At 38.5% G+C, this 144,179-nt stretch overlaps 10 protein-coding genes, 1 non-coding gene and 4 pseudogenes across 15 annotated transcripts; 5 read left to right on the forward strand and 10 right to left on the reverse strand.

Annotated features, from left to right (window-relative positions):
- Positions 1-5,906: 5,906 nt before the first annotated feature.
- Or51a25 (olfactory receptor family 51 subfamily A member 25) lies at positions 5,907-6,869 on the reverse strand. The gene has a single exon (NM_001000748.1). The coding sequence runs from the start codon at positions 6,867-6,869 to the stop codon at positions 5,907-5,909; it is 963 nt and encodes a 320-aa protein (NP_001000748.1).
- Positions 6,870-13,125: 6,256 nt separating this feature from the next.
- On the reverse strand, positions 13,126-13,256 carry LOC120100439 (small nucleolar RNA SNORA17). The gene has a single exon (XR_005500192.1). It is a non-coding gene; the product is annotated as a small nucleolar RNA SNORA17 (small nucleolar RNA).
- Positions 13,257-19,837: 6,581 nt separating this feature from the next.
- Olr59 (olfactory receptor 59) lies at positions 19,838-54,500 on the reverse strand. Of its 4 annotated transcripts, none has more exons than XM_008759671.2 (3): positions 54,384-54,500; positions 25,198-25,330; positions 19,838-22,159 (listed from the first exon to the last, which is right to left on the reverse strand). In XM_008759671.2, exon 3 carries the CDS (start codon positions 22,106-22,108, stop codon positions 21,146-21,148), a length of 963 nt encoding a protein of 320 aa, XP_008757893.1. In that variant the 5' UTR covers positions 22,109-22,159; positions 25,198-25,330; positions 54,384-54,500; the 3' UTR covers positions 19,838-21,145. The 4 variants fall into 4 exon arrangements, with proteins under 4 accessions (XP_008757893.1, XP_008757891.1, XP_008757892.1 ...); XM_008759669.4 differs by lacking the exon at positions 54,384-54,500 and adding an exon at positions 37,818-38,065; XM_008759670.4 differs by lacking the exon at positions 54,384-54,500 and adding an exon at positions 30,871-31,007.
- Or51f23b-ps1 (olfactory receptor family 51 subfamily F member 23B, pseudogene 1) lies at positions 31,579-32,522 on the reverse strand (annotated as a pseudogene).
- Or51f5 (olfactory receptor family 51 subfamily F member 5) lies at positions 50,832-51,776 on the forward strand. The gene has a single exon (NM_001000749.1). The coding sequence runs from the start codon at positions 50,832-50,834 to the stop codon at positions 51,774-51,776; it is 945 nt and encodes a 314-aa protein (NP_001000749.1).
- Positions 54,501-58,253: 3,753 nt separating the features above from the next.
- Positions 58,254-59,204, forward strand: Or51f23c (olfactory receptor family 51 subfamily F member 23C). The gene has a single exon (NM_001000130.1). It carries the CDS (start codon positions 58,254-58,256, stop codon positions 59,202-59,204), a length of 951 nt encoding a protein of 316 aa, NP_001000130.1.
- Olr55-ps (olfactory receptor pseudogene 55) lies at positions 62,935-63,236 on the forward strand (annotated as a pseudogene).
- Or51f23-ps1 (olfactory receptor family 51 subfamily F member 23, pseudogene 1) lies at positions 70,491-71,192 on the forward strand (annotated as a pseudogene).
- Or51f4 (olfactory receptor family 51 subfamily F member 4) lies at positions 81,091-84,960 on the reverse strand. 2 transcript variants are annotated; one of them, XM_063270155.1, is made up of 2 exons: positions 84,041-84,960; positions 81,091-81,198 (listed from the first exon to the last, which is right to left on the reverse strand). In XM_063270155.1, the coding sequence occupies exons 1-2, from the start codon at positions 84,958-84,960 to the stop codon at positions 81,111-81,113; spliced, it is 1,008 nt and encodes a 335-aa protein (XP_063126225.1). In that variant the 3' UTR covers positions 81,091-81,110. The 2 variants fall into 2 exon arrangements, with proteins under 2 accessions (XP_063126225.1, NP_001001008.1); NM_001001008.1 differs by lacking the exon at positions 81,091-81,198 and having other exon boundaries at positions 84,016-84,960.
- Positions 84,961-105,435: 20,475 nt separating this feature from the next.
- On the reverse strand, positions 105,436-106,395 carry Or51f1 (olfactory receptor family 51 subfamily F member 1). The gene has a single exon (NM_001401502.1). It carries the CDS (start codon positions 106,393-106,395, stop codon positions 105,436-105,438), a length of 960 nt encoding a protein of 319 aa, NP_001388431.1.
- A 5,329-nt stretch (positions 106,396-111,724) lies between these two features.
- On the reverse strand, positions 111,725-112,432 carry Or52r7 (olfactory receptor family 52 subfamily R member 7). The gene has a single exon (XM_008759841.1). The coding sequence runs from the start codon at positions 112,430-112,432 to the stop codon at positions 111,725-111,727; it is 708 nt and encodes a 235-aa protein (XP_008758063.1).
- Positions 112,433-119,124: 6,692 nt separating this feature from the next.
- Positions 119,125-120,075, forward strand: Or51f2 (olfactory receptor family 51 subfamily F member 2). The gene has a single exon (NM_001001021.1). It carries the CDS (start codon positions 119,125-119,127, stop codon positions 120,073-120,075), a length of 951 nt encoding a protein of 316 aa, NP_001001021.1.
- A 7,907-nt stretch (positions 120,076-127,982) lies between these two features.
- On the reverse strand, positions 127,983-128,957 carry Or52r1 (olfactory receptor family 52 subfamily R member 1). Its single transcript, NM_001000131.1, has one exon. The coding sequence runs from the start codon at positions 128,955-128,957 to the stop codon at positions 127,983-127,985; it is 975 nt and encodes a 324-aa protein (NP_001000131.1).
- An 11,349-nt stretch (positions 128,958-140,306) lies between these two features.
- On the reverse strand, positions 140,307-140,955 carry Hmgb1-ps20 (high-mobility group box 1, pseudogene 20; annotated as a pseudogene).
- A 1,220-nt stretch (positions 140,956-142,175) lies between these two features.
- On the reverse strand, positions 142,176-143,102 carry Or51s1 (olfactory receptor family 51 subfamily S member 1). The gene has a single exon (NM_001000132.1). The coding sequence runs from the start codon at positions 143,100-143,102 to the stop codon at positions 142,176-142,178; it is 927 nt and encodes a 308-aa protein (NP_001000132.1).
- Positions 143,103-144,179: the final 1,077 nt, after the last annotated feature.

A 144,179-nucleotide genomic window follows, 5' to 3' on the forward strand; every position in this document is an offset into this window, starting at 1 on the left:
CTCTTATTCTTCTTACAGCCATTTAGGGAAACGGCTGGTCCTGTTCCTGCCCTTGCCTCATTCCCCAATTCCTCTTTCCTCCTTACTTTCCTTACAGACTTCTCAAGTGTGTCAACCCACTAACCCTCATAAGTCACCCCCTTTACACTGGTGCTCTCCTTGTAAACCGAGATTCATTATCATTTCCTCTATTTGTCTGTCAGTGTTTGAGCTGGAACAGGGGATCAACATCTGAGTAGACCCCTCTGAATTGGAATATGGGAGATAACTCCAGCTTCCTTTATCTTCCACTTGTTGACGTAACAGCATACAGCTTTAAGTACGTAAAAGTAAATTTTAGCAATTTTCAAATAGGGAGAATCAGGGAAAATGTTTGGGCTTCAGCCATTCTGTTCTGTTATTGTATTACACTGGGTAATGTATTACACATGGCATTTTAGGAATTTAGTCAGCTCTGAGTGAAAAAATGAATTCAACAGTGCTACTTCTATTTACAGAATCAAGTGCCTGTTAAGGTGAAAGAAATACTCAATCTTGGTGCTGTTTGATATCAAATGCACCCAACCCCCTTTTACTAAGCTCTGCTACTTCCAAGCTTTTGGAGCCTAGCCTCATTCCCTCCTTCTCTCCCCATTCTTTATCTTTGTAAAACACAGAGGCATATGCCAGGTGATCTGTCACTTGAACTCTGGCACTTGGTGATTTTAAATGTGCTGTTCTTAAAAGTCAACCAACCAACCAACCAACCAACCAACCAACCAACCAACCAATCAACCATTAATCATCAATTAATCAATCATCAATTAATGATTCACAAATCTTTTTTTCCATCTCTTTACATTGCTCTTATTTTATTTCTTTGAATTAGGATTTCCTTAATATTTTTTTCTGCACTAACTCCTAAGCATCTTTTTCTTCCAATCACTAATTCATGCCTGTAAAAGTGCCAGACCCCCACTTAACACAGCAGTTTCTTCTCTCAAGAAGGTTTGACAATTACCAAAACTAGAAGTCTGATTCTCTTTGACATAGCTCCATTCCAGTGTGTGGCAACACTAATTTCTTGTGCTAAATTGCTTAATTAGAGTACAGTTTTGGCCAAATGCTGTTCTAGATATTTCTATGAATAAATATTTTTATATAAACAATTAACTTTTGAGTTATTAGATATTGAAGAAAGTTTATCACTCTCTGATCTGTGTGTGGCCTCATTTAAACAGAGGAAAGGGTAAACTGAGGTTTTCCAAGGACAGAAGGATTTGATTCCAGCTGGCTTTGAGATGCAGAGCACACACCCTGTCTTGAAGAATTCACATATAAGTCCTCACTACTGAAGGGGCCAGTTTCTTGTCCCTGCCCCAGTTTTGTCTTTCTGTGGTACTTTAACTAATACATAATGTACATATGAGAAATTCAGTTATTTTGATGAACAAATGCACAATTCTTTGGATGAGTGTATCAGCCATGTTGGTACGCTCCCAAGCATGAATATTCAAGTTTAAAAGTAATATTTTAGTCTAGACATGACTTAAATGGTTACTTTAAGCATCACTATTTTGGATCAACCATATAGCCTTCTTGTTTTAAAAATTAGTTTGAAATCCTGGGCTCTTTTTAAACCCAGTACCTAGCACTCTTCATTTCTTTTGGGACTCTGCTTTTTGGTATTTCTTTTCCTTGAATGTTTGGAGGGGAAGGGAGGAAAAGGATTCTCCCAGTACTCTGAAAACAGAGGAACGCTCAGTGGTGATCCATGGCTACTCACCTTGGCTGTGGTGTTAGTCAAGTCTGCTGGACCATATCCTTTGCCCAGAACCTTCTTAAGATATTGTTTTATTCCAACTTAGGAAATTAGTCAGACTCAAGGGAAAATGGCATTTGAGTCACAGGAAAACTTCTCTGTGTTCAGCTCCACCCCTGGGATGGGAATAATTATTGAGAGTTAAGTTGGTTGGGGGAATCTCAGAGAGATTATAGAAATGGTCAATCAGATCATACCGCATGCTGAACTGTCTCTAAGGCACGCTTTCCACAAGTTCTAAGGCATCAGTGGCCCAGCTACGTCGGCTCCCATAAGTTTTAGAAAGTGCTTTTCCTATTTCCTGGAAGGAAAGATTCAGCCAACACTGAGATCAGAGCCTTTCATTTCTTATTAAAATTATGGTTCTCTCATAGAGTGTACCCCAACTCTAGTTTTCTTTCCTGTCACCCCTCCTTGCCTCTCACTCATTTCCATTCCTATTCTGAGTCCCTTTAGAAAAGAGCAGGTTTTCCATGGGCATCATCTGAACAAGATACATTAAGACTAGACAAAAGTCCCCATATCAAGGCTGGGCAAAGCAACCCAGTAGGAGAGAAAAGATTCTAAGAGCAGAGCAGAGTCAGAGGCACCCCACTCCTACCCTTAAGAGTCCCACAAAAATACCAAGCTATACAACCATAACACACACACACACACACACACACACACACACACACACACACACGGCCCCAGTTATACCATACTGCCTCTGGTATTGTTGCTTCAGTTTCGGTGAGCCTCTAAGAGCCCTGTTTAGTTTATTCTGTGGGCACGTTCTCCTGGTTTCTTTAATCATTCTGGCTCCTTCAATTCTTTCTTCTCCTCAAGCTGTGAGCAGACTTGAAACTAATGGGGCAATAACTCTGTAGGCCCTGATGAAAATAGAGTAGATATATTTTAGAAAGAAAATTTGGATTAAGATAGTTCCAGCTGATCAAAATGTGAATGCTTCACAACTTCTTTAAAAGGGGAACAAGAATACCCTTGGCAGGGAATAGAGAGGCAAAGATTAAAACGGAGACAGAAGGAACACCCATTCAGAGCCTGCCCCACATGTGGCCCACACATATACAGCCACCCAATTAGACAAGATGGATGAAGCAAAGAAGTGCAGGCCGACAGGAACCGAATGTAGATCTCTCCTGAGAGACACAGCCAGAATACAGTAAATACAGAGGCGAATGCCAGCAGCAAACCACTGAACTGAGAACAGGACCCCCGTTGAAGGAATCAGAGAAAGAACTGGAAGAGCTTGAAGGGGCTCGAGACCCCATATGTACAACAATGCCAACCAACCAGAGCTTCCAGGGACTAAGCCATTACCCATAGACTACACATGGACTGACCCTGGACTCTGACCTCATAGGTAGCAATGAATATCCTAGTAAGAGCACCAGTGGAAGGGGAAGCCCTGGGTCCTGCTAAGACTGAACCCCCAGTGATCGTGATTGTTGGGGGTAGGGTGGCAATGGGCGGAGGATGGGGAGGGGAACACCCATAAGGAAGGGGAAGCGGAGGGATTAGGGGGATGTTTGCCAGGAAACCGGGAAAGGGAATAACATTCGAAATGTAAATAAGAAATACTCAAGTTAATTAAAAAAAATAAAAAGAAATGGAAAAAAAACAAAAAAAAAAGAAAAAAAGATATTTCCAAACTGAAGTGACATGAAACTTAAAGACAAGGATTGTGATCACTCACCAAAGTGTTGGAAATCAGGAAAACATGGCGTTCTGAATCCCCCAGTATAGCACATTTTGATGAACTCACGACCTTAACTCCTGCCACCTGAGTGTTGTTCTTATACATTCCATCCTCTTTGTCCTGTGTCTACTTTCTCAGAAGTAAAGACAGTTTTTGGATCCTTCACCCTCCTACCACCAAGCAATTGCTGCAGCACTTGGCTTCTTCTTTGTTACAGATATTACACCTAATATGCTTAACATGTTCTCATTTGACCATGTAATGTAGCAGAATGTCAGCTCTGAGGGGGTCCTAGAGCAGGGACTTACCTCTGAGTCCATGTACAGTATAAGTACTTTTTCATGTGTGTCATGTAACAGGTAAAGCTATGGTGGCCATTTTAAAGCCGTGTGTGCAGTCTCTATCAAGCCCCAACATGTCACCTACTAAGTACAAAGACACAAATCAGGAAAATCCACCTCACCGACTTGGAAGTTATTAAAATGACCATCACTATACTATAAAACAGATGATACTAAATTCTGCATGAATGGACCAAGATATTTTTAGAATCCTATTTTATTTCCAGAATGGAGTCTGACCCAGGGCAGACCATAGGTAAGGCTTAAAAACTTGTATACACAATTGAGACAGATTGAAAAATTTCTATGTATATGAGCACCACCTCTTTAGGTATACCTCAGCCACTTGACTCTTCTCTAATCTTATCTAACTCCTTTTTCTACTGTGCAGGCAAAAGACTTTCCCCTCAGTCTGCTCCCACTTTTATTTCTCTACTTATCCATGTCAGTTCAAATATTGTCATCCACCAAATTACACTCCCCCTTTTTTCAGGACTTCAGTCAGAACAGAAGAAGTCCCAAAAGTTCATAAATGTACAATTTCCCTCCTTCCCAACCATAGCCATTATCAGTGACACATTGTGTGTCATTAAACTTGCTTGCTTATCCACCCCTCACTCCAATGGACTGTGAGATTGTTGATGACAAAAATGAGTTCTTGTTTTCACTTCTGAGATCTTAGAATCTTAAAAATACAAATAAAAAAATACAAATAAATAATATGTTTGCTTTAAGCCTAATTTTTTTTTAAACATATGGGTCGTGTCCCTACATGGGTTGACATGACCAGATGTTGGGGATGTGGAAGTAGTAGTTAAATTTCTGAATGTTCAGTGAACAGAATGGCATCCAGAATGAAACAAATAACAAATTGGCAGGATTTCTCAAAACAGCAGCCCATGCTGCAACCACGTGACTTCGTTGCTGGCTTGGATCTGGACATACCATCGGTTTACCTGTCATTGCATACGCTACCATACCACAAATCCCAGTGAATACAGCCTGGAATAATGTGCTTCAGTTCTGAGTCTACTGTTGTTTGTTTGTTTTTCTGTGCACACAAAATTATGTTTCTCTAAGTTTACTTCTGTCATTTTGCCCTATGTATTTATAAAGTGATATTCTCAGCAAAGCCAGTATAAAATAGAAACATCACTTAGATCTGAAAACCTTCAAAGATACTTTATAGTCTGCAAAGTGAAATACTCAGGTGAGACTTAATTGTTCATGTGAAAGAATATTTCATTAACTCCCAAATTTGCATTCTTGTTTAGTAAGTGGTAAAAATTTACATTTAACACAGAATGTTTTAACATAAAAATTTTCATGACTTCATATCAGCAAATATTTGGTTTCAATACTTATTTTGTACACATGGAAGCCCAGAATTGTGTAAAAATTTCTCACATGAAAAAGCATCAGAATAGAATATTTTCAAGAAGGCTGTTGTAATCAATAAATGAATAGCTCAATTACTCGAATGGAAAATTTGCATTGGCCTTTAAAACATATTGTGAAATTTCTAACATAGTGTATAATGATCCTAGCAACACTGTATTAGATAATTATTCATGTTTAATCATAGAAAGGACACAATGATAAACAGATAAACACTTGGCTCTCTGATTACCCAGGATTCTGCACATACTTTTAGCAACATACCCATTAAATTATATAAAATGTTTTTTTCTTTAGAAATTTAATGTCTACAAAACAAAAGCAATGTAGGAAACATTATTCTGTTTCTGAAATCTAAAACATTGGCTTTAAGGTCCAGAAAACATTGGCTTTAAGAAAATATGTGTGACATAAATGAGGTAACAAATAACAAATTTTAAGGTCAGAGAATGTAGCTCAGTAATAGAGGGCTTACATAGTATGCTAGAAGCCTTGGAGATGATTCCTAACATCATGGTAAGCAATTGTAGAATGAATTTTCACCAGTCTTACACTTATTGTTGGTACCTACAACAAAGCAATGTGTTTGACTTGATCCACTCAGTATATTATTTTTTTCCCCAAGCACTTCACAGTCTCCAAGTCTCATAAGCATCCAATGTCATCAGGTCTGGTCTTTTCCTCTTAGAACTCTGAACATGGCTCCCCTGATGGGCTTGGACTTGACACTATAGATGATGGGGTTGAGCACAGGAGGTACCACAAGGTACACGTACGCAACAAGGGCATGAACAATGTGAGGTAGGTGCTTTCCAAAACGGTGGATCATGGACACACCTATGACTGGAATGTAAAAGACCAGGACAGCCAAGATATGGGAAACACATGTGTTGAGGGTGCGGACGCGCTCCCTTGGAGAGGCTAGCCCCATCACTGTGTAAAGAATCAAGGAGTAGGACATGACAATAAGCGAGGAGTCTACACCCACTGTGGACAGAACCACATAGAGTCCATAGAGGATGTTGACAGTAATGTCAGCACAGGCCAGCTTCATGACATCAGCATGGAAACAGAATGAGTGAGACAGGAGGATCTTGCCAGGGCAGTAGTTCAGTCGTTTCAGCAAGAAGGGCACTGGGAATAGTGACAGAGTGGCCCTAGCTACAATGGCCACCCCGATCCTGATGATGACAGTGTTAGTGAGGACAGATGCATAGCGCAGTGGATTGGAGATAGCCACAAATCGGTCAAAGGACATGGCCAAGAGCACTGAGGACTCCAACACGGAGAAGGAGTGTAGGAAGAACATCTGGATCAGACAGGCATTGAAGCCGATGAAGCGATAGTCAAACCAGAGCACAGCCAGGGTGGAGGGCAGTGTGGACAAGCTGAGGCCCACATCACTAAGGGCCAGCATGGATAGGAAGTAGTACATGGGCTGGTGTAGGCTATGGGTCCTCCTCACAGCCAGGAGGATGAGACAGTTTCCGGTGAGTGCCACAGTGTACATGAAGGAGAAGGGGATGGAGATCCAGCCGTGGACAGCCTCTAGTCCTGGGATGCCAATCATGAGGAAAGACTGTGGCTGGAAGAAGGAAATGTTGATGAAAGCCTGTGAGGAGATCATCCTTGGAGATGTCTGAGGACTCTAGGAAGTTATGATCTCTTCTTAATCTCTGAAGAAACCTAAGCAAAAGAATTACGTTATGCAAAGACATGGGCTTTAATATCCGCTGATATGGGTCCAAGCCTGATCGTGACAGACATGAAGCAGAGTTAGAAATGTAATGTGTCTAAAGAAAAAAAATACTTTTAAAGAAGAACATAGGATAGCAAGATTGTTCAGTGAGTAAAGAAGCTTGTTGCCAAGCTTGAAGATTTTAGGTTGTCTCCAGATCTAATTTGTTTACCAATATGGCCTCTGATTTCCACATCTGCATCCCTCATACTAAGTTAATCAATAAATTTCAAATAAAAGGTTACTGTTCAATATGAAGAACAATAATCTGTTTGCAATTAAACCTGGCAGTGAAAACTAAGACCCAGAATACCAAGACATTTGCTGTTAAATCTCCCTTAGAAATGACTGCATAAATTTTATAGAAACAATGGCAATGTCAATCAATAGACATGTTCATGTGGAAGGAGACCATTTTGTGAGGTCTCAACTCTAGTGCAAGAACTCTAGGCAACTGGTGACAACGAAGACAGGATAAGTATCACCTCCCAGGGATAGACTCCCTACTGGTTGTTTGATTTGAAGTGGTCAACAAGAACCATATGCACACAGATAACAAAAAGTGACTCAGCAACTGTATCCACGTCCTTTTCCACACATATATGCATGCATATTATGTGACAATAATCAAAGGAGCATGGGAGGGATTCAAAGCAAGGACCTGGGAGGTGCTGCAGAGAGAAAAGTAGAAGTGATAAGTAGTGAATTTACATTTCAATTAAAATCTATAAAAACATTATTCATGAAATGCATAAAAATGGAAGAAAAATCTGTCTCAAAGTTTTCTGAATAGTTTGAAAGTGAAAGAAAGAATCAAACCATATTAGTAGAGAGTAAAAATAATTGGATGGTGAAATAAAAATCAAAATGGCAGACCAATGAAGAGGAAGATATGAAGAGCAAAGCAGTGGCAGGGCAGGGGGACTGGGAAACTCGAGCCGTTACCAAAGGCCAGCTGTTAAAAGAATTAATTTAGAAGAAAAACCAAAGTTAAATTGAGATGAACTAGAGACTATATGATGAATTAAATAGTAGAATCATAAACATGGTTTTTTGAACAGAATCAAGTAAAAATAGAATACAGACAAATACTTTAATGTACATTAAATGCTTTATCGAAAATTAAAGACTACATGAATATACCTATCATGTACCAGGAAATAAATACCAATGAAAAGGCCTATGTTTATTATTTTAGGTATATACTATACTGGCAAAATAAGAAGAAATTCTAGAGGTACCTTCTTAATGCCTTTGTAAAGCTGAGCCAGGAATGACAGAATACATTCATGGAGAGAAAGCAAAGACAAACCAGACTGATAGAGCAGTGAGTCCGAGTGGCTAGATGTGGTCTCCAAACCCTCCCCTGGAAGAGGCTCTCGCTCACTGAAAACTGCCCGGTTTGAGAACTCACACTGAAAATATAACAAATGAATCTGGAAATTTTTCACTACTAGACAACATGAAACTAGTGGGGAAAAAAAAACAACTGGGGTCATTTAATCATAAAGCAAGTCAGTCATTTACCATGGAGGGCAAATGGGCATCAGTGCTACTGAGACCTATGGTGCATTGAATCACATTATATCTACGTTCTCTAGTGACGTTGCTGTTTACTCTGCCTCTTGTTGTGTCACAGAACAAAAACGGTGATTCCTATTTGTAGATGTTTCATAACAATTGAACTAGAGAGCTTTTCTTCTGTTCAGACAGTGAAATGATGGGAAGCCAAGTTGAAAGGAAATGATAGTTTGCAAAAATATTACTTCTGATTTATAGCTAATTACCAGTTTAGGGAGAATAAAGAAAAGAGCAGGAAACCAGCCTGGTTGTCACAGCAGCAGATACTGAAAAATTCCAATTAAGGGCAGGTAAAGTAACAGGTCAAAAGGTCAAAATTTCTCCCATAAATAAATAAGAAAACAGAAAAAGCATGGGTGCCATCTATTCCCTTTAATTTTCTTTATAAAGCCTATAGAATTAAGAAAAGATGTTTTATGTAATCAGCTAAATAGAATATGTGAGTTTCATTAAGATTTTATTTTGAAAAAGCTGAACACAACAAGAGAGCAAACTAGTATATATTTTTAAAAGCAGACTTGGGGAAATGTAAATCAATGCTAGTTACATTTTTGTGGTGATGCTCTATTCTGATATGATTGTAATAATGCAGCTATGCTTTAATATAGGTAGATAGTTTGTAATAATTGATTCTAAAATAATTGGGGGTGCAGAGTGGTCATGAGTTGGTAATTATGCAGTTGGGTGCAGGTTTGAGAATATCCATGGTCTCTCCTCAATTTTCAGTTAATTATGAACTTTCATTATATGCATTAGAAAAATACTGTTCTATAATTATAAATAAAAATATTTAAATGTGATACTTATGTACAATATTCATCTCACTTTCTCCAAAACTATGAGGTCATCAGACGGCTTCATTTTTGAAGCAGTTTGCTAGATTCAAGAGAACTAAGAAGTTAGCACTGGAGACTGACAATAGAGTGGTTTCACAGGAAAGATTGCAGTCTCTGTCTTAGGTATGCCATCTTCCCTTGCAAGAAGTTCTGCAAAGAAGGTTCAGAAGACCCAGAGGACCAGAGAAATGAGAGCACAACTTTGGAAATGAGCAGCTTGACAGGAGTTAAGACTGCCTAGCTCTCTCCCCCTACTTGGATCAGAGTTCCAGTAATAAGCTTGATTTTGCACCAACTGCTAGGCATGCTGGGGTCATTCCAGCAGGAAATGTATAAGCAGGAATGTCTGTGGAAAATTGCCAGTGCTGACAAAGACAGCAGAGAGGATAGGCAGGTGCCCAGAGGGGAAGTAAACCAGACATACATCTCATCTGATTCTTCTCTTTAGATAATACTAGAAATACAGTGTGAGTTTCCAATTCACATCTGAGCTATAAACTCCAGGACTTTGGCAAATCAGTCTACCAGTTTCTACTGTTTTTTTTTGTTCCAGAAGATTTCTCATTCCTTGTTACGTACCCCATTCAGACTCAGATCACCAAATGAGGTTGAGAGAGCAGCCACAAATATGGGAAGTGAGGAAAAAGCCATTCTGGGGCCTGGCTACTCACCCTGGCTATTGTTCCAGGCTGTTCTGTCTGCAGTGAAATGACCAAGATTTATCTCCCTGCACAGGGAGCTGTAGCAGCAGCATTTGTCTCCAGGGAAGACCAGAGTCACAGAGGTATCATTCCACTCAGGTTCTTCAGGAGTGGGAAAGTTGGAGCTGGCTTTGAAATCCAGAGGAAGGGAGTTCAGGATCATAGACTTCACAGCAACCCACAAAGTCAAGTTGTCTTCAGAGACTAGTAGCATTCATGGCCCATCAGTATTTGAAGTCTTTCTGATTGAATTCCTGAAGCATCCTCAGGGCCAGTGCACAGAATGAGTCCTGCAGGAGTTTTTTTTTTTTGAATTTTCATAGAGTAGGCATAAGGAACAAATCCAGAGACAAATGGATTGTTGTATATATTGGTGCAAGTGTAAAATGATGCAATCTTTATAGAAAATGGTATGGTGTTTTCTCTAAAAATTAAAAATAGAAATACTGCATGATCCATCAATCCTACTACTGGGCATATACTCAAGGGAAATTAATTCAATTCATGAAGAGTTAACCATATGGCTATTCTTTACATGGTTATTCATAATAACCCTGACATTATTTATGTCCATCAATTGCAAAATTGCAATTGGTAAGTGGATTGCAAAAATGTAATTCACTCTTTCTGGAATATTATTCAACCCAAAAGTGAGAAAATGAGGCCATTGGTAATAGTATGGGTGAACACAGAATATAATGCTAAGAGAAATAAGACATAGAGATACAGATACTGAACTGAATGATCTTATATGTGTAATATAAAAGTGTTCAACTCATATAAGTGGATGAAATTGACAACAAAATAGTAAGTCCTTCAAGATACTGAGGGTGGGAAAGAGTTGTTGAAATGGTAAAAGATTTATGTTATGTACTAAACTCTATAGTATGGGACATGTTGCAGATTATTCGAATACATTGTGAACCCTGAAATTGTGCACTGAAAAACATTATCTCTTTGTGGTATGGCTCAGCCCTAGCACACACCTTTAACCCAAGAGCTTTCTGTAAACAGGATTAAATAAAGTCAAAATAGGTCAAGAGCCAAGGCAAGCACAAGATGACAGGGAGTGAACATAAGAATTCCAAGGAAAGAGAAAGAGGAGTCTTTGAGTTGAAGGGTATATAAGACAGAGTAGAGAAGAAGAAGGAACTTTTTCCTTCTGAAGCATTGGTAGAGTAGGAAGATCAGCTTGGTGCTTTCTCTGCTTCTCTGAGCTAGAGCTTTTCACCACAGCATCTGACTCCTGAGTCTTCATTTGGTAAAATTGAACATTTGGAATTTTGTTATCTCTTAGGATCCTTTTGTTTTCTAAAAAAGATAGAAAGGGAGTAGATCTAGATGGGAGAGGATAGGGTGGGGAGATCTGGAGGAGAAACTGTAATCAGAATACATTGTATGGGAAAAGAATCCATTTTCAATGAAAGGGGGGAAAGAAAAAGAAAAACCAACAGTGACAATAGTTAATTATAATGTATTGCAGACTTGAAATTGTTGAATAGACCTTAAATGTCCTCACCACAAAATGACAACAGCAAGATGATGGGTATATTGATTGACTTTTTTCAACCATTTCACAATAGATACATATGTGAGAACATAGATTTGCACCATATAGACACAGTTTTTGTCAGTTATTTCTTGATAAGTCTGGAAAATATTGTTTTGTCAGCTTTATCTCATGATTTATTTTGTTTTTATTATTTTTTTAACTTTTCATCTGTTCTTTGTGAATTTCACATTATGCACCCAACTCCACTCATCTCCACTTCTCTTCTTACCTCCCGTCCTCCCTTGTAACTTCCCCTGAACGGAGAAAAATAAATCTCATTGTGAAAGCTATAGTGTGTTAAAATGTGTCCCACAGTATACCTGTTAGTCCATATTTCCTTGCTTGCAAATGTTCATTGAAATGAGTTGTTGGTCTGGTACATGGCCTTTGGCTTCTGTTATACTATCAATACTGGAACCTCATTGGGAGTCCTCTGGGATATCCTGTAGTTGCTCTGTGTCATGAAGATCCTGTAGTTTTTGATCTGTAGGACTGGCCCCTCATGCACTTCAGCAGTTCATTGATGGTATAGATGTTGGGATGGGACAGTTCAAAGCCCTGGATTTGGGTTACTATTCTGGTCAGCCCACCAGGTCTCCTGTACCCATACCACCAAAAGCAAGCTCTCTTGCCCTGCCCTGGTCCACTGGTCCATAGGCAACCAAGGGACAGAGTCAGTTCTCCCACTCTCATGCCCTTGGGGCTGGCTCATCTTCATCCATGCTCTCAGGCCCAGGTCTACTGTGCTGCTCAGGTGAAGTGCAGGGCCTGCTCTCCTGAATGCTGCAGCAGGTAAGGGACAGTGACAGCTGTCCTGCTCTCAGGATTCCGTGGTACCAACTCTCCTTCCTGCTGTAGGAGAGGAGGGCAAAAGGAAGGGGAGGGATCTCTCCCTTGTTTGTGTCATTGCACAGAAGAGAAGAGTCAGGTTGTCTGTGCTCGTGCCCTTTGGGCAGCAGCTTACCCACAACGCCTGCATTGTGCAGGGGCCTTCTCTCCAGAGTTCTACAACTGGCTAGGAGTGGGGTCAGCTTTCTTTTTCTCACATCCCTGGGCTAGCTCTCCCAGGATGCCCAGGCAAGGAGTGGGACAAGTTTCACACAATCCTCAGACATCAACCTATCCCTAAATCAGGGACATTTGTCTAGCCATTTGGTGGTAGCAGACCTTCCTGGTGCAGGAATGGACCCAGACAAGATCTCTGATGGCATCACTGGTTCCTCACATCAGGCTGTTCTTCACTACCCTCAAGTCTCCAGTTCTGCCTCTCTTCACTGTGCCCACATCTTTCTGTTTCTCTTTTTCTTTCATTTTCCCACACTTCCTTGATCCTCTTAGTGGCACCTGTGGCTTCTGAGTGTGCCAAGCCCCCACATGTGCATTATGGCATCAGGTAGAGAGCATCTTGGGTATGGTTCCCTCTCTCTGGAAACTTGTGTGGCTTCAGGTGGTTGTCTTTGGCTCACCTTTTTCAGAGTGTTAGACTACTAATAATTTAGATGTTTACAGGACAGAACACTGAAGGTAGACATAGCATCTTTCCTCTCTACCACCTACTGGTGCACTTGTAGCACAGCATCATACCTGCAAAGCCTTTAGGGGCAAGTTCCTGGTTTATTTTTAAGCCACTTGAAATCTTATTCCAGCCACTGCTGTGGGTACCAGTTCTGAGCAGACTTTAGTCACCTTAATTCACTCTTACTAAGGCCCTATCTCCCGTATCCACTGCTTTCTCCTGGCTTCTTTTTTGATGATACAGTATGAGTGGCCCATGAGATTCACAGATACTCGGGCAGAGACTGCTTGCCAGTAGACGAAGCTAATGTTTAGTAGGATCCAAGAGGGAAAACTGCCCCCTTCCATTTACAAGGCAGTGTATTCTGTGACAAAGTTTAGGGAGTTCTGTATGATCTAGCAGTTCTTGTCTAATGAGTAAGCAATTCCACACTGCATTTTATTTAGTTCTTTCTTTCCCCTGCCTCAGTCTCACTGCGGTTCTTCACTGGTCACTGGAACAGGTTGATACTTGTAGTTTGTCAGTTTTAGCTTCTGGGTAGAGCCTATGCTCTGGTAATGATGACTCTCAGTATCAGAACTACATTATTGTTTCATGCCTCTATAGTGCCCCTCTGCTTTTCTCCATTCACTTTTACTAACTTAATCTGGTCTCAGCTTAAATATCCCCTCATGACCTGTCCACAACAGTCTTTCCACCCTCCACACTGCTTTCTCTGTCCTTTGTGTATTTGCTGAACCTTTAAAAGCTCATTGTGGACTATCATGTTGTGGTCTTAATGTTCAGAAATTTCATGTTTCAGGTTACAGAATGCTGTATAAAGGATTTATCTTTGAATGACATTAAGATGTATACAATGCATATTACACATGCTTTAAAATGTAATAAACACATTCTTTTTTTCCTTTTTTTCTTTATTAACTTGAGTATTTCTCATTTACATTTTGATTGTTAGTCCCTTCCCAGTTTCTGGGCCAACATCCCCCTAGCCCCTCCCCCTCCCCTTCTATATGGGTGTTCCCCTCCCCATCCTCCCCCCATTACTGCCTTCCCCCCAATAATCACGTTCACTGGGGGTTCAGTCTTAGCAGGACCCAGGGCTTCCTCTTCCACTGGTGCTCTTACTAGGCTATTCATTGCTACCTGTGAGGTTGGAGCCCAGGGTCAGTCCATGTATAGTCTTTAGGTAGTGGCTTAGTCCCTGGAAGCTCTGGTTGCTTGGCATTGTTGTTCATATGGTGTCTCGAGCCCCTTCAATCTCTTCCAGTCCTTTCTCTGATTCCTTCAATGGGGGTCCCGTTCTCAGTTCAGTGGTTTGCTGCTGGCATTCGCCTCTGTATTTGCTGTATTCTGGTTGTGTCTCTCAGGAAAGATCTACATCCGGTTCCTGTCGGCCTGCACTTCTTTGCTTCATCCATCTTGTCTAATTGGGTGGCTGTATATGTATGGGCCACATGTGGGGCAGGCTCTGAATGGGTGTTCCTTTTGCCTCTGTTTTAATCTTTGCCTCCCTATTTCCTGCCAAGGGTATTCTTGTTCACCTTTTAAAGGAGTGAAGCATTCGCATTTTGATCATCTGTCTTGAGTTTCATGTGTTCTGTGCATCTAGGGTAATTCAAGCATTTGGGCTAATAGCCACTTATCAATGAGTGCATACCATGTATGTTTTTCTGTGATTGGGTTACCTCACACAGGATGATATTTTCCAGTTTCCTCCATTTGCCTATGAATTTCATAAAGGCATTGTTTTTGATAGCTGAGTAATATTCCATTGTGTAGATGTATCACATTTTCTGTATCCATTCCTCTGTTAAAGGGCATCTGGGTTCTTTCCAGCTTCTGGCTATTATAAATAAGGCTGCTATGAACATAGTGGAGCATGTGTCTTTGTTACATGTTGGGCCATCTTTTGGGTATATGCCCAAGAGAGGTATAGCTGGGTCCTCAGGTAGTTCAATGTCCAATTTTCTGAGGAACCTCCAGACTGATTTCCAGAATGCTTGTACCAGTCTGCAATCCCACTAACAATGGAGGAGTGTTCCTCTTTCTCCACATCCTTGCCAGCATTTCCTGTCACCTGAGTTTTTGATCTTAGCCATTCTCACTGGTGTGAGGTGAAATCTCAGGGTTGTTTTGATTTGCATTTCCCTTATGACTAAAGATGTTGAACATTTCTTTAGGTGTTTCTCAGCCATTCAGCATTCCTCAGCTGTGAATTCTTTGTTTAGCTCTGAACCCCATTTTTTAATAGGGTTTTTCATCTCCCTGTGGTCTGACTTCTTGAGTTCTTTGTATATTTTGGATATAAGGCCTCTATTTGTTGTAGGATTGGTAAAGATCTTTTCCCAATATGCTGGTTGCCATAATAAACACATTCTTGCATATAATTAGTGTACCCTATTTTTTAAAAAGGATGAGAAGTGAATACTGCATATGAACTACGTATGAGCTACAAGAATTGGTGATTGTTGTCAGAAAGAATTCTCAGTATGTGATAGGAGGCTGATAAAATTTCCACATTTTATGTTTCAGGCCATGGGATTATGTATAAAGGATTTTTGAGTATTTATTTCTGAATTATTATTTATAATAATATCTGGATATTAAAGATGTAGACAAAGTATACTACATATGTTTTAAAATGCAGTGAAACACATTCCTATGTGTAATTAGTATGAACTATGTATGCACAGGCTGCAAGCACTGGTGGTGATTATTGTTAGAAAGATTTCCTAATCTATGACAGGAAGTTGGTCAAATCTGGTTGTAAACTTACGTTAAGTGTGAATCTTCTTCTCCAGCAACAATAAAAACAACCCAGGGAATCCTCTATTTCCAGTAATAAACACATTATGCTCTCTTGTTTCTAATCAAACCCAACTAGGATAAATAATACAGCCCGGAGATGAGGGTTACATGATATCATGGAGAGCTGTTAGCTTCTCCATCCTAAGGCAAACTTGTGCTATGGCTCTCCAGGGGACTGGCTACCTAAATGAGTGCCCTGCTCTATCAAGCCAACATAAACATGGCTGGGAACAGGGCAGGGCTTTTATGGTTATCTGTCCCTAGAGACCCTGTTTGCTGGGAAAGGCAGTCTCACTACAGTGACCATTTGCTTGAGAGTCCCAGTTTCAGTGGCCTCTCACAGAAGGAACAGACTGGAGCCACTTGCCAGCTGACTAGGCTTCCCAAATGCAGGAGCCCTTCCAGGTAATGGGAACAGAAAGACAAACACTCTCCCAGGATCCTGATTTGTGTAGCTAAGCTTTAGCAGAGGTCACTGCTTCTCCCTTTAATTTGCCATCATTTGAATGCAACTGTATTTTCCTGGGACAGCTTTGGAAGTTGGTCTGCTCTCCCATCTCCAGTGAACGTGTCAATCACTCTCACTCCCTCTCTCTCTCATTGAAATTCCATCTCCATCACTCATTGTTCTGCCTTCCATTTCCCATTTATTTAACCCAGTGTTTGTATGGTAAGGAGGAGGGAGTCAAGAAAAAAGTTGGGAGGAAAGAAAGGAGAAGTGAGATCTAGAAGAGAGATGGAGAACTTGCAAGTCCATTTGAAAAAAAAACATTTTTACTTTATACTTTGTGTGTACAAGTGCTTTATCTGTGTACTACTTGTGTGCTTATTGACTGCAGAGGCCAGAAAAGAACATTGGATTCTCTGGAACACTGGAGTAATAGACCGTTTTAAGTTGATGTGTAGGAGACAGGAATTGAACCCAGGTCCTCTGGAAGAGTAGCCAGTGCTCTTAGCTGCTCAGCCACCTCTCATGCCCTCAACAAGTCCTGTTTTCAAACTCCAAGCTTTCAGGCTAATAGCCCTAAGTGACACACAGGGGCCTGAGACCGGAGGTTGGCTATGTACATAGAACTTTGCTTGATGTAGCTTCATTGTCCTTTCGTATTCCTTTATCTCGTTGTTATGAACCAACATTTTTACCTGCTCCCATTGTAATGTGACAAGTGTTTATTGAGAACACACTGAATACTGAATACTGTGTTAGGTGTTGACCAAGAATTGTCATACCTAATTCTCACAAAAGCACTCCCAGGTGCGAATGATCATTTACTCTGGAAAGGAGGAGCCAATCCAAAGAGTGGATTGACTCGATGAGTCAGACAGCAACTGTTCTTCCTACTGGGCCCAATTTCCAATGAGAGAGTCTTTGAATATTTCCTGTGGTGGAAAATTCTATCTCTGGGAGCATTTTTCATTTTTTTTTAGAAGAGCCATAATTGGTAGGAACAGAGTGTAAGAGGTTAGATTGAGAAATGCCATGTTTGGGTAAAGAACAGGTACAGACATAAGGAAGGGGCCTGCCTCTCATGTAGGCCAGAGTACAACTTCCCTAGAGTGTCCTGAGTTGATATTGTGGGTCCTCAGGAGTTCTGTAAGGCTTGCTATGGATATTAATAGAACAGCATATTTGAAATGTGGCAGGAATTTAGAAATTATCTTACTCAATCACAATCCTTCACCAAAGAGACTGCATGAACTCGGCAAGATCACTCGTCTAGTGTCAGAGTGAAAATTGTAGTTCACGGCCACCAAATTTCAACCCGAAACTCAGTAATACATTTGTGTGGGGTTCAGTAAGGCTGCTCTTGTGCTTTTCACCACATCCTTTGTCATTGTCCTAGTTAGGGTTTCATTGCTGTGAAGAGACAACATGACCAAGGAAACTCTTATAAAGAAAACATTAAATTGGGACTAGCTTACAGTTTCAGAGGTTTAGTCCACTATCATCGTGGCAGGAAGCATAGCAGCCTGCAGGCAGACATAGTGTTGGAGGAGAAGCTGAGAGTTCTACATCTTGATCCAAAGGCAGCCAGAAGGAGACTCTTCCACAGGCAGCCAGTGGAAGGGTGTTTTCTGCACTGGGTGGAGCTTGAGCATAGGACCTTAAAGTCCAATCCCACCATAGTGATACACTTCTTCCAACAAGGCCACACATACTCCAAAAAGGCCTCACCTCCTAATAGTAATCACCACAGCCATCCTCTGAGGGAACATAACATTAGATAGAAGAGTAAGTCTTTTTCTCTGTCCACTTTGTCTGTTCTCTCCCTCTCCCTCTCTCTCTCTCTCTCTCTCTCTTTCTCTCTCTCTCTCTCTCTCTCTCTGATACAGTTTCTCATATAATCTGTGGATTTACATTCACTATGTAATTGAGGCTGACCTTGGTCTCTTGGTACTCTGTCCTCTATCTCCAAAGTGCTGGGATTATATAGTGTCTCTGTGTTACCATGTCCACTTGTACAGTTCTTCAACACCCCTGCCCCCAACAAAGCCCATGATTGACAACATTGTGATGTGTTGCCCTAGCACTTGGTGACCCCACTTCCCCAGATGGACCTTGGGGTTAAGAAGGCACGCAATCAATGACTCAGAATCTGGAAGCCAGGTGAAAAGCATAAGCAGATTTGTTTATTGCTATAGTAGAGAGTGCCTTTATACCCTCTGCCCATGTTCCCACTCTGGCACCAGCCGATTGGCTGCCCTTGGTGGTCACATGCTCTGTTTTTGTTCATTTCCAGGTCTGGGTGTCAGGCAGGCTCTGGGATTTAATGTGGAAGTGGCTGCTGCGCATGCACGGGTCACTGTGTGTGTGGGGGGTAGTTGGGGGATGGAGGGGCACTAGTCAGAACATGCTCACTTACTCCTCCTTACATGTATCTGACACTTACATGTATCCTATCTGTAACTTCTGCCCCAGGGGATTGGATGTCCTTTTCTGGTGTCAGAGAGCATTGAGTATATGTGGTGCAAAGATATTTATGAAGGCAAAACATACATATAAATAAAAAAATAAATTTCAGAGATGATAATGGGTGAATAGGTAAAAAATAGAGACTGATAGACAGATATAATGGAAAGAAAAAATGAAATTTATATTAGGGAATCTGTATGGGTTTTTAGACTGGAAGCTCAAGTAAGAGTCAACTCTACAGTATTACAGATTTTTTTTTTTTTTGCCCAGAGGAGGTCAGTCTTTGGTCTACTCAGCCCTCATATGATTGAGGAAGGCATCTCTATATTACAGAGGACAGTCTGTTCTTTTTTTTTCCAAATTCTACTGATTTAAATATTAATATCACAAAATATCATCATAAATATATATATCTAGAAAAATGTATGTTCAGATATCTGGAGGCCATGTGCCATCCAAGTTTATCTAAAATGTTAGACATAAAAATGTCAAATGGTTTTCCCACATCCACATGATGATTATTTTATTACTCCAATCAGAAAGATCTTGTTAAACATTACAAGATATTTACAACAATAAAGTTTGTTTAGAATTTTTTGTTTCTGATTTTGGTCTTGGAAATGAAGCCTGTTTTAAAGCTATAGGTAGAAAATTGCCAAGAAAGTGCATAACTTACCTAAGGTTGTGAAATGACTGAAGCACCTTGCTGTCCTGCTGTCAGCTCATCCTGACTGCTACCTGACCCTTACAATCCTTCCTGAGATTATGCAGCTACCACCCTTCATGAGAGCTCTAAAAGGCTGTAACGTGGGCCTGGTGTGACTGCAGAAGACTACTGGAACTTTGGTATTTCAGACTTTGGGACTTACTTTTATAAGCCTTAAAAATATATTTTTCTTTAACCTGCCATATTCAAGCTTCTTTCCACATTAATGATATATAATCGATATTTTACATTATTTTAAATAATTTTTTATTGTGGCAGATACATACTACATAAATCTCAGCATTTTAAGCATTATGCATACATCGAATATATTAACATTATTTTGTAGGTGTCATTAATAACCTAATCTAAGAATATTTTCATCATCCACTCAATACAAAGGGAATATTCTACATAAGTTCATTCAACATCTTTATAGTTGTGCAACCCATACCTGGCAGGCCCTTTGCACTGTTGGTAAAGAGGACTGGGGGAAATCACTCATGTCTCCCAACATTACTTATGAACATTAAAACAGTAAAAATAATACTGAACATTTTAAGATAAATTATTATGTTGTTTGATACCTAAGTCAAGAATCAGACAATATCTTATGTTATACATTTAAGAGATTTGACAGCTACAGGACACAATACAAAGAGGACACAATCAAGGATATGTAAGAGACTAAAAAATTTAAATCTCCTCTGTTCATATGAGAAGAAGCAGCTACTCTGTCATGCTGAACAGTTTGTTGCCCTCCACCAGGACAGGGTTAATCACTTACCACAAACACAAAGACGTCCATGCTAGCACACGGCAGAGAGAAAGCAGGATTTGTAATAGGCAGAGGAAATAGATGGCAGATGTTAAACAGGAAGCAATATAACATGGTGGTAAAGCAAATGTATTCAATTATCCAATTTAATTTAAAATCTTGGCACAGAACATTCAAGAAAGTTTCTTTACTCATTAAAGTCTTTGTCACATGTTGTGGCAGGCAACAGTGGTATCTTCCTTGGGAAAAGAGCAAGATCACAGAAAGTCTGAAAAGCACTTAACGCAGGGACTGGAACACATTACATGATACATTCATGAGCCATATTATTTAGAGCTCATATATGTTCCTGGGTAGTCAATAATAGCATTGAAATGAGTGAGGAAACCCTTGGCTACCATACTGTCAGCTCCATGTTCCACAATTCAGAAGTTAAACATTACAGATAGCTTTACAACAAAGGAAGTAGGAATAAAAAAAGTTGCTAGTAATTTCAACATATCTCATTCAAATCACAAACAATTAGTTTAAATCACAAATCCTAGTTGTTTCATTTAGTATTATCAATGGGTCTCATTTTATAGCACAAGCTTTAAAACACATGATAGATATTTCACATTGTATCCATGATGAAGATAAACCATACTTTAGTTCACTGTCCCATTCAGGTTAAAGCACTAATGTGCTTTTGGGTGACTGGAGTTAGGCCGGTGTGATGAATTATTAATCATTATATTAAGCCATGTAGGACAAGGGTGATAGAACGGTAAGGGTCACGTGTTTCCTCCAGCTTCAATGTCCTTGTCACAACTGATCTTGAACATAGCCAGCACCCGTGTTCTGATCTGTTTGGTCTTAGCACCGTAGATGATGGGATTGATCACAGGAGGCAGCAGCAGGTAGACATCGCCCATGAGAACATGCACAATGGGATCCAGGCTGTTTCCAAAACGGTGCACTACTGACAGGCCAATGAGTGGGACATAGAAAGCCAGGACTACACCAATGTGTGACACACAGGTTCCAAATGCCTTAGCTCGCTCAGACTTGGAAGGCAATTGCAGAACTGCTCGTATAATCAGGAAATAGGACAAGGAGATGAACATGACATCTACACCCATGACTAGCAGAATGGCAGTTAGACCATAGACTACATTGGGCAATGTGTCTGTATAGGCCAACTTCATCACATCCTGGTGAACACAATAGGAGTGGGAGAGCACATTGGAGTGGCAGAAGGCCAGTCGCTTGATCAGCAGTGGGAGTGGGAAAAAGAATAGGGATCCCCGGACCAGAGCCACCATGCCGATTTGGACTGTTACTGTATTGTTGAGCACAGCAGCGTGACGCAGTGGGTGGCAGATAGCCACATACCGGTCAAAGGCCATGGCCAGCAAGATGGTAGATTCAATTGCTGAGAGAGCGTGAATGAAGAACATCTGGGTGAGACAGGCATCAAAAGTAATCTCCCGGGAGTCAAACCAAAAGAGGGCGAGAATCTTGGGCATTGTAGAGGTGGACAAAGCCAGATCAATAGCTGCCAGCATGCAGAGAAAAAGATACATGGGCGCATGCAGGCTCCGCTCTGTCCTCACGATGAAGACCACAATGCAATTTCCAAACAATGCTACAGCGTACATGGAAAGTAGGGGGAAGCCAAACCAAAAGTGAGCTTCCTCCAGTCCTGGAATACCGATAAGCATGAAGGTGGCGTGAGTGAAGTTGCAGGAGCTCATCGCTGACACCAAGTGGGGCAGACTGGAAGAGGGAGAGGCCACAGGAACAGCCTGCAAGGACATGGAGCAGAATCAGAGAGTCCCTGGAACTTAGTGGTGTTAGCACTCCCTCCCTTCTCACTCTTTCTCCACCCACACTCCAGCTCCTGCATAAGATACAAGGCTCTCTGTTCCCACTGGAAGAAATGTGAGTGCTCCAAATTCTTCAACTACTAAGGTACATTTTAAAAATTTCAAAATAAAGCTTTGGGAGAAAAATACTTATCTCCAAAATGTGGCTTCCTCCATATTTCCTCAGAAATCTCTTCTCATCCCTACCTTCATTGTCTGGATATTAGGTACTCCCCTTCTCATAAAATCAAGATCTTAACTCTCTTTTCAGATAAAGACGTCCTCCTTTCCCCTCTCTCCCAGTTTCTTCTCCTCTGATGTCCCCATCTTTCACTGACACCACTTTTATTTCTATTTTTCCTCCTTCACATTTTCTCTTTCCCCCTCTCTTTTTATATTAATTGGAATTTCAGAAATATTCACTTTCACCACAGTGCAATCTGTGAGATGCAGTTATGAGAACCACTCTGTTTGACTTTACATGGCTTGCTTAAGGTATGAGATAGGTAAGTAACAGATACATCAGAGCACCGTGATAAAGGCTTGCAAAGGAATTCACTGACTGCAGGGAATGACAAAGACAGAGCAGCCGTCCTAGAAAAGAAGGCCTTTACATCTCAATCTCGAAGCAGGAGCAGAACTAGGCAGACAGAAGAGGGCATAAAGGATCTTCCAAGGTAGAGAAAATAATTTTCAAACATTCAGGATTCTAGGTCCTTGGTTCTAAGGTTTGTAAAGGGGAGGGAGAAACACAATAGCAACTCAGAAAGCAAAATGAAGCAGCTCCCTCTAATCATGGTTTTGCAGATGGAGGAGCTGACGAGATTCACCACCTCCAACGGGTCCTAGTTACCACACGGTTCCTATGACAGCTTTTTGTTCCTGGTCACAGTCATCTTTATGCCTGGAAGTCACCTCCAAGTCACCTCCAAGGCTATTTCTTTGGCCCCTAGTTTGCAGTGTGTGTGTGTGTGTGTGTGTGTGTGTGTGTGTGCGCGCGTGTGTGTGTGTGTGTGTGTGGTGTGTAAGCCCTGATTCGGGAAGAGGTATTACTGATTTTTTACTATGATTCTGAGAGTTTTCCTAGGAACTTGTGCCAATAAATCATTCATGTGGAGGAGTTATTTCTTCTTCTTTTGTGTAGCATAAGTTGTTTTGTTTTAACCCCATATCCCACCCACACACCTGAGCTCTTTCATCAAACACTTCCCCTGAGAAGCTCCCTCATGTCCTATTTTCAGAGCCGCTTAACATGAGGAGTGACCGGCCTGGCTCTGAGCATTTGGAGCTTTGCTGCTAAGAAGTGAAAGATGCAGGTGTCTTTGTTGACAGTATCCAGGGTATCCAGATTAATTTGTTTATCTTTCCCAGGATTGCACTCCCCTTCTAACCAAGGTCTTTAATAAAGCTTGTCCATGCTCTTTGCCTTAATGGAGAGAGTTTAGAGAACAATAAAATGAGAGATTTTTAAAACTAGGTTGTCCCTATTTTGGATGAGCAATGACATACAGATTAAGGATACAGAAATTACAAAATCCATATCGCTGATCTTGATTTTCGCCACCCTTATGGCTTGTATTAAGGTAAAGGAATAGCTTCTTAGTGATAGTGAATTCCAACCTCGCTACATTCTCCTATCAGAGAAAGCTGCGTTCTTCAATGAGATGCAAGATGGCTTTTACCTTGAATCCGTTCATTCATCTTTGTGTCTGTCATAAACAGCTCATGGGAAAGAATGCAAACATCTTAACAAAAGGGTGTATGTGGTATGGGGCAAAGCTAAGCAACTTTCCCTGGACAAAGACCATGTTACATGGCCACTGGACCCTAGAGAAATGGGGAAAATATGAGAAGAAGGCAAACTGGAGGAGTAACAAGAGGCAAAAATCACATTTCATATTCTTAAGAACTTTGGTGTCACTGATACATTTAAGGGTCTGTCTCATCTACAGAGTCAGACACTTCCCTACTCCACTGCTCTGCAGAGTACCTGTGCAGCCTTTCTGGTACTTAAAGCACAGAACTAGATTCTGTTCTGTTTTGTGTTATTTTAAAGCAGGTAAAACAACTCTTTAAAAAGGCTACATAAAAATTTAGTGTACAAACATTAATATAAGCAATAAAATAGCAAGACTGTAGCATATGATAGCAGTCTAATATATTTCCCTAATGATAATAATGAAGTATCAGAATTTGGTCTTCCAAAACCATTTTTATTCACAATAGCACCAAAGATAATGCATTTAGCAAAAGACCAGACAAAAATGTATACGTTGTAGTCTTCAAACCATTACTGAAAGAAATTAAACACAATATTTAACGAATGGAATGATACCTAGTGCTCACCACGGATTTCAACACAAAACTGTGTTAAGATTACAGCTCTTCCCTAAGACGATATGCAGATTTATTGTAATTGCTATTGAAGCTTTTTTAGGCCATCTAAACATTAGTTTTTTAAAGTTAACGGAGTAAAAGTATGATATTTTCATAGAAATGTTGTTGTATGTTGTTTTACTTACCATGCTCTTGCTGATCCCCTCAACACCCTCAAATATTTTCTCCTTCTGCTTCATGCCATATAAACTGCATAACCCTTTTCTATCTTATTTTAAAATCTCTTTCCTCTCCTCTGGTAGTTCCCTTCCTACTTTCAACACCACACACATGCACACACACACACACACACACACACACACACACACACACACACACACACACACACATCTAGACTGCATATGAAAGCATTTCCCATTCTGAGTCTAGTTTACTTTGCTTAACAAAGATCTCCAGTTCTATCTATTTTCCTGTAGATTGTATTGTTTCACTCTTTATAGTTTATACAACCCATCTTTCTAGAAATCATCAGGTAAGGCTCTGGGGCTCTCCTTAGAATGAAGCATGCAGGTGGGGTCTTCATGGACCCTTAATGTGGCAGGATCCTTGTGCTGCCAGACCCTTGGTAAGAGAGCACTCACCTGGAAATTGTGTTGTTCTGCTCCAGGAGGGCAGCTGGATCTGGCTTTCGCTTTCTGGAACAGACCTCTCTATAATGCTACTCAGGAGGCTCGGGGAACAAGCTGCTGGAACACCAGCTGATGCTCTAGGGATCTGGCAGACAGAGGAGTGAAATAATCATGTCTACTTGTGTGCTTCTCTCACCAGCGTCCCACTTTTATGTCTAAGAAAGCAATCTCAAAGGACCAAGGTCTCTGCTCCTATTCCCACAATGACACATGTGAGTCTCTTGATAACAAACATGTGTTCCCACTCCTCTAAATTGATCTAATTTCTACAGTCAGCCGCAAGGTTAGTGTTTCCTCATTTGATCTGCTAGACACAGCAGGCAAGGTGTATGAATAGTCATGATTATTGAACTCTTGGAGTTCACATCAGGCTTATAATCTAAGTAGGTACCTTAAAATGTAGCCTCACAGCTCAAAATAGGTCCATTCACATCTCCATAACTCTCTCCTACTTCTCTTTCAGTTTAAGCATAGCCCCTTATATAATGAAGTCATGTTTTATTATGCCTGTGACATAAGTAAAGACAGCCTTTTGGTCTATATCATACAGTGATAATATTAGATGGAGAATCTCATGCACTGTTTATTCATTCACATTCAACAGGTGTTTGCCAAGAGCCTGTACTTGTATAAGTAAAATAGAGGAAATTCCAAGGGTTATAAAGAATCCTTTTGATGAGATAGACAGAAACAAAATTAAATTAACATATTAACTAAATAGAAGGCTAGACAGTCATAAAGATAAAAAACAATGAAGAGGATAAGGAACATATTAATCTCAGGAGGAAGTAGGTGAGGCTGCCTGGTGAAGAGATACTTGAAAAGAGAAGAAGATATATTCATGTAAATATCAGGCGAAGACTGTTTCAGGAAGAAGGAACAGAGATGGCAAATAAGTTTCTCAAGGAACACGTATAAGTATGTCCGGTGCTTAGGAACAAGGCAGGCAGTGTACTTGAGTGGAGAGAAGAGGAAGGGCGAGAGGTTGGGATAAAGGAAGATTCTGTGAACTGCCCATATAGGAACTTATAGCATTAATCACTTTACATTCTTCCCTCAGACTGGGTGAGCTGAAGATCCTTCTATAGAACTGGATATAATTCTACAGACTAGTCACCACTACATGGGCTTGATTTTATTGATCAGTATTGTCTATTCTGTTTATTTTTAGGAGTGTTACACCTCAAACCTTTAAAACCTATCTAAAGTACCATATTCTCCAATAAATAGTATTTCTAAGCTTAATTTCTTTTTCAGTGACACGTGCCCTCCTTCAGAACTGGCCATGTATGTCTTTATCTTTGGTTGATGTTTATCTTGTCTGATCTCCTATTCTTTCTAGGTTTGCCTCAAATATATCTTATCTTGTTATTGCCATTCTAAAAACAGAAACATGATTATTGCCTTGTTAATTATGTATCAAGACTTATGATATATCTATAATTAAGAATGTATTCATTCACTTATTGCTTAAAAGTATGTACTTTCAATACTGGTTTTATGTAGACATCTTATTGTTCTTAGAGAATACAGAGATGAATATAATCAAGTCACTACCCTGAGATGCTGATGTAACATCTAACAAACTCTTGACATAATAAGGCATAATAGCAAAATCCGTGATTTTAATGAGGACTTGATCAGAAATGTTAATCTAACCAGGAGTGAGTTCAAGGAAGAGGTCTTTAAAATCAATTCAAATAAATGAGTATGGGTATTTGTATGTCTGTGTGCCTTGTGTCTGCAGAAGGCATTAGGTCCCCCTGGAACTAGGGTTACAGATGGTTGTAAGCTGTCATGTGAGTGCTGGGAATTAAACCCTAGTTCTCTGGAGAGTATTCAGTGTTCTTACTTGTTAAGCCATCTCTCCATGCCCCATCCCCAGAAGAGGATTTTTAAGCAGAGATAAGTCATAGCAGAAGGAAACAGAATTCTTTAAGTAGAGAGGTGGTGCTAGAGCAATACAAAGAGAAAAGAGAAAATGAGAAGGCAGATCGATGTGATTTAAAGATAGGTTTCATTCAGTTGGCTTAGGAGAATGAACAAGGACATCAGAACTGTGTATATTAAATTACATTTCTACAAGTTGTTGGAAGGATGCATTCCAGGAAGATAAGATTAGATGTGCTCATGAATTTAAACTTAAATGGTCTACTTTTTCCTTATTTTCTGTAGTTAATTCTTTAACCCATCTTGTCTAATTTTCCTTCTACACATAATGCTCATGTGACTGTTATTACCTGCTTTCTAGGAAACTAGAGAACCCACTCGGCCAGAGCATGATATTTGCTTTGCAAGTTACCCATTCTTAGCGTCAAGTTGCCCATTTATAATTGTGGGAGCTCACAAGTTTCTAGGGATTGACAGTAGGGTTCACCACAAGTGAATGTGTGGATGTAAGCATGGGGAATATCTAGAAGTGTCATGAAAATCAGCGTCTGGCCTTTGAGATTGAGATTCTTTCTTATCTCCATTAAAATGATTCTCATTAGGATGAAATAGAATAAAAAGATATGGGGCTGGGGATTTAGCTCAGTGGTAGAGCGCTTGCCTAGCAAGTGCAAGGCCCTGGGTTCGGTCCCCAGCTCCGAAGGAAAAAAAAAAGATATGGATGGAAGGGGAGGGTAGAATGGGAGGATCAAATGTGGAGGGGGAGGGGAGAAGGGATTATGGGAGGGAATATAGGAGACATAGCTAAAATTAAGGTACACTTGAGGGATAGTATGAACACCTAATATAGTAGAAACTTCCTAAAATGCATGCATGAGAGTGATCCAGATGAAATGACAAAATAATGGGCAGGCAGAGTCCCACCTGGCCATAATTAATAAAATAATAAAAATGTTCTTTAATATTTTGATATTATAATTATATCATTTTTCATTTTTCTTTCTTTTTCCAAAATCCCCATATGTATCCCTTCTTGCTCTCTTTCAAATGCATGACCTATTTTTCATTAATTGTTATAATATGTATATTTACATGTATATATATATTGTGTACAGGTAAAGGATGTATATAAATATATACATATGCATATATACATTTATAAGTGTATGATGTATATGTATATGATATATATGTGTATAATGTTTAGGTATAGGTATAGGTACATGATGCATATGTACATGTGTATGATATATAGGTATATGATGTATATGTGTATGTGTATATAATGTATATTCCTAAATGCATGAATCCAACCAGCTCAATTGTACTCTGTTACTTGCTATCTATGTTTTCAGGGCTGACCATTTGGTATTGGCTAGGGTGTACTCTTCTCCAATTTTAAGTCCTTATGGGTTATTACTGTATGAAGAGCATGATCTGTGAGGTTCAGAGAACAGAAAGGAAATAAACAGGAACTGGCATTTTTTCAAAATATAAATCATTCACACAGATGGTTCCATAACTATTTTTTTTGCTTTTAATTCATGTTTATTAAGGAATATACAAGGGAAGTTTTACGTTGGAAAGGAGATAGAGATACAAGACTGCACAAAATTAGGGTAAAATGGTACCAAGCCAAATGATCAAAGGAGGGCATCTTGTACAGCATCCTTCAAAATGAGAAACTTCATGAATAAATGTCTTGGAAACTGAGAGGGTTATTATGTACTTGTGTATCATCTGAATTCTTATATCCTTTAAGGTCTTATTAATTTATTTGTATATTAGTTCAACTGAGGTTGAAAGATAGTATAGAACTAGGTATGGTGGTACACACACCTGTAATTCCAGCTACTTCTAAGGTTGAGGTAAGTTCAGTGTTACCATGGGGTATATTGTGCAACTACTTAAAAACCAAACCAAACCAAAGCCATCAATAAGAAAGAAAATATAAAAACACAGGGAGCCAGACACTATTAATAGAAGTGTAAAAACAAGACAACAGTGAATAAAATGCCGAATTTAGTCTTGAGAACCAAGTGCAGAGCCCGTTGTGGAAAACTCTGTTGAAATAGAATCTGAAGAGGATTATCATGAGAAACGAGCACATCCGGTTATGTGCATCCGGGTCGGGTAACAGGCAGATTGATGGGGTCAGGGATCCTCTAAATAAATCACCTCTCTCCTAAGTGAGGGGGTGATGATAGTGAATGCTATCATAGGTGGAGATAACAGCTTGTGCAAAAGCTTGAAGTGACAGAATACTTGGGATAAAATAAATGTAAGGTTCTCATCGGGCTTGGAGTACTATACAGAAGATAAAAAATTCTAAGAAGTAAATGTAGGCAGGACACTCAGAGATACAAATTCCTTATCCCCCCAAAACCATATCTTGTGACGGGGAAACAAAAACAAAACAAAACAAAAAGTCCCCACCCACTCCCCGGTAATAGGTTAGGTCTTGAAAGTGCTAGGAATTAAATACAAAGAAGGTAAGGATTGGGGTAGATACTGTCAGGAGCTGAGGGAGAAATATTATTGTTATGATTATTATTCCTATAATGTTAGTGGTCCTGCAGTAAGGTACACTTAAATAAGAACCTGTATGAAGACAGGATGTAAGCTAAGCAGTAGATCTCTGGGAGAAAAATGTCACAGGCAGAGAAATGTTGAGTGTGAAATGGAATGCTGTGTAATGACCCGATGATATAAGAAGACATCAGGAGGGGCTGGGGATTTAGCTCAGTGGTAGAGCGCTTACCTAGGAAGCGCAAGGCCCTGGGTTCGGTCCCCAGCTCCAAAAAAAAGAACCAAAAAAAAAAAAACAAAAAAAACAAAAAACAAGAAGACATCAGGAGACTAATGTAGATTTATTAGGGTGATTGAAAGGACACTGGGGAAGAGAACTGCGATAGTGGTGGAGACTCAGAGCATATGGAGGACCTTACATGCTACTATAATCACTGAATTTTTCCTCTCGGGCACACAAGAGTCAATGAAAATGTGTTAACAGGAAGTGATGTGATCTGCCACATGTACTAGAATAATTACTCTATGCACAAAGGAAGACGCTCCAGAAAGCTATTCACAGATGATTTTGGGTTCATGGTGATGACTAGTATCCTGGTGGTGGCAGTGGAAGCTATGTAAGTGGTTGGATTCTAAATTTGTTGATAAACAGGTAAATGTGGAACAGGAGTAAAACAAGGCATGAGAGTTAACTACAAGTATTTCATCTCAGCAATTTGGGAAATAGAATTTCTAGGTAAGCTCATATTTTTATTGATGGGGCTATTAAGATTATCTAAGATGATTGTGAGCCATCTGGATGCAAACATTGATACATATTGGATGATTGCTTACTACAAATATTAACTTGTGTTTGTTCAGTATCGATGGTATTTAATGTCATAATACAATATGAAGTGACCAGAAAAAGAATCACAAAAGGAAGAAGAGGCCCAAGAACAAAGCTCTGGTATGTCTCAACACATGGAAATCAAGACAAAAGAAAGGGTGATATTCCTTCCTGAGGCTGTAAGTTGTAAAAATCCCAGCGTTAGGGATAGGATACCTTTTTTCTAGTTATTGGTAAATGGTGTCCCAGAGACCTCAAAATAGTGCAGGCTACTGTCACTGCTCTTAGAAGACCGCCAAAACTTGATGGCAAGATCCTATTTCTGAAGATACCAACTCTTCAGTAATAGGACTTGGAGAAATAAAGCTGGTACTGACCTAGAAGCTTCCCCCTGCTGGGTGCTTTTCATAGTGCCAGAAGATGCCATCCAGGCTGCTAGGGGGCAAAAGTCATTGTTCACCTTACCCAGCTGTGAACACCACAAGCTGCAATAATGATAGAACTTGCAAAATATACTCATGGGTGAAATCGTGGTAAAGTGTTTTGGGGGTGACCACCTGTTTTATATGTGCTTTAAGGCCAACTCCACGAGGTTTAGTTATGTCTGATGTAAATTTGACCAAGAACTCATGGTTGGGAAGATCATAGGCCCTAGGATTAAACTATTACTATCATTTTGCCAAATGGACATAGTATCAAACTATCAAACTACCTTCTAAATACACATCTCTAGACAGATAGAAGCTGTCAGTCTGCATCAGATAAGTTTCTTTGAATGGTAGATGGCAGACAGTTAGAAAATGCTGCCTACTTTTCCACAAAGGAATGATGTAATATGAAATTAATATGAAAATTTAACCGTTATGATGAGATAAGAATAAAAGGGTTATTGATAAAGTTAGAAAAACAGCAGCTTAGAACAAACAGTGTGAAGGAGGAATTCTAGAATAAGGCTATATATTGCTTCCCATTTATATATCAGTGTCTCCTCATTTGTGAAATAAAGGGGCTAAAATAACTGACATTCAAGCATTACTTGACAACATGGCCTAAAAAAGGCCTTCTAGCTCTAGGCTTTTATGATTCTATATTTCTTTAGACTGGAGAACTTTTATCACAGCTTTACGTATCTGCTTGGTCTTCACACTGTAGATGATGGGGTTCATGACAGGAGGGATCAGCAGGTAGGTGTTAGCAATCATGGTATGTACATAGGGTGGAGCTCGTTTCCCAAATCTGTGAACAAAGGACAAACTGATCAATGGAATATAGAATATAGCTACAGCCCCGATATGGGAGATACATGTGCTGAAGGATTTCTTCCTCTCCTCTGAGGATGCAATGCTGAGGACAGTTCTGATGATCAGGACATAGGAAAGGAGAATTAGAATCAAGTCCACACCAACAGTAGAGATCATGGCAGTCAGTCCAACCACATTGTTGATCCTGGTGTCTGTGCACGAGAGCTTCATGACATCGGGGTGAAACAGTAGGAGTGGTGGAGCACGTGGCTACTGCAGAAGGTTAATCTTTTAAGAAGTGCAACCATTGGTGTCAATGTTACAGTCCCTCTGATGACAATTGCCACCCCAATTTGAGCTATTCTGGAGTCAGTTAAAATAGTGGCATATCTAAGAGGGTTGGAGATGGCCACATAGCGATCATAAGCCATAGCCAGTAGCACAGAGGATTCCATGACAGTGAAGAGTTTAATGAAGAACATCTGTGACAAGCAGGCATTGAAGCTGATCTCCCTGGCATTGAACCAGAATATCCCCAGCATGGTGACCATGGTGGATATGGAGAGCCCAAGGTCAGTGGTGGACAGCATGGAGAGGAAGTAATACATGGGCTCATGGAGGCTGGGCTGAGAGATAATGGCGAAGAGAATCAGGCTGTTCCCTGACAGGGCCATTGCATAGAGAAAGCAGAAGGGAATGGAGATCCAGGTGTGCAAGGCTTCCAGCCCGGGCACCCCAGTGAGCAGGAAAATGATGGAGGAAGCTGTGGTGTTCTGGAAGGTTGACATGCTAGATTGAAATTACAGAAGAGAGCTAAGACAAAAAAAAGCTGTATTTCTTTGCGTATTCTCTTTATAAATAATCTCATCCAACATACATTGATCAAAGATGAGCATCTATACAATATATAAAAAACAGAAATGACACCTTTAAATCAATAAAAATGCGTATAATATCAACTGCTGCAAAATATTTTTCATTCTTGAAAGAAATGTCTCAACCCACAATTTTTCACCGTTGAGGCTTTCTGCTGATGGCTGTCTATGTCTGTGTGATCTGTCCTTTTAATCTCCCAGCTGTAGATGGCAAAGGAACACTAGTATTCACTTGACATGACATGTTAACACAGTCAACTATTTTTGTTCTAGATTTTTGAATGACTAGTTTTTCACAATAGACTCTCTGCGTGTCTTTTTGTGGAAACATACTGCCTGGGAGAAATAAAGAAATGTTTTTGTCTTGTTCTGCAGAGGAAGACGAATCTTCATTGAAAACAAATCAAACTTTTCTCTTCCTGAGTAGAAAATTTAGACTAGGCAGACAGGTATGCATGAATTTGAAATGGAGATTAAGTCTGTGGTTGGAGAGGGCTCGATGAGAAATGGTCAGTTTGAGGTAGATCCTTTGGTGGAATAGAAAGGTACTAAGTGACAGACAGAAAGTATAGTATGTGAAGGGGCAAAGAGGGATATCTAACTAAATCCAGAACACACGTATGAACACACACACACACACACACACACACACACACACACACACACACACACATGCATGCATGCACTCACATTCACAAAGTTTCACTGTAATGGTCATCCTAGGGAACCTTACTAAACATAAATTGGGAAAATAATTGAAATTTTTGGAGTTTTAGAAGAAAAAGGCAAAAGTTATTTGGATTGAATATAGTTTGGGACTCTAATGTTTTCAGTAGTGAGTGTCCTCAGGGAAGTAATGAAATTAATGTCGAAATGTATGATCATCCAAAGGAAAAGAATTAAGCACTGATATTGATGTATTATATACTTATAATAGGTGCAAGAGTATATTCTAACTACTGTAACCACCCCCAAATGATAACAAGTTGAGGTGGTAGATATGTATATATGAAATTAACTTGATTTGATCATTCCAGAATATCTGTCTGTCTATCTATCTATCTATCTATCTATCTATCTATCTATCTATCTATCTATCTGGAAATATCCATTGTATTTTATAAATATATACAATTATGATTTGTAAAAAAACTAGAATTTTAGAAATCAAAGAAAGTCAAGAAAGAAAGAAGAGCATTATCATAATGTGGGCGTTCAATAGGTTGGTAGGACAAGATAAAGGTTTATAGAATAAGCAGTGAACACTTTTTGTGCATTGTCTACATCGAGATGAAGAGTGCTAAGACTTTTTAAATGCCATAAGAAAGACAATTGAGCAACCATTATCTTGCCATATATCCTCCCCTGATCTTGCCTCTCAGTCTCAGGGATATTTCTCAACTAACACTCATTTGCATACGTCTGTATTAGAAACTAAAGGATAGCACAAAATCTTCTCTTGAAGAGTTCACAACCAAGAGAGGGTGAAATATCAGAGGGACTTTTGAGTAACTCCAAAGTGTAGTTGCACAACAGTGAACAACAATAGTGGCTAGAATGTCACCATCTATGTCTGTTACCTCTGACCACCATGTCTTTTATTTCACCTAGAATGTCTAAGTTGATATTTTTTAATCATTAAGTTTTGGGAAGTTTTGCAAAAGATGACTTTAAAAAGGCAAACTACTATGTGAATAATTTCTCTTTCATCCTGATTTCTTAGTAACTTGCTTAGCAATAATTTAATTTATTCATGCCCAGTTTTCTTTCCTTTTGATAATTTCCTCCTTCCTTTCTTGATGAAAGACGATAAACAAAGCAAACCGTGCAGTTTGACCTGATCCATATTTGATCTGGCAGCAGAGAATTCAAGTTGCCTGCTTTGTCTCAGTCTCACATGGGCCATTCATCGCTCTTGGACCAGAACTTTTTTATAATTTCTTTTTATCCATGCTAGACCAAGAGCAGACTTGCTACTCCTTTTTACAGTCAGGAACTCTTTATAAGCCGTTGACCATCTGTCATAAATCTTTAGGCCAGTCAATAGTACATATGTACTGGGTGCTCACAGAGTTGCTAGCTACTAAGGCATGAAGCAAATCTGGAATGATTGTGTCTGAGCTCTCCAAAGACATTGTCATAGACCACATACCTTATACTTGTAAGTCTCAAAGCATCTTCTGTAATACGAGTCTAGTGATTCTTATCAACACAGAAAATTGACTGGTTTTGAACGTAACTGGCACATTAGACACTGTATAGGTACAGTAAGAACCACAGGGTCATAGATGAAGAAATGGGGGGCTAATTGCAGAGTGCACTAAGGTAGGGGATATCTAAGAGATAGGTTACAGAAAGTACAGGGTCAAGTATCTGTGTTCTGTGTATGTGAATGGGTCTGGTTTAGGTGTTGAAAGGAATTAATTCTAGCAGATAGCAACAAAGTAGATGATTTATAATTAAACTTTTGGTGCTTAGATGTGAGTTTACAGGAGTGAAGACAGGATTAGTGTGCTCTGGACATAGAGAACATGAGAGGTGACAGGAGTAACAGATAATTATAGGAAAACCAAGAAAATGGGTCCTTAGTGTGAGTATCCCTTAACGGAGGGAAAAAATGAGTGTATGAAAACATAAGTGTCTTGAATTTCTTCGAAAGGATAATGTGGTATATTTTGCAATGCAAAGCATCAAGAGCCAGGCATTTTCAAATATTTTATGAATAAGTAAACAAGCCTCTGTCCATTTCTTCTAATTTAACTCCAACAGCATTCCTTTCCTTCTTTAGCCTTGTGCTCAGTGCCACTGGGTCCAATTCACAAGTTCCACCTCAGCTCGTTAATGGAAGCTTTCCACACTTTAGTGTAGAGACTTTCAACATACTCATCTCAACTGGGACCCATCACTCTCTGCCATCATTATCCACAGTGCTTAGGTAACATAGGGACCAGTCATAAAAGCATCTCTTCTTCGGTTTCCTTTTGGGTAATTTACAGTGAGCAAAGCAGAGTTTGAAAAACAATATGTTTTGGTTTCTTTTTCCTTCACCCTTGGTAACAAGTAAGATATTTCCCCACTGAGAACTCTCAGAAAATCTTTCAACTCAGTGACTAATGTATTTCTAAATATTCTGCATAAATTCCAGATAAGTTTTTCTCCCACTTACCTCTTCCCTGATACTTTCTTTTTTTCAGTTCCTTCATTGACGGTTTCTCTGATAGATTAATTCTTTCCACCATTTATTAGAGAGTACTGTTTCCTACCTTATAAATTGTGGTGCTGTAGAAAGTTTGGCTTTACTTATCCCTTCCTGAAGTCCATATCCTCTCCTAGAGATGACCTCTTTACGACCACGGCTTTAAGTAACACACATACATCCATTGGACTCATGCACCTACTTTCTAATGACAGCATTTCCTAATTTTGTATTTCAAAAGTTATCAGAAAGGTGGAAGGGTTAAACATGAAGGCAGTAGTGAGATGTGTACCAGGCTGAGGTGCTAAAATCTGCAATTTAGAGGAACTCAAGCCGCAGTTTAGAGAACCAATAAAAGCTCTTTGCTTCCGGTGGTTATAAAAAGCAAATAAAACATCTATTTTCGAGAGGCGTCATCTCAGTCCTCAGACACTACAACCTCCAGATGAGCCCAACAGAATGCATTTCCTTCTCCGTTTCCCATTTCTTCCACTTATCTGCCAATGGAATTAAGGTCTAACAATCATCTGATTAAAATTACTCATTTCCCTTCTCTCACCCCTCAGCCACATCTGTCTTTCCAGTCAAATACTCGTTCAGTCGTTTATTTATTTTACTATTTACTTCTCAGATGTCCGAGATGCCAGTTGGTACTCTGAGGTTATATTTTATCATACTTTTTGTTACATTAAAATATTTGCATGCTCATCTCAGAGAATAACAGTACACCATATTTTCCAGGAATTATTCTGTATCTATTTTCTTCCTTTCACCAAGACAAGCTTTTACTATGTAGCCCAAGCTGGCTTGTAATCCACAATCCTATTGCCTTGGTCTCCTGAGCGTTGAGATTACAAGTATTCTTCGTTGTTTCTGCCTCTTTCAAACCATTCTCAGACCTGTCAGATTCACTTTCTTTAAGTCACACACAACGTCATTCTTCCTCATGTGGACTTTTCTATTAGACAATATGCTTTTGTGTTCACAGTAATACTGTAGCCTGTGTCTGCCTTTAGCTGATGATTTAGACCAACTCGGTGTCCTCAGTGTGCTCCAAGCTGTTGCTGATGGTCTGTTGTGTGTGGCAGGCAAGGGTTGGATCTGTATTCAGACAATCCTTTGGAAGCCTCGTCAGCAATACAAATTATTCATCCTGTTAAATGCCTTTGTCAGATGAGCAAGCATTACTGTGCTAGTTTTAAGTTCCCACTATAGCGACATACAGCAGGCACTAATAGATTTACTTTAAAGCTCCATTTTAGTGAAAAAAAATACCCACAACCAAATGTGAGAGGTTATGAAACATGCTCAGCATTACAGATACCAGTGAGAGCCATAGCCAGCATTCTGTCCCCAGGGTATTAGTCCCAGTGTTCATACTCTTAATAGGTCTTACTTCACTGAAACCTATAAGCTTGTAAACTTCAATATAGTTTACTCATATGTAGGGCTAGATGTAAACTGACTAATAGAGCTCTGGCTTGCAAAAAATGTTCATAACAGATAATTTCTCTTCTTACTTTTATTTTTAAATTAAATTTATTTTCATTTACATTTTTTTGAGACAGAGTCTCACGTATCACAGGTTGACTTTGAGCTTAGTATGTGGCCAACGGTCATCCTGAGCTCCTAGTCCTCCTATCTTCATCTCTCTAATGCTGGTATTTGCAGGCATGCAGCACTACGATGAGCTGCAAGCTTCTATCTTTTGCGTGAGTCATTGGATTTAGAAATGAGGTTAACTTATCGTGAGGAATGTATCAGCACACCCATTAAAGCATTTGACTAAAGACAGGTGATGTGTCCCTGCCCAGCCCTCCAGCAGGCAGAACGAAGCACTCATTCCCTGTAGACTTCCTGGGAATCCATAATTCAAAAATTTCCCATTCTCTTCAGTCCTCTATCCCATTATCTTATCTAATTCTGCACACCACAATGCAATTCTTCCCCATTGCTAAGATAGTACAGCTCATTCCGAGGTAGGAGCTTCCACTGAACAAAATTTTACTCACAGAGCCCATCCAGCAGCAGTGAGTCCCTCTCAGGCTAACTCTGACGGTGGAGGGAGCTTCAGATTCCAGAGGAGGGTCCAGCTTAAGGTGAGACTTATTCGGCTTGTTTGGAGATCAGCACGGAGCCCAGGGACTAGTTCCCAGGGCAGTGCTAATTCACTGCGCCTCTAGGGTGCAGACACTCCCAGAGGACTTCACTTGCCTGATACAAGCTTTTTATATCTCTCACAGGATGTGATTATGCCTACATGCTTTATGAGCTGTTGTAAAGTTTTGTCTTTGAGCTATTTCATCGGAAAGCTTTTTAAATTAAAGCTTTATTGAGATATAGCACACCTATTATATAATTGACTCATTTATAATGTATAACTCAATAGTTTTAAAAAAAATCACAAAATTATGCAGGAACCATCACCACAATCCAATTTAGGGAAACTTCACCACCTCAAAAATGCCATAACCATTAGCAAGCCATTGAGGTGAATTTGAAATTGAAATAGCATATGCTTAAAACATCTCCTGCTATGAGAATATGTTTACTTCGTTCTGCAATGTTTTAACCCCCTAGAGTCTGGCGTTATTCACAGTAACACTGGATCATTAGCTTACTGGGAATGCACTAGTGAAGTAGCTACCTCTTAAGATTAGGAAATAACTTGTACATTCATCCACGCGTATAGATTTCATAATGACACTGTATGTTCTAACTATTCTGGAAGTCCCAGAGATTAGTAAAAAGAAAAGAACATAGACCCACTGCCTAAACTTCTAATTTAGAAGAGAGACAGGCTAACAGTCACATGATAATCAGCATCAAAATTCTCTTAGAAGCAGGTGCTTTGTATACATAGTGGTAAAACATCTCAGTCCTTAATTTAGGCACACAGCAAATAAATACCTTTTTGTTTACTTTTCCATACTTTTACCTGCTTTCTTATTTTGATACCTGAAGTGGCAAGGTGAGGGAATAACTAGGATGATTTTGGGGGCATATGTACTGTGTTTAAATCACGGGAATATTATGTTAAGGGATCAGGGGAGGTAGGAGTTGTCTTTGGTTAGTGATGCGATCTACGGTGAGCTGACTACTGACCCCCTCAGTACTTACTACGCATTATTCATTAATTGGTTATACACATGGCTTCTTTAGTTGTTCCTGCAGTCCTACCAACTCAGGGCCATTTCTGGATTTATAGATCCTTAAGTTATTCCTGATTTCCCTCGCTTACATCCTGCATCCATTACATTGACAAATTCTATCGAGAGTTGCGGACGTTGATAGAATCTGGTTGTTTTTCATCTTCTCCCCAAGTGCCACGTCTACCAAGTCTTCTGCTGTTCTACTGGCATAACATCAGCTGCCTCGTCGCCCTTTTCTATTTGCTTCCCACCAAATATTTTCACCACCAAAATGTATTGTTCTGAGGTACTTTAGTTTTCTAACGTTATAAAAACAATAATAAACCTGGGCATTATATGTCTAAGATACTGTGCCAAGGGTTTTGTGGACAGAATAATATCTCCCAAAGAGGGCCATATTTTAATACTTAGAATCTGAATTGATATTTTACATGTCAAAGGTAGCTTTGCATATGTGATGAAAGTTAAAAGCTTTTAGATGAAGTGGTTTGGGTTGACTCCATATTTTCACATGCATCCTAATAAATGAAGAACTGAAGAGAAGGCTGCATACAAAGGGCTTGCCACCCTCTTTGCTGCCTTTGGAAATCACAAAAGGAGTACGTAAGTCAAGAGCAGTAGACAGACTTGAGTGGGACCTAATACTTGTTTCAAAATTCCCTTACAAAGTAGCCCCTCCCCCACCCCAGGATGGGGCCTCACTGTGTGTCTCTGACTGACCTGGAATTTGCTAGGTAGACTACATTATCTTCAAAGCGTAGAGATTTAGCTTCCTCTGTCTCCTGAGTGCTGGGATTAAGAGTGTATGCCATCATGCACGCAGTGGCAGGATTCTTTATGGCATTTTCATATATACTTACTCTTTGTGTATCTTCACCCCCATCCTCACCCCCATCTCTCTGCCTCTATATGTCTCAGATCTTCCTCCCACCCTGTTCCCCTTCTTCTGGGTCTTTGTCCCACGTGTTTCATTACCTTCTCTACTACTGTCCCTTAAAGCCAACTTTTTCCTTCTCCTCATGGTCCCTTTGTAGTTTCTCAAGTTCTATAAACACGTGCGGTGCGGTCAATTAAATAAATTGTGTGTGTGTGGTGTGTTGTGTGTGTGTGTTGTGTGTGTGTGTATGTGTGTGTGTATGTGTTGTGTGTGTATGTGTGTGTTGTGTGTGTGTTGTGTGTGTGTTGTGTGTGTTGTATGTGTTTGTGTTGTCTGTGTATGTGTGTGTGTTGTGTGTGTGTATGTGTGTGTGTTGTGTGTGTATTGTGTGTTGTGTGGGTGTGTTGTGTGTGTATGTGTGTGTGTTGTGTGTGTGTGTGTGGTGTGTGTATGTGTGTGTGTGGTGTGTGTGTGTGTGTGTGTGTGTGTGTGTGTGTGTGTGTGTTACAGAGAGTTGCTTGGGAACTTTGAAGGTGTTTTCTCTACCAGATTGGGCAGATTCTAAACATAGGGCTTATCTTGTTTTCTTACCAGCTTAATAAAACTGTCAATGGTAATTTTATTAAGATTTCTGAAAACAGATCACAAGGCTCATCAATAAACTGACCAGAAAACATTTTATATTAGCATCAATATTGTTGAACTTGGGAAGCATATACGTCTGTAAGATCTTTAGGCTTCATATTGTATTTCTTTTTTATTATATTATTATTAATTATTTTTATTTAAATTATTTTATTTATTTACATTCCGGTCTACTCCCCCTCAGTCCCATAGTTCCTCATCCCATTCCTACTATGCCTTGCCTCTGAGAAGGTGTTACCCCCACCCCACCAGGCCTCCCCCTTTCCTGGGGCCTCAAGTCTCTTGATGATTAAGCATATCTTCTCCCACTGAGGCCAGACCAGATACATCTTTGCTACATATGTGCCAGGGTCCTGGGACCCGCCAGAGGTTTGGACCAGCCCGTGTAAGCTCCTAGTTGGTCGCTCAGTGTCTGAGAGCTATGTGGTGTCTGGGTTAGGTGAGACTGCTGGTTTTCCTATGGGGTCACTCTCCCTTTCAGCTTCTTCAATCCTTCCCCTAATTCAACCATAGGAGGTCCCTGATTTCAGTCCAATAGTTTGGGTGTAAGATTCTGCTTCTGTGTCAGTCTGCTGCTGTTAGGGGCTTCAGAGGACAGCCATGCCAGGCTCTTGTCCATAAGCACATCATAGTATTGTCAGGCCTTGGTGTCCCCCATGAGCTAGATCCTGAGATGGGCTGGCCATTGGACCATCTTTCCTGCAGTCTCTTCTCCTTTTTTCTTCTTCTTCTTCTTCTTTTTTTTTTTGTCTGTCTCTGTACTTCTTTTAGACAGAAACAATTCTGGGTCAGGAATTTTGACTGTGGGTTAGTAACCCTGTCCCTCCACTTGGGACCCTGTCTGTCTACAGGAGGTGGACACTTCGAGTTCCCTTTGTCCAGTGTTGGTCATTTTAGCTAAGGTTACCCCCATTGAGTCCTGAGCATGTCTCACTTCCTGGGCCTCTGGTACTCTGTACAGGCTCACCCCGCCCCCACCTCCCCCTCCCTGAGGCTGCTTGTTTCCATGTGTTCTCTTGGCCCACTTGGCTTCACTCCTCTATCCTCCCCCACATCTGATCCTGCTCTCCTTTTCCCCTCCCTTCTCCCATTGTGAGCCTCCCTCCCTCCACATCCCTTGATTATTTCCTTCCTACTTGTAAGTGAGGTTGAAGCTTCCTCACTTGGGTATTTCTTCTTCTTACACTTCCTTAGTCTGTAGGTTTGTCCTAGGTATTCTTTGAGTTTTGACTAATATCTGCTTATCAGTGAATACATGCCATGCATGTCCTTTTGGGTCTGAGTTATCTCACTCAGGGTGATATTTTCTCGTTCCATCCATTTTCCTGCAAAATTCATGATGTCCTCATTTTTAATAGCTGAATAGTATTGCATTATGTAAATGGACCACATTTTCTGTATCAATCCTTAATTTGAGGGACATCTGGGCTGTTTCCAGCTTCTAGCTATTACAAATAAGGCTGCTATGAACATGGGGGAGCACATGTCTTGTGTTACGGTAGAGCATCTTTTGGGTATATGCCCAAGAGCTGGGTCTTCAGGTAGAACTATTTCTAATTTTCTGAGGAAGTGCTGTAGTACAAAGCAATAGTGATAAAAACTGTATGATATCGATATAGAGATAGACAAGTCAATCTATGGAATTGAATTGAAGACACAGAAGTAAACCAGTTAGACACTTGATCTTTGACAAAGAAGCAAAGTGTACAGTGGAAAAAAGAAAGCATTTTCAATAAATGGTGCTGGTCTAACTGGCGGTCTTTATGTAATAAAAATGAAACTAGATCCATTTTTATCACCTTACACAAAGCTCAAGTCCAAGTGGATAAAGGACCTCAACATAAAACCAGATAAATAAAAACCTGAATAAAACCTGAATCTAATAGAAGAGAAAGTAGGGAAGAGCCTCGAACTCATTGGCACAGGGGAAATTTTTCTGAACCAGTGACTCAGGCGCTAAGATCAGCAAGTGATAAATGGGATCGCATGAAACTGAAAAGCTTCTGTAAGGCAAAAGACACCATCATATTGTGTTTCTTAAATTTGGTAACGAACTGGAAAGTCAGAATTCAATATGAGAAAAATGTTCTGTCTGGTTCTGAAATAAATCCCCTGACTTAGTGTCAACATTTTACTGCAGTAAAATATTCTTGGCTATCAATTCAGTGAATTTTTTAACTTACAATGTGTAATATTTTGTTGCTGTGTTACAGTGGGCTAAGCATTGTTATATAATGCTTGTATAAACTTTAAGAGATGGGATTTTCTAGCCTTTATTATTGTTTTAAATTGCCCATATATTCCATTTTTAAAAGTTTATTGAAAGAAAAATGCCAAAACCTGCAGGCTATATTTTATGCACAGGAACACTGAATGCAGTATTATTTACAGTAGTTAAAATATAAGTAAAATTTTCAGTATATGGAATATATAAACTATTTATAGCTAGTCTTCTTCCAACATTAAGCTTCATGCATGTAACTGCTCACATGGATGGCTATGATAGACCAGGAAATAAGGATCATATTCCAAAGTTCCTAAGGCAAATTGAACAATCTCAATTTAACGTGTCCAAATTGTAGGACTAAAGCAACAGCAGTGAATGGTAGAAACTGGTTATTGCAACAAAACTTTCTCCATTTAGTCTATCGTTTTAAGAAAACATCAAAGTTCTATATCCCTTCCCAGCACCATGATCTGAGAGCACCACATTGTATCTATTTCTTGTGCCTGGCCATGTTGAATGATTAGAGGATTTCCTACCCTATTGTTCTGGCCAGCAGTGACCATGCAGTCCTTGTGTCTATAGAAACAAAGTCCACTTTCTCTTTGTCTTATGACCTTCTAGTGGTATTCCTAAAAATTTCATCTCTTTCCTCTCTGTTATGACCAAGCTTTGTGTATTCAAGTAGCAGAGTTTATTTTCCATTACAGAATCTGCTTAGCTTCTATTGCTTAACTCTATTACTACTGATGCCCAAAATATACTGGTCGCACCTCGTGTTTTATATTGAAAAGATACCGAGGGTATAAAAGTGAACATAGCAGATACCTCCCCAGTGTTTGAAACAAACAAACAAAAAATTAAAATAAAAACAAAAAGAAAAAAGAGATCCAAAGGTTACAAGGCTAGGACTTTGAGGACCCTAGGATGACAAAGAATTGAGAAGTCATGTTTGAACCAAACCTTAGCCGAACTTGGATGCTGGCTCTGCATCAGCTCCTATAACACCAGAGGGAGCCAGACTCCCAGGTGCTCTGAAACACCCAGGATCACAGGAGAGGCCACAACATCTGTCCCAACACTGGCCCCAACACCTGGAGTAACTGGGTCCCCAGGATCCAGGGATGTAGGAATCCCCACCCAGTCAGGGGTACGGGTCCCTTCTGCTCTGAACCAGTGCCCTGAGCAGACATTGGGTGCTGCCTTTGCATCTAGTCCCACAACATACAGAGGAAGCCTGACGTTTTTAATTCAATAAAAAATAAAGCTAATATGAACATAGTGAAAAGAAAAGAAAACAGTCATGTATAGATCATATTTGTCTTCATATGGTGGTGGCTTTATCTCTTGGAATCATGCACTTCTTGAGAGTACATGGTACATTTTTCACCTCAAAAGTCAGGAACACAGTATCTGGTATGCAGTAGGCAATGAATAATATTTACTAAATTGCCATATTGAGAGCTATAGTCATAAAATAATAGTAACAGTGATTTTATAACATGTTTTGAGTGAATTGAATATGCTGTGTGTCCGACGTTCTCATGCATGAGTATTAGAACACCTCATGTGTCCACAGTCACATGAGAGGTGACATATCAATTGTAGGTAAAAGCTGTCTGGTTTCAAATATTTTGAGTCACTAACTAATGTAGTGTTTATGACATATAATTATCATGCATATTCCTTGACATTTTTGTTCAACAGTATCATATACTTTGACTATATTAACACATTGTCCTCTCCTGCTCTCTAATGGTCCTCCTTCATTTCTCAGTTTCCCTTCTACTTTTCTATTTACTTGTTTCATCTATCTATCTATCTATCTATCTATCTATCTATCTATCTATCTATCTATCTACCTACCTACTATCTCTCTCTCTATCTATCAATCAATCACCTATCCATCTCTCATCTATCATCATTTATATATCCATTGATTAATTGTCTATCTATTATTACCTTTCTATAGTTTGTATCTATATATATCATTCTTGGCTCAGATTACTTTTCTTAACAAGATAAACCTCAATTTCATTCATTCATTTTTCAGAAAATGACATCATTTCACTCTTCTTTAGGGCAGAATAAAGCTCCTTTGTGCATAGAAACAGGCAACATTCTCTGTTCCTTTTATTCTGTTAATGGACACCAAATCAAGTCCACAACTTGACTTTTATGTTTAGGGATGAAAGGGCAGGAGTCACTGCAGTCCATGTACTTAGGTTTCGTTGAGTGTACCTAGAAGTGATGAAGCTGGATCATGTGGCAGCTCTGTTTTTCTTGAGGACCTCCATACTGATTTTCACAGTTGGTTGTACCCATTTACATTACCACTGGCAGAGTATAAACTTTCATTTTCCTCAGTATCCTTGCCAGTATTTATTGTTGTTTGATTTTAAGTAACAGCCAATCTGCCAATGAGGTGGAATCACAGTCTAGTTCTGATTCACACTTTCCCATGGCAAAGGATGCTGGGGAATTCGTTTTGAATACTGGAATGTATTCAAAATATTCAAGTCATGAGACAGGCTGTAAAATAGAGGATTATCTGGTCAAAATGAATGCTAATCACTCTGTCCTTTGTCTGGGTATATACTAAGTTATTTCTTTAACTATTAAATAGTTTCAATCTTCGACATTCATATTGAAATAGATCTTGGCATTCTTATGACTGACTGTGTCTCATATCCTACAACTGCGCTCATAGACCAGGATTATTGTCTTCAGCAGGGCAGTAAGATTTTATATTAATGTCCTGTAACAGTCTAGGCACCTCCTTTTACTTCAGTATCTTGGAAGCAACTATTTTGAACTGTGCATTTTTCCCATGGAGTGTCATACATTTCTTGGCACGTTTATCAAAAGCTTAAAAAATGCCTTTCCATCTGTTGAAGTGCTTTCTAGGGAAGGAGTGTTTCTGCTAGTCAAGATGATGCCCAAAAAGGAGAGCATATTTTCTTAGGTTCATGATGAACTAGATAAATAAAGAACATGTTTTTCTAGTCTTTCCCAGGGATCTAGACAAAAGAGGGATGTGAAGAAGGTTATTTAAAATATCTGTTCTGCAGCTACTTTATTCAAAGGAGATATCCTTTTGAATAGTAGGTATCTTTTCAAAATAATATTCTCTATTTTGAAGTCACTGGATCCCTTAGCTGCTATTAAGTGTTAGAGTCTTTAGTATCAACACAAAATCCCAAATCTACTTTTAAACAAGAGGTATTTGTTGTCATATAGGATGTTCTCAATAATCGTAAAATCTTAATACAGTTTAGGAAAGTTCTCAGATCGTCTTTGATAAACAGCCAAGTGATGCACAAAGAACTCACAGAATGCTGTAGTTTTCTCTTAGTTTGTTTTTTTAAAGTAAGTTGTTAGTTTCTTTGCCTCTGTGCACATAATCCACAATTTTTAAGGGTACTGAATACACAGGGAAAGATTTGAAATCTGAATCAAATAACTACACTTGGCTTCAGTGACCATAGTCACTCAGCAGCTCCTCTTCTGCATGCTTTCTATGTCTCAGGATGGTGAATGAAAGCTTATCAAACTCATGGTCAGTCAATCAAACCATTTTTCCTGGGCTTTGGCCCTATGCAGAGCTTTGTCCTTGGGGATCACATCGCTTCTGAATGAGCTTGGAAAGTGTAACGCGTCTACAGGATCTTTGAAGAAGTAAGAATAAAGTTAGACTAAAACCAAATATAATTATCAATTTGATATTTGGAATACAAAGGGTTAGTAGGACACAGCTACACGGAGTTCTCTCCTAGGAATTCAACTTTCTGCTGGGCAAAGTGCTCTCATCAGACAACCTCTGGATTCCTCATAAAACCTCCTCCTCTCAAGCCTTACAGTGTTCCCATTGCAAGATTTTTTTCTCTTCTTGGGTTCTAGAAAATCAGAACAATTTTGGAGCCAGTGTCAGAGTCAGGGCTGATATTGATCCTTTCTAGAAGAATCTTTTGGCCTGTAAGTTTTGGGATTAGTCTCTCTTTCTCCTCTCCTCTCCTCTCCTCTCCTCTCCTCTCCTCTCCTCTCCTCTCCTCTCCTCTCCTCTCCTCTCCTCTCCTCTCCTCTCCTCCCTTCTCCTCCCTTCTCCGCCCTTCTCCTTCATTCTTCTTTTCTTTACTCTCTGATGAGCCTTTAAAGACAAGTCAACATGGTTAATGCCTCCCTCCTAGACTCATTTTGAAAATTCTATGCATGATGTCACTGTTTGAGAACACTGAAGACCTTAGGAATTCATCGGGTAATGTAAATTCTTAAGATTATTTAGAAAAACTTATGTAGTTTAGAGGAATTGGTTAATATAAACCCATCAGTACTTAGCAACAGATAAAGTATAACAAGTTAATATGTTGGTTTAACATAAAATGTAACATTCAGAATAATTACTACAAATATAGACTGTAATTGTAAATAACTATTGATTCATTTCACAAGTAAGGCTATAAAAAGGAAACTGTGAATTGCTAGAAAATGGATGGAACTGGAAAATGTTCTACTAAGTGAAGCAGCCTCAACTCTGAAAGACAAATACCACATTCTCCCTCATAGGTGTGTCTAGCCTTCAATTTTTAAGCATGCATATCCAGGTGGAAGTAAATATAAAGGAAAAGAAACATGAAAGGAATCCATGTGACTGAATAAAAACAACTTTAAGGGACAGAATGGAGAAGAAAATGAAGGAAAATAGAAAGACCAAAGGGTACAGAGGAAAGTGACCAGAATGGTGAGGGGAGAGGGAAGCAACTGAAATGCAGAACATGTTTGAAGATCTCATATTCAGCTCTGTCACTTTGCAAGGTTTAAAAATTACAATCAGCTGTAGGGGTTCTTTGGTAGAATTTTTGGGATAGCTTATGTATACTATCATATCATCTGCCAATAATAATACTTTGACTTCTTCTTTTCCAATTTGGAGCTCCCTAACCTCCTTTAGTTGTCTTATTGCTTTAGCTAAGATTTTAACTATTATATTGCAGAGATACAGAAGAGTGGACAGTTTTGCCTTGTCCCTGATTTTAGTGGAATTGCTTTAATTTTCTCTCCATTTAATTTGACGTTGGCTATTGGTTTTCTGTATATTGACTTTATAACATTTGGGTATGTGCCTTGTATCCCTGATCTCTCCAAGACTTTTATCATGAAGGGGTGCTGGATTTCGTCAAAGGGATTTTCAATATCTAATGACATCATGTAGCCTTTTCATTTCAGTTTGTTTCTATGGTGGATTACATTGATGAATATAGTGAACCATTCTTGGATCCCTAGGATGAAGCCTACTTGATCAGTGTGGATGATATTTTTGATGTGTTTTTGGATTTGGTTTGTGGGTAGTTTATTGAGTGATTTTGCATCAGTGTTCATAAGGGAAACTGGTCTGAAGTTTTCTTTCTTTGTTGAGTCTTTGTGTGGTTTAATCATCAGGGTGAAAATAGTCTGTCTACTTGATGCTCCTGGTAGTCAAATTATAGGGATATTTAACTCATAGTCTTTGTCTGAGAGCATCATCAGTGTGGGTGAGAATTTTTTATTATGCCTAGGGATAGTTATTTCAGGGATTAAGAGAGGGCTTGGTGCTTAAGAGCACTTACTACTCTTTGGTTTCTAGTATCCACACTAGGCAGCTCACAAAAGTGCATAACTCTAGTGCATAGAAATTTACACAGGCACTCATACGTACACAGAAATAAAATACATAAGATTTAAAAATAATAGCTGTTTGATGTTTGCTCATTTGTTTTAGAGGTGGATTAGGAATCAGTAACTTACACTCCTCTTATTACAAATACTCAAATAAGTTTACATACATTTATTTCCAAATGAGGGTCTCTTTCTTACACACAGAGAGGGAGAGAAAGAGGGAGAGGGAAAGAGGAGGGGTAGGAGAAGGGGGAGGGAGAGGGTAAGGGAGAGGGAGAAGGAGAGAAAGAGAGGGAAGGAGAGGAAGAGGGAGAGGGAGAGGGAGAAGGAGAGGGTGTTGGGAATGTTAAATTGAGAGGCAATGGCAACCAAAACAAAATCTGTAGGTTTTAGAGTCCTGGACATTAACTGAAAGATAAGGTTGACATTTTTACTTACAACATTTCATGGAAGAATTGAGACAAGAGCCTATCAATGCATCCATGCTTATAGTGCTTGGCATTTGCCAAAATGATGAAAGTGGCTGGAGTCACAGGACCCACGGGGGAAAAATAAGATAATAAATCTAAAAGAAGTAAATCTGAGAGCAGAGTACTAGGAGTTTAGGAGGGTTTAGGAAATAAAGCAAAAGAAACCCATTCTAATGCAACTGAAAAGTCATGGCCACCAAGGTGAAAATGACTGAGGGACCTATTTCTTCAGACCTAAACCTCAAAGTCATGGAGGATGCTCCAAAAGACATCTAATAGTGAATGAATTTCTTTTGAAAAATAATAGTAGAGGCCAAATTACTCACTTATTTATATGTTATGATTCCCCAGAGACAGAGAGACTTGTGGTTAGATCTGAACTATCTTGTAGGGGTCCCAGCTAGGTGCTGAGAGTAGGCAGTGGGAACTTTAAGAGGTGGGCCATAGCAAGAGGCGTTTAGTTCTTACTGACATGCTCTCGAGACTCATCATGGGATATTTTTTCCCCTTTTGATTCTCTCTCTCTCTCTCTCTCTCTCTCTCTCTCTCTCTCTCTCTCTCTCTCTCTCTCTGAAATGCTTCTACCATGTTGAGCTGCCATGGGACGAAAATAACAGAAATGCTTAGCTCCAGACTGAAACATCTAAAACAGCCCAGGCAAACCTTGCTTCTTCATAAGCCTAATGGAAAGGCTTCCAGTTTGGATCATTTCCTGTTTTTCTCTACTCTAACATCACAGACATGTCCCTCGAATGTCACACCTTTAGTTGATTCTTCCCCTCCAGTCTAGATTCATGCCGTTTCTGTGTTTTTGTTCTCAGGCTCATCTTCAGGATTTAATGTTGTGACACACCTGATTTTAACTCATATATATCACATTGTAATCATGTGTATCAGTGAATGGAAGGGGCAGACATTTATATGAAAATAAAGCATCCTGAAGAGAAAACTATGGCATAAGAAAGTTTGAGAAGCAAATAAAGTAGTATCCTCAATCCTTCAGTTTTATGTGCCTAAACACAGAAAAAGGAGACTTCTCCTTACTCTAACATTATTATTTCTTTGTAAAGTAGAAAAATCATGATGTTTGCTAAGGCAGTTCTGCATCAATGATTTTTCCATAAGCTTCCAATGAGTTGTTAGATCTCAGCAAGGCCATCTTTTTAAATCATCCTTCTGCAGGCAGAATTTTCCTTAAACATAATTAGATTTCTGATTATTACCTGTGTAAACAACCCTTTTCCTTCTATCAGCCAGTGTGGTTTATATATATAACGCTTTAAAGTTTTTCTTTTATGTAGGTTGGTGTTCTGCCCCCATGTATGTCTAGTATGAGGGTGTCATGTACTCTGGAGCCAGAATTATAGAGAGTTGTCAAATGCCATGTGGATGGTGGGAATTAAATCTAAGTCCTTTGGAAGAGTAGCCAGTGCTCTTAACTGCTGAGCCATCTCTCTTGCCCCTTATTATAGGTTTTGTTCTTTGTACTTGTGTGTGTGTGTGTGTGTGTGTGTGTGTGTGTGTGCACGTGTGTGCGTGCATGAGTGTACAGATGTGCTCATGCATGTACTATGGCTGTGGAAGGAGGTCATACAACAACTTGTTGAAGTAGGTTATCTTTTTATACCCTGTGGGTTCTTGGCATTGAACTTAGGTCAACAGGCTTGGCTTCACTTGCCTTTCCCACTGAGCCATCTTGCCAGCCCTCATTACCAAATTTAGTCTACTTTTTAATGTAAGAACACAGATGCCCATGCATAATACAATTCAGATCTGAAAGCTTGGGTGTCTATACAGATGTTAGTGCTGTTTCTTCCTCAAATTCACCTGGTTCAGCTTGATATGTAACACATAAATGGACCTTTCTATTGAAGATGACAGACAAGAACTATTTCTTCATTGTTTCTAAATTGCCTGATATGTAGCAGAAATTGGAAGCATTTATTTTTTCTATCATTACAGGATGTGTGCCTTTCCCCCTAAGATATCTGCTTCCTTCAGTCACCATGCCATACTTCAACCAGAGCACTGCCTACCCACCAGTCTTCTTCCTCACTGGCATTCCTGGTCTTGAGACTTCTCACACCTGGCTTTCCATCCCTTTCTGTTGTTTGTATGCCATTGCCATCTCTGGGAACAGCATGATCCTCTTTATCATCATCACTGAGTCAAGCCTCCATGAACCCATGTACTATTTCCTGTCCATGCTCTCCTTCACAGACCTGGGTCTGTGCCTTTCCACGTTGGTAACTGTGTTGGGCATCTTCTGGTTTAATGTTCGAGAAATTAGCTTTGATGCGTGCATTGGCCAAATGTTCTTTATCCATGGCTTCACATTCATGGAATCCTCAGTCCTCTTGGTGATGGCCTTTGACCGATTTATTGCCATCTGTAACCCACTGAGGTATGCTATGATCTTAACCAATTCACGAATCACTGTCGTGGGTTTTGCAATCATAATTAGAGGAACCACAGCTCTTGTTCCTTTACTACTGCTCCTCAAGCGTCTGTCTTTTTGTCGTAGCCATGTGCTTCACCATTCCTACTGCTTCCATCCTGATGTGATGAAGCTCTCATGCTCAGATACCAGGGTCAACAGTGCCTTTGGCTTGGCCATTGTCATTTCTACTGCAGGCTTGGACTCTGTCTTGATCCTGCTCTCTTATGTTCTAATCATTCATTCTGTACTTTGCATTGCATCCAAGGAGGAGCGGAAAAAGGCATTTAGTACCTGTGTCTCCCATCTCAGTGCCGTTGCCATTTTCTACATCCCTATGATCAGCCTGTCATTGGTGCACAGATTTGGAAAGCACGCCCCTCCCTTTGTGCACACTCTAATTGCCAATGTGTATCTTCTCATTCCTCCTGTAATGAACCCCATAATCTACAGTGTGAAAACCAAACAAATTCGCAAGGCCATGCTTAAAGTATTCTTTGTTAAGTCATCTTAGGAAAGTTTTAAAGTTTTTTTTTTTAAAGAGTCTTCCTTGAATTTCTGTTTTATTATTCACTTGAGTGATTTAACACCATAGCTTAAAAGAACCTGCTAATAAATATATTTCATTTATTCTAGTGTTGTAAGTTCCTGCCTGCAGAGTTTTGGACTCTTGGTTGCCTAATGACAGAGATATCATGTTGTCTATTTATCATGCAATCATGACCTTTGTACCTGGTATAATATGCGAAAGCATGTTTATGGTCATTGGTAAATTGATTTTAGTTCTCCAGATTATATAACTATTAATGGCTCATATAATAAAGACCCTAAAATATGTTTCAATAATTGTGTAATTTACATAGTACCTTTAAAATGATAATTATTGCCAATCATATATTCAGAGTTGAATAAGATGTAAAAGTAGAATCACTAAAGAATGGATAAGAAAAAGTGATTGAAATGAGTTCTTTTCTAATTCTCTAAGGAAGCTTTGCAATCTCTTTGTAAAATGCAAGACCTAGCAATGTATTGTCTAAAATGTACCCCAGGAAACCGTCCCCTGATTTGATCATCACACAATGCAGTCATACATTGAAACTAAAGTTCTGTCACATAATTGTACAGTTATTCCAGCCTAATTTAAAATTTAAAAATAATATAAGACATTAAAATCCTAACTATACTAATTTTATCATTATGCACTGAGTACATATACTGAATGATCACCCTGTACTCCAGAATATTTTTTTCACATTTCATTTGTCCAGATATATTTTGAACACTGTCCCAATATATTTAAGAAAACAGACCTTTTAGTTTCAAACACATTTAGATGATAAATCTTGTTCTTCTAATATGAATATATAGCTGTATATTTTAGTTAATTTAAATTTACCAGATTTTCATTTTAGACTTCAGTCAACCTGCTTCTAAGAATGAGGATTTTGTTATATATAGAAAGCAATGAAAATATAAAACTGACACAAAAACTTGAAACATTGAAAAACAATGTTACACCACGTTAGCATGAAGTGCTCATTCCTTGTCATCCCTGATGCTACCATGTAAGACAAAGGGAAACAAAATGTCATATAAGGGAGTCAGGAAACCTCAGATATATGGAATGCCAGCTTCCATATTATTCTTTTTTTATTGGATACTTTTAAATTTACATTTTAAATGTAATTCCCTTTCCCAGTTTCCTGTCCATAAGCCCCCTATCCTATCCCCTCCCCCTTCTACTATGAGGGTGTTTCCCCTCCCCAATCACCCCCCTTCCTACCCTGACATTCCTCTACACTGGGGAATGACAAGGGATGAGCAGCTTATGCTAACATGGTGTAACATTGTTTTTCAATATGTTTCAGCCTTGGCAGGACCAAGGGTTTCTCCTCCCATTGGTGCCCAGCAAGACCATCCTCTGCTACATATGCAGCTAGAGCTATGGGTGTGTCCATGTGTACTCTTTGGATAGTGGCTTAGTCCCTGGGAGCTCTGGTTGGTTGGGATTGTTGTTCTTATGGGGTTGTAAACCCCTTCAGCTAATTCAAACCTTTCTCTAATTCCTCCAATGGGGACCCCATTCTCAGAATATCTTAATTAAAAATAATTAATGGAAACAAATAGTTTGTGATAAAGCACTGGTTTTTATATCTAGTTCTTGATGGAGAAAGACTATGTTCTGTTCTTTGTATCAATCTAGTGCAAAACTCTAGAATATGTTAAATCCTTAAAGTGCCTTCTTGAAAAAGTTAATAAAGATTATTTGCTGTCTATGGAGCAGTAATGACAGAAACATCTTTCTAAAGGTTATAGGGCATGGACTCAAAGCAGCTATGCTTCCGTGCATAAGACCTACACAAGATCAAGACATTCAGAATTGCATTCTAGAATAGATGGGGAGGGGGATTTTACAAATGAGCATTTATAGGAAGATTCTCTGATACTGGAAGAAAGAATTATAATACTATTTATTCATGGAAGCTGAAGGAACTCACAATGAGGATGAGGAAAGGAAACCATAAAGTAGAATGAGCCCATGGGAGCTTCATCCTCCGGGATCCACATCATCTCCATCGGGGGTTTTCTGATGAAGAGATTTCAGAAAGCCAGAGACAGCTCTCCCCATAAATGTTCTGTATCCCTGTGCAGAAGAACTCAGCATCTCTGCCGGCTCCAAGAGAAAGGCACAAAAGAACAATCTGTGTAATTGTAAGTACAGCTGTTACATTCAGGAAAACAATAGATTTTACCTCTGCTGTTTCTCATGAGAATAAAAAGATTTTATTAGCCTCATGGACATCTTCTGGGTTCCTAAGGAAACCTAGAAAAATCAGAAATCTGTAACTTTGGGCCATCTATTCTAAGTGAGTTTAGTACAATTGTCTTGCTTCACAAAGGAGATTAGAGCACCATTACAATTTTGAGTTTTCTGGGTGGTTTAAGAACATTCAAAACTGCCATCTAAAGCTGGCTGCCACTCCTTCCCTATGTGCACTGCTCCAACATTGTCATCTTCATTGGCTATTCTCGTACACCTCCCATATTCTGTTTGACTGTTATCACATTGATTCTTCACAAACGCTACCATTTTAACCCCCACATACCATTGCTGACTTACCAAAGTTCATAAAAGTGGAAGGTTATGTACTCATTTGGAGAACTCAGTCTAGTTGAAGGCAGACATTTCATGGGACTTAGGGTTGCCCAGGATTCTAAAAAATTTGCTGCAATATTGGGCAAAGAAAAGACAATTCAAATTGGTTAAGCATAGGACCTTTGGTACTGAGTTAAAGTTTAGCTGAGATGTCATCATCTTAGTATAAGTAGGTCATTTAACAAAGGGTTGGACAGAGGAGGGGATTATCATGCAGTACAAACCAGGGTCATCCATAAACAATCCCAAAATTTTTATACACACACACACACACACACACACACACACACACACCATACACACGGAAGGGGAGACATACATAATACATACATACAGACACACACATGGAAGGGGAGATATACATACATATACACACACACACACACATACATATAGGGTTGAGACTATGAATAAACTCCATGAATCACATAAAACTTTCTGGTAGAGAGCATGGGGATATAGCTCAGTTGGTAGCCTTCACCACCCCCTAGTTTTGACCCACAACACTGCATAAATGAGGTAAAGAGGATGAAATGTCATACACTTGCATTTCCAGTACTCTAGAGTTGAAGGCAGGGGGATCTGAAATTTAAGGTCATTCTTGTCTACATAGAGTTTGATACCTGCATAAAATATATGAGACCCTGTCTCATTTACGAGGGACCTGAAGAGACAGGTCAGTGAGTAAGAGATGTTGTTATGCAAGCATGTAGATGGAAGTTTGAATCTCCAGTACCCATGTAAAATGCCAGCACTATGGCCAACAGATAGGGAGTTTGTGGAGGCGTCCTAGCTGACAGTCTTGTCCCACGCTCAGTGAGAATTCTTGTCTGGAGAGAATAAGATGAAAGGTGCTAGAGATTACACCTGAAGTGTTTGTTCCCCTGTCAAATGTATGTTCACCCCCCATATGTGAATACATTAACCCAGACAGACAGACAGACAGACACACACACACACACGCACACATCTTCTAAGCAATGAAATCTGAATGAGAACTTTTGAAGTACAGAGAGAGGAGGTGCCGAAGGTCATACACTGAGGTCCTGAGCTAAGTTCAGAATTACTGGTCAGTTCTTTAAATATTTAGACTGTATAAATGTTAACCTTACACTATTTTGTTTTCATTTGTTATAATATAATGGAAGGCATTAATGAATAATGAGACCCTGAAGAGATGGCTCAGTGGTTAAAAGGAGAGTCCAAGTTTGTTTTTTCAGCATCAATGGTAAGGGGCTCACAACCGTCTCTAACTTCAATTCCAGGGTGTCCAATGGCTTTGGCCTCTGTAGACACCTGCACTAGCCTATACAACCCCACCTCTTATAAACAGACATTTAAAAATGAGATGTATCTTTTCAAAAGAATATAAATGATTAATAAGCAAGGTGTCCACCTACCATCAACTTATTTTATTTAGAGAGGTATATTTTCAGATAGTGTCTATCAAACAATAGAATAAACTTTAATCTGTATGTATGAATCTGAAAGAATATACATAACTCAGAGGAAATGTTTTCTTGTGATTCAACCTAGTGAAGGTGATGTCACTGAGTGTTTCCATAAGCAGAAATTTATGTTGAATTTATCAATAACTCTATGGGTCAGATGGAGAGTCTAAAAAGCTTAGCCCCATTTAGAAAAGAGAAAGCTACACCATTTAAGTAAAGTACTTCAGAATGCAGGAGTTTGGTCAAGTAAGGGGAATCTCAGGTTGAGCTTGTCAGAGTTTTAAAAAAATAGGTATTTGCCAGTTTGGAAAAATGATTTTAGCAATGTGATACTGAGTGTGACTTCATGCTGAGGGCAGGCGAATAGGGGGAGTGTGCAGGCCTGTTTGCAAAGACTCCACTGTCACCAGTGGGGAGAAAGTCAGGAAACTGGCACCACAAGGCAAGAAATTACTTTCAGCAACATTTCTATTCTTCTTGATGCAAATATTTTATAAAGTGGTGATCGTGGAATGAGAGGAAAAACATGCTCAATAAATGGTCACTATATGTACATACATACACATATATGCACATAAAATTAATGAAAAAGGAGGCTATGGATTTGACAGAGGGGTATAAAGGAAGGTTTGGAGGAAATAAAGGGAAAGACAAAATGATACAATTATGTTATAATTTTAAAAAGAAATAATAAAAAAAGGGTTTAGAGAGTTGGTGGCTCCATTACTTGTGGCAGAATTCTCAGAGGACTGAATCCAATGATCACAGGAGTTTTTGGAGAGAAGGTAAAGCTACAGATGGTTCTTGTTTTGTATTTGAAGAGGTACAAAATCATGTTGTGAGAGAACCTCATGCATGAGCTCAAAGGTGGCATTGAGGATGCACGAGTCTCCTCCTCCACCCATCAGCCAGCAAGAGACTAGAGACCTCAAATTTATATCACAAAGATTTGAATTCTGCCAGTAACCTGATGAGGACTCTCAGTTTCAGGGGAACACACAGCTCAGGGCTGAAATCTCAAATTCTGCTTTCTGGGATCCTGAGTTGAGGAAACAGTTTTGCTACACTCCAACACAGATAATTGTAAGGAATGTACATTGTTTCAAACCACTGAAGTCTTAATACTTTAAAATGTAGCCGGACAGAGGTCATGCTATGCAGCAGAGTGTTTCATGTCAGTTGATGCCAGATTTCTTTTGTTTTAAATTCTAGATATTTTTATTAACAATTATAGGCATGCCATTGCATTATTATTCTTTAAGTCTGACTTTTTCTTTTTGAAAAGACTGTAAAAATCTTTAGTTATAAAAAGGTTTACTCTTACTTTTTTCTTTTTTCTTTTTCTTCCATTTTTATTAAATTGGGTATTTCTTATTTACATTTTAAATGTGATTCCCTTTCCTGGATTCCTATCCATCGGCCTCCTAACCCCCCTCTACTTCTATATGGGGGTTCTTCTCCCCATCCAACCCCATTACTGCCCCCCTAATCCCCTACACTGGGGGTCCAACCTTGGCAGGACCAAGGGCTTCCCCTTCCACTGGTGCCCCAATAAGGTTATTCACTGCTACCTATGCAGTTGGAGTCCAGGGTCAGTCCATGAATTTCTACTTCATGAACCATTGTTGTAGAAAGACAGGCAGCATGCTGTGAGTGGTAAAGGAAAGACATTACAAGGAGCAGGATGATGGAGGGAAGAGACAAGTATTTTAGAATGGAATATAAATTGCTGAGGAAATTGGCATCATTGTACAGATTTTTGTTATGGTATGTTTTTCTTTTCCCCCTCCTTCCCTCTCTTTCCCCCTCCCTCCCACATCCCACACTCTTACCTTCCTTCCCTTCCTTTCTTGTTTTCTTTCTTTTCTTTTTCTGGAGCTGAGACAGACCCCCAGAGCTCCACACCAACTATATAATGTTCTCCCGATGAGCCACATCTCTTGCCCTCCTTAACTTTTTCACTATGGCAAGGAAGTCAAACTTTATCTGGTCTCCTAGTCACCCCCTTTTAAAATACATAACCATATTGCTCCCTCTTATGCTTTCATATTCTTCCAAAAAATGATTCCACATGAAAAAGAAAACTCATGGTTTATGCCTTTCTGAGTCTGACTTAATTCACCTAGCATATTAGGTTTGTATAAAATTCATCCTTATATAATTCTTCATTTCATGACTTTGTTTCTCTAAGGGAATGGTCTTCCTCTCCACTTGTTCCTCCAGTTTTCCTACTCCATTTGTAATAAGCCATCATTTGTAACAGCTATTGTCTTCCAGGAATGTTTACCAGTGAAGTGACCCACTTTGTACTGGATATATCATCAATAAATATATACTATCATTGTAGGACTCTCAACTAAAAATACGGAAGTTTGAATTCAATATGTCAACCTCAGAGAACACCACAGCCTCTTCCATCATTTTCCTGCTCACTGGGGTGCCCGGGCTGGAAGCCTTGCACACCTGGATCTCCATTCCCTTCTGCTTTCTCTATGCAACGGCCCTGTCAGGGAACAGTCTGATTCTCTTTGCCATTATCTCTCAGCCCAGCCTCCACGAGCCCATGTATTACTTCCTCTCTATGCTGTCCACCACTGACCTTGGGCTCTCCATATCCACCATGGTCACCATGCTGGGGATATTCTGGTTCAATGCCAGGGAGATCAGCTTCAATGCCTGCTTGTCACAGATGTTCTTCATTCAACTCTTCACTGTCATGGAATCCTCAGTGCTGTTGGCTATGGCTTATGATCGCTATGTGGCCATCACCAACCCTCTTAGATATGCTTCAGTCTTAACTGACCTTAAAATAGTAGTAATTGGAGTAGCAATCATCACCCGTGGAACCCTAATCCAGACTCCCCTCGCAGTGCTTCTGAAAAGATTGTCCTACTGTAGAAGCCATGTGCTCCACCACTCCTACTGTTTCCACCCTGATATCATGAAGCTCTCGTGCACAGACACCAGGATCAACAGTGCAGTTGGGCTCACTGCCCTGATCTCCACTGCTGGAGTTGACTCTGTCTTCATTGTCCTTTCCTATGTCCTGATCATTAGAACTGTCCTCAGCATTGCTTCCCCAGAAGAGAGGAAGAAAGCCTTCAGCACGTGTATCTCCCATATCGGGGCTGTGGCTGTGTTCTATATTCCACTGCTCAGTCTGTCCTTTGTCCACAGATTTGGGAGACGAGCTCCACCCTATGTGCATACTCTGATTGCCAACGCCTACCTGCTGATCCCTCCTGTCATGAACCCCATCATCTACAGTGTGAAGACCAAGCAGATCAGGAAGGCTGTGCTGAAAGTTCTCTCTTCCAGCATGACAAAGAGCTAGATGGCTGTTTCATATGTGTTCTGTCTTTGGCACTTCGTGGAAAAAGAAAGTGACCTTTAAGGGGGTTATAATGCTGAGATACATTGTAACATCCTCACATTGATAGTTATCAAATTGATAGATTTGGTTGGGAGAAAGAATGTATGAGCCAAAAGAGACTAATGTAAACTCCAGATTTTCAAAATATCAGTGTTCCCTAAAATGTCATGATAGAACTGTTTTTCTTCCTTCTTAATGGAAGATTTCAATGATACTTATATCCAACTCTTTTCTTTAGTGACAGAAATGCCATCACTTCTATTCATAAGTGGAAATAAAATATAACTTATCATTCCAAATTACAAAGTGTTATCACCCAAATATACCATGGCAACCATCATTGTTCATTATTACTTAATTGGACAAATATCTCTGATTCTCAAATCTCTTATTGAACAGGTAGTATCATTAGGGATCTAATGTATTTGGTCAATCATATCTTCATCTCTTCAGAGAAGATATTTTGTGAAGGTCACCAATGAAAAGTAACTTTTAATTTTGACTCTTGTATGTAGTTTATATCCCAGCACTGCGTTAACTGCGTGTGGGGCTGGGCTTCTGCATTTGCAGTGCTGCTCAGGCAAGAGGACCAGAAGGTCAGGTCATTTTGGTCATTTTGAGACATCAAAGATAATTAATGGTTTTTTTGAGGGATAATTTTTACAACAAAGACATATTTATATTTACGAAGAATCAAACAGAAATGTTTTAATATGTGTTTTTGTACTTGGATCTTTCTTAAGGCAAAGTGTAGGTTGTTAATGAGTATATCTCTCACTGTTTAGACTGGAAGATAGAAATCACACTCTTGATGAACAGAGGAATTATTTCACTCAATACAATAGACAGCAGGCATTTGAGGGCAAATTGCAAAGGGGATGGAAGTAATAAAAGTCACAACTGTGATGGTTCTTGTATCTAGTTGTTTTAGAAGCAAAGTTGAGATATTAGCATCCTTAGATCTTTTGATAGTTACCCAGGAGCTAAGGTTACATCCTGAAATTCTATGTTATTGACAGGTTCATCCTGGTACTTCAGGGACTTAGATAATGGGTCATCTAGGGTCAGTCCCTAACATCACAAGAAGGGATATTTCCTTATTAAAGTCCATTTGTCCAAAGTAAGAAGAAGATTTCTCATGGATGTGAATTCCAGTTGTTGTAAGGAAACAGGAAGGTCACTTCTGCTTTCCTTTTACTAAACAACTAGAGGAAGGCCTTTTATATAAAGAAGCTTTTGAAATAAATTCATACTTAAAATCTTTAGTATTTGAATACATACATAGCATAGATTAGAGAGTCCATTCGTACAAATTATGCCACTTCATATTCATAGCAACCATGTCAGAAACAGAAGCAGGTAGATCATTTTGTGTTTTTCTTTGTTTTTATTGAAAATATTTTTAACATATACCTTCATTATGGTGTTATCCCCCTCGACTCCTCTCAGATCATTCTATTCCCCACCCCCAAACTCCAGCCTTCTTTCTCTATCTCTTTAGAAAACAGGGAAACAAACACAGCAAGCAAACCAGAAAAAAAACAAAGTAAAACCAGGAAGCACAAGAAATGGACACACACACACACACACACACACACACACACACACACACCAGAAACAAAAAATTCCTATAAAAATACAAAATCAGAAACCATAATTAGCAAAATATCAGTTAAACATATTAGTAAAATATCAGTAAAACAAGCCCTCCCCCAAAAAACAAAGCCCAAAGAAAGTAATATGAGACAGAAGTCTACAAAAAGATCATTGAGTTCATATTTTTGTTGCCTATCTCCTAGTGGGTATGATGCCTACCCTTATGTGGGCTTAATACATCAAGTGGGTTCCATTTCAGAAAACTAGCTTTTCCTTTGTGTGTATGTATCATATGAAATGAGGTTTTAGGTTAGAATGGAAGCTTATGTGTGCTTCCTCTCTTGGTGATGGAACCCCCTCCGGTTTGAACCTGTGTAGGCCCTGTGCACTCAGTCTCTGAGTTCATATGTACATTGCCCTGTTAGTGTCGGTGGACATTATTTCCTTGGTGGCATCCATCCCTGTGTCATCTCCTGCATAGCTCCCTGAACCCTGAGGGGAAGGTTTTGATAAAGACATCCCACTTAGGACTGACTGTCCCAAAGCCTCCTACTCTCAGCACACTATCCAGCTGTGGATCCCTGTGCTAGTTACCATCTGCTGCAGGAAGAATCTTCTTGATGATGGTTGAGTGAAGCACTGATCTAGGAGTACAGCAGGATGCCATTTTATTGCTGTGTTCCTTTAGAAAATCAATAGTATTTGAATTTTTCCTAGGTCCATGGCCTATCTAAGTCTGAGGTTCCTAGGAATTCCTGTATTTTGCAACACAAGTTTTGCTTTAAAATAAGTTTAAATTTAAAAAAGCATTTTAGAGAAATTGAGTGTATATTGCTCGACAGCCATTTTCCTGACTGTTTGTGCTTTTGCATCAGTAAAGGACTCTTTACGCATTAAGATGCCAATTAAGATGTGAATGCATTAGTGTTTATCACTAGATTATACTCATGTGTGTGTGTTTAACCTAATTATCTACCCTTTTCAATTTTAGAATGACATCAAGACTGAGATCTAACCTCTTGCTCATATGTTTTCAGAAGATTACTAAGTTAACTTTCACTCACATGCAACTTTCTTGTTGTTGTACACAGACCTTCCTGTAGTACCTTATTTTGTCTGTTACAAGCATTAACAATTCTCATATGAAAATAATTATTGAATGAATAGAAGCATTAATGAGTCCAATGAAAATATATTAAAAGCAAGAATTCTTTTTATAGATAAAATTAATATTAATAAATTTAAGGTAAGAACTGATATCAAAAAATTTTCTCAATCTCAAAGTTTCTTTGCAATGTGGGTATGTGCATGTACACAAACTAGGGAGATCCAGCTGTCAGTTAATTAAATATCAGCCAAGCTTTCTGAAATGAAAATTCAAAGAACCTGTACAGGTGATACTGTCCCTCTGATTTTTCTCATCAACTTCCAATGAATTGCTTTTCTCTTGAGCTCATTAAGTTGTCCTTCTGTAGGCAGAATTTCCCTAAAACAGAATCAGGCTCTCAACTATTACCTGTATAAACAAAACCTTTTCTTTTATCACCATTAAAGTCTAAATGTTTAGATTTTTCTACCCAATGGTAACAAGTATTTGTTCAATCACAAGTACTTTACACTATTCCCATTCATGTTTATGTCTTATTGTCCTATTTTCATTTACACAAGAACTTATAAATCAGAATGCCCTCAGGATTTTTGGTCTCAGAAGCTGAGAAGTAGGGAAAAGCAGGGCAAACTACCTCGTGTGCTGGCTTATTGTTTCCCAGAGATATCCTGCCTGTTCTTCTGATTGTCGTAGAACTGGGTTATATTTTTCCTTGTTTACTTAATCTTTTCTTTTAAATGTATGTACGTAAATACACTGAGGCCTAGAGAGAAGGCAGTGTGGACCGTTTGAGAGCATGAGTCTCTTCACAGAGGTCACTTTATTCCTTTTCCAGGAAAAGCCATGCATTTCCCTTGAAGCACTGGGTCAGGATCTAGTTCTCCAATGAGCCTAAGTTGTGAGGTAAGTAGCAGAGGTTGGAAGTCTTTCTGTTCTCTGTTGCTAAAAGTTGTTTGCCTTTCCCCCAAGGGCATCTGCTTCTTTCTGTCACTATGCCATCCTTCAACTAGAGCAGTGCCCTCCCACCATTCATTCTTCCTCACTGGCATTCTAGGTCTTGAGATCTCCCACAAATGGACTTCTGTCTCTTTCTGTATGCCATTATTACCCTTGGGAATGGCATAGTCCTCCTTCTCATCGTCACTGAGTCAAGCCTCCAGGAACCCATGTACTATTTCTTGTTCATGCTGTCCTTCACCAACCTGTGTCTGTGCCTTTCTGTGTTAGTCATTTTGTTGGTCACCATCTGGTTTGTTGTTTGAGAAATTAGCCTTTTAAAAACAATATTTAGGGCTGTAGAAATGGCTCAGTGGTTAAGAGCACAGGCTGGTCTTCCAGAGACCCTGAGTTCAGATCCCAGCAACCACATGGTGGCTCACAACCATTTGTAATGAGATCTGATGTCCTCTTCTGGTGTGTCTGTAGATAGCTACAGTGTGCTTATAATCAATCAATCAATCAATCAATCAATCTTTAAAAAACAATATTTAATTCTTGAAAATTTGTATAGTTATACAATGCTATTTGATCACACTCCTAGCACTACCTCCTCTTGACATCCCTTAGTGCCCCACTTACTCCTAAGTTTGGAAAGAATCTAAGAGATGGCTGAGGACAAATGTCATGAAAGGGGACTTATGGATAGGACATGCTGTTACACAATCAATTCATAGGAAGTATGGTTACATACACAAAACTTGCATAGATCAAGCAAGTCAAACTTGCAATATGAATGGGAAAAGAGCTATAAGGAAGTCATTTTAATGCCTGTATTGGCCAAATATTGTTATTCATGTCTTCACATTCATGGAATCTTCAGTTTGCTTAGTGATAGCCTTGGACCTCTTCACTGTCATCTGCAACTCACTGAGGTATGTCATGATCTCAATAGTTCACAACCATTGCAGTGGGTTTTGCACATGTAGTCATGAATATGACAGCTCCTGTTCTTTGACTCCTGCTCTTCAAGCATCTGTGTTTTTCCTGTAGCCACATTCTTCCTCATTCTTCTGTTCAGATCATCCACTCTGTACTCTGCAGTGCATCCAGGGAGGGGTGGGAAAAGATCTGTGATACTTGCTTGTCCCATCTCAGTGCTGCTGCCATCCCTTACAGTAACGTAGTCTCTGTCTGGTGCAGAGATTTGGGAAGCAAGATGCCCCCTTTCTGAACATCCCATTGTTGGTATTTATCTCTTATCCTTCATAAATGAATCTTATAATTTAACAACATGATAGACATAAAAATCAAAGCCCCTGGTAACATTTTCTTTCTTAAGCTAATTTAGGAAAGTTTTAGAATTATCCATTATAAGATGTTACCTGACTTAAACTTGATTATTCACTAATATAAATACTAAACTATAAATTTTAAACTTTGCTAGTAGATGTTTCCCCCCTTTTTAATGATTTGGTAATTTTACTGTCTTTATAGTCTTAGAATGTGGGTTTCTTTCTTATATTAATTTTAAAACATCTTATTAGTCCTTTAAATTTTTGTACAATGTGTTTTGTTCATATTCATATCCCATCACTAACTCATTCCAGATAAGACAGAACCCTTACCTAGCACAACTATGGGGCCATGAATAAATTCATAGATAGGCCGTAGGCTCTAGGGGAGGACGCACTTCTATTACCTTGTTAAAGGGACACAGTGTTAAACTGACTCCTAATGACTCATTGCTATTTCCAAAATTACTGACACATCTCTCAGCCTTCATCTGAGAAACCTGTGTTTCAGTAGCTGATGATGAATAGAGACCCACAACCAGCCAAGGTGCAGAGCACAAGAGACTATAGAATGCTTAGTCCGAAACTACAGGTTTATTTAGACAGAAACTTCTTGTGCACTTTGTTCCCTCTGACAAATCTGTGCCTCTTATAATGTAGAGCTATGATCCTTCAGCATACAAAAAAATTAAATCACTCTTTGTAGTCACAGGCGTCTTACTAACTCTAGAATATAATATAATAACCCTCTGATGTTTCATATAATTAGATCTCTGGGTAAAGTCTAAGTTTTATTAATTCATAATTTTTGGTGGCATTTATTATTACAAACATTATTTATGGTTGTAAAGAACCACAATAAATACACTGCGATACAAACAAAAATAATACATTTCAAATTATAAAGGGCACTGAGGTCAATATTTATATATTTCCAAGTGGAAAATTACCCTAAATAGATCTGAGTGTAACATGGACAATTATTAAAATTGATCCTGTAACACATTAAATGTATAATTATTATAAGATATTAGAAGAAAATGAACTATATAAATATACTGAATTATGGCACTGTACCTGACAGGTACATGCTTAGATGATAAAACACTTTATTAAAAGCATTTCTGTCTGTTGTGATAGATGTGTTTGATATTTGTTTACCCATTGGGTTTTAAAAGGTAGGCACAGGAGATTCTGTTTTGTTTTCTGTATTAGCAGTACTAAAACCTGAAATGTATTGTATTTACAGTGATTTATGAGGGAATTAATAAAGATTATTGTATCTCCTACACTAAGGCTCAAGGACCATCATGAAAGAGGGGCAGGCAGTAAGAGCCAGAGACACAGAATCTTCCATGAGACTGTGTCTTTTAGAAATTCCTGGGAAGTTTCACCTACAAAGCATACCTTAACAATATGACTGCCTAAGCCAGGCCTGAAGAAGTGCAGCACCAATGGACACATTTCATGGAAGGGGAAAGTAGATACACTAACATGGTATCATCCATAGGCAAAGAACTATAGGCAACTAAAGAATTCTGAGAATTTTAGAGTTTTTCTTAATAATGAGTCTACCAATTGTTTATCCAATACCAAATGGTCAGCCCTGAAATCATGTGCATCTAACTAGTAGTGTATGAATATACTGGTTGTATTTATATATTTAGGTACACATCTATTTATAAGAAATAAGAATGATTAAAGAAAAAGAGATCATGATTTGTCAGGGAGCAATGGAGGGGTATATGGGATGAATTGGAAGGAAAAATAGGAAAGAGAAAGATCTAATTATATCTTATTTTGTTGAATAAAAATTAATAGAAAAATGACTTGGTTGTGGACAAAAAAGTGAAACGTTTCAACAAAATTATAAAATCTAATTTAGTACACGGGAAAGTTGATACCTTTATCAACTGGGCCAGGCACTAGTGTGAGAATGAGGAGTGAGGTGACAGATATAGAAGCTATTCCTATTTGGGGACATTTTTAGGGCATGGGTGAAAGAATTAGAATACCAGTCTCGACAGTGAATGTATAAAGACACTTGACGTCAGGTATATCAGAGAGAATCCAGAAAACACAATGAGCCCACAGGAAGCCTCTCCCTTTGGGGTTTGTGTCATCTCCTTGAGATTTCTAATGAAGGGATTTCAGAGCCTGAGACATGACTCCTGATATCTCCCTACTGCTTCCCCAGCTCCCCAGCCTACATCTGGAAAAGACAGCAGGAAAGAACACATCTGTGTGATTTGTAAGTAAAATCGCTATATTCGTGCAAATGATAGCTTCTACCTACACTGTTTCTTGAAAATTTGAAAGTTATTAACCTCAAATGTGATCCCTAATGAAAACTGGAAAGCTCCAAAACCGTATAATTTCTGGGCATTCTGTTCTGTATATGTGGGGTTTAATTGTTGCAGTCATTCTGTCCTGCTCCTTAGAGAAGTTTAAAGAGCTTTTGTCATTCTAGTGAGTTTTGTTTCAAAGCTGCCTCTTACAGTCAGTGGCCAGTGACACTCCTATCTACTGCTGACAACCTCTTCATTGATGGCTGTCCAATGACTCTTATGTCCTACATGCATACATGTAACATGTTATGAGCATGATAGGCTAGTTACAAATCATTTCAATTCTATTTTCCACATTCTAGTTTTGACTTCTCAAGTTCACAGTAGTGACATCTGCAATGAAGTACTTATTTGGAGAGTTCAGTCTATTGGTGGCTAGGCAGTGCTGCAACCCAGGTTTACTGCTTGTCATACCCATGTTAAAGACCAGTAGACAGAGAAAGACTCAAAGCAAATCTGCACTGAGCTTGCAGCATGCTCTGACAATTTGGGATAGGATCTTTGTGTAAGATTAGTGTTGAAAAGTGGGACAGAGTATGTTGTTTAGGGAAGACTATTGTATGTCACCCCAATATTTCAATTTTAACAGAAAGAGAGAGAGAGAGAGAGAGAGAGAGAGAGAGAGAGGGGAGAGGGAGAGAGAGAGAAGGAGAGGGAGAGAGAGAGAGAAGGAGAGGGAGAGGGAGAGGGAGAGAGAATGAAATGCAGAATTAATATCTTGTGCTATGATTTAGTAAACATGGTATCACTGAATGCTTCTTAAAAATAAATTCTTGTATTTATAAATGGTATGGTGTGCCCCATCCAAAGAACCCAATGAATTGAGCCACATTTGAAGAAGAAGAAGAAGAAGAAGAAGAAGAAGAAGAAGAAGAAGAAGAAGAAGAAGAAGAAGAAGAAGAAGAGGAAGGGGAAGGGGAAGGAGGAGAAGGAGGAGGAGAAGGAGGAGAAGGAGAAGAAGGAGAAGAAGGAGAAGAAGGAGGAGAAGGAGGAGAAGGAGGAGAAGGAGAAGGAGGAGAAGGAGGAGAAGGAGAAGGAGGAGAAGGAGGAGAAGGAGAAGGAGGAGAAGAAGGAGAAGGAGGAGAAGGAGGAGAAGGAGAAGGAGGAGAAGGAGGAGAAGAAGGAGAAGGAAGGAGAAGAAGAAGGAGAAGGAGGAGAAGGAGGAGAAGGAGAAGGAGGAGAAGGAGGAGAAGGAGAAGGAGGAGAAGGAGAAGGAGGAGAAGAAGGAGAAGGAGGAGAAGGAGGAGAAGGAGGAGAAGGAGGAGAAGGAGGAGAAGGAGGAGAAGGAGGAGAAGGAGGAGAAGGAGGAGAAGGAGGAGAAGGAGAAGGAGGAGAAGGAGGAGAAGGAGGAGAGGGAGAAGAAGGAAGAAACTTGCCCTGGTTGATATTCTTGTGAAGGTGAAGTCCAAGCTATTATTTAAGATGGTTCTGGAGGTAGACAAGTGAACAGGTCACAATAATAATGATCATTGGCCACAATACTGTCCGCTATATTGTCCACTATATTGGACATGATGTTTGGGAAGACATTATATTGATTGTGAATACAGAGATTAAAAAGTTTGAATTTATGATGAGGGCAATAAAGCACTGAATTTGAGGAATAAAATGAATAGTGGTTTTCTGTAGGTTTTACCAGCATTGACATGGGAAAATCCTGGAAACCTTTCAGCTACAGGAACGAGCAATTACTTAGATTGTTATTGGAATAGTTCCTAAAATGGCATAAACACTCTATAAAGTAGTGGTGATGGAATAGATAAATGGATAAAGAAAGTCATCACTTCCAAAGCACTGCTGTTTGGGAAACAAGCCAGTCTAAACTCACAGTCCCACATCATTGCCTTCACCATCAGAGTGGGAGCAGGAGGGGAATGAGCATAAGGAAAAAAGGGGGAAAAATCTTTAATCCATTTTATTTTTTAAAAAAAATATTTGGCAGTATGTCTTACTTAAATGAGTGGGTGACAGTTTCAACAACTAGAGGACTCCAGATAGCATTTTGTTTCATGCCTGTCACCGGTTGTGAGCAAAAATCTAGTACCAAGGTTGTAAAGCAGCACACACAGTAAAATTAGAGCTAAATGAAAAGAACAATGAATTACCAAAATGGTGTAATTTTGCACACCATCACTAGGAAAAGTCCATCACATGTCCATTTTCTAGCATGTGAAGAGCTCATCATTCACATTGCTGATGATCACAGGGAAAAACGCATTAGATAAGGAATATAGATATTCATATCAAGATTTGCTTGCCCTTAAAGACATGCTAATTAACCTTTCAGTCAAGGAGAACTCTTTTTAGGTAGATTTTATTTTTAGAAGATAATTAAATGGTTGAAATCTTATTTAGTGACAAAATAATGGCCTGTGCTACAACCTTTTAATGCATATCTACCTTTGCACTCTGTTCATATGCACCGCCCCATCATCCCATAGTCTCCACACTTGCCTGTTCCCTCTAATAGTTCACCTTCTGCTTTCATGTTCTGCACACACGCACACATGCACGCATGCACGCACGCACGCACGCACACACACATAATGCATGCACGCATGCACGCATATACACACACAGCACACTTGCACACATGCACATTCATGCATACACACTAAAACTAGGTTCTTCCAGGTGTCCTGGATCACATCCTTAATGCCAGCACTTGGGAAGCAGAGACAGTGATGATTTTGAAGCAAACCTTATCTACATAGTGAGTTTCAGGCCAGCGTGACAGATTGAGACTCAACAAACAGACAGAAACTAGTTTATACTTAGAGGAGAAAACATACAGTACTTTTAATTCTTTTAATTGTCCTTCCTCTTTAATTCTTTAGTCTATATTCTCACCAAAATATGTACTTTACTTTCACACATATATGTGTATGTATGTACCACATATGTGTATATTTGTATGTTTGTATGGGCATGTATGTGTGTGTGTGTTTGATGTATCTAGACATAGAAGAGAAGTGTAGCATTATCTTTAAGAATCTGTCTTATTTTACTTAATGTAATGATATTTGATTTAATTCATTTCCCTGAAAATGATATAATTTTGGTTTTCTCTGTGGCCATGTAAAACCTAATTGTGTATCATGATGCTGCATTTTTTTATCCAGTCATCTGTAGGTGGTCATCTAGGTGATCCCCTATATTGCTTGTTATAAATGAATCACAATAAATAAAACTCTTTGTGAGACTTACGTCAGTGGACCACTCTGCTGAGATATTTCTTATATTACTTAGTATATGCCTTATAAGGACCTTGTTAGGTAGGAGGACACCTAGAGGTAAGAAAAGAGAGGTGCATTCACTGAAATATTTGTTATCTTAGTAAATATCTAAGTTAATATTTGTAACTTAGTAAATGGCAAGGTATTTGAACCCCATCAAATATAGTCTATGCATTTGTAAGAAATCTGGCCTGAGCACAATAAAAATTATAACATCAAACTGTCCATAATACTTACATAATACACACTTGCTTACAGTGACTATCTTATGTGGAAATTTCATATACACATTTGTTTCGTTATTACAAATAGCCAGTCTTGAATTACCAAACTTGTCATTTCAGGATCCTCAGCTGCAAGTTTAATATTTGAATTCAATATGTCAACCTTCCAGAACACCACAGCTTCCTCCATCATTTTCCTGCTCACTGGGCTGCCCGGGCTGGAAGCCTTGCACACCTGGATCTCCATTCCCTTCTGCTTTCTCTATGCAATGGCCCTGTCAGGGAACAGCCTGATTCTCTTTGCCATTATCTCTCAGCCCAGCCTCCATGAGCCCATGTATTACTTCCTCTCCATGCTGTCCACCACTGACCTTGGGCTCTCCATATCCACCATGGTCACCATGCTGGGGATATTCTGGTTCAATGCCAGGGAGATCAGCTTCAATGCCTGCTTGTCACAGATGTTCTTCATTCAACTCTTCACTGTCATGGAATCCTCTGTGCTACTGGCTATGGCTTATGATCGCTATGTGGCCATTTCCAACCCTCTTAGATATGCTTTGGTCTTAACTGACCTTAAAATAGTTCAGATCGGAATAGCAATTATTACCCGGGGCACACTGATACTGACTCCTATGGTTGTCCTTCTGAAAAGATTGTACTACTGTAGAAGCCATGTGCTCCACCACTCCTACTGTTTCCACCCTGATGTCATGAAGCTCTCGTGCACAGACACCAGGATCAACAGTGCAGTTGGGCTCACTGCCCTGATCTCCACTGCCGGAGTTGACTCTGTCTTCATTGTCCTTTCCTATGTCCTGATCATTAGAACTGTCCTCAGCATTGCTTCCCCAGAAGAGAGGAAGAAAGCCTTCAGCACGTGTATCTCCCATATCGGGGCTGTGGCTGTGTTCTATATTCCACTGCTCAGTCTGTCCTTTGTCCACAGATTTGGGAGACGAGCTCCACCATATGTGCATACTCTGATTGCCAACGCCTACCTGCTGATCCCTCCTGTCATGAACCCCATCATCTACAGTGTGAAGACCAAGCAGATCCGGAAGGCTGTGCTGAAAGTTCTCCGTTCCAGCATGGCAAAGAGCTAGATGGATGTTAAACTGTTTTCCTACTCTGTCATTGTATGAATGAGTAGAATTACATCAGAGGATTTTATAATGTGTAGATTGATGCTCTTGTTGTGAGTTTCTGATATAGCTTCGGTTTAAGCAAGAAGACAAGTTATGAGATAGTAATATGAACCACAGGTTTTTAGGGTTATTACTTTTTCCTCAAATGTTTCCATGATTTTAGGGACATTTCTTGATCATAATATCAAATATTTTCAGTAATCTAGATGAGCAATCATTTTATTTCTTTTGAAATGTAGACTGTTTCTATTTAGGTAGAGTAAGAGATAGATCTATTACATGGTTTACATATCTCCTTTCTGGTGAGCATTTCCCTCTTCAAAGTTTATTGACACACTTTTCATACTAGCTAAATTGTCATACAACTTAGATGTCTAACAACAGGGTAGATAGAATATGCTCTGTATATATATACAACGGACTCTTTTCTATTCATAATGAATTAAGTTATAGTTTTCAGAAAAATGGATGCAACTGGAGTTCTCAATATTCAACAAATAAATCTAATTCCAGAAGGAAAATACTGTGTTTCTGCCAGTGTGGTTTGTAGATTTTATTGAGCTATGAAAAATCATGCTTGCATATAAGACATGATAGCAGAAGGAAGACTGCCTAGTAGAATGAGGGAACTAGTAAGTGGAGTAGTGACTAAGGGCAGGAGGCAGGAGCATGGTGATGATGTTCTCAATGTGATATAGATTTGTGTGAGTGCAGACTCATGTTATGAAGCACCATGTGCATGCATATTTAAAAAATATAGCTAATAAGACACACAGATATATAGAAGTCAAATTAAAATTTATATTAATATGAATTACCAAATCATATCATGTGTATCTCCATGAATAATTGATAAATATTTATATCTCTTTTTAGTTTCTGGGCAAAGTTTTAGTGGAAGTCTTCTGTGAAAAGCAGCTCTGTCTTATTAAACTTTAATATATGATTTTTTCATTGTATTAGTTCTGTGTCCAGTACTTAATAATTCTGTTTTCATGATTTTGCAAAGACCATTTACATATAAATTAACTTTTGTAACCTTTGGTGGTGAGGGTGTGAGGGTAATACAGTTATCCTGTTTAGTGCTGTGCATTCAGTCACTAATTTTTGTACTTTAACTACTTGTGTATTATCTTTTTTACTTTTGCCCAGAACATAAAGAAGATTCTCTGACCAAGGCTGAGATCAGCCTAGGTCTGTGAGTATAATCATGGATATTTAGAAGGCAATTTGACACCATGATCATTGAGCAAAATAACATCAGATTTCCTTTGGGCATGAGAGCTCCCTAGCCATGAACTTTGAGCAAGATTTCAGTATCAGGTATGAAATTGCCTTTTGTGGGACAGGGTTCAAATCTGATCAGAAAGTGGCTACTTATTTCATAACACTTGTGGCACTATGACAACAGAAGGAACGTCTTGCCTGAAAGGGTCACTGAAGCAATATAGGGCCATGAAACAATTAATGTCTTTTTTCTCACTGACGGCTGAATCACACTTTCAGGCGCCCGTAAACATATGCACAATATTACCAGTATTAAAAATATACATGAAATTGGAAGTGGTGTGATGAGGAGTATGGAGAAAGTTGGAGGGAGTCATGGTAGATAAAATATTTCATTATAAACATACATAAAATTCTCAAAATAAAGAAAATAAAAATATTTATATAGAATATTAGTTTCCTTTGGGCTGTCAAAATTATAGGAAAATGAATTTAGAAATATTTTAATGTGATTATCTTTGTAATGTTACATCGGGACATCTTCATCAAGAAAGAATAATGATATGGATATCAGCCATCTTCTAATTAGGATAATAGAAATGACACCAGTAAGAAACACATGGACTCCTTAACGCAAGTAACTTTATAAAAGGCTGACAGACACTGGCACTGACAAAGAGTTATGGAATGAGGATGCTTATTTCACCTGTTCAACATAGGAACAATGAGAATTCAAGCTTACAACAACTTATTAAAATCTACAATCTTGGCAGCAGGTTTCCTCTGAGCTAACACTTAGATCCCTCTTGAGAGGGTGCTTCCCTACTCATTCTGATATTAGAGGTCTGAGGTTGCTGCCTAGTGCCAGGACAACCTCGGAGAAAGAATGTTTCCACACCATATCTCATTCCTTAGGAGAAGAAAAGAGTTCTAACAGAGTTCAGGTTCCAATTCCTGAGGAGGGTCTATTGGTATTTTGTTGTGTTTTGAGATGGCATGATTATATTGCAATGGTTCATGGGAAAAAGGTAAAAATGGTCACCAGATTATATAATTGTGCAGAGAGCTATTAGCATAGTGACACTGACAGAACATCAATCAAACACCTGATTCTAGAATCTTCTGATCTCAATTTCTCATCCTCCAGTTAAGAGAACTAACCAGAAACTGTTAAATAATGTATGTGATTCAAGATGTTGTATGTTTATTAAAAGCATGCTGTAGATTTTGGAGCTGAGATATGATATCTTCAAAATTAGCATTATGGACCAAGAGAGTATGTGTTATGAAAGTAAGCTTGCTGTGGTCATGAAAAGGATTTTTTTGGTCCTTTAACCCATATGGTTGATAGGAGATGTAGTAACTAGCAACTAGCTAGTCTGATGATTCTGTGCTTCATAGACTGTTATGATGTGATCTAGAAAGATGCTTGTTGATAAATTTCAGATATGTCCTGGAGGCATGTATTTTCTGCTTTGTAAAGACTTTCAATTTTCTACAACTAACCCAGTTCTAATTTAAAATGCCCAATGACGATTACAGACTGTGTCTACACGCAGGTTTGTGTTGGAGTTTGTAGGCTGTGCATGACTGAATTAACAATGCTGTACTCTTTTTATCGATGCTCAGCTCTCTAAGTTGCTTTTGTTTCTTATTAATGGATTTCCCCACAAATTTTGAGCACACATTTCTGTGCTTAGATGATAGACTAGAAATTTGGGCTCATTATTTCCACTATTCTGCCTTCCTAATTTCCATTAGTCTTCCCTTTATGCATCTACTGATACATCATAGTATTGGTCTAAATGAGATCACCTCATTCAGGGTCTACTGTGGGCTTACTGCAGACTACATTAATAAAATTGGAGACACTGGAAGGGTAAAGGAGAGTTTGAAGAGAGATATTATTATTATTTTTTTTTTACTTTTCTTTTGGAAACAACTATAAATCTTTTTTATTGGATATTTTTTATTTACATTTCAAATGTCATTCCCTTTCCCGATTCCCTGGACATAAGCCCCTTATCCCATTCCCCTCCCCTTCTTCCATAATGGTGTTCCCCTCCCCATCCATCCCCTCTTCCCCCTGACATTCTCCTACACTGGGAAGGTCCAACTTTGGCAGGACCAAGGGCTTCTCCTTCCATTGGTGCCCAACAAGGCCATCCTCTGCTGTATATAATGTTGGAGCCATGGGTCAGTGCATGTATAGTCTTTGGGTAGTGGTTTAGTCCCTGGGAGCTCTGGTTGGTTGGCATTGTTGTTCTTATGGGGTTGCAAGCTCCTTCGGCTCTTTCATTCCTTTCTCTAACTCCTCCAACTGTGGTCCCGTTCTCCATTCAATGTTTGCTGCTAGCATTCGCCTCTGTATTTGACATGCTTTGTCTGTATCTGAAGAGAGATACTATATTGACTGTATTTCTCCTATCTGGCCCATTAGATAGTACTGATTTCTTATCACTATGGGTCTTTTGATTTCTTAGTACCTCTTTCTTGCTTCCTTAGCTCTCTCATCATTTTGAAAATAGTCTTTTCATTAAAAATTTTCAGCTCAGAGAACATGACAGGACTGAGAGAAAGACCGTGAGTGCCAGAATACTTGGATGTCTGCTGTGAAACAGTCTCTCCTAGAGATGTCTGCCTAAATACGCCAGAATCAGTATCCTCAGATATGATAACAGGGAAAGGGGAAATTTTCACTGGGCCACAGACCTAGACAAAGAACTAGAGGCATCTATTAATTGTTTGGAGAGGGAAAATTAGCTTTTATGTATGTATTATAGTTTCATATTTGTTATACATAAACATGTACATACATATATGTGTGTACATGTATGTAACAATAATATCAAAGTAAAAGAGGTTGCCAATTTGATAGTGATGGCAATGGGTAGGTTGGAAGGCAGTACCTGGGAGAAGAATGGGAAAAAGATTTAATTCTATTTCAATGAACTGTTTTATTGATATTTAGTCTTTTTCAAAAGTTCATTTTCTATTCAAGTCATTAACTCTCTATCAAATGTTTGATTGGCATGAAGTTGTGTAGGCAGAGTGGTTGGGTGTAGAGGATTTGGAGAATGATAAAGATTATGATGAAATATATTGAATGAAAAAATTAGTAAAATAAACATAAAAAGAAAATATATTTAAGAAATTCAACCAAACTTGTTTGAATAAAGTTTATTTCCTGAGTATTCATGGTGCTTTGAATAAGACAAAGTTAAGAGCTCCTTGTTCCTACTGTGTCGATGTGAACCAGTCTATAAGTTCTTTGGAGCCTGAGATGCACAATATTGGTGCATATGGTCCATCTCACCTATCATATAAAGTAAAGGTTTCTGTGCCTTAATGTAGATTTGTTTCCATGAGTCTAGCTTTATCTCATGTGAAGTCTTTGGAAAAGCCCCACACAGGTGATTTTTCAGGCATGGAGTGTCTATGTACATTGTTTCTTCACACCCTAGTAGGTCCTAGAACCAGAAAAAAAGAAAGAGGCAGATTTCACTCAAGATCTGTAGCGATCTGCATAAACGTCCTTAGGCTCACCCTAATGAAGAGCTAGCTCAGCATCTTAAGTTAGACTCAAGTGTTCTTTTCTGCAAGGATTGTCAGCCTTTGTTCTCTATTCTCGTTTTCTTCTTCTGAGGTCAGGTGATTGTAGTAGACAAGGTATCCTATGACGTGAAGATTGAAGCACTGCAAGATGCGGTTTTAGTGTAGGCTTTGAGGAAAGGATCATTCTAGAAAAAGCTGTGCTTAATTTGTTTTCTATCTCAACAAAGGAGAAACATTTGCATAGGTTGGGGAAACGTAATGCTGCCTTCAGAGAGGAATGGGAATGAACGGAGATTGATGTCTGATTCCTTCTGAAAAGGCTATGCAGAGGCAGTAAAGGGCCTGGGGAGTTGACAGTTGCTATGGTGTTAGAATAATCATTGCTTTACTCACTGAACCAATGGTTATCTCATAAGCTCTGCTTTTGCAAAGGTTGCACAAACATGTCCTGTGAAAACTATTAGCATTTAAGAGAGAGAGTTAAGAGTGTTCTCTTAGAGTGTGTCTGCATCAAAGCAGCCCCTGAGAAAGCAGTATTGTTTAGTGGAAGATCTTTGATGGATTCTCAATTGAGTCATCATCTCTAGGTCTACCAAATATGAAAGGAGCTTACAATAATTCCATATAAATAAGAACTGCTCTATTGATTTTATGTCTTTTATCTTCCTTTAAATTTGAGCCCAGCAGTGTTAAAAATGTTAGTTCCTAAGAGGCAAGTCAAAACAAAGACAGCATCTTTCTGGGTATCCAGAGGCTCATGTGTAGTCAGCTATAGCTCGGGCAGATGGAAGGAAAAATCATCTTTGAATGAAGACATATTAATCTGATTATTGAACTGGTGTGTATACATTTTTAATTGATAACATGTTTCTCAAACTCTCTATTTGCTAGTGAGGGCAGAATCCTGACTTTGTCACCTCAGTTGCCTCCAGTGTCAGGAAAAGGTGCTTTCAGCTCAGCAACCCTTAAAGAGCAAAAGCCGCATTTGTTTTTATTAGAGTACTTTCCATGCCTGCTGTGTTTAACATCACTTATGTAATGAAGGACAGCCTGTATCATCTTGTACTTTCAAGCAGATGGCTGAGAAAGTGCTGCTGCTCACTGGCAAAGCATGATGTTTTTAACAACACCTGCTAAAATGTTTGCCTATGGTCTTTAAACATTTATAAGTACCAAATATACAAATTTTATTATTTAAAAAGAATTTTTATGGGTTTAGTTGAAAAAAATTATTTCCTTTTACTTATCTATACTGGTGTCAGACCCCTGCCAATTCTATCAGAAATGTAGTCAAGACTCTTCAGCTTTTGAATTGATCAAGAACCAGAATATAGTAACTTAGACAGGTCGGATGTGCCAATACTGAGATCTCTGAAGAAAGCTAGAGGTGTGTTGCTGCTCTCTGTTCATATTCATATGCTGAGGAATAAGGATATGCTTTTAAGGTATCCCACATCCATCCATGTAGTATGATTCTTCCAATAATATTCTCATTGCGAAGTTCAATTATGAAATCTTCTAGTTGTGTGAGCACTGTTTTCATGCACTTATAATGATTACTTCTTTGTCAACTCACAGGCCATCTGAATTACTGTATTTAATTGATCTTCACTGTGTGGGAGCTGCACCATGGAATTCTCCTCCCCATTAGCTTCTAGCTCTTATGTACCCTTGCATATCCTAAGATAAGTTACATCCTGGAGTGTGGCAGGAGGGAGCAAAGTGTGGAATCCCTGATGAAGGTCCTGTGATCTCCTCTCTCTCCTTTTGGATAGTGTCAATAGCCAAATAACCATTTCCACAGACATAGCTAACTCTAGACTCCTTTGTCATGGCTTCTGGGCCAAAGTAATCTATACTCCAAGATGGTGACCATGTTGTATCTGAAAAAACAATCTACAATAATAAAGCAGAACTTTTCCTTTAAAAATTCAACTTTAAGTTTTGAATTAATTAGACTGTGCATGTCTAGATAATTAACATAGCCATTATGTTATAACTTAGTCCCTTTTATGATGACTTTCACAATTAACTTTCACAGCGGATTTTTAAGTTTACAACAACATTATTAACTATATGCAGAACATTAGATCTTCACAACTTATGTATCCAGTAGCTTCATAAACAGTTGATATGATGCTTATTTTTAAACTTGCAATTGATCTTAGTAAGGGAAAATACCAGTGTTGAACAAACCTGGAAAGTATAGGGATGTAATTTCCATACTTGCTTTGGGCTTGTTTGGGTATGTGTATGTGTGTAAGAGAGGGGGGAGGGGGAGAGTGAGAGAGGAAGGAGAGAGAGAGAGAAAGAGAGAGAGAGAGAGAGAGAGAGAGAGAGAGAGAGAGAGAGAGAGAGAGAGAGCAAAAGAAATATATTTTAGACTGGAGCTAAGAAATAACAAGAACTAAAGTTTCTGGAAAGAAGTCACACCTACATTGATCATTCTAAAAATGTAGATTAGTTAATTTGACTGCAATGACTATGTAGAGCTTCTAATGATGAAAGGTCCAGAACTAAATTATCTGTGTTATCTTATATCAGAAGCCTTCTAGGAAAGGTTAAAGGCATGCAAGTGAGTTTCCTGGAGATGGCCCACTGTTTTACATGGTTATGATGGGTACACTTTGAAATGCAAGATCCTTAAAGAAGTCATCTCAGAACTTCTTCTTGCTGATGATATGCCTTTCCTGCCATTATTATGTAGCCTAATGATTCCTGGGCATCATACTACCCTATTAGGCAAATTCCTTGCAAATCAACATGAAGATGAACTTTCATGAATTAGTGTTGTTTAGATTAATTAATGACTTTATTGAATTCCTAATTTGATCCAAATAATTTAAGAAGAAAACTTAGGGAGATGGTTTAGTAGTTTTGCCTGAAAGATGTAATAAAGTAAGAATCAAGAATAGAATGTGCCCTCTCCTCACAGAATAGTAAACATAGGCTGCATACTAAGAAATACAATGAGCCTTCACAATCATATTAAGAGAAATAAGCTTGGGATAAATTTGTGATCAAGAAAAAACATTAATTCTAGGTCATGTCCAAGGATGAAGCCACAGGTGTGCACTGTGATAAAGCAAGTCCATGTAAAACTATTGCTTTGAACTTATAATGAGTTTATAGAATGAAACACTGCTTTGAACTCATTGTTGACATCTTTCTGTAACTCTTTATGTAATCTTTTATCTATGAGGTAATTTTATAAAGAACTTTTGTCTAAGAAGGTGTAAAAAGGCCAGAAATAAGAAATAACGTGATGACTTGGTGGGGGGGTATTCTGCCCCATTCATTCAAATGTATTCGAGGCTCAGTCTTAATCCACCAAATGAATGTATAAATATGTCTGTTTGTCTATATGTATTCATATACAAAAGTGTGTATACGTGTATGTATGTAAATATGCATGAACACTTATGGAGTTGATGAGACAGGAGGTCTGTCCTTACCAGAGTATCACATGTATATGAGTATGTTTGTGTCTGTGCGTGTTGTCTGTGTAAATGATTTTCTTTATTTTGTCTCTGGTTCATGAAGAGTTAACAAGTTCCAATCTTCTTGCCTGGCCAGTGAGAAGTCCTTGAGCCAGTGAGATAGCAATTAAGCCCATTTTCTTCTTAATTCCCTACTGCTACCAGCAGGAATTTATATCCAGAAACCAATGGCTTTAGGCCTTAAAGTAGCAAAGAAAAAAATTTACCAAAAGTAAGCTATTTTTGCCTGAGCAATCATAACTTTGCCACTGCACCTGTCAAAGTGCCCGTTGCTGCCTACCTCAGTTTGCCTAATAACTAGGAAGTTCCCTGGCTATCTTATCCCATAATAATAATCATGCACTGTTCATTTTTGTGTGTGACATAACATCCTGTTGCTGTAAGACACATTCTTTTGGACTGTATAAACAGTTCCATAGCTCCGACACAAAAGCTAAGAACGTAATCAGATAACATATGAGGCCTACACTAAAGGCTCCCCCAATTCACAAATCAAGATTTTACGTGAGGTACTTACCAATGTATTTGAATATATGTTTTGATTTAAGACCTTATACATATGAATTATATACATATGTATAAATCTTAGGAAACTTTTCTGTTACTGTGTTGGAAAACAAAACTGCATTTCCATGTCATAGTCATTTATATTTGGCTCCAGAATAGTCTGTCTCTTAACTCCTTTGAGGTGAGAGCTGACAAACAGTTGTATGAAGTACAAAGTGAAGAGTCTCCCACTCCATCCCAGTCCATGCACAGCCATTTCCTACCAGTCTCTTCCCACTAAAGTGGTATATTTGTTACAATTGATTGCTCAATCTTGACACATAAATCTTCTCAAATTCAGAGTTTATAGTAAAGGTCATTGTTGATATCGTTTGGCTTATGGGTTTAATAAGTGAATAATGATGAGTATCTCTGTGGTAGTAACAGGCGAAGTATTTCCCAATGCTAAAATTATGTCTTGCACTACAATACTCATCTCTCTCCCACCATGCTCTTGGTGACTATCTCATAATGGTTTCTCTTTTAATTATAGATATTAAATATAATATCTATATAATTATAAAATATAATTATTATAATGGCATATGGTTTTAATTATATAGTATATATAGTAGTATAGAGCCTTTTCATATTGACATTGCATTTAGTAATAAATAATAAAATTTCCTTAATGTCTTTTCATAGTTTAATAGTTGATTTTAGAATTGGTGGTTTGTTTTGTAATAAGAGCCTGCATCAATCACTGTGTTCAGCCTTGTACCATGATTATTCTACCTTCCTCCTAACATTTCACAAAGATGCCATCATCAATGTTAAATGCCAGTTCAATTTTCATTTTGTGACTGTGTGTTCCCTTTGAATACCATTAGTGTTTGTAATAATAGGTGCATGAGCATCATTATTATTTTTTTATTAACTTGAGTATTTATTTACATTTCGAGTGTTATTCCCTTTCCCGGTTTCCAGGCAAACATCCCCCTAATCCCTCCCTCTCCCCTTCTTTATGGGTGTTCCCCTTCCCATCCTCCCCCCATTGCCGCCCTCCCCCCAACAATCACGTTTACTGGGTCTTAGCAGGACCAAGGGCTTCCCCTTCCACTGGTGATCTTACTAGAATATTCATTGCTACCTATGAGGTCAGAGTCCAGAGTCCAGGCTCAGTCCATGTATAGTCTTTAGGTAGTGGCTTAGTCCCTGGAAGCTCTGGTTGCTTGGCATTGTTGTTCATAAGGGGTCTCGAGCTCCTTCAAGCTCTTCGAGTTCTTTCTCTGATTCCTTCAACGGGGGTCCCGTTCTCAGTTCAGTGGTTTGCTGCTGGCATTAGCCTCTGTATTTGCTGTATTCTGGCTATGTCTCTCAGGAGCGATCTACATCCATCTCCTGTCGGCCTGCATGAGCATTATTAAACTTCATCTTATGTGGTTTCCTTATTTTTGTTTGAGTTCTTTATGTTTACCTAAATGTCAAGTAGATTATTATGATTGCAGTACTGTGAAGAGTTACTATTTACTGTTTTCTTCCTAGCTTGATTTATACAGTATTTGTTCTCATTATTATATTGTTGTGAAAGTAGACGCATTTGTAAGGAACACTTTAATGAAATACTATCTTTACCAGCTATATAGTTTACTATGAATATCAGATTTGTGTTAATGTTCTCATTATCTTCACAATATAGTTTATATAGATATGAAATATATTATACTGTTTGAAGAGCAGTGGGGTCTTAGTTATTCTATCCCTAAGGCCACAAGAGATGGATAGTTCTATGGTAAAGTGTGCTATTTTCCTATTATCATAGAAATATGAGTGTGAAAAGTAGATTAGTGTAAATTAGACTGGCATACCCATTTTTTGGGGGGAGGAGGAATATAGAACTAATTTTTATTTAGGTGTGCGTGCGTGTGTACTCTTGTGCATGTGTGCGGATGCTTGTGCATGTGTGTGGATGCTTGTGCATGTGTGTGGATGCTTGTGCATGTGTGCAGATGCTTTTGCATGTGTGCGGATGCTTGTGCATGTGTGCGGATGCTTGTGCATGTGTGTTTTTGCTAGAGTTAGTTCCTCCATGATAGTCCAAAGGATCTGACCTAGATTCTGCTGTTAAATCCTAAGGTGTTAATCTGTCAGTGTTTTGGAATAATTGTAGTATCTCAATGGAATCTGGGAAGAAATTCTTATTGGTAGATATTCATACATTTCTAGTTCAATGAGGAACATCATCCTTAGCCCAAATCTACAAAGATAGCCATTGCAAATGTAGATAAGATTTTTCTAGGAGTATTATTAATTTTCCAATTTATAAATGGAAAATTATAAAATAAAGCACAAAATTTTGCTTTAAAGGTTATTCTTCCAAGTATATTTTGCATATCCATGTGTATAAATTCAGTGTGGAAGGAAGGAAAAGAATCAACAATATTCTGTTTTAACAGGATCTTAGGCTTTTTTGTATCATATTTTATTAATGACAGCACATTTATCATTTTTCTGTAAAGTTTATCCAAAAGACCCTTAAAAGAAATTTTCTGATAATTTTATAATAAACAGAAGAAAAGTGACAAAGTTGGAGACCTATAGAGAAAGCCATTGTTTGGATGAGGGACTTTGGACTAAATATGAAGGTGAAGAGGAAATTTAATGTTAGAACAGATCGGAAGCCAGTGTATGTGGGAACGAGTGGTGAGGGCAGTTTGTTAGCTGTCTAGCATGCAGGGAGGTACAGAATATCAGAAATAAAAACCCAGTGGATAAACTTATTCACTAGAAAACATAATTTAAGTCATTCATAGAATTCATAGTAATCAATCTGGAATAAGTTATGGAAGCCTCAGTTTCTCAAGTAGTTTTTTTTTCTTTAGCTATGTCAGAACTAAGGTAAATTACTAGATGATATAGACAGAAAGTTTGCTACCAATTATAATAGCAATTTCTTAGGTTATACATATCACACATGGAATGAAATTGGTTACATTGGAATTGTTCTAATAATATATATGAACGACTATTAGGAATAGTATAACTCAATAGCTAGCAATAAGGTTCTATTATATGGATTATATTTGGCTAGATATTGTAGAAGATTTACAAATCAAGACGATTTTTATCTATGCAATTTATTAATCTCCTCATGAGAACTTGCATGGCTAGTATACAGACACACCAATGCTCATGATCATATAGAAAAAAAGGCAAAATATTAGGAAAGGCAGATGATGGTAAGACTACTTGAATGTCACTGGAGACATTCTGAAAAACTTAATGAGGTTATCTAAAGATGAGTCCTAAAACTGTAGACTTTCAACATAGAAAGTAGGTGAAAGGTTGAAGTAGAGTGGGCAGTAAAGTTTACCACCAGAAATGGTTCAGTTAAAAGGAATAGTTAGGCTAATTTTCAAGTCTTGAGACTTGAGGTGCATGCTAAATCTAAGAGAAAGTTGAAGGTAGATTATAAAAGTTATTAGTTCATTCAATTTATATATGAGAAACAAATCCAAGAGATGTTTATTTCTCTTTTAAAATTTCTTTTCAACTGAGTTCTTGGAAGACCAATTTAAAACCTCTGCAACTGATACTTTCTGGGAAGGCAAAGTCAGATTTTGCCAATGGAGTGCCTTGGGTTTATTAACCTCACTCTAGGGTAGGACCCCGTGCCTAGGAGCACTTGGCCAGCACAAAACAGACTCATTTGGGGGAGGGGGAGTATGTTGATTTCTTTTGTTTTGATATTTTTTTGTCTTACTCATTATTCATTTTGATTTTAGTATTTTATTTTTGCTGTTTTTTGGAAAGAGCAATAGAAATAACATGAAGTTGGGTAGAAAGGGAGGTGGGGGATCTGAGAGGTGTTGGGGGAGGGGAAATGATCAAAATATATTACATGAGAAATTCAAATTATGAGTAAAATAAAAGTTAAAATAAGGAGAGATAAGGGGAATCTGCATAAGTGTTCTAGTGGTAAAGAAAAATGCATTAGGAAATATTATTGTGAACGTGTTTGATTGGATTATACCTAGATCTATATAACTTTAACCTTTAATGTGTGACAATTGTTTCTCATCTTGAAATAAGTCTTTATGTGATTACTGGTTGTCAAACACGAGGTCCTTTACAATACACAAGTCTCAGAATAGCTCTCTGGATCTGCTTGGTTTTCACACTGTAGATGATGGGGTTCATCACAGGGGGGATGAGCAGGTACACATTTGCAATGAGAGTGGGCACATAGGGCGGGGCGTGTTTTCCAAACCTGTGGACAAAGGACAGACTGATCAAGGGGATGTAGAAGATGGCCACAGCAGTGATATGAGAAATGCAGGTGCCGAAAGCCTTCTTTCTCTCCCCAGGGGACGCGATGCTGAGAACGGAGCGGATGATCAGGACATAGGAGAGCAGGATAAAGATAGAGTCCACTCCAGCAGTAGAGATAATTGCAGTTAGTCCAAAAGCACTGTTGATCTTTGTGTCTGAGCATGAGAGCTTCATCACATCAGGATGGAAGCAATAGGAGTGATGGAGCACATGGCTACGGCAGAATGATAGGCGCTTAAGGAGCAGGACTAGTGGGGTCAAAATGACAGTCGCTCTAGTAATGACTGCCAGACCAATTTGTGCAATCCTTGCGTGAGTTAGAATGGCAGCATATCTCAAGGGGTTTGAGATGGCTATAAAACGATCAAAGGCCATAGCCAGGAGTACTGACGATTCCATGAATGTGAAGAGGTGAATGAAGAACATCTGTGACAAGCAGGCGCTGAAGCTGATCTCCCGGGTATCGAGCCAGAATATTCCCAGCACTGTCACGATTGTAGAAATGCAGAGACCAATGTCAGTGGTGGACAACATAGAGAGGAAATAGTACATGGGCTCTTGGAGAGTTGGTTCAGTAAGGACTACGAACAGGATCAAAGAATTTCCAGATAGTGCAGTTAAATAGAGGCAGCAGAAGGGGATGGAGATCCAGGGATGAGCCCATTCCAAACCAGGGACACCAGTCAAGAGAAAAGTAGGAGAGGTGGAGTTATAGAAGATTGACATTATGGCCTGTCCAATCAGAATCTTGACTTCTCAAATCTAGAATTTCGAAATTATTTTAGTTGAAGTCTGATAGATATTCAATAAAGTGGATGAATCTTAGGGTATGCCTCAATTAAGCTTGACATCTACAGCTACCCACTAAATACTTTTAATATCAGTTAGGAGGGCATTACCAGAAGGTTTTCTAATGACCCACACTATCCATTGTCATCTTTTTATCTATTCAGCGGTCATCTTTTTCTTAATGTCTGTTGACATAATTACTAGCTCTTATTTTTGAACTTGAATAGAACTTTGATTTTTGAACTTTAAATAGAACCATGCAAATGATGCTATTTCGTTGGGAGATTTTCATTCAAAATTATATGTAGATCAGAAAGCTCAGCTATTTAATTAGGTTTGAACTAATTTAAATTTATTCACCTTTATTTAACTTTATTTCACCTTTTTATTTTATATAGTTACCAATCGCTTTCTTTTAATTAAAACTTTTGATTCTTTAGGAGATGTTTCAGTTCATATGAATTTGGAATTTGGAATTCTTGATTTATAGTACTAACCCCCTGCTCTGTTCACGATTATAGAACCTTCTTTTGAAGTGGTGGTCATTGAGTCAAATTATAAGCTTCTTATAAGCTCATATGGCCTGGCTCTTAGTCTGAATCTGATCTGCTACAGGATTCCAGCAATATACATCAACATATTAATTCAAAGGCTGTCTCACACATTCCTGTAAATGTGTGTATAAATTTTTTTGAGCCTTCTGATAATGTGAGAGATGTGTTTGTCTTCTAGATACAGAAGTCTTAGAAGTTTGGACAAACTCTTCAAGTTTATAAAAACAGAGGTGACATTGGGAATCAGAGAATAAAAGACTTTAGAGTCTGTGTTATTACAAACTAGACCATACTGTCTGATAATAGTGATAATTATGGTGGTAATTATGACATCATCTTAGTTCAAATAATAATATTATTTTCTACTAAAATATGGAGCAAATGTGAGATACATATCTTTGTTATTAAACATAAAATTACTTAAAATGTCTGTTGTCCAGACTTAAAACACATATTTTAAGAGAGTGTACTTATTTTATGCTCTGTATTTAAATTGCTGGGAGTAACTTAACAACTAATAGATTATTTGACAAAATGTGAATACACAAAGTAGTGCATTTTGAAAATTACATAATTACTAAAAAAGCCAAAATAGTCTTCAAATTGTATTGTAAACTTCTTTCAGATTCCTATTGCTCGTGTAATAGAAGACTTCCATGGTCAATTCAATGAGTTATGCCTATTTTTAAACATTTCTAGTACCTAATTCCCCACTTATGGATATAAATGATGATGAGTTTGCCTATTTGTACAATGTATTGTTTGCTACAAATTTAAAATCCTCAGGCATTACAAGGACAATACTTCTTACTTTTTTCATGCTTTTTAAAAAATAAGCATTACTGTTCTAAGACTGATATTATGAATAGTAGATACAACTAGATTGTTTTTATATTTTCATTTTACACTTTCAAGGTAAGCTCAAACACAATATTACTGCATCAGAATTCATTCTTCTCCATGGAAAAGACTCTACTTTGCATAGCCTTTGTATTTTCTTTCTCAGTTATTAGTTCTCCATTAGTCATATTATAGTTGTGCACACATATCTGAAGACCCATGCAATTTCCATAAAGTATGCTCCCAAACTCACAAATCTGCACATTCTCACCTTGTCTGGTTATTTTTGCATAAATCTCTGAAGTTAAAATAAAATTACATCATCTCTCCCTTTAACTCCTCCCATGTAACCTCTCGCTGTACTCTCTGAAATTTACAACCTCTTTGTCTTTCAGTGTTAATCACCACTTCCTGTTGTGCTGCAGTTGTTTACTTCACATCACTGACTGTTTTACAAAAATTCCATTTCAGAGTAACTTTATCACTAGCACAGTGCAAAAGAAAGCCTTTCTCAGCTCCTCTTCTTCTATTAAACTTTCAATCCTGATAGAGATGAGTGAAGACAAGATCTACTGCTAAAGTTGAAAACCATCCTAAATCAAATATCATTGAGAGTAATTCCTTTAAACTAAAGCATATGAAGATGTTTAAAAAGTAGGCCAATTCTTCCTTATATCCACAGATAAATATAGCCCTCATCAAGGACATTTCCCCTCGCACTAGAGACCATGGCAAAAAAACAAACAAACAAACAAAAAAAAAAACAAAAACAAAAAACAAAAAACAAAAACAAAACAAAAACAAAAAACAAAAAGACAAAAACAAAGAAAAAACCCAACAACAACAACCAAAAACAAAACACAAAAACAAAACAAACAAACAAAAAAACAAACAAAAAACCCCCCACAACCAATCAAAATGCAGAGTTGTGGAGCCCAGTCTCAAGAAATATATCCTATACCTAAGGCTCAGGGAACACTGTAGGAGAAGGAGAGGATAGATTCTAAGAGTCAGAGAATCAGGGAACTTGCTGTAAGACTGCCTTTTAGAAATGTCAGAAATGACTTAAAAAAGATGTGTTGAACATTTTTAAAAGTTTTCTAAAAGTTTTAAATTTTCCAGAGTAAAATATGAATTTCTATAAAGAAATTTAGATCAAGCCGGTTTTACAAAGGTCAACTAAGAAAAGAAATATCTAAATTAAGTTGCAGAAAAAATATCAACTTGATTCTAAATCTATCCACACTCCTCAATTACTAAGACTTGGACACTGAACTATAAGACATGAATATGTAGAAGGTCATCGTAGGGTGAAAAGTCAGAAGTAGTAAGATGGCTGTTATCTAAATGCAATGAGCTAAGACTATATAATTGAATGACTAGAGCTGAGGAGAAGGCCAAAAAGAAAATGCTAAGCTCTAAGGATATATGGAGATACTGGAAACACCTTGCAGGATTGGTAGCATTTACATGGTAGTACATTCTCTTTTAAAAAGTGAGTTTGCGGTTTCCTAAACATTCAACCATAAACTCATCCATCAGACTCAGAAAGTCTACTTGTAGAAACTTCCCAAGGACAAGTGGAAGAATATGCAGGCACACGTATGCATTAATGTTCATAAGAGCATTAGTTACAATAGCCCCGGAATGGGAACGGTCCAAATTATTTCTGCTGATTGTGGGGTGAGCAAACTGTGAATCACCTCTGTGATGGAATAGTGTTCACACAACAAAGGAAAGTAAAACTGGTGTTACTGAAACACGAACGCACTCAGACCAGTTATGCAGTATGAAAAATCTGTACTTAGAAGATTACACACAGTGTGACCAATCTTAATCAAATAAGTAGAAAAGAGAAAAAAAAATGGTGTCTAGCTGGGTGTGTACTTGTGTGTGCAGGTTTATATGCTTGTGCATGGTCAGAGGCCAGAGGAGCTCATCATGTGTCCTGCTCTGTCATTTCGCACTTTATTCCTATGAGATAGGGTCTGTCACTGAAACTGCAGCTAGTCTGGTGGTCAGCGAGCCTCAGTGATCCACCTGTTTCCGACTCACCTCTCTAGGGCTAGGGTTACAGTGTGAATGGCCAGGCCTGACCTTTTACACAGGTATTTGGGATTCAAACTTGGGTCCTTATGCTTGAGTAGCAAACCCTCTTACCTACTGAGCTATGACCATAGTCTTGAAAGGAAATTTGTTTTGAAGACAGAAAACAGGTCTGTCTCTCTAGGAGTGGGAGTTGGACAGCAACCAGGAAACTATTTTGGGTGATGGAAAATGTTCTAAAATTGGGTAGTGGTGATGATTTCCATTACAAATGCACTAATCTTTGGAGTGCATACTTTTTCTAACACATATGTTATACTGAAGACTTTTAAATATAAATCTGGATTTGAAACTCTTCCAGGAAATGCTGAGCATAGAAAGTAATTGGTGGACAACATCAAGATAGTCTTTGGTTAAAATCTTGTGTCTAGTCTTGTTGGTTTCTCTATGAAAGGTAAGCAATAAAAAAAGTTCAGAAATACAGATTCATACAAGCTTTAAAAATGTGAAATGCTGTGATTTTTTTTTTTGGAGAATGGAAAGAAAATAGACAAGGAATATTTTTATCTAAAATGATTGACAGATATTTAACAACATAGAAAGATCTGTTGTGGTTTCTGCACTATTGTAGCAGATACTGACATAAATAGGAAGATTTAGTTCCCATTTGGAAACAAATAGAATCTTGGGATAGAATCAAAGTACAAGAAGAAGTCCAGGTAAGCTAGACTTTAAATCCAGTAGTTACAGACTTGGGTAGTGAATAACAGGAGTTTGATAAACTGACTTGAATAAAACACATAAGGCATATTACCAAAGTCTAAATTGAAATTATTTCCTGATAGTGAAATAATTAAATTTCAATAAACCATAGATGTTTTAGAACAAAATCCAGGGAAATATTAATATAATTTTAGAGCAGAAACAGAATAATAACGAAAGTAAAGCTAAGCACTAAGGAGTAAAGCTTGGAGTTTTTATTTTGGTAAAATATGATGAATTCTTTTTACAGCAAAACATCTCCCACTTGAAACATATAAAATATTCAGTGAGATAATGTGCTCACTGCAGAAACAATGAAACATGAGGAGTCGTATCTGTTCCTGTAAGTAACCTCTCACCATACTCCTGCAGGTAACCCCAATGAAACTCATTCATTGAGGAAAAAAAAGTGAAATCCATCAAATAACTACTAGTTAATACAGGATCATACGACATCACTGATAGTCAAAAGAACAACAGTGCTGCTCAAGAGTGAAGAATTTATTGAGGCTTCCTCTCTCTGATGGATGTAATGGACCCAGTGTGTGACTCCAGGTCTGTTCAGTGTGGTCATTACTGTGCTGCATTGTCTCTCTGTGCCAAGCCCAGCTTGGTCTTGGTGGGGACAGAGCACTATGGTTCCTGCTCCTGGGACAAGGCCCTGGTGTGCACCTCTACAAGACTGCTGTGGGTGTGTGTTGATGGCTGCTGTGGGTGTAAGGCTTATTTGTATAATCATGTATATATTTTCTGGAACCAGTACTAGCAGCAGAGGATTCTTTTCTTCCAAGGAATGCCCTCCATGTTAATGTAAGTTTTTTGCTTACACTTAAAAAGGCAGATAGAGGAGTTCAGGATCAGCATAGGACAGAACAAGGTTAGGCCCAGGCATAATGGAAACGGCCATTTCAGGGCTGGGTCCCACCCAACTAACTTGTCCTCTATGTTTATTAAAGGCAGAAAGATCTCTGAATTCTTTTTGCAATGTTCAGAAAAAATGTATGCCGCTGTCAAAGGGCTGGGGTCACCGGATGCTGATTCATAAGATAATCAAGAGGAAACCTGAAATTTTGAATTGATATGTAAATAAAAACTGGGATTTTGGTCTGCAATAGATGAGCTAACAGAACTAGATAACAGTTATTTAGAATTTTCTCTAAAGAGAGCTGAGCTGTCTGGTGAAGTCTGGAGAGTGAAAACAGCTCTTTGATAATTTTTTTTCTAACTGGATTTCTAAATTGGTTAGAATATCCAATAGTTGTTCATTTTAATTCACCTTTTCTGACTTTGGTCAGAAAATCCATGAACTATCCAAATAGTTTTTACAGTCTTTACTAGCAGAAAGAGCTGTCTCAACTAGAGAGTTTTTAGAATAGCAAGACAAAGCTGTCTAGAGCAGAGCAGAACATGCACACACACACACACACACACACACACACACACACACACACACACAGAGAGAGAGAGAGAGAGAGAGAGAGAGAGAGAGAGAGAGAGAGAGAGATCAAGAAAGCCATCTCAGCAGAACACCCTTTCGACCTCAAGTCACTTCTTTTTGCTGCTCCCGAACACCCCTTCTCTCGAGAACACTTCTCTAAGTTGAGGCTAGTCCTTGGGTTCTCTGTTGTTGAGAATTAAACTAGAAGTGTGAACTTAGCTGATGTTTTTCAGGACCATGATTAGAATAAATATGCTGTAAAAATGCAAAACTATGAGAAATGTTAATCTATGAGGATGTGCCCATGTCTGTACTTGGGAGTTTCATTATTATATGTATCAGAAATAAACTCTAAGTGAAATAGAGAATATTTATCTTACAAAATGTCAGGTTTCATTAGACATTTTCACACTTGGACATACATTTACTATGACTACTTAAACATGTACAAGTGTAACATCTGTGTGGAATTTGGAGTTTCTGAATAGGCAGCACCATGGATGTGAACAGACCAGAGAGGAGAAAGCAGAGCAAGGAGTTGAGAGCAATTGAAAGTCATGGGCCAAGTAAAGAAGGGCCTTGCCTTTGCCGATGTGGAGAAGCAGAGGCCTTCCAGATGTTGAAGGACAAACATCAGGAACTTTGGATGGGTCTTTACACTCACTTCGACTGAAATTTCCTTGGGTCTTTTGAGATGAGTTACAGTTCAGCTTAAAATGAACAGACAAACATACTACAGACAGAAAGAGTATGGTTTCCTACCAGGTTGTCTGGACCTTCAGGTAGAGAGTGGAGGTTTCTCTTATTCTTCTACAGTGGGACATGTGAAGGTCACCCACTTGTCCCTATGAGTAGAGAATCTTTATAAGGAATCTTGGTGATGGACTCACTGCTTCAGCTGGAGTAAACACCAGCACATGGGATTTCTGTGCCATGCCGGATGTCTCAGAGCTCTGACCACTGGGATGCTTCAAGTGACATCTAATTTAATGGAGACTTAGATAGATGGGAAAGATACACACGAAGAAAACGAATATAGACACAGAAATCCTATGTATATATACCTAAGTTTACAAAATGAATTATTACTCTGGTGATGGATACAGGGTTGAACTTTTCTCCTTAAATATTCTATGTGTTTCTTATCTATGGTCCTGTTATGTGAATAACCGGAGTAACAGAATTAAAACGGGAACAGTTATAGTTATAATTAACAGCAGCTACATAGTATGTATTCATTAAATATCTCTTAAAATGAAGAGATAAGTTTCATAAGGTCCCATTTATATCAATTATTGATCTTAGAGCCTGAGCCATTGAAATTCTGTTTAGAAAAATTTCCCCCTGTACCCAAGCTCTTTCCCACTTTCTCTTCTACTAGATTCGATGTATCTGGTTTTATATTGAGGTCCTTGATCCACTTGAACTTAAGCTTTGTGCAAGGTGACAAATATGGGTCTATTTTCATTTTTCTACATACAGAGAGCCAGTTAGACCAGCACAATTTATTGAAGATGCTTTCTTTTTTCCATTATATATTTTTGGCTTTTTTGTCAAAGATCAAGTATCCATCCATAAGTGTACGGTTTTATTTCTGGGTCTTCAATTCTATTCCATTGATCAACCTGTCTGTCTCTGTACCAATACCATGCAGTTTTTGTCACTATTGCTCTGTAGTAGAGCTTGAGGTCAGAGATGGTGATTTCCCCCAGAAGTTCTTTTATTGTTAAGAGTTTTAGCTAACCTTGGTTTTTGTTTTTCCATATGAAATTTAGAATTGCTCTTTCCATGTCTTTGAAGAATTGAGTTGGAATTTTGATGGGGATTGCATTGAATCTGTAGGTTACTTTTGGCAGGAAGACCATATTTACTATGTTAATCCTACCAATTTGTGAGCATAGAGATCTCTCTATTTTCTGAGGTCTTCTTCAATTTCTTTCTTGAGAAACTTGAAGTTCTTGTCATACAGATCTTTCACTTGTTTGGTTAGAGTTACCACAAGATATTTTATATTATTTGTGACTATTGTGAAGAGTGTTGCTTCCCTATTTTCTTTCTCAGACCATTTATCAATTGTATAAAGGAAGGCTACTGATTTGTTTGTGTTAATGTTATATCCAGCCACTTTGCTGAAGTTATTAGTTGTAAAAATTCTGTTAGAATTTTTTGGGCTACCTATGTGCATACATATCATACATATACCATCTACAAATATTAATAGCTTCACTTCTTTGCCAATTTGTATCCCCCCCATCTCCTTTTGTTGTCTTACTTCTCTAAGTTTAAATTTTGAGTACTATATTGAATGGATAGTGAGAGAATGGACATTCTTGTCTTGTTCCTGGTTTTAGTGAATTTCTTCAAGTATCTCTTTATTTAATTTGATATTGGCTGTTGGTTTGTTGTATATGGCTTTTATTATGTCTAGGTATGGATCTTGAATTCCAAATTGGCAACCTATAGATTGGGAAAAAAAATCTTCACTAACCCCACATCCAATAGAGAGCTAATATCCAAGACATATAAAGAACTCAAGAAACTAACCTTCAAAAAAAAAAACAAAAAAAAAAACCAAACAACCTAACCAAAAAATGGGATACAGAGTGAAACAGAGAATTCACAACAGAGGAATCTTGAATGGCTGAGAAGCAATTAAATAAATGTTCAAAGTCCACAGTGATCAGAGAAATGCAAATCAAAATGACTTTGAGATTCCACCTTATACCAATCCGAATACCTAAGATCAAAACTCAGGTAATAGCACATGTTCTCAAGGATGTGGAGAAGGAGGAACACTCCTCCATTCCTCGTGGGATTGCAAACTGGTACAACTATTCTGGAAATCAGTCTGGAAGAAAATTGGAGATGGATCTACCTGAAGACCCAGCAGTACTACTCTTGGGAATATATCCAAAAAATGCTCCACCATACCAAAGGAGCACATTCATAGCACAAACAACCCAGATGTCTCACAGTAGAAGAATGGATACCGAAACTGTGGTTCATTTACACAATGCAATACTTACTACTCAGCTATTAAGAACAAGGACAGCATGAATTTTGCAGGCAAATGAATGAATCTAGAAAATATCATCCTGAGTGAGGTAACTCAAACCCCAAAAGGACATACACGGTATGTACTTACTAATAAGTGGATATTAGCCAAAAGTACAGAATACCCAGGATACAGTCCACAGTACTCAAGAGGGTTAATAAGCTGAAAGGGCCAAATGAGGATGAATTAATCCCACTTGGGAGGGAGAAAAAAGCAATCACCATGGAGACAGAGGGAGGGAGGGACCTAGGTGGGAGAGGGTACAGGGAGGAGAAAAGGATACTATGATCAGGTATTGGGGGGTCGAGTCAGGAGAAAAACCCTATGGGCCAGCAGAATGAATGGACATATGCAACCCCAAGGGGTGGGAGGTGGGGGGACCCTCTAAATGTACCAGAGACCTAGGAGGTGAGAGACTCCCAGGACTCAAAGGGACCTTAGATGAAATGACTAACAGTGGAGAGAGGGAACTTGTAGAATCTACCTCCAGTAGAAAGACAAGGCATCAAGTGGAGGCATGGTGTTGCCATCCCACAGTCAACAACTCTGACCCATGTAAGGGGAGATGCTGATACTAAGGTTTAGTTCCCTAATTTGTTCTTGATTTGTTACTAAAGAAGGCCAGGAGTCAATTTCTGGGTGGAAGGTATATGTGGGACCCTTATTCCCCAAGAGGAAAATGAGGCAGTGAAAGAGAGAGGGACTTTTTATGCTGTGCTTTGGAAAGAGTAGAAAGCAGCAGTCATGTAAGGTCTTGGGGCAGCTAGGGTCTTCAGCCTCCACTAAGGGCAGTGGCCAAGGATGTTGGTGGGGGCTGACTGATATAAACCACTAAGTTTATGGTAGGAGGAGAAATGGAGATAATAACTGATGAAGGCATACCTTTCCTGACAGGAGATTCTGTGCCCAACAATTGTGCCTAGCCTGCAGCAAGTTCTAAAATAATGAAGCTGTCTGTGTGTCCTTTATCCTTGGATTCTATGGCCTCCAGAGTGGGCTGGTAATGCTACCACTCACTGTGGAGCAAAAGTGGGTAGAGAGAGAAGCCCTGTTAGGTTTTGATCCAGCTAAGCAGGACGGAGCAAAAGGGAGCCAGGAGGGTCTGGTAGCAAGGTCGCAGCTCCCGGGCTAAGACAGTAGCATTTTTTTTTTCGGAGCTGGGGACCGAACCCAGGGCCTTGTGCTTGCTAGGCAAGAGCTCTACCACTGAGCTAAATCCCCAACCTCGACAGTAGCATGTTTTAAAATTACACATAACAGATCCAGAATTGTTCCTGTCTAAAAGAACTGCAGGAACCAAAATGCAGAAGAGACTGAGGAATGGACCCAATTTGGCATCCATCTCAAGGGTAGGCTCCAAGGCCTGATACTATTACTGATGCTATGATGTGCTTACAGACAGGAGCCTAGCATCACTGTCCTCAGAGAAGCTAAACAAGTAGCTGACTGAGACAGATGCAGATACTTACACCAAACCAATGGACTGAAGTCAGGGACCCCTGTGGTTGAATTAGGGAAAGGCTGGAAGAAGCTAAGTAGAAGGACAACCCCATAGGAAGACCAGCAGTCTCATCTAACCTGGACTGCTGAGATCTTTCAGACACTGAGCCACCAACCAGACAGTAAACACTAGCAGGTCTCAAGCCCCTGACACATAGACAGCAGAGCACTGCCTGGTCTGGCCTCAGTGGGAGAAGAGGCGCCTAACTCTTGGGAGACTTGAGACCCCAGGGAGTCTGGAGGCCTGGTGAGGTTATGGTGAGAACATCCTCTTGGAGACAGGGAGAAAGAGGAATGGGATGAGGAACGGGGTCAGAGGGTGGACTATGAAGGGGATAAGGATTGGACTGTAAAAAAATAAAAGTAAAACAAAACAAACAAACAAGCAAACAAAAAACAAAAGTAATACTTGCAAACCAAATCTAAGAACACATCCAAAAGATCATTCACCATGATTAAGTATGGTTTATTCCAGAGACGCAGGGATGGTTTAACACATAAACCAAGAAATGTAATCCATCATATCAACAAACTGAAGGACAGAAACATGATATTCTCATTGCATTCAGGAAAGAACAAGACAAAACGGAAGAGATAAATTTCCAAGATTCAGAAGCGAGCAGTACATTAGAGAGACATTAAGGTTCCCCTGAGAGCTGTTCTTTTGATAGAGGAAAGATTTGTTGCCTTGGGAATGTAAGTGAAAGAGACTTCCAGAAGAGATTACTTTTATTCGAGGGTTTTATACTAATGAAGTTTTGTGCAGTGGGCGGCTGAGAATTTCAAAGTAGTTTTAGGTTATTCAATTCCATCCCGATTGTTCAGTCCAAGCCAAGGAATACCTTTTAATTTACCTTTCAGTACTAACGAGCATGGTGTTTTACAGATTATGTACAGTGTCCGTTGAATTAACTTATCCTCACTCTTTTTAAACGTCCTTTTCTTATTGAAAACAATTTAATAAAATATACTTTGATTACCTTCCCCCCTCCTCTGGTCCTCTCCACCCACTCAATTCCTCATCCCTTTTTCTCTTTCTCTTTAAGAACAAGCATGCTTCACTGTTCACAAGGACATTTGCAGCTAAGTTCATAGTAGCTTTATTTGCAATAGTCAGAAACCGGAAACAACCAAGATGTCCCTCAACCAAAGGATGGATAGAGAAAATGTGGTTCACTTACATAATGGAGTATTACTCAGCTGTTAAAAACAATGATATCATGAAACTTTCAGGCAAATGGATGAACAAAAATGATCATCTTGAATGAGGTAACCCACATCTAGAAAGATAAACAGGGTACGTGCTCACTTAGAAATGGACATTAGCCATAAAATAACTAATTGATATAACCATGCTGCAATCCACAGACTCAAAGAAACTAAATAACAAAAAAAGATATTTTAATCCAGAATTTACAGAATTATTCTTGTTCTCAGATTGAGCCTTTTAATAGAGCTCTGAAAACTGGAAGTCCATATCAGCTTCCTTTCAATTAGCAAAATATTCAATGTACCACGTGAAATCCCATTAGTTGAGATATAAGAAATAAAAAAAAATTCTGGTAGTTCCTTACTTGGGGTAGTGAGGTGCTGCTAGTTAGAGAACGATCCCTGAAGGTCTGGCTGCTAGTATTGGGGTGATGTGTTGGGGGAGAGTAGGCAGCTAGCTTAAGTAGTCCTGCTGTTAAGAGAAGCATCTCAGAGCACCCAAGACCTCTGTGTTACACAAGCAGAAAGCCAGAAACTTCTGCCTTGTGGATGTCTGAAGCTGAGAGAACAGACATCACATCTATAGCATTTGTTTTCTTATCAGAAGAGTAGGATGAGGACACAGACAATGTCTGGAAACTCTAATGTCAATACAGAGTCTTGTGACTTAGTATCTTCTCTGCGGGTGGACTTTGTGACTTAGAGAGCAAAAGAAACCTTGGGAAGTTGGCTTTTCTTTCGTAACATGTGATTTCGGTTTAAGATCAACTCGATATTTGCATGGATGAAAATTGAATAAGAAGTGGATGAAGTTAGGGGCTCCTGATAGAGTGGGTTTATAACAAAAGAGTCTGCAGGGATGGAAAAATTAAGCCAAAATGGTAAAATAGGTGAAGTGTGAAACCAAACCCATTCTTTTCCTGTAAGGTGGAATCAGTTTGAATGGTGTGGCAGGAAAAAGTCAAAGGAGACACGAATAAATCTGGCTTAGCTGGCTAAACAGGGTGACAGCCCCAAAGGGAAATAAGACATGTTATTTGATCAAATAGGGAAAAGCTGGAGGAAGGTAAAGAGGAGGGAACCCCACAGGAGGACCAGCAGTCTCAATTAACCTGCACCCTAAGATCTCTCAGACCCTAGACCCCCAACCAGGCAGTACACCAGCTGAGATGAGGCCCCCAACGCATATACAGCAGAGGACTCCCGGGTCTGGGTTCTGTCAGAGAAGATGCACCTAACCCTCAAGAGACTGGAGGCCCCAGGAAGTTTAGAGGTCTGTTGGGGTAGGAAGGGTGTAGGGATATCCTCGTGGAGACAGGGTGGGGGATTGGAAGCGGGGAGAAGGTATGGGGTGTGGAACAGTTGGAGGGTGGACCAGGAGGGGATTAAAATATGGAGTGTAAAAATAAATTAAAAAAGAAAGAAAGAAAAAAAAGAAGTTTAAACACAGACAGGAGAAAAATCTGAGAAATGTCTGGTCTCTTTTCCGATAGTAAAGTGACTTACTGACAATGGGCAACACGGAGCACAGAAGGCAAGTTATACTGACTTGGCTTCATTCTTTGAATTTAAAGAACGGATGGGGTTTGTATGTGGTTGGTGCAGAAAGGGATGTTTAGATAACTGCATTTTAACTTTTACATGGAGCAGGTACTGAGGAATAATCAGTGAATGAATAATGAACATTAAGTACTTAATTTCAAGGAATTAATTTTGAATAATGGATTTCTACCACATCCTAGGACAAGGATTACAAAAACAGTTTTAAGTTACTAATTCTGCATACTATAATTCTTGTAAATTGTCACAGATTAAGAATTATGATGTTCTTAAAATCTAAGTGTTTACATCATCTTCTGTCATTAGCCAGGTTTTAATATTAAATGAGATTCCTAAAACAATAATTGTCAGAATAAACAATTCTTTCATATAACAAGCATGAGAATTTTATGAAGAATCTGAATTATATATAAAGGATTTTGTTGTTTCTAGCCTAGTGACATGAATTTTTAATCTTGATTGCCTTTTAATTGTTGCATTACAGTGTCTGGTTCTGCCCCTGCTGGCCATCGGCAAGGACAAATGACGTGACGAAGGCGCACACTCTACTTTCGTGAAATTGTTTCGTTACTTCTGTGATCAGTGATTTTATAATCCTGGTGGTTTTGGCCTTTAGTAAACTTCAGCTAGTCAACTTAATTCCTAGAATTTTCATCATTGCCTCAAAGACATTTATTACATATCTTCAATAGTGCTTTGACGGATGGTGAATTGTTGTAAGTGGCATTGGGAATTGCCTTGGCAAAATACTTCCTCCTTTTGAACACATTTCAAAAACGTTCACAGTAATAGATAGGCGGTGAGAAGGTTACTGATGTCCTAGACCTGCCACCATGTCCTGAGCACTGGAAACTAAGGGAGGCACATGAGTATTGAAACATGGCACATCACTGAACTTCTCTGGATCAGCTCATAGATTCTGTTTCCTTTGTCTGAAGGTTTGGTCGTTTGAACCTTCTTTGTTTCTCCGTTTTATGTTCCTCTTGATTTGATAGTCTTGACATTTAAACGTTTCCCTCACTCATCAGGTTATGGATACTAAAGGTCCCAGATCATCATCATATGGCGAGGTGGCCCCTTTCCTGTGAACTGCCTCTAGAAAATGGTGATGACTTAGAAAGTAAGTGAAGCGCATTCCTGGACAGCACAGGACACCCTCACTGCGGTTTGACTTGAAGACAGCTAATGACCTTGAGTAATTGCTTAGAACTACACAACAGTTTAAGACCCTATTTTTTTAAAGGTTACATATATTTCACATTTTACTAAAAGTCAAATTTCATTTATCAAATTTTCAGGGAAAATCTTAATTGAACAATTTTATTTCCAAAGATCTTACATTGAAAACCACACCATTTGCTGTACTCTTTCACTTTTTTGGATTTTTTAATGTACATTTCAAATATTATTCCCTTTCCCATTCAAAGCCTGCTCCACCTGGGAAACCAACCCATATATATGCAGCCACCAAAACTAGACAATATTGATGAAGCTAAGAAGTACATGCTGACAGGAGCCTGATATAGCTGTCTCCTGAGAGGCTCTGCCAGAGCATGACAAATACAAAGGCGAATGCTAGCAACAAACCATTGAACTGAGAACTGGGTCCCCATGGGAGGCTTTGAATGGTTAAGGCCCCATTTCTATCAAACTGTCTATATATTATACTATTGATTCATTTTGTGCTACCATGAAGAACTACACGTTTCTGGGCTAATACCTGCTTATTAGTAAGTACCTACACTTACCTTTTTAAAAATTCAATTATTTTATTTAAATTCCAAATGTTGCCACCTTTTCCAGTTCCCCCTCCTTGAGTTCTTCATCCCAACCCCCTCCTCTGCTTCTGAGAAGGTGCTCCTCCACCCACCCACACATTCTAGCCTACCCTTCCTCCCTTCCTCCCTTCCTCCCTTCCTTCCTTCCTTCCTTCCTTCCTTCCTTCCTTCCTTCCTTCCTGCCTGCCTGCCTGCCTGCCTGCCTTTCTTTCCTTCCTTCTTTCTTTCTTTCTTTCTTTCTTTCTTTCTTTCTTCCTTCCTTCCTTCCTTCCTTTCTTTCTTTCTTTCTTTCTTTCTTTCTTTCTTTCTTTCTTTCTTTCTTTCTTTCTGGTTACTATCCTTACCAGGTTTCATCATGCCTACATAAACAAGAACAAAATTAATTTCCTTGCTGGATTAGGGGGGGGGATAATCTAATGTTCAGTTTTAGTTTAACATTTCTAGGAAGTTGCTGTGTGGATTGATATTTACAGACTCAACCCATCTCCCTTTTCTCTATTCCCAAAAGCTCATTAAAAATGGAATTGGACTTTTCTCAACTTCCTACAGTCTCCTACAGTCTTGTTTCTTCTCCCTACATTTTCCCTATGCCTGCACTCTCTCTTACCAGATGTCACTGAGAGAGGTTACTTGTCTTCATATAAACTATCAGCAATAAGAGATGTGGACACATGTAAGCTTAGAGATGTTATACAAACAACCAAAAAGCTGCATTTACTTTCTGAGATATCTGATGGGGAGAAAACGTCAGGTATCAGTTCACTGGGCAGGATCCAGGTACCATATAAATGGCATTCCCCAGATGAACTCCCTCCCAGGCATCTCTGTAAGTCATCCTAAGCCTGATAGAGTTGAGTGATGTTTATTAAAAGGATATCACAGCACATATTTTACACCAAAGGGGAAGGAAACGTTGGTACAGTGAAGACAGCTCCACCTGACACATGGGATGTTTGTGCACTTTACATAAGATATTCTTCACTTATGATCTCATTCCTTTCTGTGCATTAGAAAACTTGTTAGAGCAAACAGAAAGAAGCAAATGCTCATAAAATCTTGCATGAGATTTTAAATGTTATCTATTTTTTAAAAATTGAAATTAATTACATCATTTCTCCATTCCCTCTAAGTTACAAACTCAGGAAGAAACAGGGAAGAGCCAAAACAAGAAAACCTGAGTCCTTAATAATTTCTCAGTAATTTCTGAGATAATTATAATTGCCTTTCAGAGCATCTATTATATTTCTGGTCTTAATCGACTTTTTGTTGTTTTAATGAAAGCATTTATTTTAATTTAGTAAACATATCGAATGTTTCTTAAGCACTCCTATTTTATAGCACTTGACACAGTAGTGAAGAAAACATTCACACTGAGGCATAAATAGGATATAAAAATAGGATAGAAAAAAGGCAGATGTGTGTGTGTGTGTGTGTGTGTGTGTGTGTGTGTGTGTGTGTGTAAGGCAGAATTATAATATGGTGCATATGACTGGCTTCCAGAAAGCAAGGATGAGCAAAGGTGGGGTCAGATATAGGCTGTGTAGACAACTTTCCTTAAGCTTTATATTCAAGTGATAGAAAATAGCATAAAGGTTAAACAGTAGGAAAAGCTTGCAAATCTATTGCAGTTTGAAAGGTCATTGTCATTCTTTGGAACTGACTCAGAAGCAATAGGTTGAACACAAACAGGAGTATGAAGCATCTTTATCATTATTTTGAATACATGTCACCTGAGGCTCTTATTGTTATAGAAAAAAGTTAAGCCTTCATAGACACATAGAATATATGCTTTGAAAATTAAGTAAAGCCTTGAGAACTGGGATCTATTTCTACTTGTTTTGCATATGCATAAATATTGCTGTGGCTTATAGGTCTGACTGGGACCCTTGCATGCAAGCCAGCTGCTTCAATAACAAAAGATGCTCAAGTTCCTATGGACTCTTCTCTATTCTCTCATAATTACTTGGAATTAGTATCCTGTTGCTTTTGAACTCTTAGCTTTGAGTAGCAATTGCCTTATACTTCTAGCTTCTTCAATCCACGAAGTTCTTGTTCTCTCCTTTCATGGTCATCTTTCTACGTTCATGATCTTACCCCATACACCAATTTAAATCTAAGTTCTGCCTATGAGAGAAAACATATTATTTATATTTCTGAATCTGACTTATTAAAAACAATGATCTCCAGGCCCTTGATTTTTCTGCAAATGTCAGAGTCTCATTTTTCGTTATAGCTGAATAAAATTCCACTATGCACATATACATTGCTTTCTTTATCAATTAATTAATCAATGAATATCTAAGCTTGTCCCAATTTTTAGCTATCACGAATAGTGCAGCAATAAGCATGACCTTGTAAATATGTCTGTAATATGTTAAATAAGAGTCTTCAGTGAATATAGGTAAGACGACATTGCCATAAGACTAGTCACAAACTCTCATATTGAGGCTGGAGCTGGCAACTGGCAACCTAGTAGGAGGTAAAAGACCCCATGAGCAGGCAAAATCATGAGAGACACTCTCCACTTCTGGTGTTAGGAGTCTCAAAAGAGCATCAAAGTACATAACTATGATGTATATGCAGAGGACCTAGCTCTGACCAGTACAGGGTCCGTGTTTGTCTCTTCAGTCTCTGTGAGCCCCTATGAGCCCTGCTTAGTTGATTTTGTGGGTCATGTTCTCCAGGTATCCTCAACCCCTCTGGATCCTACAATCCTCCTGCACCATCCTTTTTGTGGTGGTGCTGTGTCAGACTAATGTTTGACTTTAGGTTTCTGGATCTGTTCCCATCAGTTCCTGGATGATGTCTCTCTGGATGATGTCTCACTGATGACAATTAGGCTTAGCAATGATCTTTGAGTATGGTAGAATATCATCGACTCCTTTTTCTTTGTCAGTCATGTTTGGTTCTATTCTGCATCTCAGGACTGTCATTCTTCTGGTTCCTAGACATCTAGACAGTGTCAGGTATGGGCTTCCTCTTGTGGCATGGGATTCTAACTAGTATTTGCACCTTTTTTTTGGTCACTATCTGACTGGAAGAAGATGGAGTCTGAAGGCATTTTTCATTTGTGTTTCTCTGATGGCTAAGGATACAGAACCCAGGCAGACATTAATTTGACACTCGTGCTTATTTTAAGAGCTGTCTGTTTACCTCATTAGCTCCTTATAATTTGGGGAAAATGTTTAACATTTGCACTTTCTACATTCTGCTTGTCAGTCTCTGTGTGATGTGCAGTTTGTAACATTTTCACTGTCTCAACACTTTAGCAATCTTTAGTTTGCTGTGCAGAAGTTTAATTTCATGTGATCATGTTAGTTAGTATTTAGGAATGCTTCCTATACCAATGGAGTTTTTTTTCAAAACAGAGGGTGCTTCTGTCTTGATGTATTTTCTTTGTATTTCATCTACAGGTTTCAACATTTCAGATTTTATATTGTTTTTTAACCATTTATATTATTTTTCAGAAACAGTGGATTTATTTTAATTTTTCCATGTGATACCCTAATGTAACAGCCAATTTCTGCTGTATTGCATTCATCAGCTCCTCCTCCAACACCTATGACTTGTCTTACTTCTGCAGGTTTCATAAGAGCAAAGTTTTCTACTTTTTGTGTGGCTACCATTTTAGAACAGTGTATGGCATAGAAGAATAATATTGGGCATTTAGAAAACAGTTGATGGAGTTTGGCAGGGCAGGTAGGTCCCAAGTCAGATGGATTCTGTGGGTGTCCAAGCTAGTGTGGGTATTTGGGAAAAGTCTTACCTGTGTCCTTGGTTACTGTGAGCAGAGCCTGAAGTGGAAGGATGGGGTTACCAACCCACAGTCAAAATTTCTGACCCTGAATTGTTCCTGTCTAAAAGAATTGCAGGGGCAAAGTTTGAAACTGAAGGAAAGGTTGTCCAGTGACTGGCCCAACTTGGGATCCATCTCAAGGGAGGCACCAAGACTTGTGACTATTACTAATGCTATGATGTGCTTACGGACAGGAGCCTAGCATGACTGCCCTCTGAGGGGTCTTACAAGCAGCTGACTGAGACAGATGCAGATAACTATACCCAACCATTGGATTGAAGTTTAATTAGGGGAAGGATTGAAGAGGAGGGCAACCCCACAGGAAGACCAACAGTATCTATTAACCTGAATCCTAGGGAGCTCCTAGAGACTGAACCACCAACCAGGTAGCATACAAGGTCTGGTCCAAGGCCCCAGCACATATATAGCAGAGAATTGCCTAGTCTGGTCTCAGTGGAAGAAGAGCCTAGTCCTTGAGAGACTTGAGGTCCCAGGGAAGGTGGAAGACTGATACAGGGTAGGGGCAGGAGGAAGAGGAGGAATGGGATGAAAAACTGTGGGAGGAGGGACTGGGAGGAGGGCAATAAATGTAAATAAATAAAATAATTAAAGGAAAACAGTGTAACTTCACTGAGTTCAGAGGAATTTCTGTGTTTTCTTTATCTCAAGGCCTATTTCTATGGCCTTGATTTTAAAATTTGATAAAACCTATGATTTTAAAATTTATATTCCCTCATGAATATTGTACATATCACAGTTACATTCTTCTATAGAATTGTATCTGAAATATCTTCTCGATGTGTCCTTGGAAGTCCTTACATTTCAGGGTCAGGGAAAGCTGGGTGAAGTCCTACTGTTTAGCTATCAGCCACAACACCATTTAATGCATTATTTTAATGTTTGCCCATCTTTATGTTTATTGAACAGAAAGGTGTATGTTTATTAATCCTTTAATTTCTATTACTCCATGCAAAGTAAAAAAGCATAGTAATATGAACATGTTGATTTTGCTTTGATTTGATGATAACAACATGTATTGTATTAAATTCTTAATCAACCATTTTTCATTATATAGACTAATGTAATGTAAATTTGTAAAGAACCATTAAGAAACAAAGCAACAACCTCTGCTCTAAGATTCCTTGCATTTTATGTGATGGCCTTTTCTAGACCCAGAGTTCCCATTTATTTATTAAATTCAGAAACATATATCCCTAATTTCCAAAAAATTCTTTTGACTATTACTTGTCAAACCATTTATTCTTGTCATATGTGCCATGTATTGTCTCTGTATACAATAAGCTAAGTAGTTTTGAAAAAGCTATGAAACATTTACAACCAAGGAATGGATTCACAGTGATGCAAACTTTACTTCTTGCCATGGAGTGTGTCTCCCCTGGAAACATTTAGCAGCGTGTATAACACAGAGCATGGTATCTAGGATATGGAAATCATACACCAAAATATCAACTCGCATCCATATCAAATGTGTTGCTTAAATGTCTCTAGACCTTCATTTAAACAACAATGTATATTTTAGTTGCATTGTAAACAGATACACATTTTGTTGTGCTATTTTGAAGGATAGGGAGAATGTGCCTTGTGAGACATTTGAGAAAACCTAGCACAAAACAATCAGGAAATGTCAGTTACTTTGAGCATAGTTTTATTTCTTCATCACTAGTTCTTACATTTCCCTGATTAGACTTTAAAACTCATGCAAAGTGTAGCACATTGTAAACAGAAAGCATCTAAATATTCATTAATCCTTGTTAAATAAATTAAAAACTTGAAAACTCACACATCAAATGGGGCATTGTTTTTGGAGCATGAAAACCACAGCAGGATTTTCCACAGTTAAGAGTATTCTGTGTTCATTTTGCAAAGAGCAAGCTAAGCACAGACTTTCTGATTTGCTTTGTTTTCACACTATAGATGATGGGGTTGAGCACAGGGGGTAAAAGAAGGTAAACATTGGCCATCATTGCATGGACTACTTTGGGCGCTGAGCGACCGTAGCGATGCACCAGAGACAGGCTAAACATCGGGATGTAGAAAACAGCAACTGCTCCAATGTGGGACACACAGGTGCTGAAGGCCTTGTGCCGTCCTTCAGAGGAGGCAATAGTGAAGACAGAGCGAATGATCAGTACATAAGACAAGACAATGCATGGAGTATCTACCCCTGTGGTCAGAATGAGATCAACTAGTCCACAGATGCTATTGGCCCAAGTGTCTGAACATGCTAACTTAATCACATCTGGATGATAACAGTAGGAGTGGGAAAGGGCCTTCCTTTTACAGAAAGAGACAGGTTTAAGGAGCAAAAGTAGAGGAACTATTAATAGTAGAGTACGCATCATCACTAGGAAACCCATCTGAATGATTCTAGAGTTAGTAAGAATTATAGTATATCTAAGGGGGTTGCAAATTGCTACATAACGGTCAAAAGCCATAGCCACTAGTACCCCTGATTCTATAAATGTAAATCCATGGAGAAAAAACATCTGAACAATACATAAATCTAGACTGATTTCATTTGCATGAAACCACAGGATTCTCAAGGTGGTTGACATTGTAGAAACAGTCAAACCCAGGTCAGTGGCAGAGAGCATAGAGAGGAAATAGTACATCGGTTCATGCAGACTGTGCTGGGTCACAATGATAAAGAGAATCATGCTGTTGCCAGAGAGGGTGGTGGCATAAAGACAACAGAAAGGGATGGAGATCCAGCCATGAGCAGACTCTAAGCCAGGAATGCCAGTCAGCAAGAAGGTTGTCAATTTCGATGTGAAGTTGCTTAGGAATTCCCTATTGTCCTGCATTTGTAGCATTTGCCTTTACAATGCTCACATCCTAAGAAGTAACAAATTGTACCATTAAGAAAAAGTATTTAGACAATTTTTGATAAGAAAAACTACTCTAGAAATATATTTTGTTGCCTAGAAAAATTTATTCTAGTGATTATAATTAGAGAATTTAGAATTTATTTTTGCTGTTAAACCAATATATTCACATAAATGTACATTTATATATTTATTTTTATATTAATAGATTTTTAAGTTTCACCAGATTGTGTGCATAAATTCATTTCTAGGATTGTAAAAATAGGAATGTTTCAATGTGGAAGAGTCACTAGAACACAGGAAAACAGGCAAAAATTTATTTTTAATATGTCTGGTTTAAAGTGAGCAAGAGAAGCCTACTTAAAGATATTCATGGGTTTGGAATGGACCTTCATGTATGACTCTCTAGACATAGATTTCTAGGAATAATATTTTTAAGCCCACAGAATGGGTGAACAGCCAAGGAGAGTGGGTTACTAAAAGAAAATAATGAACACAGAGTATTGTGCAAGTTTAGGAGAATGTGAATGATTTATGAGAACTATAGTAAAGAGATCCTGGTATCCTCTTGTGTATATGTTTATAACAGTATTTAATTGCTTGAGTAGCCAACTTAGCAAGTATTGAAACATTCAAAGGGAGTTTAGAGTAGTTGTTGATACTGGGACAGGCAGGTACACTTGCTAACTGAAACTCACAACTAGTGGGGGTGGATTAGGGAATGGATGGAGAAATTGTGGTGGTGATATAGTTTGTTTCATTTTCAGAAACTTAGCAGTTAAGGCAAACACAAAGATAGAGTGTGACTAAAGTAGGTTATAAGAAACATGGGAGTGTTTGGACAGGGGGAGAATTTAGACAAATGTATAAATTTATAAACTGCAATTATAGATACAGTAAATCATCATGAATTTTAGATAATGAATGAGAGGATTTAGTTAATAAATAGAAGTTTGAAAGCATCAGGTGATTTAGCTCAGCACAGGAGAGTAAGTAGATCTCAGAAAGATAAGGTTAAGCATTTTCATTAACTCTAGGGTGTCTCAAGTAGTAGGTTGATGGAAAGCCATTCCACAGAACTTTCATCCAATACCTATAATTCTCTCAGGGAATTATAAAGAGTAGATTTTGCTCCTTTCCAAAATGTGTAGAGTGATGGATGCTGGCTTGAAGATAAAATTGAAGATAAAGTTAATCAGGCAGTTGATTATACATGCATAACTGTTTTAAGGCCCTGTTCTCTTAAAATTATACTTTATATAATTAATTTCTAGGATGATAAAAAATCAAATAGTAGCAATATTCCTTACCATGTTAAGGTTGTCAGTCAAATTTTGCAGGAATTACTTTTATGCTAATAAATATCTTTTAATGTGTTTTACTAACTTTTTTCGTGCTATTTTGGTCTTTTGGTAAATCTCAAATTTCATGAATTTTAACTCTGTCTGAGAGGAATTAATGCAATATAGAGCTACAAACTGCTATTATACGATACCAACATAGGGTAGAATACATGATTACCTAAATTTTCTATGAGCCTATTTGAATAGTTTTGTGTAGGTAATAAATATATACAAAGACACCACAATGAGCATCCCAATCTAACTTACCAGAGCCTTCTGGAAACAGGAACTTCCTATGTCTTTGTTAGCAGAGATAGAACAGGCTATCATGCTGGGACCTATGGACTGTGGGGTTATATGCAAGATGAGGTCTCTGGGGAAAATGACGAAGAACAAGCAATGTATTTAAAAATGGAAGGCATCACCATTGAGTCCCAAAAGATTTTAAGCTAATAACTCAAATAAACAGTGGTCCCAGGAGTCCTGAATGGTAAACAAAGGAAACAAAAGAATTCATACACAGTTGGCTCTCCTTAGTGATGTGCTATTTCTTATGCATTCTGTCATACTCAGTGTGAATTTATATGTGCATCATTGTGCCTGCAAAAATATCCGTTTTCGTGTAGGTATCCATCATCAACTTGGGCTCAACAATATCTGCTCACTTCTGTGATGATCTCAGAGTCTTGTGGGGAAGAATGCTATCTAGATATCCAATTTATGACTTAGTACTCTTATTCTCTGAATGCTGTCAAATTTTGGCTTTCTTTTAATTTAAGTCTAATACAAGTATAGACATTTCTGAGGAGAGGTGATGGATGCCCTAACCTATGAGAATAGTGATAATAATTAGGAGTTATTTTAATACTATAGCCACTAGCAGAATAGTAGGTTCTCCTGTAGGACCTATGATATACCTACCCCAGGTTCTTGGACCCAATATGCTGGTAGGCATGATTCTATCTAGTATAGGGGACCTTACATATGATCAGAAAGCAGTCATTTACTCCCATAGCATTGAATCTCCCTTGCACCAGTGGGCACAGCTTGTTAAGTTGGTCATTGTTGTTGCTCATAAAGTGCACAGAACAGTAAGATTGTGTTTAGCATCTTCTAGATCAATGAAAGCTAGCCAGGAGGAATAAAACTTTAAGATCAGAAATCATTGATTTCTCTGTGTTTCATGACTCAGATGAGTGGTGTCTTCAGCAATAGAGTGTGATAGATGATATGTGTAAAAAGTTGTGGAGCACAATGTAATACTTTAATACATGTATACAAGGTGTGAGATCGAGGCCTCATGTATATTTTACACACCAGACATTAATCAGTTTGTGTAAAAACTTCTATTTATTTTGCCTTTTTTGTGTTTTGATTAAAGAATAAGAATAAAATAGAACAGTCACTGTCACTAAGGTAAAATTATGACTATTCATTCATATGTTTATGCTTTAAAGCTGTATATACACTTATTTGCAAAGGCACCCAGTTCATAAAAAATTATAAAGGAAATATAGATAACAAACAAAAACAATTGTGGAATTATGTCCTTGATGGGCCCTAATACAACAGTGCCCTACTATCCAGCTTCTAGGCCTTCACTAATTTTTATCCATATAATTAAGAAAAACTATTTTATAAACATTTTTGTTAGTCTGTTTCCTGGGCAAATTGGTTGCTAAATGCCTTGTTGGCTAATCTCAATTGTCTTTGGGATGGGGATAGAACCTGATTGACTTGTTCACTTCATCTGTTATCCTAAGGGAAGAATGAGAAAGAAATGAACACTCTCACTCTTCGTGGTCACAAGTGGATATGATGAGAATATAATCTTTACTAAAGTGGGATAGCTATCAAAATAAATAAATATATATATATATATACACAAATACACACACATTATATATATATACACACACACATATATATGTGTCTATATATATATATATATATATATATATATATACAGAGAGAGAGAGAGAGAGAGAGAGAGAGAGAGAGAGAGTGAGAGGTTAACCCTCCAGGAATCTATGTGCTCATTACTGTTCTATCACAGTGAAAATTTATAAAGAAAAAAGTTAAGAGAGGGAGGGCTTACTTGATCCTTATTATCAGGTCCCATTGCTGAGGACCTTGAGTGATGCTGAAATATGGCAGGAGAATTTGGTGGAGAATAGCATCTTACCAATTGGTGAACAGGAAGTAGAAAAGGAAAGACAAAGGACCAAGTAGAATGGAAGTAGGAAGACCGAGGAAGGAAACTAGCTGCAAGGATAGGATCCCAGTGACTGACTTAGCTCACCATGTTTTACATGTTAAATACTACTACTAACTGGAGAACAGGCCTTGGACACATGAGCCTGCGGGTAACATTACATATTCAAAATAAATCTGGAAGGGGGTGATCTCTAACTTATTGAGCTGGGATTATAGGTTTTATTTTGACATCCATAGAAAACCATGAGTGTAAAGACTATCCTTGATGTTATTTATTGTATATAAATTTGCTTGCTAATTTCTATGGGCCAACTGACTCATAGTCCATTTCATTATAATGCTATGAAATTAGGGTACTGTGCTATCTTAACATTAGTAGAAATGATAGAAGAAAATGAAACCTAGCCAGATTTAAATTATCAGTCTTTATAATGATTAATACAGTTCCACTGGCTGGTGTGTGTGTGTGTGTGTGTGTGTGTGTGTGTGTGTGTGTGTGTGTGTGTTTGTGTGTATTCAATCACAGTTGAATATAGTTTTAGTGTCATGTATTGTAGGTATGGATACTGAATTGAGATCTTCTCACCTAATCGGTAGTATCAATCGAAATGATATGGTATACTTACTATCTTACACATTGATGTAAACATTACTGTGAAATGTAGAAGCAAAATGAATTTTCCACTTTTTTCTTTTTCATATAGACTAGTAATTCTAGCTTTTATATACTGACTCAAAGTAATGCTTAGCAGTGTAATTTTAGATTTCTTCGTCTTCAATTAAAATAAATGTGTTAATCATTCCTTCAAAGTCTAGAATGTGAATTTTTATATGCATTGTTCTAAGAAAAAGTTTGCATCTAGTAAAACTATGATAAAGTAAATACATTAAAGCACAGTATTCAAACTGATGCCCCTTCATGTGGAAGATCTTTGAGGCTTGGTCTGGAATGGCATGAGGAGCACTTAGTAGGTAATCTTGCAGAAATATCCTTGGATGAAATTCGTGTCATTTGGTCTTCTTGTGGGATTCCTAACAGAAGAAGTAGGGGCTGTTTCAGATGCTTTTGCCTACTAATGGGACCTATTTCCTTCTACTGGGTTGCCTTGTCCAGCTTTAATATGAGGGGAGGTACCTAGTCTTATTGTATCTTGATATGATATGTTTGATTGTTATTCCTGGGAGGTCTACCAGGTTTTGGAGGGAAACTGAGAAGAATGGATGCGGAAGAAATGTGGGGGTTGGGAGAGTGACTGAAAGGAGATGAGAGAAGGGAAACTGTGGTAACATATGAGAGAATACAAACTGTAAAACAGGTGGTGTAAGGAGGGCTGGCTGTAAGTACCGATGGCACAAGCCAGGGAGGTTATTAGTATCACGGCTTCTGGCTTGCACACCCCTCAGAGTAGGTAGCTAAAAACAGGACAGTTAAGAGTATCAGATATGCAGATAACAAAGAGCTCAAAACCACTTCAGTGTCCTCTTTTGTAAGTTGCATACAGGTACTGTAAGCAAAGCATTTTGCATCTGAATGTCTGGAGCTTCTGACTACATAGCTCTATAGGGAAACTGTTAGATCCCTGACTCTGGCTTTGGGGACCCTTGGAACTCTGGTGCTAGTCCATTACTGGCCTTGCCAAGCATAATTCTAATAAGGAACAGATGATTATCACTCTTTGTTCTATCCACAGGACCCAAAGGACTTTTGGCCCTATTTAGTTCCCAATAATGGTACAATGGTGAACAGAACCAGGTGGTTAGAGACAGCAGAATGACAGTAACCACTCTGAGAGTGCAGAAGCTAAAGTAATGGGAGGAGGAAGTTTTGAGCATAGCATGTTGGTATAGGAACAAGAGTCTGTACTAAATACCAGGTAGAGTGTCTCCAATTTCAGCACTACCTGTGTAACACCAATTGTCATATTGACAATATCAAATATAACCACAGAAAAGGCCATGAGAAATGGATCATGGTCTAATATGTTACATATCTGTATGAGCATAGTCACTTGTTCATAGTAGGTGTAAGAGACAATATGGCTTAGGCAGATGGGCATCCAGGAGAACATGAGTGGGAAGCAGATAGTCACATAGCAGCACAAGGTCAGGGCCATGACCACACCAGACTCCACAGAAGAAAAGGCATGTGTGAAGAACACCTGGATGAGGCAGGCATTGTATTCATTCTCATGATCATGAAACCAGAGTATGGCCAGCATTTTATGTTGTGTGGAGGAGGACAGGATCAGGTCAGTAGTAGCCAGCATGGCCAGAAAAAGATACATGGGCCCTGGCAGAACATGGTCAATTTGGATTATGTATAGGATGATGATATTTCCAGTCACTGCCACAACATACATGACACAGAAAGGAAAAGCAGCCCAGAATTGATAATTTTCTAGTCCTGGGATTCCAAGCAAGATGACAGATGTGGAGTGGGAAGCCAACCTGAGAGAATGTGTCATATTTTCTGTGTGGTGAAGTTACTCTGCTCTCTGAGGATTAGAACAGCCAAGATGTGGATGATTATTTGTACTTGTGTAATATTACGATTTTATTCAATAGTAAATTATAGTAAAAATCATCTTTTATAATAGTATTTTATAACATATAATTATGCTACTTAATATTTTTCAGTACTTGTAACACTTAAAATATTAGAACATTTCAGAATCAGGTTAATTATTTCCTAAAGCAAAAGATTTTCCTGTAAATAGAATCCATTAAGTGAAAACAAGCATGACAAATTAGTTATAAACAATTTTGTCATTTTCTTTTTGACAAAATACTTGGTCTTTCTTTATCTCTGTGCTGAGTCTTTTGGGCAATGGTAGCTCGTGATAGGGAAGAAGAATGAAATAAGGGATCATAGTAATTTATTCTCATATTACCTTTGGTTATTTAGCACAGTTTTCATTTTGATTCTAGCCTAAGGAAAAAAGGAACCATTTCTGTATTTACAATTATACTTAGTGTATTTAATGAAAATTTGAGAACATGAATATCTTATGCTTTGTGAGTAAGCCACTCTTTTTATTTATTTTTTTTCTGGTAGTTGAAATGGTGATTTATTAACTTCATAATTTCTTCTGTGTTTATCAGCTAACCTTCTAATATGAAGAAGAGCTGTATCTTCTCCCTTTCATTTTATTTTATTTTTTATTTCTTTTATTTTTTTATAGTCAAGTTGCTACCCTCCTCTTGGTCTGCCCTCCCACAGTTCCACATCCCATTCCTCCTCACTCCTGTTTCTAAGAGGATGTCCCCACCCACCAGGCCTCCCTACTCTCTGGGGCTCATGTCTCTAGAAGGTTAGACACATCTTTCACTGAGGCCAGAGCAGTTAGTCCTCTGCTGCATGTATGCTGGGGGCCTTGGGTCAGCCTGTGTTGCTGCCTGGTTGGTGGCTCAGTGTCTGAGAGATCTCAAGGGTCTAGGTTAGTTGAGACTCCTGGTCTTCTTATGGGGTTGCCCTCCTCCTCAGCTTCTTCCAGCCTTTTCCTAATTCAATCCCAGGGGTTCCTGATTTCAGGGTATAAATATCTGCATCTGTCTCTGTCAGCTTCTTTTTGGGCCTCTCAAAGGACAGCCAGGCTAGGCTCCTGTCTGTAAGCACACCATAGCATCAGTAATAGTCACAGGCCTTGGTGCCTCCCCTTGAGATGTATTCCCAAGTTGGGCCTGTCACTGGATCCCCTTTCCATCAGTCTCTTCTCCATTTTTGTCCCTGCAGTTCTTTGAGACAGGAAAAATTCTGAGTCAGAGTTTTTGACTGAGGGATGGCCACCCCTTCACTTGATGCCCTATCTTTCTACTGGAGGTAGACTCTACAAGCTTCCTCTCTCCACTCTAGGCCATTTCATCTAAAGTCCCTCCCTTTGAGTTCTGAAATTCTCTCACCTCCCAGGTCTCTCATACATTCTAGAGGGTCCTCCCATCTCCCACTCAGAGCTTGCATTTCCATTCATTTTGCTGGCCCTCAAGGCTTCTTTCCTGCTTTTCCCAGAAGGAGAATTAGGGAACCTAATTGAGTTTCCCTTCTCCCCTCCCCCCATCTCCCATTCATGTCCCTCCCTCCCTCTGACACCTGTGATTACATTCTCTATAAATCAATGACTTTCTCTGCCTTGGTACAAAAAGAGTCACAGACACATTAGTACCTGTCTGCAGCTATATTCTGAAACTTCAACTTGACTTTGACTTGCTGACTAGTTTATTGATGTCCTGGATAGTAAATTACCCAAGTGACGACTTTGAACCTGATGCTCTGCCTAACACATCTCTTCCTGATAAAAAGAAAGTTGGATAAATTTATAGTGAGCAAAATATATCAAGTAAAGGCTCTTATTTAGATGCAACAGATCCATTAACTGATTAACAATATCACCAATGAGAACCCTTCCTCCTAATAGCTCTCAACTCCCCTCCCCCGCCCCACTTGAGCTATACTCATTAGAGTTAAGGCCATTTCTCACACTAGAAATTACAGAGGAATTTATTGAATGCCAACTTGCTTCATGCTGCTTGTTTCTTTATATCTGAGCTCTTCAAGAAATGCAGCTTGTCACAACGCTTTAGAACATAGGTGACATGTGACTTAGTTCTTACCCAGTATCTTTTCTCTTAGTCTTTGCTGCCCTGTGCCTGTGTTTGGGAGTCTCAAAAACCTTCAGGTGAAAACAGAACCTTACTGTCTCCTTTTAAAAACGTTGGCAGTCTAGCAAACGTTTCATTTCATAGGTCTCAAGAATCCTAAAAGGGTTTCTTCAAGGTGAAATGGATATCTTTTCTTTGCTTAGTTCCCCTCATTCATAGTGGCTGAGATCCGACATGCACATCATCTGAAGCTCAGGAATTCTGCTCTGCTTCCATTTACGAGATGCAATCTTCTGATTAAACCAGAGGGGGCATACTTCCCTACCCCTGGCCACTGTATGTTACTCTCTGTTTGTGGGAATAGCCACCAAGATAAAGAATGATTTGAACAAGCATACTTAAATTGTATTCATTTTGCCCTGCCCCGCACCCTCCAGGCACTCGACTAGATAGATGCTGACTAAAGATGCAACTACTTTCTCCACATCCTCACCACAACAGTCTCATCTATAACAGCCAGAAGCGGGAAAGAACCCAGATGCCCCTCAACAGAGGAATGGATACAGAAAATGTGGTACATTTGGAGTACTACTCAGCTGTTAAAAATGTCTTCATGAAATTCATAGGCAAATAGATGGACCTAGAAAATATCGTTCTGAGTGAGGTAACCCAATCACAAAAAACCACACATGGCATGCTAACTGATAACTGGATATTAGCCCCAAAGCTCAGATTACCCAAGATTAAATCCACAGACCACATGAAGCTCAAGAAGAAGGACACCCAAAGTACAGATGCTTCAGTCCTTCTTAGAAGGGGGAGCAAAAATATTCATCAGAGAAAATATGGAGTCAAAGTTTGGAGCAGAGACTGAAGGGATGGCCGTTCAGAGCCTACCCTACCTAGGGATTCAACCCATATACACCAAACCCAGTCACTATTGGGGATGCCAAGAGGTGCATGCTGACAGGAGCCTGATATAGCTGTCTCCTGAGATGCTCTGCCAGAGCTTGACAAATACAGAGTCAAATGCTTGCAGACAACCATTGAATTGAGAATGAGTCCCCAATGGAGGAGTTAGAGAAATGATTGAAGGAGCTGAATGGGCTTACAACTCCATAAGAACAACAATATCAACCAATCAGAGCTCCCAGGGACTAAACCTCTATTCAAAGAGTACACATGGAAAGACTTATGGCTCCAGCTGCATATGTAGGAGAAGATGGCCTTGTTGGGCACCAATGGGAGGAGAAGCCCTTGGTCCTGCTAAGGCTTGGACCTCCCCCCTCAAGTCCCCCCTTGGTGTTGGGGAATGTCAGGGAGGGGAGGCAGGATAGAAGAAGGGAAGGGCTGATGAGATAGGGGGTTTATGGATGGGAAACGGGGAAAGGGAATAATATTTGAAATGTAAATAAATAAATAAAAATCCAATAAACTCCTTCCTATCAAATGAAATAAAAAGATACAACTTCCCAGTGTGCTTAGTTATACCTGAATGATTGTTAGGGAAGGATTATTGAATTTTGAGAACCTTCACTAAAGCTCCTTTAAATTGTTTGTTGTTAAACAGTGAAAAACTTCTATGTCATCCTTTACACTGCAAAACAATAAAATTTCAGAGTCATTAAATGATCTTTCAGTGATCACATATAAAAGTATTGTCGGAGTACATGACTCTTGGACTAACAATATTGTCTTTGTTGGCAACAGGTAGTTGAGAATTCTGCCCCAGCTCTATCAAGCAAATTGTTGACCTGATACGTCAAAGGTTGAAATGCAGGGTGCTTAAACAATATACTGAATCAGAGAATTGGGACTCAGTATTCTTGGTATTTCCCTGGGCTGAATCCTCTGTACCAGGCTCTTGGTTGGGCTTTCACTGTCTCTGGGAATATATTGCTTTCTCATGAATCCTTGCTCCCTCTCTTCCTCTCTCCCTCTCTCCCTCTCTCCCTCTTTTTCTCCCTTCCTCCTTTCCTCCCTGCTATATTCAAACTGCCTCACATTCATAATGACTCCAAGTGAGACTAAAAGCTAAAGCTGGCAGTATTAACTCATAACTTTCCTCTCTTACCTGTATGCACACGCACAAAGACAGATTTAATTGAATGCGTGTGAAAGTGGGCTTTTGCAATTACATAAAACTTATGCTTATACTTACATTTTCTATTAAATTATTTATAGCTCCCATTTCGGTTATATTGTGAGTGACATGAACAGCTATTGATACTTTGGATATCTTTATGTATGGAGATAATAAATGAAAGGCTGAAGTAAATGGGAATTTTGACCTGCTTAGTACAGTGCGAGGAGGCACCTTAGCTAATTTTCCTCATTATACCTGGTTGGAGTCCCATGGGCCTTTTGGCAGCAGGTTTGAAGTATGTGGCGGGATGCTTATTAGAGGGTGAGATCCATGAACTACCAGGGCAACCATCACGTACGTGAATTTGACCTGGCAGTAAGTGAAAGTGCACCGGTCCTTTTGTTGGGAAAACACTAGAACAGGTAAGATATTAAGACCTCTATGATAAAAAGAGACTGCTGAAGTTTAACTGGAGGGTGGGACAAAGTAAAGAAAAGAAGCACATGAGTGGGGAGGGATTGCTTAGAGGAGAATGACCACAGGTCAGGGCTGCATCAGCAGGAAGATGTCAAACATGTTTCTTTTCAGGAGACAACATCAAATAATTATGTAGTGTATATTATATTTATGTAGTGAAAAAGTAAAGTAATGGAGTGTGACAGAGTGGTACAGTCCATAGCATATTAGTATTTCTTCTACCTACGAGAAGCCACACATGTTTTACTCAGATAACTTTTATTTTCATGTTTAGATTCAGGCAACCAGAATTGTAATTTCAATATTTACTTGAAAATTGACATTCTGGAGAAGAAACAGAAGCCATGAAATGGTAGACAGGGCCCTTTTTAGAAATGACTTGACAGTAAGCAGAGGATTGATATCAGAATGGTAAAGCTGCAGAATACATTTACAAAAGGAAAGAAGGCACCTTCCACCTGGAAATACCCAGTAGAGACAAGCTTTTAAAGAGGATGGGGAGGGAAATTTTCTTGGAATAATCATCAGCAACATAAACTAAGAATTTGATGGTTCCTAAAATGTGCCACTGGATTTATGATCTGCTCTAGAAAGTATAGCCTGGGCACACAAGAGAGCATCAATACTAAGGTCACTTCCCAGAAAAACTAAAGCGTACCACGTATACACAACTTACCTAGAATGATAATTGACATATAGCAATCTACACCTAAAGAGCCATATTGATTACAGTGTGCTCTGGAAAAGTATGGATTGGAAAACTGTTCTGAGGAGCTGCCATCCTGGATGGCAAACAGAATCCTCCCATGCATTTCCTACCTCTATAGAGTGGGAGGCTTTAGGCTCAAATATAGAAAGTTCAGACACTCTGTTGCCTAACTGTATACTTTTAGGAGAATTACTCAGTCACATTTGTATATGTATTAGAGAAAGAGAGGGGAGAAATTTTACTTCCTTGAACGGTTATGATGGTTGAATGGATACAGGTAAGAAAACAACTGCCTCTCCCACAGTGTGTATGCTCTGGGTACAATGCTTATCTTGACTTCAGTGACATCACGTGCCATTATTTGTTAGATGACAGACTTCAATTTATTGTGTTAAAATAGGACAAGGATTTTTCTTTCTTTCCTCTCTTCATTCCTTCCATTCCTTCTTCCCCATTTCCCTTACTCTTTCTCCTTCCCTCTTTACATTCTTGCTTTATTCTTTCTTTTCTTCCTTCCTTTCTTCTTTTCTCTCATTCTTTCTTTTTTCTGATTTTTTTCTCAAATCAATGTTTTCTCTCAAGAGTCAAGCAGTGAGTTTTCAAGGTAATAGGGCAATCATTTAATGATTAAATTATTGAGATATAATTGCTTCATATGCGAAATGTATTGCTACTATCTAAACCCTAGAACTGGAGCACGAATCAGATCATACACATAGAACACAGGGAACTATAAAAAGTGGACCTGACACCAGATTTTCTTGATCTATCCTGCAGTCACATAGGCAGACTTGTATGTCCCAGAGACACTTTGACATTGTTCCGAATATTTACCAAGCCTGTCTAGTGGTCACATTTCAAAAAAGAGAGCTTGTTTGCTCAGTATCATGTAATAGACTCAAGAACTTATTTTAAAAAGTACTGGAAATTGGATTTTTTTTCATTATATTATTTAGGTATTTACTGGGAAGTTATATAGGTAGAAATAATTTTCTTGCCACTTTTTTTCACAAAGGGAAGACTGGCTTGGAATGCTTAAAATTATTTTTTTATTCTTATTATTATTATATTTGTTGATTTGGAACAATTTGGTAAATTTGTTTTCTCAAAAAATATGGAACACTGAGAAGCTAGAAGAGAACTCTACAGTTCTAGTATATTAACAAATATTTCAAAATTTTAAGGATTATCAGTATTGACTAAGTTCTAGAGAGATGTTTATAAAATAAGCTATATAATGCATTGCTATATTCAATTATCTAATTGCCCTTCTTTTCCCAGACTTCATTATGCTCATCCTTAATAATACCAATCCCCATCCTCCAACCTTCCTCCTCACTGGTATCCCAGGCCTGAGAGCAGCTCAGGTCTGGATCTCCATTCCCTTTTGTCTCCTTTATGTAATCGCCCTCTCTGGGAACAGCATGATCCTGTTGGTGATCCTTCGTGAGCAGAGCCTCCATGAGCCTATGTACTATTTCCTGTCTATGCTTTCAGTCACAGACCTGAGCTTGTCTCTCTGTACACTTTCCACTACCCTTGGTGTCCTCTGGTTTGAAGCCCGGGAAATCAACTTAAATGCGTGCATTGCCCAGATGTTCTTTCTCCATGGGTTTACTTTCATGGAGTCTGGAGTTCTGCTGGCCATGGCCTTTGATCGTTTTGTGGCCATCTGTGATCCACTAAGATATACCACTATTCTTACCAATGCCAGGATTGCCCAGATTGGCATAATTGTACTGATAAGGAATGTTGCTGTCATGTTGCCCGTTGTGCTTTTTGTCAAGAGGTTGTCCTTCTGCAGTTCTCTGGTTCTTTCACATTCATACTGTTACCATGTAGATCTCATCCAGCTCTCATGTACAGACAACAGAATCAACAGCATTCTTGGTCTGTTTGCACTATTCTCTACTACAGGGTTTGACTGCCCCTGCATCTTGCTCTCCTATGTACTGATCATCCGATCTGTGCTCAGCATTGCTTCCTCTGATGAGCGACAGAAAGCCTTCAATACATGCATATCCCACATCAGTGCTGTTGCCATCTTCTACATTCCTCTCATCAGTTTGTCTCTTGTACACCGCTATGGTCATTCAGCCCCCGCCTTCGTCCACACCATCATGGCCAATGTCTTCCTGCTCATCCCTCCTGTGCTCAACCCTATAATCTACAGTGTGAAGACAAAGCAGATCCGAAAGGCTATTATCAAGGTTTTAAATCAGAAGCAGAGCCAACTTTAATAATAATCTCGGTAGAAAGGAACATTTATTTATAAATAAATGATTTTGTAGAGTGAGGTAATTTTACTTAAGGCATCAAACAAACTTTCGAGATGTCAAGTTATGGAGCTTCTAGGTTGTATGATGATTGCTTACTAAGCTTTTCTGTCAGTTGATTCATATTAATGTCATTTAAACTATTATTTCACTTTTAGTACAACATGAGCAACTATAGACGAATACTTAATTACTCACAGTTCTAGCTGATGCTATTATTCTGTATAAAGTAATAATTCAGACTATTCAATTAAATAAGTTTGAATTTAATATGGGAAACCATAGATGAGTCAGTTGTTCTATTTTTAATGATACAAAAAATATTTTTACCAACTGTATGTGTTTTACTCAAAACATTTTATTCCTTGTCTGCTTCCTAAATTACTATATTATTGGTTAAATCCTAAAATACATACCAGCAATTTGACTTCAAGTCTTGTATCCATCAGTCTTGTTTTATTATATGCTAAAGGAAATACAAATGTAGATAAAATCTGAGAGTTTTCACAATTGATAATTGTATTAATCCAAGTTGTATGCTTAAAAAGCTGAAGAATAACCACAGTAGACCCAAAAAGTTGCTGGGCTCCTCACTATTAAATAAATACCAAGTAAACAGGACTCTATTAATCACTTTATTTCAACAACTTTATAACGAAAGATGATGACTTATATAGGTTCTTATTATCATGAGAAATTTCATCTATGTGCAATTGTCATCAAAGGATCCAGATGTCTTTGTCAAAAATTTAATTGCATTTATATATGGATGCATATATTTGGGGAAAATATTAGATAATTTTTATTTCACACTGGCATTGACATTGCAGTTTGTGTCACAGAGATAAGGACTTATGATCAGTGAATGTACTGTGCAAATGTGTGAAGAACTGCAATTGCCCATTCGGTGGCTGAGACTCATTTGGTTCCAGTCATTCAAGTAGGTGTGGTTTTTGATACTTTCAGTAGATTATTTTCTCCTGAGATATCAATAAAGCTTGATGAGACCTAAGTGTTGATTGGCTTGAACAGCTTCGGCAGTTCTCCTGGAAGAATGATATCATATATGACATACAATGTTCAGGTTTGACTTCTTATATGTCCCTTAATAGGAACAAACAGTTCTGATGGAAAACAAGAAGGATGCTACTTACTGTCGTGGGGCATTGGAAGATTTAAAAATCTTGAGGCTTACATAATCAACAGTTCCATAACTATTTCAGGAGTGAGAATTATGTAACTTTTTCATTATTTCATTTCTTTTATGTATTCATACTTTATCAAACCTTCATAAAGAGAGCATTTAGACATTTATCTAGTAGATCTGTTTCCCTTTCCATTAAATCATCTCTATGAGATTTTGCATGATATGATCTACATGTGTAATTAAAATGCTTCTCTATTAAAGGAAGCCCTTTGATTGGATTTTCAATTTAAAAGCCCAATTAAACATCTGTTTTTAAGTTTTCTGATTCTGATAACAATTTCATGTATTTTATAATTTTTAGAGTTATTATCTGCAGATAAAATTGGAAGAAAACACAGAAGAGCCACAGCTGACATATAACACATTTCCTGTCTTTTAGCTGAAGTCTGCCAGGTCAATTACAAGCAAGAGTCTTCCTAATTTAGCCTGTCACTTCATTTCAAAGATTATATTCAGGTTTCTGAACATGGATGTAAAGTCTTCATTATGAATTGCTTGTGGAGGTGATAGTGACGTGGTAGGGTTTGAATGGGGGAAGAACTAGCGTCAAGTTGAAGAGAGGATGGCAGGTTAGATGCTCTGCCAGGGTCAGCTATGAAGACAAAAGCCAGAGAACACTTTGAAAAAGTGGAATTTAATATACTCATTAGCATGGAAGCAAAGCCGTGAGAAAATTGTCTAATAAGAGTTAACCAGAATTATATGTACTTGTATATGTACAATCGTTACAAGAAATAGCAGACGGAACCACGGAGGAGAAGCTCTTGTTTCATTTCTTTATACCTACAAAGTCATGGAAGTGTATTATTTTTGACACTTGAAAAAAACTGCCCCCATCACCAGAAAGTCCTTCCATATGAAGATATTGCTGGGAGGAGGAGGATGTCACTTCTATGCGTGTTAGTTGTAGAGGCTTTCTACATTCATGCTCATCTGTGTCATAGTGAGTCGGTGAGAGGTGATCTTCTCAGAATGAGGTTGTGTGTGCAGCTTTCCAGATTAGTCATACGGAACCTGTAAGGCACACTCACATTCTCAGGTCGGAGTACACGTAGGAGAGGCTACCCTAGACAGAATCCATTCGTTATGTGTGTGTGTGTCTTCTGCCTTAGCCATTGTCACAGAGGACAGGTGGAGAGCATTCTCAGTGTGTCAGTGTGGAAGAGAGCTCTACAGTGCTGGGAATCTCTCTCAGAGAAAGAATGAAGGACCATAAAATGGAACAAAATTTCATCTTTTAACACTACCCCAGAAAGTTAAGAAGAAATCAGATAGAGAAATTCTCCTTCTTCCTGTGTTTCTTCACTACTATCAACTGACAAGAATTAGCACTGGACCAGATGGCAAAAGAAAAAAATTAGTTACTGTGTCCACACCATTATCCTAGAGGACAAAAGGAATGTGAAAAAGAGTTGGCAAATCAAAATGAGCCAGGCACTATTATGAATGGATATTGACTAATTTTGTATAATTGGGTCTGTATGTTTATCAAATATGCTTGATGATGGTCTTTCCAGGAAATGAAAAGAGTGAATTACCTGTCAGGACTCATTTCTCTTTGGCCAAAGTTTACCTCACAGCTTCCTAATTTCCTCCGCACATCTGGATTATGCATGAATGAATACTAAGCAATGACGCTGGAGGTCTCACGCCCTCAGTGTTAGCTAGGAAGAACTCACCAGGTGAATAGTGCTTGTACATCATGAGGAGTTTTCAAGCCCCCTTGTGCGTATCCAGCATATCTATTGGATATGCATTAGTCACTTTTACTATTGCTTCACAAAATACCTGATGAGTTCAACTTGAAGATCTATTTTGACTTATGTTTCTGGTGATTACATTCATCAAATAGGGAAGGCCCTGTGATAGAAGCGTGAGGTAACTTGCTTGCATCATATGCACAGCCAGGAAGCAGAGGTAGATGAATGATGTCACTGAACCAGCTTCCTCTCCCCTTTATTGACTCCAGAATCCCAGTTCATAAGATCCGAGTGCCCAGATTTAGGACTGGACTTCCCCCTCAGTTATGGAAACAATGTCATAGACACACTCAAAGGTGTGCCACTCGTGAGTACCCCGAGTTTTAGTGTAATCACATTGACAGTTGAAGTTAACCATAGAGGTAATGGTGCTGCCACAGTGATTGGAAAGTGAGATAGAATGTTTTGTTATTGATGCTTTAGAAATAAGTGATAAGGAGATAAACCCAAAGCATGTAGGAACACAGATCTGCTCAGATCACCACGAGACATCTGAGTCACTACTTCTACTGTCATGGGAATCCATTCATGGTCTTTTTGCTGTTTTTGATATCGTTAATCTATTTTTTCTTGTTTGAGAATTTCTCAATACATATGTATGTTTTGATAAAATATACATGTTCTTTCCCCTCCAATTTCTCTCCTACTTTCCCTACCACTTTTCTCGGTGTTCTTAAGCCCACTGAGTCAATTTAGTGCTACTACTACTGAATGAGTATAGAACCATCTATTGGAGCATCTTTCAGAGCCTGTATCCTCAAGAAAACTTATTTTTCCTTCCCTAGCGGGCATTAATTGCCACTAGTTTCTCAGTTAGGGATCTCATGAGTTCCCTCCCCCATTCATGCTGGAACTTTGACTGGCTTAATCTAGCACTATAGTCCTGAGGGATCCTATGCCCGCTTCTATGCATGTGGTGCAAGGACATAACATGAGGCCAAAACACTTATATGCATAAAATAAATAAATAAATAAATAAATAAAGAAAGAAAGAAAGAAAGAAAGAAAGGAAGAAAGAAAGGAAGAAATAAAAGCTAGGCAAAACTCAGGGATTTTGAGACAAATGGTTCCTAGGATAACCAGCCAAGGCTATGTAAAGATTTCAGGTCACTGAAAAACCCTGTCAGAATGGAGAACAGTGTCTAAAAGAATGGTGGTCTTCATTCTTCTGTGGCACCCACACATGTGCCCATAGATGTGTATATGCTTGCACAGAGAGATGCATTTGCAAACATACAAGTACACACACTTATGGACAGTGAAAACAAGAGGATTGCCAGAGGAGAGGCAAAGCATTTCCTTTGAATATTATGTAGTTTCCAAACTTTATAGTTTTAGCTTTACTTTAGTATTTTAAATTACATGTTCATCTCACATTTAGATATGTTTAGCATTAAGTTAGAAGTTGAGAATCCATTCATTACTTTCACAAGACTTTATTTTTCATCAAAAATATTGTCATTGACTAGCATTGATTCCTGTATTAATAAGAGCTTGAAGGGGCTCGAGACCCCATATGAACAACAATGCCAATCAACCAGAGCTTCCAGGGACTAAGCCACTACCCAAAGACTGTTCATGGACTGCCCCTGGGCTCCAACCTTATATGTAGCAATGAATAGCCTAGTAAGAGCACCAGTGGAAGGAGAAGCCCTTGGTCCTGCCAAGACTGAATCCCCAGTGAACGTGATTGTTGGGGGGAGGGCGGTAATGGGGGGAGGACAGGGAGGGGAACACCCATATAGAAGGGGTTAGGGGGATTTTGGCCTGGAAACCAGGAAAGGGAATAACAATCGAAATGTAAATAAGAAATACCCAAGTTAATAAAGATGGAAAAAAAAAAGAAAGAGCTTCCTGCAAAAAAAATAAATAAATAAAAAACAAAAAAAATAGTTGCGTACTCAAAAACTATTGTTCATATCTTAATCAATTTTTGTAACACATTATTTATCTTTATATAAATTCAAGGTCAACTTAGTGAAACACTTGACAAATATTTCGAAGGATTTTTTTGCGTAAACAATTAGTTAAAACTATATTAAAAGCCTACCAAACAAGATGAAATATAGTAATTTATAGATGTAGAATTGTCATGATAAATAAAACATATTTATTATATTGTTATGACAACATTTATACAACAGGATACACAGAGTAGCTTGAATAATAGAATTTCATTGTGCCACAACTCTGGAATGTAAAGTATAAGATCACAGCTTCAAGATCATTTATTTCTTTTCTGGCTTTGAAAATAGAATTTGTCCTGTGTTTTGATTACTTGAAGGAAATTTTTGATTTTTAGATGTATCAACTTTCTCTTCTTGTCTGAATAGTATTAATACTGTGTGTAAATCTGTATTAAATTCTCCATTTATACAAGAACTCCTCTTATATTGGAGGAGTGGTTCACTGTAGATTGATTCAGTATTTCTTTTCTGTAACTAAGTTCATATGCAATGACTATTCTCTGAGAAAAAATTACATTTAGAAGTATTGGGAATTAGAATCTAAATGTATTTATGCCTTATAAGGCCTCACTAAAAATTCTTCAGTTAGGGCTCATCCATTTTCTTGGCATTTGTTTGCAGTATGTATAACATCCCCACAATGTCAACAACAAAGTATTCTCTGAAATAACAGGAAAACACATTATAGATTTAACTATTTCCCTTTTAGGCAGATGTGATTTTATTGGAACATGATACAGAGCCTTAGATGATAGAAAGATGATGAGAGTGTCACATCTATTCACTAGAGGTGAGAAGCAATGGCTGAGATAGGGAGCTCAATTCCAAAATAGTGGCTGTTACTCTGTTTCTGGAGAAAGCTCTACTATATCTGTATTAATGCTGACTAAAAAATCATCTTCAGTGATGAGCTGTGGAGACAAAATAATATAATAATTTATACACACTATGAAATACAAATATGATTTTTAAAAGCCTGTGCTATGGAGAAGGTTTAAAAGCAATAGAAGCCAAAGCAAAAATGAGACCATCTAAGGCTGAGGCATAATACAAACAAGTGAATATAAATGATTAAATGAGCCATAGATCTTAAACATTGATTTAAACCTCTCTATGCTTGGTCTTCAGCCTTTATGAGTGATTAGAATTCATGACATACGTCAATTCTGAATCTCCACAGATTCCTATTACTTGTCTTGAAGTGTTTTAACTAGGGACACCATAGGATTCAGCTTAACCTAAAAGACTTGAATATTAAGATCTTAGGATATTGTTGCTGGGTGAGGTGAGACAAATAGTCGCCATTTCTGAGTGCCTCTAAATTCCACCATCTGCAACTTTTGGATGTGAGTAGGTTGGGAACTACAATTTATAGTCCTTAGACAAAAATATAGTGCTCAATAATGTTTGCCTTTCAAAATCTGATGCAAATGACCTCCTAGTTCAAAGACATGATTTTCAGTTCAATGGTTTCCCCATATAGTTTTCTAGGTCTTTTACCAGATCTCTTGTTCCTAGCCCTTGCCTTGCATGTCTAGCTCTATTTCCTGCCCATTATCCATTTGATGAAATAGTTTGATGAAATAGTTTGATGAAATAGTTTAGAAAGGGTGCTACCAAACTCTAAGGGTGTTCTGAGAAATTATTTCCATTAGCTTTGGTAGTAAAAGGTTGAACTATGCTAGTGAAGTGACCCAACAAGAAGCATGCTCTAAAAACGCTTCAAGGTGATAGTTCTGAAGGAAACTAGCATTTAATGGTGTGATTAGAAGAATTTCCCCCTTGAATGTAAACCTTAGACTATAGTTTCTTATCAAAGTAACTATTCTTTGATTTTTACAGAATCTGGCATTCATTCTGAAATTCAGTTTTTCTCATAGATTCAGTGGTTCTTAGCTATGAGAGGCTGAATCTTTTCACTTAACATGCATTGTTAGTAGTCTAAGGAAGTTGAGATTTGATACTACTGTTGTCTGAAAGTTTGTAAATGGCTGCACTTCCTTATCTAGTATGTCATACTTGTTCGCAAGGACCTGTGCATCCTTTGCCATAGTCTTTGGCACCAAAATCTTTTGTATATTTTGTTGATATTTTAATTACTTTTCTCTCACACTAACATTCTGTTCTATCAGTTAAGAATAATTATTAAAAATTAGTGCTGAAACATCATGTTAGTCTGTATAATGAAATGTTTTAACCAAACAAAATAAAACATGGTAATTTTAAAAGAATAAACTTAAAACCTACAACAATGCATACCTCCCCATGGCCATTAGTAAATTTCCCTTGCATTGGCCAAAGCTTTTCCTCTACATATATTCTTGGTTGATGAAAAACCTTCAAGATATACAGGTAGATTTTTGTGTTATTGTTGTTGTTAATGTTATAGATTGACTAGTTCCCCACCTCCATGTAATTGTGATGGTCTAGTTAAGTGAGAATAATTAAGAGACAATTAAGAGACACACAGCAGTCACCTGCTGCTTGTTTTAATTGTTTCCTATTTTACTATTTGTTGACATAAATAATGAATTTACATAAGCTTTTAGAAATATTTTAATTTTGAAATATCTGTTTCTATGAAGATTACAAGATGGAGAAAATGTGCAAATTATTATCTACTTAAGGCATATTTTAATCTCTGTTCAAACTATATGTCAAATTATATGACTATTAAAATTTTAAAATAAAGTTTTCAAGTTAATAATTTATGGATGATAACATTATTTTAAATAATTCATTGATTTAATATAGGAAAAATCTTCTTTGTTTTTCTTATGAAGGCAAGAAGAGGTTAAGTAAATAAGTTTTATCTGTAAAAAGTCTCAAATCTCTCATTCTGTATAACTTGAAAGTTATTCCAGTTCTTCTGGAGGGCTGCCAGATATCTTGCAAATATATGTTGATTTGCCAAAGTCTGTTGAATATATCCTTTGGTCATTGACCTGGAGCTACTGTGATCCCTGGCTCAAGTTTTTTTCTCCTGAATCCTCGGATAACCCTGTCCCGGATCTGTTTGGTTCTGACTCCGTAGACAATAGGGTTGAGCATGGGAGGAACCAGCAGATAGAAATTAGCAAATATAATGTGCACAACACGGGGCACATGGTGGCCAAAGCGGTGGGTGAGGAAGGTGAAAAGGGCTGGGATATAGAAAGCCAAGATAACACAGACATGGGAAGCACATGTACCAAAAGCTTTGAGGCGAGCTTCGCCAGAGGGCAACCTCAACACAGCTCTCAGAATCATCACATAAGATACACTGATGACAATTATGTCAAAGCCAACCACAGAGAAAGCCACAAAGAGTCCATATCCACGATTAACTCTGGTATCAGCACATACCAACTTGAGCACAGCCATGTGCTCACAGTAGGACTGGGGAATGACGTTGTTGGGGCAGAAGGGCATCCTGGAGATCATGAAGCAGAAGGGGCTCACCCACAGCAGCCCTCTCACCATCACAGCTGCCCCTAGTTTGATGACTACAGATGTGGTCAGGATGCTGGAGTGTCTGAGTGGGAAACAGATAGCCACATAGCGGTCCAAGGCCATGGCCATGAGCACCCCAGACTCCACAGAAGAAAAGGCATGAATGAAGAATACCTGGATGAGGCAGGCATTGTATTCAATCTCATGATCGTGAAACCAGAGTATGGCCAGCATTTTAGGTTGTGTGGAGGAGGATAGAACCAGATCAGTGATACCCAGCAGGGCTAGGAAGAGGTACATGGGCTCATGCAAGGTGTGGTCAGTTTGGATTATGTATAGGATGGTGATATTTCCAGTCAGTGCCACAATATACATAACACAGAAAGGAAAGGCGATCCAAAACTGATAATTCTCCAGTCCTGGGATTCCAAGCAAGATAAAGAACAGAGGATGGGAAGAGCTGTTACTTGAAGCTACCATGAGAGGATGGTTACTATGTTCTCCCCAGCAAAGGTTTCTATTTTCCTAGATGGTGACAATGGAATGAATGTTATTCATTACAAATACCTTGAATGATTTTATTGGGCCTTTATATGAAAAGTTAACTGTATCAATACAAGCCACTTTGCAGCATGAAATGAAGTAGCTCACAACTTTATTCACACATTGATCCAAAGAGGTTTTCAAATATGAGCTGCAAGTGTAGCTATGCTCTCACAACCAGTAACTTTCGGGAGAGTAAATTACACTAATAGAAATGTATCTTGACCAATAATGCTATACTTAGCCCCATTTTTCTATTACTTAAAACAAACAAGGGATCATTCAATCTTGTCTGTGTGACATCATCCCTCTGATGGAAGGTAATACTGCTTAAAAGGCTTTATCCATTTAGAGATAGACACTTAACATTAACCCTAAGTGTAATCTAAAGAAGTTTTGGGGAAGAGCAGAATTAAATTGAGTGTACACTATAACTAAGCACACTGTGTTCTCTATATGCATCCCCCTAAATTGGAAGTCAGCAAATGTTTTTTGTAAAGGTCAGTTAAAAGTATTTCTGGCTTTGTTAGCAGGAAAGCCTCCTTTGCAACTAACCATGTTTACCTTGAATACAAAGAAACCTTATTAACTAATCAATGTGTGTGTGTGTGTGTGTGTGTGTGTGTGTGTGTGTGTGTGTGTACACACTCCAATAAGATTTAATTTCTAAAAGGGCTACACAGTATTTATCCTTCATACTGTAGTTTAGAAGCCTTGTTCTTTTTGATAAGCCAGCTCAGAGTCCTGTTTTATTTCTGTCACCTTTGTGCCTCCTAAGAGTAGGACTTTAAAAAATATTTGTGCAAGGGAATGTCAGAAGAACTCTGCTATTCAGTAACAACAGGTGTATTCACTAGCTAGCAATATTCTACAAGCCTTCTCATGGCTCACTTAAACCTGCTTTGTGTTATACCCACAAGACAAGTTTCCTTTGTCCTACAAGTTACCTTGTATCTGTGTACTTTGGATCAAGATATGCATTTTTCCTAAAGCTTATGGGAAAAGGAACAACGTAATTCCATATCAAAACATCCATTCCTTCTCTAAGTTGTAATTAATATATTCTTTTTATTTTCTAATGTGCTAGAAGTCTTCCCTTCATAATGTGTACTGATGTAATTGAGTCATACTTTGGGGGCATTTACACTTTGGGTTTCTCAGGTTTTCAATTAACCACATAAAGTATGACAAAAAATGTATAGAATTTGGTTGGCGAATTTTAATTACAAGGACTGTGGTTCAAGTTGAGTAAGGCTTAGATCTCATCAGTGAAAATGAATTTGAATCCACGGTCTTTGCTGCTTCTGTTGGATGTCCTTTACCACACTGGTATAGAAAAACACTTGTGTTCAGCAGTCAAAAGTCCTGCTGGAGTTAGTTAAGAGATAATAGGACAAAAATGGGCAAGATCTTATTAACAAATAGTTTCAGAAAAACTGAAGTTTTGTTCTCTCACTTTAAAGCATCTAAGTTACACTGTAAAGTTTTAATAACTGAGAATGTTAGGCCCACGTGTAATCTCCCTTTTGGAAGGTTGTGTCTGGAGTAGTCTTCTTACCTTTCAGGTCTCACTGGAGGCACAGTGGGAATCATTATTCTTTCTTTCCATCACAGAGTGAGGTTCTTCATTCACAGACCTCTGGAACTCAAGATCCTAAGGATGCACAGTTCATAGCTTTGCCTTCTAGCTTCATGGAGGCTCTGTGAGTTCTGCTGCTTTGGAAGTGGCAGATATGCCTGTGACATAGAAACTCTCTTACCCTGAAGACTTCATTTTTATTAAGTAAGCTGAGCCTAACTACAGGCACTTCTAACAAGCCTCTGGGACTCAGCTTTTGGCAGAGACCTTAAATTAGGGTCTATTTGAAGGAATCTGCCTTGTTCTTTCTTCCCCTTGACAATCTTCTCTCCATTCCTAAGGGTCATTGTATCCATCTCTTACTGGCTTCCTCTGAGACTGGGTTTTGAAGCTGGAGATGTTAACTCCTAATTTTCTCTTCTTTTCTCCACAAGTGAATATAAAGGCTGGAGATTTGAATGCCTGTGCAAGACATGTGGTGTGATAGCAAGTGTGTAAGCAATTGTATGCCTGCATTACTTAATCAATCTGAGGTTGTGTACTTACAGTTATATGTGCAATTTGAAAGCATTTTTTATTTAATATATTTTGACATGTTTGTGTGAGATTCATTAATAACTATGTATATAAGTGACTGGATTTAAATATAGAAAAAGCTTATATGCAAATGTACAAATGATAATTTACTTTTGTGATACATAACTTGGGTGATAATATCATTTCTGGTTTAATAGTTCTGGAATAGTTGTGAATCCATAGGCCTAGTTGATAGTGTGGAGTGGCTTGTCTGTGAACATGCACATGAACATGTGTGTGCATGTACTGTGCATAGCAGCTATCTCTCAGTGTTTCTGTGTACACTGTGTTAGCTGAGATCCCATGGCCTTTCTCTTATGAGGGGCTGATGATCCAGAGAAGAAAAGGAATTTCAGCAGAGATCCTGCCTGTCATTTCTGAGCCTTTCTAAGGCTGGAAGGCTCTCCTCACTCAACATGGACATCCCAAACCTGCGAAGGGTCCCTCTCTCCTGATCCTAACTAGGATCTTGCTGGTTAGATTTTTTAAATTTTATTTTTATTATTCTTCCCTCATAGAATACATCCCAACCACAGTTTCTCCTCACTCCACTCTTCCTAGTCTCCCTTCTCCTGTCTCCCTCTCCTACAGATCTATTCCATCTCTGTTTCTCTTCAGAAAAAAAACAGTCCTCTCAGAGATACCAACCAAAACAGTATAACACATTACAGTAAGACAAGGCACAAACCCTCATATCAGGACTCAGGGAGGTAACACAGTAGGAGGAAAAATGTCCCAAGAGTAGGCAAAAAGTCAAAGACACCCCCAATACCACTGTTAAGAGTCCCATCATAACCCCAAGTGAAATAACCGTGACATGTTTGCAGAGGACCTAGTGCAAAGCTGCCTAGGCTCTGTAATTACTTTAGTCTCTGTGAGCTGCTATGAGCCTTGCTTAGTTGATTCAGTGGATTGTTTTTCTGGTGTCCTCCACCCCTCAGGCCCCTACAATTCTTCCTCCCCTTCTTCCTTGAGGTTCGCCCAAGTTCCTAGGGATGGGACCAGTGTAAATCTCCAGTTTGGGCTCTCTCTGTGCTCAGTGTTTGGCTGTGGGCCTTTGAATCTGCATCCTTCAGCTACTGGAGGAAATCTCTTGAGATGAATGTGTTAGACACTGATCTTTGAGTATAGAAGATTGTTATTAAGAATCATTTTATTGATTTTTTCCTTCAATCCTACATCTATGGGCTGTCTGGCCTCTTGTTCCTGGTCATCCACACAGTGTCAGGTATGTGCTCCCTTTTGTGACATGGACCCCAAATTTGACTAGTCATTGGTTGGCCAGTCCTACTAGTTCTGTGTCTCCATTGACCATATACTCTTGGAGGCAGGAAATCCCTAAATTATTAGTAAGACAAGCTATGTATAAATGATCATGCTTTAAATATACTTATTTGTTTCTTAAGAACTTTATACATACTTTGGTCACACTCATATCTCTTTCTAGCTCTTCTCCCCCAAGATCTCTCCCACTTCCCTATTCACATTCTCTCATGCTTGCTCTCTTAAACACAAAACAAAGCAAAATAAAATATGGAGTCAAGATTTGTAAGTATACAAAAATTCAATTATTTTTCATAATGTATAAGTTAACTTCACTTAAGGATTTTGGGTAATGTCAGAATTAATAAAACTCATGCATCATCTTAGAACCTACATTAAATATGGTCCCAGAGCAGTAGTATCATCAAAACCCAGAACTCTGGCTGTGGTCCAGAGACAGTGAATCCAAATGTTCTCTCATGGAAGGTATATTTTATGGTACTAAATATATCTGCATCCTTCAGCTACTGGAGGAATTATCTTTGGATACTGGATTTGATTATCTTTGTGAGCAGATGCTCACACTTATTAGTGAGATACTGAAGAAAGCTGTGAGTAGACAAATGAAACAAAATTTAAATTCTGGAGGAGACATAAATAGTATTCCAGAAAGCTATGATCAAAATTAAACAGAAATTTGGTGTAGCTATATACAATTGAATCAATATAAAATGAAAGAATTAGTTTTCTTTTGCTGTCCCAGTGCTGTCTTTCAGTGATTTTGTGATACAGGATGGTGCAGCCTCCTTTTCTCTAACCACATGTGTTCTGTGTTTAAGTGCCTAGCTTCACCTCAGTCATAATTTATTTGCTTTTAAAATATGAATAACCTAAGTAAAATCAAATATGAAAAGCATAGTTATAAGGTTGTATATCAATTGATATATCTTCTCCAAGGGAACTCTATACTGTATTTGACTGAATGGGAAAGGGGAAGAAAGGAACCGCACAAGTATTTGAGCATGCCAGACTCTGCATAGTAGTAAGTAGAACATGAATCTAAAGGAAGAAAAAGTGATGGTTGGTAATAGTGGCCATCAGAAAAATACAAATCAAACCCATCTTCCTACCAGGGTACACTGGTGGACGTGTGCAGAAAAACCCTTTACACTGAGAAGTGGTGTATACATTATATAATCATATAGAAAATGCTGTGAAGAGTGTCCCAAAGACTAAACATAGATCTTTCATAAAACCCACTTATACACACTGACAGGAATTTGAAGAAAATGACATCATTACAGTGCAGAGCCTTGAATTCTTATATTTACGGCAGGACCATTTCTATCAACCATGTAAAACATGAAATTAACTGAGGTGTCTATCCATCGATGAATGAATGAAGGAAACATGGCCTACATGAACAATGTAATATTATAAGGTCACAAAGAGTCATATTCCATCATTGGCAATAAAATGGATGAACTTCACTTTTCATTGAGTGAAATAATAGACACAGAAAGACAAATATTCAGTTTCTTCTCATATGTAGAAGTCAAGAGATGCTACATTGGCTGTAGGATACTGGTTACAAGAGACCGAGAAGTATGGAAGGTAGGGGTGGATAAATGACAGGTAGAGTGTTGGATAACAGGTAACAAAATACAACTAGATACAAGATTAGATTATGGTATTCCTCACTACAGAATGCATAATAATCTTTCATGGATTATTGAAAATTTGTAATAGAGAAGACTGAAGGTTCTAAACAGAGAGTAAACAGAAAAGAAATTATAGATTGCTTTCCTTGATCAGTGTAAGCTATATGCACATTAAAATATCACACTAAGCAACACTATTGTGCATATTAATACATGTTAATATTTTAAAACTACTATAAAGTTAATAGGATAATTAAGAGGAAGATGTTAACATATAATTTCAGGCTAATGTGTGTAGTCTCCTAGGAATTTCTAGTTGACTTCTGATGTAGATTCCCAAGAGCCTTGGCAGCAATGAAAATTTCATGACACGCTCCTTATAGAGGGGTAAGACCATGAGTCACCTAATACATAGTCCGCTTGGCGGCAAGTGGAGAAGGTACCTTCCCTTGTATAGAAAGTCAGGTAAGGTGTGTGTGTGTGTGTGTGTGTGTGTGTGTGTGTGTGTGTGTGTGTGCATGTGCACTTATGCATACATGTGCATGCTCATGCATGCTTGTTATGTGTATTTTCAGACCAGATTTCATATTGCCGGTTGGTGTGCAAGTAATGATCCTCCTCCTCAGCATCTTGAGGAAGTATGACACTATCAGCATCTTGAAGAAGTGCGACATTAAAGGTACACACCACCTTCCTCAGCACCAGGATCTGTTTCTTTGTCTATTGCTATGGGCCATCTTCAGTTTCCCATTTTCAGACACTGCAATGTACATTTAATATTGTTGGTTCCTATTTTTAATGCTGCAATGGTCAAATATATTTCAAAAGGACACTCTAATATTCTGTCTGGGCAGCAGGAGGAAGATGCCTGCTTTTTTTTTCTGAGAGCTGGGTTGGATGTAGAGAACAACTCCTAAATGCTGGGATTTATCTGATGTGGCAGAGGTTCATGTTTCCAATTGGGCACCAATCCATGCAAAGAAATGACCCTATTGTGAAGGTAGAGTCATAAGCACTAATCTAGTCTATCAACTGTATAGTTTCTTTTCTTTCCTTTTTAAAGGAAAATCTAATAAATAGTGCTTGGTGAATGTGGGCTGACGACATCCCCCACAAGAACCCATAGACTATCAAAGCTCTAATACCAGCTAAATCCTTTGAGTACTTTAAGGTAGTACAAGTGACAACCCAACCAAAATGGACCTTCTAGGCCTTGGTTTCCTCCCAGGGCCTGAGACTGAGCACTGGGGCTGGAGATACAGCATATGTAGGACATGAGACTCAGGCTTATGTTGGGGCTCCTGACATTTTCTCTCCTGTGATCTAGCACCATGATACAAGAAAAAAGATCTCTCTCTCTCTCTCTCTCTCTCTCTCTCTCTCTCTCTCTCTCTTGATGCTTATTTGTTTTATGTTTTGGTATGTGTGTGGCATTGATGTATTTATTAATACAGTTTTTAATTCATTGCCAAAATATGAGCACAAAATGAAACATTTTAAAATGTTTTCCATTACTCACTTACATGTTACTTATGATGTTTGAGAGTTTTCATGAATAATCAGTCATAACTTTCCATCTTTTAATTTCCTCTAGACTATGATTTCTCAAGTTTGGCTCTATAAACAATTGGGTGGGGATTCTTCACTTTGAGGGAAGACTGCACATTTTAGGTTGTATAGTAGTATTCTGGGCTTCTACTTTCTTGATTCCTCTAACAATCCCTCCTGTGTTATGACAATCAAAAGAGACTCCAGGTATTACCAAATGAAACCTTGGGAGAAAAGTCACACTACTTCTTGCTAGATCACGTTAATAATGAGAAGCATACCTATATTTTACTCTTGCTAGTATTTTAGGGAATCTGGAAGTGCTGTTTTCAGAACCTTTGATCAAGGTGAGCCTTGTTCACAGGATGCTCATTGTTTTGACTGTTGCTTATCTCTCTTCTCTTCAAACAAGTGGATTAACAGTGTGGGAGGACGAGCTGCATGAGAAATCATCCTTAAGTAGGTTGTATGCTCTTCTTGAGTTCTTCCTCTGAACTGGATTCTATGATGTGGTGATAGCCTACTGTATGCATTTCCTAGGGCGATCTCCTCACTGCTGGAATGTGAGAAAGAAAGCAAGGTCAGTGTTCTCACTGGATTATTTGATGCTAGGGAGAGCACTTGGATGTAACTAAGTTGTGAGTCCCCACTGAGTGCTAAAACACAAGGTATAAAAGCTACAGAATATGAAGACTTCCCATCCTTGATTTGGAGTAAGGCCAATGAAACCTGTAGGCATCCTAAATTCATAACATTGTTACTCCAAATACCCCAGTATAATTATGATTTTTTGTGGAGGCTCATTTATATGAATCAATATCCTGCATTCTAGATGGCTAGGGGTAAAAATACTTCAGAGATTATATAATCTAAGGATCAAGATAAGGAAGAGCTCTGTTTCGGCAAGTTGAGGGAGAGTTTATACCGAAAAATATTATGGCCCTCACATGAGCTAGCGTACACCTTTGGATTTGCATGATGAATGTAGTTCAAAAAACGAAACAATGTTTGTCGATGGCAATTCATCTTTTTAGTTATATGAGTCAACTTCGGAGTTTGGCAAGGTGATCTTAGGCATGACGCCTTGGCAAAGCCCATTATGAGGTGTGAAGCAAGGCATTTGCAGCACTGTTTTTCCTTTGTATGGATCCTATAATCCCAAGGACTTATGGACAGTTTGTCTGATTCCTTTGGTGTAAACTTGTAAAAATTCTTCTTTTGTTTTTCCTTTTTGAGATTGTACTGTAATTATCACAATTCTCCTTTCTCTTTTCTCCCTCCAATCTTTCTCAAATGTCTCTCCCAGGTATAAAAGATGCCAGGGAGGGTGTTATTAGAGTTTCATGCAAAGTCAGTTTAAAACTCTGTACACAAGAACCAAGAACCTAAACTCAGCACTAATAAGATGAGTAGTTTTGTTACTTTTCACATCCCTATACTCAAGTATCTAACACTAACATAAGTGGAGAAAAAGACTCATTTTGGTTTATGACACAATGGGAGAGGCATCATCGCTTGGCTCTGTCTATGGGCATGCTTTAAGGCAAATCATCATGACACTGGGAATGTGTGGTGGAAGATCTTACTGATGGACAAGAAGCTGAGAAAATATGGAGACCCGGGAAGAGGACAGAACAATAGTTCTAGGACTACATCTTCAGTGACCTGTTTCCTCCAACTAGATCTACTGAGTAGCCTTTGCTACCTCCCAATAACACAATCATATCCCTGGAATACATTCAGGGGTTGATCCATCAATTTCATGAATTGTCTTTGGAGATAAACCCACAGATACATTCAGAAGTGTGCTAAATTCTCAAGGCAGACCTTAATCCAGTTTAATCCACGCAAGTTGACAGCCGAGATTAACCATCAATGTATAGATGCAGAATTCAACAGTCAGGGAAAGACTCCAAAATTAGGTAGCAAAAGAGTTGTGAACATTCTGAGAAGGGTCATTAAAAATTGCCTGGGAAGGTTGTGAGTGATGTCAGTCTGTACAAGTGGCAGCTGTAGTACATTGAACCTGTCAACAGCATTGATCACACTGTTACAATTTGAGACAGTGTAGTTACGGCCAACACTGAAAAGATAGGCTCTCCTAAGCAAGGTTTTGACTTCTGTTTTGCATATGGAATATTCGTACGTTCTACCAACCTTCTTAATTTAAGTTATCTTGAGGAAAATTTCTTCAAGAGAGTCATTAGTCATAAAAGATGCCTCCCTTGTCCTCTATTTCTTCTTCACAGGGCTCTATTTCTAACCTTTACCAGCTAACTCCTGTGTGGATTCAAGCTTACATTTCTCTTGCCTCGGGTAAGATGCTGAGTCCTCATGAAGGGACGCACACTAGCATGCTATTTCTTCTGCAGCTCTCGGATAGTGATAGCTAATGTCAGAGGCATCCTTCCTCGACCTCATCCTGAAGAGGCTGTCCTTACAAGGTGACAACTGTAAAGCACTGGCAGATTGTTTTGGGTACTTTAGTTTTCTCTGAGGTTATGAGTCTATGGGTCTGGGAGGTGTTCTGTAAGAACATCAAGAGTATAAGCATATAGAACACAGCATCTTTATGTTCATGATTAAGATGGATATTTGTAAAGATTTACATACTTGACCCATGTGGTTTTTATTTTATTCTTTTGAAATAAAGAAATAGAATCTTAAATATGAAATTCCCTTTGAATAATTTCTCATCCTCACTGTGTTAATGTACAATATCATGCCTGTAAGTACATATTCTTTCAGTGCAAACTTTTCCAACCTAAGGGTCATCAAATATTCCTATAAAAGTTAAGAATTTAAATGATTTATAATTTTAAGGCTAAGTATGACCTTATGAACTCTGTCTCAAGTCTTTAATTCTTGCTCTCTTTCTCTTTTTTAGAAACATCAAAGGCCCCTAATTTGTACAACAGTCAAAGAGGTGAATTTATTTTCAAACCCTTAACGGTCACATAACTTGTGCCATAGATGACAATGTATGGTGAATATATTGAACAATATTATCCATAGCAACAGATTTCTTCAGTTGTCTGGGGCTTTTTTTTTATAAGATTGGTCTGCATGAACACATCAGGGAGCTCTTCTATGCTACAAAATCTTATATTTAATTTACTTATTTTGTATCTTAAAACATGTAGTTTGAGGTACTGAGAAGATGGTTCTGACACGAATGTGCTTTCTGTGCAAATGTGAGGACCTAGATTCAGTTCTCTAGTCTGCATGTATAAAAAACTCGGCGTGGAGGCATGTGTCTATAATCCCAGAATTGAGAGGAAAGAACAGAAGATTCCCGAGGTTCACTTGTCAGCTAGTCTAGCAGAAGTGGAGAGCTCCAGATACAGTGAGAAATTTTATCTGAAAAAGTAAGGTAAAAGAGATTATGGAATGCACCTGATGTTGACTTTATGCACAGATAGATGGGAACCTACACACACATACACACACACACACACACACACACACAAATGTGCACATGAAAATACATATGCATACAGAAAGATGTAGATTTTTGTTGTCAGTGGAGGGATCAAAACACATTTGTACTTTCTAGCTTTACAGTTACTTATCAATATATATGAAAATAAAAGTAAATATCTATATTCAAATAAAGCAAAGGTCTTGAATAAATACTATGAAAAAATTGTTTAAATACGTTCCATAGTTTTTAAAGTTATATAATTTTATCCTATAATTTGACTATATTAATTTTAACTTGAGATTTGTAATAATGACAACTAAAAGATGATACTTTTGATTACTGATGGCACTGTAGGTCCTGAAGTAGCTGACGAGGATACGGGAGACATAATTGTTATTGTAAAGCTGGTCAACAATCCATACTATGAAAGGGAAGGTCCAAGGCAGGGGGATACCACTGTTGTTTAAATAAATTGACAAAGCATCAAATTGCATTCCGAATTTCTATGTATTTTCATAGAAAAAAAGCTACTTCCAGACTTAATGAAAGAATCTTCTCTTTGCAGTGAATGATGATGGATTTACAGATTTAAGGATGGTGAATATGGTAAGGCTGAGGGCTCAGCCTTAAATAAGACAGTTGTACTTCCTATTCTACACTAAGGTTTAGGGGACATTGAAGAAGAGAGAGATGGGATGAATGCAAGATCTTGAAGACTTTTTTTTTTATAAAAACGTGTAAATTGAAATTAACCTTTTTTTGAAGACTTTTTTTTAAAAATAAAAATATGTATTTATTTAGAAACATTCAAAACATCAACCAAACAACTGCAATTTTCTTTTGCAATTACAAAGTGGTATCCAATTAACAGAAAAACATTTATTTTCCTATAGGCTGCATCAGAGACAACTGAAGATGAAAAAAAACTCAAAAAACAAAACCAAACTACTCTACCCATATAGAACTAATTTGTACTGTGCTCCAAGAAGAACCTGCTTTAAATTTCCATGCCAAATTACAACCCTCAGACTGTTTAGTGGCTATTGAAATACCACCAAGACAGGGCTATCTAATGACACATTCAGCAGTGTGTTGACTATACAGAAAGGACACTGTGCAGTTTTAAAACAAATCCTACACAGCCTTACATTTCAATTATTTTTCTTTAAAAGGAGTGAGTTGTATACAGGGGGTGTTAAATGCTTTATAAACAAGAAAAATGTGCTAGAACCAACTTATTCATCATCCTCTTCATCTTCATCTTCCTCCTCTTCCTTATCCTTTTCATTCTCATTTCATCTTCCTTCTTTTTCTTGCTCTTTTCAGCGTTAACCGCCCCCTTTCATTGCATTGGATTTTCCTTTCGCTCTGTAGGCAGCAGTATCTTTTTTGTACTTCTCCTTTAGCTTGGCAGCCTTCTTGTCACAGGGTTGCTTGCCATCAAGAGTGGTGCTGTTCCACATCTCTCCTAATTTCTTTGCAACATCACCAAAAGTTAAGCCAGGATGTTCATCTTTGATTTTTTTGGCAGTACTCAGAACAGAACAAGAAGAAGTATAAAGGCATCCTCTTGGGCACATTGGGATTCTTGAATACTTTTTGGTCTCCCCTTTGTGGGGGATATTATAGGATTTCATTTCTCTTTCATAACAAGCCTTGTCAGCCTTTGGCATACCTTTAAACTTCCTTTTTTCTTTAGTAGACACGACCTTCCACCTTTCTGAGAACTTCTTGGAGAACTCATATTAATAGTCATGATAACATAACATAAAGAAAAATTGAGAAATCATCCTATGCTTACAGAATTGAACAAAAATTGAATTGTGTTCGTTCATTTTTGTTGAGCACCATCCACAAAGCTTCTTTTACACAGTTATGGCACATGTTGTAGTCTCTAGATGAACAAATGTCCTCTTGATCTAGACTGCTTTGACTTTGTGGCTCACCTCAGGTGTGCAAGTGGCAGGCACTTACCTCAGGGTACAGAGTTTTCTCAGATCTGGACTACGTCTCATTCTAGAAGCCAGATAGTGAGAGCAGAGACTACTAAGAAGCACTTTCCATAGCATAGTATGAATCTTGTTGAAGATTCCTTCTCTCATCACATTCATTAATACCCTATTTAACAAGCAGATACATACACAGGACAGAGGAAATCAGGTATCCAATCTCAAAGTCACAGAGGAAGTAGCTGGTGTGCGTGAGGTGAGGATTATAATTATCTTATTGGGAAGCAAAGAACTGAGAATGAAGACATCTCATGAACAGTGCATAAACTGTATATACTTGTACATGTGCATGCACAAACACACATACACACTTATTTTATATAGTTTGGCTATGTAGATCATGCTGGCCTAGAGTTCACAATTCTGCTACCTCAGTCTTTTAATTGGATTAGAGGTGTATACTATCATTCACTGCTCAGGACATTATATTTATTAACATTAATTAAAAGCCCAACTCTGGTTAACTTTGAATGATATCAATTCATCTTTACGTGTTATTTTTCTCAAGTTCAAGGGATTTTAACCACAAATATACATACACCAAAATCTTGATTAAAATTTGAAAAATGAATAATGAAGGATACATCATTGTTTTTTGCCCTAGGCTGGTGCACTTTATGGGCAATGTCTTGGTGTGAAGAAAATGAATAAGAGATGCTTGTTACTCTGATTATCGCTAGGCATACTACATATGAGTGGAAAATCAGATGAAAACTCTTCTCCATCCATCTGGGCAGGAGGTTTGTCTTACCTTTTTTCTCCCATGTAGCTTTAAATTCTCCACTCTTCTCAGTTACATGGTACACAGTTATGGAATGAACAAGCATGCCCTTACTGGGATGACTGTGGTATGATACAGAATCCAGCTCTTTCTAATACTATCGCTAGTGCCACAGTAGACGGCTCACTTCAGTTCTCTGGAACTTTTATGTTTTCTTCAACATGCTCATATACAGTTGTAGAAAAAAAGTAACTAATTTGTGTATAGATATGTATGGACTGAAGTAACCTGTCAGCTAAGGTGAAGTGAGTTTTCAGTCATGGAAGCCTTTGCATTGGGAGTTCTTTACCACGAGCACGGAGGAGCATCTTTCCTCACAAAGCACAACCCACCTTTCTGGGTAGTAACCTCTTGAGAATTTTTTCTCTAATCTCCTTCATCTTGACACTGTAGAGAACTGGGTTTATCAGTGGAGGGAGCAGGAAGTGGACATAGGAGAGGAGAGTATGGGCAGGCAGAGGGAGTGGCAGCTTGAATCGGTTAATGAGTGCCAAGAGAATCATGGGTGTGTAGAAGAGGAGCACAGCAGAGAGGTGAGCAGCACACGTTTGACCAGCCTTCCAGCGATCCTCGGTAGACCCCACACCTTGCAATGCTCTGCCAATCAGGCCATATGAGAAGAAGATAAGCAGAGGGTCTAGTGCCATCGCTGACAGTACCACAACCAGGCTATAGAATGCACCCCATGTTCCTGGGCAAGCTAGGCGAACCATATCTGGGTGTAAGCAGTAAGAGTGTGTCAGGACCTGTGGTCGGCAATATGGCATGTGAGCCAACAGGAATGGCAGGGGCAGATGGAGACTCAAGCATCGGAAAGCGATGGCTACGGCAATCTTGCTAATGACACCATTGGTGAGGAGGACTGAGTAGTGAAGAGGGCGGCAGATGGCTACTGCCCGATCAAAGGCCATGGCGAGCAAGACAGAGGATTCCATAACAGAAAAGACATGAATGAAGAACATCTGTAGAAGGCAGGCTGAGGCGGGGATAGCGTGAGCATCAGTAAAGGCCAGGCCTAGCAGGGTGGGCATTAGCACTGTGGCCAAGCCAACATCAGACACACTAAGCAAGAAGAGGAAGAAGTACATTGGTCGATGCAGTGTGGGCTCCAGGGCAATGATCCAGAGGACTGTACCATTGCCCAGAGCAGAGAGAAGGTAGATAGTGATGAGAGGAACTGACCACCAGGACGGTGTAGCTTCCAGGCCAGGAAGGCCAACTAACAGGAAAGTGGGAGCCATTAATGTGCTGCTATTTGAGGCTTCCTGGATGGAAAATGGTGACATAGCTCAGGATCACTCTGAAACCTGAAAAGTAATTAAGCTTATTTAGTTAATCATGGCCTTGTTTTTTTGTTTTGTGTGCATGTTTGAATGGTACCTTCTACAACCTGCCTCTCCCCTCTAGGCATAGACTCATTCAAATAGTGCATTCATGCCCCCTCACATGCCTACCCTCCATCCCCATCTGTAGCTTGCTTTGTATAGCTATTCTTTGTGCTTATGTATATTCCTTTAACCTTGTTTTGGTCTCCACTTTCTTCTAATTTAATGTTCTTTATTTGATATACGCCAGGAGATCTATGCTAACATGATTATCTTCTCTTCTTAACTAAAGACTGCCTGTCTTCTGTGCTCCTTACTAACCACATTTGAGCTCCATTACCAATTCTCAATAAAGTCACCAATTACTATTTTGTTTACAAGCTAGATTGCTTTGCTGCTATATTTCATGTTTTGTGCTTTTTTTCATACAATATATTTTGATCATACTCTTTCCCCTCTCCCAATTCCTCCCAGACACTCCTACCTCCTTACCCACACAAATTCATTTCTGTCTCTCAAAACAAAGACAAACAACAGAACAAAATATGAAAATTAGAACAAACAAAAACCATTATTAATAATAACAACTAAAATGAAACAAAAAGGCCATTAAAATACTACTGATTTCATTGTTGACCAACTATTCCAGTACATGGGGTAAGACCTGGAGAATGTATGATGAACCCATTGACATTCCATTGGAAAACTGATAAAAGTGACTTTTAATGATACATATTAATATATTAGATATTTTCTTTAATCATTTATTTCTCAATGAGCCATGGCTTCATGATTCCCTTTCCTTTTTCTTAAGTGCACCTCTCAGATTTAACTTTGCAGTATACTTGGGCTATACAGGGTGATCTTGATTCTAAACTTGTACAAAACACTAGAAAGAGGAAACCACAGGGTAGCATACATGCAAACAGGGGCTAAAATAACTGGCCTTTGAGAGGCTTCACCCAGTAGCTGATGGAAACAGATGCAGAGACC

The sequence above is a fragment of the Rattus norvegicus genome, chromosome 1 (assembly GCF_036323735.1).
Source record: "Rattus norvegicus strain BN/NHsdMcwi chromosome 1, GRCr8, whole genome shotgun sequence".
Taxonomy (NCBI): domain Eukaryota; kingdom Metazoa; phylum Chordata; class Mammalia; order Rodentia; family Muridae; genus Rattus; species Rattus norvegicus.

Coding starts and splice junctions, on each gene's coding strand:
- Or51a25 (NM_001000748.1), bottom strand. CDS start 6,869: ATGATCTCCTCACAGGCTTTCATCAACATTTCCTTCTTCCAGCCACAG.
- Olr59 (XM_008759671.2), bottom strand. CDS start 22,108: ATGAGCTCCTGCAACTTCACTCACGCCACCTTCATGCTTATCGGTATT.
- Or51f5 (NM_001000749.1), top strand. CDS start 50,832: ATGCCATACTTCAACCAGAGCACTGCCTACCCACCAGTCTTCTTCCTC.
- Or51f23c (NM_001000130.1), top strand. CDS start 58,254: ATGTCAACCTCAGAGAACACCACAGCCTCTTCCATCATTTTCCTGCTC.
- Or51f4 (XM_063270155.1), bottom strand. CDS start 84,960: ATGTCAATCTTCTATAACTCCACCTCTCCTACTTTTCTCTTGACTGGT. Junction 81,199..84,040: donor AGAGCTATTCTGAGACTTGT/GTATTGTAAAGG, acceptor CCCCCGTTGAAG/GAATCAGAGAAAGAACTCGA.
- Or51f1 (NM_001401502.1), bottom strand. CDS start 106,395: ATGCTACAAATGCAGGACAATAGGGAATTCCTAAGCAACTTCACATCG.
- Or52r7 (XM_008759841.1), bottom strand. CDS start 112,432: ATGACACATTCTCTCAGGTTGGCTTCCCACTCCACATCTGTCATCTTG.
- Or51f2 (NM_001001021.1), top strand. CDS start 119,125: ATGCTCATCCTTAATAATACCAATCCCCATCCTCCAACCTTCCTCCTC.
- Or52r1 (NM_001000131.1), bottom strand. CDS start 128,957: ATGGTAGCTTCAAGTAACAGCTCTTCCCATCCTCTGTTCTTTATCTTG.
- Or51s1 (NM_001000132.1), bottom strand. CDS start 143,102: ATGGCTCCCACTTTCCTGTTAGTTGGCCTTCCTGGCCTGGAAGCTACA.